This window comes from Pleurodeles waltl, chromosome 4_2 (assembly GCF_031143425.1).
Source record: "Pleurodeles waltl isolate 20211129_DDA chromosome 4_2, aPleWal1.hap1.20221129, whole genome shotgun sequence".
Lineage (NCBI taxonomy): Eukaryota > Metazoa > Chordata > Amphibia > Caudata > Salamandridae > Pleurodeles > Pleurodeles waltl.
The window spans coordinates 450,058,841-450,203,019 of NC_090443.1; the positions used below are offsets into that span (position 1 = coordinate 450,058,841).

General features: G+C 45.4%; 1 long non-coding RNA gene across 1 annotated transcript; it reads right to left on the bottom strand.

Moving 5' to 3' along the window:
* Nucleotides 1-4,902: 4,902 nt before the first annotated feature.
* Nucleotides 4,903-98,906, bottom strand: LOC138294159 (uncharacterized). Its single transcript, XR_011203230.1, has 3 exons — nucleotides 98,848-98,906; nucleotides 30,010-30,242; nucleotides 4,903-5,958 (listed from the first exon to the last, which is right to left on the bottom strand). It is a non-coding gene; the product is annotated as an uncharacterized lncRNA (long non-coding RNA).
* Nucleotides 98,907-144,179: the final 45,273 nt, after the last annotated feature.

Consider the following 144,179-nt stretch of genomic DNA (forward strand, 5'->3'; position numbering starts at 1 on the left):
GGCGATGGTGTACCAAATCCCTTTCTTCTGGTGGGCGTTGACCAGAAGGATGACAAAGACCAAAAAGAATGCCATGTCTACATTTACCACACTAAAACAAGCAGAGCAATTAACAAGTCAGTTCAGCAAGCCAAACACAGACTGTCTTGAACATCCACTCCACTTTTAGATGAGCACATACAGGGAGGGCATATGTGAGCTGGAAATAGTCAGACAACATGCATCTCCAGCACCAGCTGTCATGTTATCACATATGACCAGACACCCAACACCTATGAAGTAGAGTTTTCTGAGGCAAAGTCTGGCATAACACCTCCACTAACCATGTGCAACAGTCACAAGGTGGCTCAGGGAACATACAAGACACACTCTCAACAATGTCTCAGGACTCTAACTCTCACCAAACATTAGTACATGCCCAAGAAATCACCCATTCTAGCACAGCTTTAGCACCCAAAGGACTTTAAGGACACAATCCAAAACATTGCTGATCAGCCTTTACTTAGCACATTAAAGAATGGTCTAGCTAATGAGACATATGTGCACATGGTACACTTGCCTGCTTTTCTGGTGCACTTTAAAGCTGTTCATATAGGAGTACGACCTCCTCCACCAGCTTCTCCAGCTCCCTGGGTGAGAAGGCAGGAGCCCTATCACCTGTAGGACATGGCATGATTGCTCTCAGAGGCAGTACACAGCAGCTCAGGTTGTGGAGGTCTTGCTGGCAGCAGTGTCAGGAGTCAAGTGAGAAATGAAGTACGAGATGAAATACGAGATGGTGGTCATGTCCGCCACATAAGAGACTGTCACTTCCGGCGGACATCGCCATTAGCCCTAGACAACCATAGACAGCAGTGTGTTCCAATGACACTGTCCACCACGGTAGTATCCGCCCACCGCAATGACTACTTCCGCCGGCAGTCGCAGGTCGTTTCCTATTGTCCAGTACAGTCGGTCAGGTAGTTTAAGGCCCTTAGATGGTCGGAAAAGTTAATTTCATGATGCATCACAATGAAACATATATACTGCATAGTCTTGAGTGCTGGCATTAACTACCCATGCATGAATGTCCAGATTGAAGTGAAATGTTGTCATGGTGATATGATAAAAGTACGTTATCTTTAGTGGCAGAGTCAGCACCCTCTTGGCAATTGGCTAGATAGTTTTTTAGCTTTTTTATGCAATGCATAGTTAGATGTCCATATGACAGAGGCTCGCTGAATCATGCATTTACATTTCCAAGTCATAATTGAGGAAAGGGCATCATTAATCTGACATCATTAGCAGTGGTCTGTGCTGTGTACCATGTTCCTACTGTATCATATGCCATGTCACATTATAATATGAAACATATGTTTAGAATCGTACAAGGGACACAATGAGTGATGGACATACCTTTTTATTTTCCCTCACATAGTTATCCCGGAATGAGAATGGTCAGACAATCACCAGTGTACTGTCCACTAGCGAACCTGCAGACCATGGAGGATCGACATCCGTCTGGATAGGCAGACAATTATGAATCTCTGCCGTCAGTTGGAGCCAGATCTGATGCCTGCCATTCGTCATCCAACTAGTATACCACTCATTGTACAAGTCATGTCAGTACTGCATTTCTTAGCTACAGGATCCTTTCAGAATACTGTGGCCCTAACTGCAGGAATGTCCCAGCCTATGTTCAGTCTGGTCTTGAAGGATGTACTCTCTGCCTTGTTAAAACACCTGGACAGCTACATCAGATTTCCACAACATGAGGATTTGGTCTATGTGAAGGCAGATTTTTATGGATTGGCACACATCCCACATGTAGTGGAAGCCACTGATGGTATCCATGTAGCCTTGATTCCCCCACATGGCAATGAACAGGTGTATCGGAACAGGAAGAACTTCCACTCCATTAATGTCCAAATAGTCTGTTTGGCGGACCTCTACATATCCCAAGTATGTGCACGTACCGGGTTCAGTACATGATGCCTTCATCATGTGGAACAGCGCCATCCCAGAGCTGATTACACAACAGTACCCAGAGAGGGCCTGCCTGGTTGGTAAGTCACATATGCCATGTGAGTTAGTATCCTATGTCTGCTGCCAAATGTAAGGATGTCCATGATTTATGTTTGCACACCTTCCTGGTCACTGTGGCTACCCAATCTGTCCCAGGTTGTTTTCACCACTGAGGTACCCAACCACACCTGGTGAAGTCCGCTTCAGGGAGGGCCATGGAAGGACACGGCATGTCATGAGCAGACTTTTGGGCTCCTGAAGGCAAGATTCCGTAGCATTGATAAGTCTGGTGGGGCCCTCCTTTACTCCCCCACCAAAGTGTGTCAGATTCTTGTGGTCTGCTGCATGCTCCACAACCTCGCTCTCAGGCGTCAGATCCCATACATCCCCAATAAAGGGGAGACAGCAGTTCCACCGGGTGACAATGCAGAAATGCTAAGTGAGGATGACAGTGATGAGGATGAAGATGGAGACATCCGGGCTGATCTTATCAATCCGTACTGCACTTGACTGAAGGTATGGGTTTTTCTGTAATTTGATTGACTCAGTAAAGTAGTGGTGGGGTTATGGATGTTTGAGAAGGGTTTTTCTATGACCATCAAACTTGTTATTCATTGCTTTGCAGTACATAGCCCGACCTTTAATGCAAAATAGTTGATAGAGTGTAAGCTATTGTGATGATTATTTCTTAGTGTTTGTCACAATTCAAAGTTTAGGTTACCATTGTATTTGGGACATGTATTTCTAGGTCATGTTGACCCTTACCTTCCTAAAACCCTTGTTTTCAATTGGTATTTTCCCAGTGCTTAATTTGTAAATAAAAACAGGCCAGTGCCCAAGGCACTCTAAAACAATATATATATGTGTGTGTGTGTGTATATATATACATATACACATATATGTGTGTGTATATTATTCTATGGTTAACATGTTCATAAGTCATTGCAATGCTCCTAGATACGTTGTTATATTAGATACTTATGAATCCCTCCTTTCATTTTTATATCACACTGATCAAATGTTTTATTATCATAGGCATTTCACTATTCAGAAATTGAGGAAAGAAAGAAATGTTAGAAAAGTACAATTATTAATTAACTTCAAATATTACATAGCTTGAAAGTCTGTGTTTATACAATACTACTTTTCTTCACAATTATTATACCCATTTTTATATTCCTTGCCCATATATTTCCCTTACTATGTATTTACATATCTATTTATGAATCTAGTCCTCCTGTACTAGAGAAATATTAAATACAAATGCATAAAATAAAATCTATAAATAAAATCCACATTATAAATAATTAAATTAAAATTAATATATATATACATTAATAATAAATAAATAATAGAACATTTTAAATTAAAATATTATTAAAAACTATATATATATATATATAAAAACAAATACATAAAAAATACATGCATATGTTTACTCTCTTGTAAGCTTTACTCTGTATCCCCATCACCCTATGTCTCTTTCAATCTATCCTCCATCCCCACTCGGACTCATCCCAAACCCTTTCTACTACTTTCATCTCCAAAATAACCCCGCCTAAGCTCTTCCCTCCTCTACCACATCTAGCTCACCACAAACCTCAGTTTACTACCACGATCTCCCAAACAACCCTACTAAATTCTCCCTTATTTATCTCACCTTTGACTCATCCAAAACCCCTCCTGCTACTATGATCTTATCAACTTTTTCCACAGACTCTTCCCTCCTCCATCTCTCCTTTACTCATCCCAAGCCTCATCCTATTACTATAAACTCCCAATTAACACTTCTGGATTTTTCCCTCCTCTATCCCTTCATGACTCTAGTCAGTCCAACTAACAAACTCACATATCCTCTGCTCAAATTAACTCAAAATAATACTAATACTGTACTCATATTTCCCTATACTAATCCACTACTAATTCCTTTTGGGTTTTGGGAGTAGTGTGCTACTCGCCGAAAAGCACTTCAATTCCTCATCACGGGTAGTAAGCGCTATATAAATACTATTACAATATAATTTTCCAGATCTCCTCACAATGCCATCCTCATGTGGACATTTCTGAATTGTGTCGCTGGCAGGTAGTATTAGCCGGATGACATGTGAATTTACCATGGATTGATCCAGGTACTGTTTGACAATATATTGGTGGTGTATGAGTTCCATGCCCAAGCTGTCAGGACAGGGGGAAGGCAGTGTTCTGTTCCACTCAATAGACCTGTTTGCCACCGTATATTGGTCACCTGGTGTCATGTGTGTGATCATAGGTCTGTGACAAATGTCTTCCTGTGCAATCCATTCAGTCAACCTTCTCATTTGTTTGATAATGGTACTAACTTACTTGTATGTAGCTGTCACTGTGTTTCCTCATTGCAGGCCACTGTGCATGTGTGTCAAGACTGACATAGGTGAGTAGCACGCCTACAGATATTTGGCCATGGTAAGTGGAAGGTTCCCTGACTGGGGACAGTTGTATTGACCTGTCTGTATTATGGGGAATGTTTATTTGGTAGGTATGGTGTAGGTGTGTGATAAGGGTTTATCTTAGGACAAATTGCATCAATCCGTTTGCCAATTTAGATAGACAAAGTCTGACATGTCCTTTACTTCAGTATTCTGTGGGATGGTAGTTACTAACACCTATGTTGATGCACTAAAGTGTGAAGATGTAATTCAATGTGTGATCATTGGCATGCGGTCAGCCCATGTGCTGAACAGTGCTATAAATGGGGAATTATGATTGTCCACGTGTATCATTCTGTATGCATTGAACCCTGAATCAACAGTACACGTGACCTGCCCCTTCCCACCTTTGCCACATTTGAGTGTATCATGTGTATTCAAGAAAATTCACAAATAGTTGAAATATAACTTTCAAACATTTATTGTGCTTTGGTTGTGTTTATTTACAAGTGCACAGGAAATCAAATGAATGGGATCAATGCACTAAAGTGCAAAAAGTGAAGGGTTCAGTTATGGCGAATGTTATCATCAGGGTAGCTGGTACAACATTTGGAGTCTCAAGTCTAGTGTCCTACTATCCGTGAAAAATGGACAGTGGTTGGAGAAGAGTCAACAGGGTGTATCATTGGCACAAAAGGGTGACTAGTCATTAAAGGATCACTTCCTGGATGTGGTTGTAGGCTTTTCATCTGCACGCGTGGTTGTTTTGGTGGACGTCCACGTTTGCGGGGGGGGGGGGGGGGAGTTCTTCAACTACAGGGGCAAAGTTGTCTGAGGCGTGTCCTACCCCGGCAGAGCCTCCATTCCACTTGCTGCCATAGAGGTAGAAGGGGCTGATGTTACATGGCCAATGGAATGGGTTGGGTGTTGTGGACAGACCCTGCTCAGGGTGGTGTTGATGTCTCCCAGCACCCCAGGTAGGGAGACCCTGTAGGCATTGAGGGCCTCCCACTGTTGAATTACTTCCTGGTGATTGTCCCTCTTCAGCTACTTGATCTTCCCCGTCATGGCAGGTATCTGGCCCATCATGCCTTGGGACTGTTGATAAACTCCCAACACTTTGGACATTTGTATCCCTAGCAGCCTCAGTCCGCTGGACCACACCGTCCCTCCCATGCACCCTACCCTGACGTGCCTGCACCCTTGGCACGGTTTGCCCACTACCACTGATGGCAGGTCCTTCATTGTCAGGGTGTTCTAGTTTTGACTCTGGTACCTGTACTAGGGGGGGGCACTTGATGGCAGAAACTGTCCTAGGGACACTGGTTTGGGGGTGAATGGTTGCTTGGGATGTAGATGCAAGAGTGCTGGGCGGAGTCGATGTGGGCAGGATGAGGCGGACAGTTGTGGACTGACCAGGTATCTGAGATGGGCCAGAGTTGTCTTCATTGTCCACACATGCAGAGATGTTTTCATCAATGATAGCTTCATCCAGGGGGGGAAGTGGCTGTCTTGGGTGTCCTCTCCATGGTCCCAATTGCAAGTAGACCTGTTGAAGAAGTGGAACTGACAGTTACAGATTGTAATGCAACATGTGGAATCAAACTTTGACAGGTAGATATACTTTGAGCCATGTACAGAAAAGCTTTGCTTGATCCCTGATATGACAGTGATACCTGCTTTCAAATCTGGAGAACAGCTATGTGGAATACATACAATGTCTATATCATACACCTTGCTACAGGATGTCAGAGTATCTTGACAATTGGATGTCTGTTCATAGACTCATATCTTGGCAGCTGTGTAGCTTTACATTTTTCATGTTACCTCCCAGTTAGTAGTAGTTCAGTATTCAAAATAGAGCTGCACACTGTAATGTGGAAACTAACTTGTCCATCAGATTAGGAGTAATCAATCTACCTGGCCATATGTGTAAGGTTATAGCAAGTACAGCACACAGCGTATATGTGTGTTCCCCCCCAGATGATTATATTTCAGTAGGTGATAGGAGGTAGAAGGTGCAGGTTAGCAGAGGACACAGCTGTAGCAGTGTGTTGGTGGTATTGTACTGGCAGATGCCCATATTATTGCTGTCACTGCTATAGACTGTACAACTGTGGAGCATGCAGGTGGGTTTAGTCGATTGTTTAGTTGACATGCAAGGCAATTTTCATTGTGGTACACTGTTCTTGTTTCCTGAATGGTAGAACAGTGTCTGCTGGGAGTTGTAGTGCTGTCAGTCCCTGTACTACCCACATCATACACAGACACTGTGCCCCCAGGTGAGTTAAGGTGACGTGTGATGCCAGACATGGGTATTCGGACAGTTAGACACAGGGGTGGTGAGTGGGTTGGCAGTTAAGGTATCAAAAGGTATTCAGTGAGGATGCAAGACAAATCTTTTGGGTGACATCATAGGTGTTGGGACTTACCCGACTCCACTCCCCCAGGTCTTCCTGACAAACCCTCAAGATGTAGGATGGTCAAGACTGTCTCCTCTCATGATATAAACGTTGGGGGAGGAGGTGGGGGACCACAGCCAGTCTTGCTGACCACCAGCTGGTGCCTGGCAGCTATGGAATGTACCTTCCCCCTAAGGTCATTCCACCTCTTCCTGATGTACTCCCTTGTGTGTAGATAGCTGCCTAAAGAATTTACCCTGCTGATTATTCTTTGCCATATCTCCATTTTCCAGGCGATAGTAGTTGGCTGGACTCGGGCTCCAAATAAGTGTGGCTCTACTCTGATGATTTCATCCACCATGACCCTCAACTCGGCAGTGAAACAGGGATTTTTTTGTGGGGACATGGTGGTGCTGGACGACACGGAAAAGTGATGAAAACGGATGATGAGGTGTGGGTGCTGTGTTGCGAGTGGGTGATGGTTAGTGCCTGATGTGTAGGGTTCTCATTTGTGTGTTGAGTATGTTGTGCAGGTGTGGGATAAATGGCATTTGAAGTGTGGAGGGATGCCTAATCTATGGTTTGTACTTTCTAGTTGCGATATTTATCTTGCTGTGTGTGGAGTTCTGGTTGCAAAGGATTGTGGTTTGTGAAGGGGTGTATTTTATAGTACAGTATGTAGGTGTGTCTGGTGTGTGGAACCTGACCATGGTGGTCTTGCCATCGTACTGTCAAACCTCATAATGAGGCCCTTAGAGACATGCCATTTTAAAGAGAAGTTGCTCAAAGTCATCAATGAAAACTTAATATTGAAAAAAGTCTCCTGACGGGTGCTTGAGACTAATACCGAAATAATGTTGGTTGTTGGCATACACCACAGTAAGCTCCCCCCGGATGGCTGTTACACATTGTTATTACATAGGATGACCACTGGTCATCCCTGAGGCTCCCGCTACCCCTCAGTGGAGATGAAGATGAGAGGTTAGTGTATTTAAAAGGCAGCATTTCAGTACCCTTGTCAGTTTTCAAGGAGTGCTGTAGTTTTGGCAAGAAAAAATTAAAAATACATTGATTTCAAGACACAGTGGCAAAACCGCTTTTTTACATTTTGGGACCTCTGAAAATCAATTAGTGATTGCAGTTGCACTAGTTTGATATTGCTGACTGTCTCCCATCCCTAAAGGGTGTTTCAGAAAAATATTTCCATAAATAAATAATTGCATTTTACTTTACAATTCTCTGACTCATTAAATACCTCACTATACAATTTTACAAATAAAATAAAATATATCTTTAATAAAATTAAAAAGTTTTATATTTATCAGAATACAATGGGGTTACATGCCTAAAGTTAATTGGATAAACTTTAAGGAGGCGTGGGCTTAAGTCAGGAATTCACATTACAAAGAAAAAAATGTGTCCAATTCTTATGAGTTACCAAAAGTTCCCAAATACTCACTTTTAGTTGTTATGATAATATATTTGAATAGATAGTTTGATTAATGTTCTTCGTTTGTATTAGATCTGACATCCTTGGTTTGTTTTTCTCCCTAATCTTTTTCCTTCAGACCTCTTGTTTTTCTGGCTTCTTTTTTTCTGGTCTTATGACTCTGCCAACTTTACCACTGCTAACTAGTGCTAAAGTGCTTGTTCTCTTCCCTAAAACATGGTAACCTTGGCTTTTACCCAATTGGCATATTATATGTACTTGCAATTCCCTAGCGAAGTGGCACTACATGTGCCCAGGGCTTGTATATTAAATACTATCAGTGACCCCCTCAGCACTGGTTGTGCAACCCACTTAAGTAGCACTTTAAATGTCTCAGGCCTGCCATTACAGAGCTGTGTGTGTAGTTTTAAACTTCTATTTCAACCTGGCAAAGTAAACCTTTTGCCAGGCCTTTAACCTTCTTTGCAATACTTTTAAGTCACCCTTGGTGTAGGCCCCGGGTCGCCCAGAGGGCAGGGTGCACTGTACTTAAAAAGCAGAACATTTACCTTTACGTTTTACATATCCTCGTAGTGAAAAACTCTTAAACTAGTTTTCACTACTGCAGCCTATTTCTTCTAATGGATAACACTGGAGGGGCCTTATTACATTTTATAAGTGTAATTTCCAAATGGGAATAGATAAGCAGGTCATGATTGGTGCATCTAGGATCACAATTTAAAATCCTAACTTATAATGAAGTTGGACTTTAAGTTGCATTTCTGAAAATGCCACTTTTAGAAATTGGGCCTTTTCTTGCCTAAGCCATTTGGTGCCTGCAGCCTGTCTCTGGGTCACATGACTAGGTGTAGCTAGACTTTGTGTATTCCTGCTAGACAGACAGACACACTTTGGAACTTAGATGTGACTGGGTTGGCTATTATTGTTAGGATGGATGGAAGGAGCTGGGCCCAGCCCTACTCACATTTGAATAGGCTCTGTCCTGTCTCCACACAAAGGGCTTCATACTAGTTGTAGTTAGTCTGGAGTGAGGGCTAGGAGGGCAGGGCATTTGTGCACTTCAAAGTCATGCCTTCTGAAGCTTCTCCCCACTTCAAAAGCCCAACTGTGTAAAAGACAAGGACCTCAGACACCAACTCTTCAGACCTGTGGATACTCTGTCAGGAAGAAGGACTGTTGTGCTACTGAGAGGACTGCCACTCTGCTGGACACTGCTCTGAAGGAACTACTGCTCTGTTGTGTTGACCTGCTGCCCTCTTGCCTGGATTAAAACTGGACCTGCAACTTTATCTTGAATCCAGGACCCCAGATGACTCCAAGGGCTTGTCTGCTGGCCTCCTAATCTGAGCCCCAGTGACATAAAAGGCTCCCGCAAATCTTGAACAAGCCATTTGACCTAGCGTCTGCAAGTACCTGACTCAAGTGGTGCCTCTTAAGTCCTGGACCCTTGTTGTGGCTCAAGGGTGCTGAAATCAAGCTTTTCTGATCTTTTTGACTACAAACTGGCCCATTTGCCTGCAACCTCTCCGCTCGCACAACAAATCAGCGCAATGCTCTGTCAACCCAACTCTTTACACTGCAGCATTGACTGACAACATGAAGCTCCAACAACTCCCTTCCACAATGTTGCCTGCTCTTCGTGCATCACCAACAGCCTCCCGCAAAGCTGTCCCTGCTCCTCGCTGCCATCTTCAATGCGAACAGGACTCTTGGCATGAACTTAAGAAGGTAAAACCTAAGTGAACACAACCTGGTGATTGTATCTGACATATGTTCTATTGTGGTCGGCCTAAAAGTGTGACTTCGACCCTGTCTAGTACGACTAGATGTCCTGAGTTGGCACCTTGTACTTTTTGGGGCTATTTTTACTAAATTCTTTACAAATACATATCTTCGGTTCTACTTATTGGATCTTTGTCATTTTGGTCTTGTTTTATTTATTACAGTTAACTCTATTTTTCTAATGTGGTGTGATATACATATTTTACATTGTGTTTTCACTGTTTTACTGTTTGAAGTGTTGGGGAAATACTTTACACATTGCCTCTAAGTTAAACCTGACTGCTCTCTGCCAAGCTATCAGGAGGATGAGCGCAGATTAGGTTGGGTTTGCTTGTGCCTTACCTTGACAATTATTGTAGTTACTTCTTGACCAGGGCTCACACTCCAGTCAAGCCACAGCCCAATTTCTCATAGTTTGGAAATGACAATGTTTCAGAGATGCAGTTTACCTATCATACTGATGCTAGTCTTTTACATATTCTTAGAAAACTTAAGAGATGCCCCATTCTGCATATGGGCTGATGAGAGATGGCAAAGCCAAAAGGAGAGTCAATGATTTTGCTTGCTGCAAGCATCACTTTAAAAGTTCAAACAAAGACAATGAAGTCAGCTTGTGAATTTAAATGGTAAAATTACATGAGTCAATTTCCACATGTTTCTGCAGTACTTATTAGATGGCAAATAAAGGCAGGCAGGAGATAACAGCAAAGCCTAATATATCTCTTGTCAGTACTAGACTCTGCTTGTGCAGCACCAGGGCATCGAAAATCCATTTTCTTAAGCATGCCCAGGAACTGATGTTTAGTATGTTTGCTCAGGAGAAGAATCCTCAGGTCTGCCTATGCATAGTGCATCTTGTTTGAGGAACCCCTTGAAGTACATGGTCTGTTGAAAACAATCCTAATTGTCTTTCCCTTGTGAAGACCAGTGCTTTATTTGTGCCAGCAGATGGAGGTGGTAGGCTCCGAGACTTTGTTTCATCATCAGACTTTGACCAAGGTGAAGCTCAATAAAGAAAAAACTAGTCTGAGGACTGGAAGGATAGGAAAACGGTGCAGGGGTGGGATAAAGAGAGTGGGACAGTGGGATTGTGGAGAAAACTGTCATGAAGGGGATTGAGGTGAGCAGCCTTAGTAATTGGCTACCTCAGCATTCGGTAGCATCAACAGCCCCTTTACAACTTTTTGTACTACAAATATGCCTTTACCACGAAAATGTAAGTATTTTACAGGTAAGCATCAACCCTTTTTTTTAAATATATTTATATATACATAATAGGTTTATATTTACCTGTAAAATAAATATATTTTCTTGGTAAAGACATATGCATGGTAAAAACTTGGCCAGGTAAGTAGAAACCATATATATCTTTATATATCTATCTATAAATATATCTATATATCTTTATATATCTGTCTATAAATATATCTATCTATCTATAAATATATCTATCTATATTTTTAGCTCTATATATATATAAAACCTAGTGGTGGTCGCCACTAGTTAGTTATAGTTAGTGCCATTTTTTCCAATGACTGAGCGTTTTTTTGTTGCGCCAATAACTTGCCGCCACTTGATAAATCTTCATGAAATTTTCAAAACTTATACTTTGGTCAGTTCTTCTGTTGTATTGAAAGTTTCGGGATGATCCCGGAAGTGGGGGCCAAAATAAAGGGGGGGTCTGAAACACTTTTTCTCCATTCTTTGTGTATGGGAATTTTGCATTCTTTAGGCACACCTACAGCCTGAACCGCCAAATGGAATTACACCAAATTTGGTACAAAGCTTAGATTATTTTCCGCAGATTATGCTTTTTGTGGTTTGGTGGAAATTCATTCAGTAGTTTCTGAGGTATTAGAGTTTAAAAAATATAGATATCTAACATCGCAGATTCAGATTCACAGATTTGGGTGAAAAGCAAGGCTCAGATTGGCTGGCCAACGTGACTGAAACGTTGCTGCCGCATTTTTGTATGGCCCATCGGCTTGGGGTTGAAGATGAGTTAAAAAACATATATGGGGTCAGGATATAGGTATGCTGATCCCATAGGACACATAGATGAGTCCCTTTGGGATTATTACTTTTTTTGTCTGATCCGCAGATCCACGGGTGGATCCGAGGATCCCGGATTCGCGATTCCGGAGAAAAAGTGGGAAGAATACAACACCCACTGCATCCAAACTCATTCTGCGCATGGCCAAGGGCTGTGTGCACCTATGGTTTGGGTGCATGCATGAGGGTTGGCCGACGGACCTATCCATAGGCCAGGCCCTGTGGCCCACCCTGTCGCGGACGGCTAAATATGCTTGTGCATGCTAAAAAACCATAGAAATTCACTGAAAAAAACAAAGGTTACAGGGACGTTCTAGTTAGGTTATGAATTTACTCACACAAAACCTTAGCAATTCAGCAGCCATAGTTAGAGTTATTTCAAGTAACTAAAACTCATGCCCTAAGATAACTCCTTGCGCCCGCGCCATGCACTGCTAATTACCCCAGATATTACAGCACTCATGACAACTTCTATATCATAATTATAAACATAAATGAAACATTAGCAGTCAAATTATTGAAGAAAAAACAGTGCATAAGGGGACCTGAGTTATGGTTACCTTAGGACGTGAGTTACAGTTACTTGAAAAAACTCTAAATATAACTGCTGAATATCTAAGGTTTTGTGCGAGTAAATTCAGAACCTAACTATAACGTCCCTGTAACCTTTGTTTTTTTCAGTGAATATATATATATATATATATATATATATATATATATATATATATATGCAAAACACCCAAAACAGTAATTCCAAAAGGATTTGGCACAGACACTCATAATGTAAAATTAAATGTTTCTTTATTTTTTTAGTTTGCCAAGTCCGCCATTACGTGTTTCGACCCCAGACAGGCTTTAATTATATATATATATATATATATATATATATATATATATACACATACAACTTGTGTCTTAAGGTAACTAAAACTCACTCCCCCGCCATGCACAGTTTCTTCATCTATAATTTTATTGCAAATGTTACAGTGATAATTTCAGTGATGCCATAGAACATGTCATGACTGCTGCAGCATATGAGGTAATTAGCAGTGCATGGCAAGGGTGCGAGTTATAGTTACCTTAGGGCATGGCACAGTGTGAATGGATGGACGAATGAGTGAAAGGGCAGATGTAAGGATGGATGAGTGAGAGAAAGGGAGAGTAGATGGACAAAAGGATAGATGGTGAGTGAAAATGAAAGGGTGGGTGGATGAGAGAAAGTATGGCTGGATGGATGAGTGAAAGATATGGATGAGTAATAGGGTCAATGAATGAATTAATGAGTGGATGAGTAAATGGATAAATGGGTGAAGAGTGGATGGATGGCTAAGCAAAAGGAAATGTAGAGTTAAAGGGAGGATGGATGAGTGAAAGTATGGATAGATCATTGATGGATGGATAGGTGGATAGAGGAGTGAAAAGAAGGATGTAAGGGTGGATAAAGTGGAAGAATGGATAGATGAGTGAAAAGAAGGGTGGAGAGATGGAAGAAATGATGGATGGATGAGTGCCAGGGTGAACAGATGGACAGAAAAGTGAATGGAAGGGTGGATGAGTAGATGGATAGATGAGAGAAAGGATGGACAGAATAAAAGGATGGATGACTGGAAGGACAACCTGGAGGTCAACCTGAAGAAAAGAAAGATAGTTACTTTTGGAAGCAAAAAGCACCAGGGATGGCTGTTTCGATTGTGGCAACGAGATTGTGATGAAACAATCGTATAAGTACTTGGGGGTACATATTGAAGTCAGGGGATCCTTTATAAGGCAATGGAAGGAAGTCAAAGCAGATGACCTGACCCTCTATGTGGCTTTATCAAAACTTTCAAAATCCCTATTGGACCCCAGCCTGTCTCCTCTGCTAGAAGTTATGAGTGCTAACATTTTCCCTCATTGTCTTAGGGTACTGAAATCCTTTTGGGGAAGGACTGTAGTCTAGTATACCAACTCATAATATAGATAAATAAATGTGTCTTCCGGCTGCCAAAATCTTCCTCTCCTGCTCAGATTAGGCTGGAACTAGGCCTCCCTGAACAGCGGGCTGTCGGCTGGTGCCTACCTCAGACTGTGTCATAAGCTGGCTGGGTGTTTGGAGGCACTACTGTAGTCTGAAATTAGTTCTTGTAGCCTAAACCAAATGCACTATCGGTCTCTTGAGGACTTCCAGCACCTCCTGAATGTGACATACTCTGAGTCAACAACCACAGTGAATCAGCTTTCAAACATGGTATTAAAAAATGTATCCGTCTCTGGTCATACCACTCTGACAGAGCCACCTTAGCAAAGCGCAAGCTTGCTTGAGCAGTCGTTAATACGCAGCAGCCAGTCTCCCCCTCATCTTGTTTGTCCTGTACATACTCAAATAATCTGAAGGTAAGATTTATGGCCCTTAGGTTGGGAGAGTGACCGTTCTTGAAGCACCTTGCCCGCTGTCGTTGTTCCACGGAGGGAACATCCTGCAAGGACTGTGGATGGTGTGAAGAATCACTCAAACAGGTTGTATGCATCTGTCCAGCATTGTTGGATGAGCAATGGAGAGTGGACCACTTTGGAGGATGACACACTTGTTGGCAGACAATTATTGCTTCTCTCAATCCAAAGAACTCTGGGCACACCCACCGTAGGCTTAGCCCAACTCCCCCTGCCTACAGGACACCTATCCAATCACTAAATTGTTGCTTATTTATTGCAGTGGCACTCTGTGAGTTACTCACTTCAATTGAAGCAATGTTGACATTGAAGACAGTGTTGTGTATTTTGAATATGTATTAGTGATCTCAGTGTGGTCTGATCCAGGTGATGATTGCTTTTATGAATAATTTGCTGCTACATTGTTTGCACCAGTGCTTGAGAGACCTATGTTTACAATGGTTGTTCACTGTGGTGTGCCCTTATAAATTGCACTAATGGCTTTTGTGCCAGGTATTTCTGAGCAGGTTTTGTCCTGTATTAGCACACTGTTTTTCTGGCAATACAGTATGGAATCGCAACATTTGTCTTCGCTCATGGTACAGGTTGCTGTACATGCCGCCTTGAGGGCTTAAAGATAGTTCCAATTTTCAATTTATCATCACATGATTTGAGCTCTGTGGAAACTGAAGTACTAAACATGGGCCTTTCTTTTATTCCCACATGCAGAAATGACCCATTTATCACCCAGGTTGAGCTATACAAGCTCTTTAGAACTTTAGGATTCTATCACATCCACTAGTGAGCATTGCGATATCACAGGTTTACACTGCCCATCCACCTTTTATGTGCAGACTAACCTTATGCTTCAGGAGCTCATAACATTTGTAAATGCTGTACTTACTAAAGTTGAACAGGTATTAAAACAAAATAGATATGTGAAGTATAATTTTTCTAAAATTCAGAATGATGCATTAACCACATTAGCAAAACAAATAGACATCATAATAAAACCAGCAGGCAAAGGGGGCAGTGTCATAGTACAGGATAAAGTGGACTTTGATACTGAGGTGTTGAAACAGTTACAAAATCCCCTGTATTACTTGAGACTACCTAGAGATCCCACTCTGGCAATTAGGAAGGATATTTTGACACTGACTTCAATGGGTGTACATGGTCTGTGGTTGAGTCACAATGAATCTGCCTATCTTAATAAAGAGGATTACACTATACCTGCCTTTTATACATGCCTGAAAATTCACAAAAATGACCAAAAAAAAACACCGGAAGACCTATTGCGGCTGGTTGTCAATCAATTTTTTAACCCATTGCAAATTTGTGGACTTCTTTATAAATCCTTTTGTTCCACTTGCAAGGTCCTACACGAGGTCCTACCTTGCAGGTATTACACAAATTGAAGGTTTAGAGTTTGATGCCCAATTGATATTCTTGTGACAATGGACATTGAAAGTCTTTATACCAACATCGCACAGTCAGAAGCATTTGAAATTATTGAAAAGACTTTAGATTTGAGACTGAGACCCTAAAATATACCTACTGATTTTATTGAGTACTGTGCTATGATTGCTTTGGAGCGCAATTATTGCATGTTTAATGGGTAGTTCTTTGTCCAGATAAAAGGAGTTGCCATGGGTGCTTTTTTGCCCCAGATATTGCGAACCTTTATGTGGCTGCATTTGAGGAAATAGTCATGTATAATTATACAAATCCTTATGGCAATAATGTGAAAAAACGGCTAAGATATATTGATGATGTCTTTTTGATTAGGCATAGGTGTATTACACAGCTTTTGGAATTCTATGAGTGGATAAATAATCAGGATAATAATCTGTTTTTCGCTGTAGAGTATAATAACCACTCAATTCATTTTCTGGGTTTGAAAATAACTAATGTTGATGGTTGTCTTTATATTGGCCCACATCAAGGAATACTCTCTTAAAATATACCTGTCGTCACCCTAGAAATTTATGGGATAATCTTCTATTCTGGCAGTATTTGCATACTAAACACAACTGCACCAGAAAGAAGGATTATTTTATAGTGGCTAAGGTCTTACTCTAGAAGTCAGTGAACAGAGCTTACCCATATTGCTTGGTTAAGCAATCATTAAAAATGGCTTGGTATTATGATCAAGATGCTTTGCTTCAAGTGAAGGAGCGACAAGCTCAGACAAGGTTTACATGTGTAACAACTTTTGGCACTTGATCTAAGATTCAAAGGATCATATTGAAAAATTGGCATTTGTTAAGAACAGCTCAAACACACTGGTAAAGACCCTTGTTTGCATTTAAGAGGGGAAAACATTTGAGGGATCGCCTTGTCCAAGCTTATAATGTCCTGCAACCAGTCTCATTGCATCTACTGTGGGATTTAGGACCTGTGACTGGACACAAACCTTGTGGGAATTGTACTGCATGTGTGACTACAACTGTGGTGAAAACATATGTGCTTAATGAGAAAAGTAGCTCTTTGAAACATCATTCAAACTGTTGTTCTGAAAATTCAATATACTGCATTGAATTTCCATGTGCCATGTCTTACATAAGAAAAATGACTCAGGAAGCAAGACAATGGATCATACAACATCAGTCACGTATTTGATGTAAAGTGTTGAATGCCCCATTGGCTGAACATTATCTGACAAGATCATATGCACCCAATGCAATGAATTGGTTGGTTCTTGAAGTGGTAAAATGCCCTAAATGCAGACATGCTGTGGATTGCTTGCTCACAATGCGAGAGAATAGGTAGATTTGGATGGCGAATACGGTTAGGAAGGGATTAAACCAACAAGTGCAATGGCAAACCCAGGCTACATTATAATTAAGTTTCCCAGTAGGTTTTGCTTTTGTGTAACCTGGGTGAAGAGGCTTTTGTTGTGTAGCATGTTGCTATATTAGTTTAGAGTACGTCGTAGTGTGTACTCAGTGTTAGGATCAGAACCTGGGGCTTGGCAGTTGGGATGTGTATTGGCAGAGGTTGGAAGTAGTGTTCTGCTCTTCCCCTTTTACGAAATAAAACCTGAACGATAAACGTGTAACTCTTCTCTACAATTTGGCGATGAGCAGACCTCTCCTACCTACTTGTGCTGCTGAACTTTGTTGAATCTTCTGTGCGGTGCTTCGCATCGGTGCCTTTTTTGCATTGCCAAGTTGCCATATGTCTCAGTGTTGCGGAGTCGATCAGATCTGGATGCTGGATCTCGATTTACAAGCCCACTAGGTACCTTTGTGCAATTTATTCTGGCTTTAATTACTCGCGAGCCTGGGTTCCCTCGCGGACACAGCCATCTGTGCGTGTGATTGTATGTGTCTCGTACGCGTGCTCTGATACGCCAACGTCATACGTGATGGCCATCTTGAGTGTAATAAACACTAGACCTTCTTAGTCAAGTGGATCTCTTCGTACCCAAATTGAAATGCAGACTTGGAGAACACCAGATAGACAGCGTGAACTCTTGGCACGAATCAACTTCTACCTTCTTGTGTGCCAGTATTCTACAGTGATATGCACACTTACATGCTAAGATATTTCTGTGTATTACATTACGTACCATTTTTAAAGTGATGCACACACTTTTTATGAACAGTGTATAATAATTGTAGTTTTAGTAACAAGTATTTATCCTTATGTGTAAAAATTATACAATTTAGTGATGTGTTAGGACCTTGTAATAGTCAGTGTGTCCAAACATTTTCACGAACTCCTCCCTTACTTTTTTTGCCGTGCCTCGGAAAACCCCAAATGAAATGGGCAGAGTGGAAATAATATTTTTTAAATGACATTTCAGCCATTGGAGAGGAAGGTTCAGATGTCAACACCAGGACAGTGCGCGCTTTACGGGTGACTAGAATGCAAAAACCCAACACTCTCAAGATAATGTAATTTATGCATTGTGCAGATATGTTATTGTTTAACCTTTTGCATTGCAGAATTCAATCCTGAAGACTCATTCTTAAGGTGCTTATAAATACTGTTCATTTGCAATGTATTGCTGCAGGCTTTCAGAGTGAGTCAGGGTGTGGTCCCTTTCCAGGGCCTTCTAGAAGCTTTCCCTGCAGCATGCCTGGGTGTGATTGTGGGCTGGGCCAAGACTATAAAAGGGAGCCAGCCCAGCTCCACGTGCTCACTATTCAGAGGTCCCGGTGCAGAGCAGCAGCAACTTCCTGAGCTCCTGTTCTGGTGGCCTACCTTGATCTTCCAGGCCTCTGCCCTTCATACTACAGTGGTGATCCGTAGTCAGGGCGGTAAGACGGAGTTGGGCTGGGCCCCCGACCCCGTAATTGAGGACGCTCGAATTATTGGGCCTAATTCTTCATGCTAAACAATTTGCCTTTGCGCGTGTGAATGTGCGTTTGGACTTTTCATGGCATTTGCATGCTGGCATTCGAATCGGCAAGACGCGCGATTCTTTCCTTGTGATTAATTCATGATACTCATAGTGCGCTACCATTCCTTGGCAGTTTCATGGTGGCGTTTGAATCGGCAGGACACGCAATTCATTTCCTAGTGATTAAACCATTGATGCTCATTGTACGCTACATTTCCTTGGCAGTTTCATGGTAACATTTGAATCAGCAAGACGCACGATTCTTTCCTTGTGCGTAATTCATGATATTCATTGTGCGCTACCATTTCCTTGGCAGTTTCACGGTGGCATTCGAATCGGCAAGACGTGTGATTCTTTCCTTGTGATTAATTCATGATACTCATTGTGCGCTACCATTCCTTGACAGTTTTTTCATGGTGGCGTTCGAATCGGCAAGACCTCGACTCGCTTCCAACCTTTGATATTCATTGTGCGCTACCATTCCTTGGCAGTTACATGGTGGCATTCGAAACGGCAAGATGCGCAATTCCTTTCTCGTGTTTTAATTCATGATATTCATTGTGTGCTACCATTCCTTGGCAGTTACATGAAGGCATTCGAATCGGCAAGACGCGCGATTCCTTCCTCGTGTTTAATTCATGTTATTCATTGTGCGCTACCATTTTTTGGCAGTTACATGGTGGCATTCGAATCGGCAAGACGCGCAATTCCTTCCTCGTGTTTAATTCATGTTATTCATTGTGTGCTACCATTTTTTGACAGTTACATGGTGGCATTCGAATCGGCAAGACGCGCGATTCTTTCCTCATGCTTAATTAATGTTATTTACTGTGCGCTACCATTCTAAGGCATTTACTTGGTAGTATTCGAGTTGACAAGTCACATGATTTATTCCTTGAATCTACGTTGTGTTATTCATGGTGCACAATTCTTCTATGGTGTTTAATACTTATATGAAAACCTGCAATGTGCGCAATCCACTTTTCAATGTTTTGAGAGAACACAATAAAGACCAGAGTTCTAGATGTAATGTTGTGTGTTCCTGGTATGTATTCTTAAAATAAGATTCATATGATGGTTCAGAAATTACTCAGATTGGTTCCTGATTCTCATGCTAAAGAAAGTACTTGAATCTGAAAGTTTTATCTAACCTCTCTTGCTTCCCCCACAGGTATTCAGTCATCTAAAAGCCTAGTCATTTTAGGACTATTTCTTAAGTTCTTCATGTTTTCAGAATGATGATGCTTAGAGTCATAGCATAGTACTGATTTCATGAGATGTAATTTTGATGTTGTGTGTTTTAACCTCTTGCTTCCAAAGGTCTCCTTCCCAGCTGTTCCCTTCCTAATCCCCTTTTCCCCACTTGGACTCTCTTAGACTCTGTGACAAATCTAATCAGAGTATTGGAGCGGTCTTGTGGAGGAAGTGTTGGGAACGTGCACAGACCCCGAGGATCTGGTGACTCTGACATCAGATGAGTTTCCTTCAGCTAGGAAGAAGAAAATTCTTCTACATAGCTTGGGTCCTGAAGGGTTGGGGTTTTTAACCAAATGGATTTTTTTTTTTTATAACTAGTGAAGGGCCAGATGTATTTAACAATGCATTAGAGGATCTAGATGGATATTATCAACCTACTGTTTAAATAGATATTGACAGATACACTTTTTTCAGAGGAAATAAGGTAAATCTGAACTAATTTAAGATTATGTATCTGCTTTGAAGAAATTAGCTATTTCTTGTAAATTTGGTACATAACATGATGAATTGTTTCAAGATCAAGTCATTATGCACACCAGTGATCCTAACTTTCAGGATGGATTATGGGTGAATGGAGATTCCTCTCTTAAGGAAATTGTTGTTGTACTAGCAAAAAACAGTGAGTTATCGAACAGATGTGCAAAAGCAGCTACTACAAATGCTTCAACCTCATCTGAGGTAAAGGGAAGTGAAACAAGTTGAAAAGTCTCTAGTATGTATAACAGTAAATCAAAAGAGAATGAGAGCACTGAAAAGAATTACAAAAGCTCTTTTACAAATAAAGATCTAATTTGTTTTAGGTGTGGTTGTAAAGATCACCTTGCGAGAGATAAAAATTGTCCTGCACATAAGGTAAAATGTTGAAATTGTAGTATTATGGGACATAATGCAAAGATATGCAGGAAAAGGACTAAGAGGGACCAGAGTGTGAAATTCATTTCTGATAAGTCAGATTCGTATTATGAGGAAGATGATTATGGGCAGGGATCTGAAGAAGTGTTGTATGTCCAGCACCCAGAATTAAATTTAAAGTCTTGTCATATGAACAAGTGTCGGATGACAATTGGTGGGGTTGGTATCAACATAGTTGTTGATTTGGGTTCACCGTACACCAACGCCAACAAGAGTATGTGGGAAGAACAGTTCCTTCAAGTAATTAATGAACACTTAATAAAGTCTGACATTCATCCTGTTACATTTACTGGAGAAAAAAATCCTATGTTGGGATTTTGTGTGCTACCGTGAGCAAGTTATATGTGGCTGAGGTTGGTCCTCCTGTTTTAGGATGGAAGGATCAGAAAGCTCTAAACATGGTATTGAATTCTAATGGGGCAGATCAGATTATTTTGTTGGATGAATCTAAACAAACCTTGAAGAAGAAAATCAAATTGGACTTTCCCCGAGTGTTTTCAGGCAAGATAGGTACTTTGAGGAAGTGTGTACGTAAGATAGTTTTAAAAGATAAAGTAACCCCAGTGATTCATAAGGTAAGAACCTTTCCTTTGAGCATAAGGGATGAAGTTGAGCTTGCACTGAACAGGTTTTTATCATTGAACCTATAGAATGTGCTTAGTGGATTGCACCCTTAATAGTGACTAGGAAATCTAATGGCAAATTGAGGTTGTGCACTGACCTTAGAGACCTGGATAAAAACATTTTAGTTGACAAATTTCCCTCACCTAATATTTCTGAATTATTGGGTAAGACTAAAGGTATTTCTTGGTTCTCTATGATTGATTTGACTTCAGTGTATCACCAAATAACTTTGCACGAAGAAAGCAGGAAAATAACAGCCCTCATTATGCCCATAGGGTGTTTTCAATTTGTTCGCATGCCATTTGATTTGGCATCTGCTGCTGCAGTATTTCAAAGACTGATGCACAAACTTTTAAAAGATATTCCAAATGTAGTGTACTTTCAGGACAATATTTTGACTATGGGAAACGATAAGGAAGAGCATGACAGTAACTTGTACAACGTATTGAAGAAAATGGAAGAATTTGGGTTGACTGCAGAATTAGACAAATGCACGTTTTGTAGAAAATCTGTGACTTACCTGGGACATGAGATTATTAATGAAGGAATTTCACCTAAAAAGAAAATTGCAGAGTCAATTAGAGATGCACCTGCTCCCACATGTAAGGATGACGTTAGATAATTTTTGGGTCTTGTGGAATTCTACTTAAAGTTTGTAAAACATTTAGTGGAAAAACTTATAATATTCAACAGTTACTTAAGAACAAGCAGAATTTTGAATGGAATTACAAACGACAAACAGAATTCTTAAAATGTTAAAAATAAATTTGTAATGCTATCTCTCTACAGGGTTTTGACCATAAAGCCAGGTCAGTAGTAACTATAGATGCTAGTGGCAAAGGTTTAGGTGCTGTTCTGTCCCAAATTTCAGAGGAAGAAAAAGAGAGTACTATATATTTTGCATCCCGATCTTTAACTTCTTCAGAAGATAAGTATTCTGTTATTGAAAGGAAATGTTAGCTTGTGTATGGGCAATGAGGAAGTTCAGACATTTTTATGGGGAATTTAATTTACTGTACACACAGATCACTGACCTTTACTTAAAGTACTGGCCATAGAAGGTTCAGTCAATGCTACTCCACGCATACCCAGAATGTCCCTGCAGCTGCTAGACTATATTTATGAGGTGAAATATGTGCCAGGTAGAAAGAACAAGGTAGCTGATTATTTGAGTAGATCACCGTTAGTAGATGAAACAGTTGATACTAATGATTGGGATGACTATAGTGGGACCATAGTAGATGGTAAAACAGGAGGATTTCCGAAGGGAAATGGAAAACAAGTTTTGAAGAAGATGAAATTCTAAGCACTGTTACACGTTATGTATTACAGGGATGGCTGGAGAAGAAAAATATTTCAGAAGAGTATAGGAAATTCTGGGAATTGAGAGATGAATTATCTGTTTCAGATTCAGGATTTCTTTTTAGAGGTAATAAGGTGGTTCCTCCATTAAAACTATGAAAGAAGATTTTAAAATTGATGCATGATGGAGATCTGGGAATAGAGAAGTCAAAGCAAAGAGTTAAGAGTTCTTAATGGTGGCTGGTTAGTGACACTAGTATGGAAAAGTTTGTGAGGAATTGCGTACAATGTGAAGAAGCTGATAAAACACTTGTAGTATTCAGAACACATTTGGGCCTTAATGAAATATCCACAGGTCCCTGGGAAGTGTTGGCTATTGACATTTTAGGTCCTATTTAAGATAAAAATGGGAATCACAAATATATTATTGTATTGTTAGATACCAATTCCAAGTGGCCTGAACTAGAAGTGTGTTCAAGAGCAGATGCATCACGCATTGTTGCATTCTTAGAAAGAATGTTCCGGAGAGAAGGGATACCTAAATCATTGTTAAGTGATAATGGTCCACAATTCGTGGCAGAAAAGTTTACAAAATTTCTTAAATCGAGAGGTGTTAAGGAAAAAAAAACACTGGTGTATCATCCTGCAGGTAATGAAGCTGTGGAGAGATTTAACAAAGTAGTGATGGGTTGTATTCAATCTGCCATCAACTTTGGGAGGAACTGGGAATCAGATTTAGGCAAATTGGTATGGGTTTACTGCACAACCCCTACTGTTACTGGGTACAGCCCATTTGAGATATTAAGGGGGTGAGAACCCTTCACCAAGGACAACTCTGTGTGGTTGTTGTGCAGTAATCAAAGCAAATGGTCACCGGAAATTGTTAATAATAACCCAAGAAAAGTGCATCACAATTACAAAAGTCAGTATGATAACAAGCATAATGTGAAAGAAGTTGCATTGAATGAGGGTGATTGCATTAAGCTAAGCAAGGGTGTAAAGAAAGGCTGGAGTCAATATTCTTATCCGATTCAATTGAGTAAGGTGTATTCTTGTTCAGCAGTGTTAAGCAATGGGAAGGTTTTGCACTTTAGCAAACTGTCAAAGTGTAAAAAACCGCTTGGTGGAATTGTTAGCAAGACAAGAGTCTCTAATGTTTTGTTTTGAGGCGATGATGATGACCAAATGGAGTCCTGCTCAAACACCACAACTGCAGACTTGTAGGATTCATCTAAAGAAAGACCTAGGAATGATAATGTCCTGTCTAGAGAAAAAACAAGTGGAATAATATCCAAAGGAGTCGCCAAGAATATAAAGCATCTAAAATCGATTCATAATACCAAGGGAGTGAGAAGTGCCACCAGAGTCTCATCGTTACTCATTAAATTTCATGATTTTGTAATTGGGTGAGAAATTTTGTTATTGTCATTGGTATTGTTAGTTATTGTTTAAAGTTATAACACTCCAGTTACCTTCATCCTGATCTTATCGAATTGTGGAATGTGATTGGCAGTTCGGATGTGTATTGGCAGAGGTTGTTAGTATTTTTTCGCTCTCCCCCTTTTACAAAATAAAGCCTCTACGATAAACAATGTGTGACTCTTCTCTACAGCTTCCTGTACTTGGTATTTTGGTTTTCTGATCAATTATTTGTTTAACACTTCTGTATATTTTCTGTATAGTTTGTGCGTATTTCAATATGGCCCATGTGATTTATACCTAACAATGTGATCTGTGCATAGTTGCCCATTTGTTTCCAATATGGCTCCTGTGGACTCTGTATTGAATTTATTAAAAGTATTTAACCTGTCCGGTTACTTTTGTGAATGCTACAGTGAGTGAGCAGGCTTCTTGTTTTTGGTATTTTGGTATTTTGATCTATGATTTAGAAATTGTATAACACCTTTTCTGTGTCTTCTATGGATATTTGATATGTATTTGAAAATGGCCCCTGCGATTAAACAAAGATGTGATCTGTGTATGCTTCCAATATAATGCCTTCGGGCTCAGTATTGAATATGTTACAATTATTTACCTGTCCGCTTACCTTTCTGAATGTTGGAGAGCAGAAAGAAAGAAATTTGACATTTTAGATGTTCAGATGAATACTGGAGTATTCCAGCATTGCCGTTCTCGATAATATTGAACATTTGCATTTATTAGTGGATACTTCCCTGATTTGTTTATTGGTGATAATCTATTTAGGGATCACTGTTAGGTTAATTGCCCGATGGTTAATTTTTAATTGTTGTCCCCTCTAATTGTTTGGGTTTGTATGTGGACAGATATTCATCTTTTCTACTTGAATAAAGTTGTTTTTCCAAAATGGCACAGTCTTTGTAGTAGATGTAACACATGACCCGTGGAAGGTGTGTTCGTGTCTTCTTTGCCATATATTTAATTGGACAGATAGTGGCCAGAATAGAAAGACGCTGATTCAGTTTTGTGGAGGTTCTTGTTTGTTGTTTTTGTTTGGGGGCGGGGGGAGCTTTGCATACAAAGTAGGTTCTGGTTTTAAGGTTTATTGATTGTCTAACTAGCCTTTATTTCTCATTAGGTTGCTTGTTGATAAACATTTCTTCTGCCTGGTAAGACCGGTCTCGTTTAAGGGATTTGAATCAGTACCTAAACCAAGCGATTTGAGAAATTAAGCATGTGAGGTGTTGTCTCTCTTACAGACTATTGGCCTGGTAGAGATGATAATTTGGAATTTGTTTTAAATGTTTCAAATGGATCTGTGATTAGGTATAGCTTTGATTTACATTTTATTTTGTTCGCTGTTGTTTGGGTCACGTTTTTGCCTTCAGGATCATGGCACTTTGGTGTTTTTAAGACACAGTTTCCTGATTTAGCATCTCACTTTGGTAATCTTCATGACACTTGGGTGTGTATATTATTAGTTTGAATGTTTTGTAGGCCATTCACTGGCATGTTGTGAGCAGGTGATGCACGCTTATTTTTGGCATATAGTTGTTTCTAAGTTTTGTTCTAGTAATTTTTTTTTCTTAGTAATTTTTCATTAGTAATTTTTTGGTAGTAGTACTACCTCACATACATCATGTGGTTTGTATCAGCATTTACAGAATTGGTTCCCTTTTTGACACCGAGTCCTGAGGATGGTCTCGTGGACCTCTTTGTCTGAGTGAGATAGAAACATCGACAGGGTGTCCTGTCTGACAGAACCACTGCATATATTGCATCAGTTCTTCCTGAATATTGGAATTATAAGGATAAGAGCTGTGTAGGACTGTTAAATGTTACACTGTTAAGGTTAGGAGGATTGTGCACTTCTTTTTATTTCATGGATTTAGTCTGTATGGGGATTACTGGGGCGTCAGTGCGTTTGTAGGGACTCACTTACACTTATGTACATGTTGGACTAATAAGCTGTGAAAGTGAGAAAGTAATTTGTCTTTGATATATATATTTATATCTATATATCTATATATGTATATATATATATATATATATATATACACACACACGTATATATATATGTATATATATATACACACACACATGTATATATATATATATATATATATTATTTTTGCATATAACAATACGCTGTGAACTGATCATTTATATACTGCTGGGTTGTTAATGGATCATTTAATTGTTCATTACACATTGTTATTAATTGGAATTTAAATAATTCTTCCAGGAACACTTGTTTGCATATTGTATTACCTATTTCTGTGGGGGGAAATTGGGTGGCTCTGTTGTCTATAGCAACCCTTGAAGGGCTCAACACTTACCCTTGGTACTCCCCAAACTGGCCCAGCCTTCCTTTTTTGCCTTCAGGATACCTTTTAATGATTAATCTGCTGTTCTAATCCTTGCACTGGCACTTTGTGAATCACTTTTTTTCCTGAATCAATGTTGGTCTTTACATAGACTGTGTGCGTCTCCCACATGTTTGTAACCATGTTGTGATTCAATCTTGATGATAACTGTTTGTATGAATAATTAGCGGTTATATTTCTTTTATGTTTTATTGTATAGGCTCTCATGAGACATTCACTATCCTGTGTTGTTTTAACTTACATACTTTTTATGTGTAAAGTCTACTGCTGTTTTTAATCTTGATAAAATTGTAATGGTTTTGATTAATCATACACAACCAAAATGTGTCCTCCTGATTGATGTATGTATGGAGGGATGTAAGGATGGATGGATGAATGAAAGGGTAGATGGAGGGATGGATGAGTTAAATGATGGATGGAAGGATAGATATGTTTGGAAATGTTGGGTAGGTTGTGATGTGGATGGTCACGCAGATGGACAGACGGACTGAATGGTGCAAGAGTAAATGATGGATGAAAGAATAAATGGATGGCAGAATGTAAATGTTAAATGGTGGATATCAGCAGTTTGATGGAAGGATGAATGGCGAGCTCCTTCATGGAAGAGGCAACAAAAGCTTTTCTGGGCAGGGTCACAATGACTTACTTTGCTTGTTTGGTGCCATAAGAGCTTTGGTTCAAAGTGGGAGGTATTTAAATTTTGTGGCTACTCCCTTGCCTATGTGTGACATTTTTGCATTTCCTGTGTGTTTATATGTGGCATCTATACATCATACACATGACATTTTGAGTGACACCCAACCGCTACTTGAATGTTACACTAGTAATTGTAAATTTTACCATATTTTGTTTTAGGTGTAAGGTTCTAGAGAGAGCCTTAAAGTGCCATGGCTCTAGAGAGAGTCTTATAGTGCCATGAGATGTGCTTAAGATGTATATATTGTATTTGTAGCAATAGGCAAGTGGTCAAATAGTGTGTAATAGTGAATCATCAGGGCCTTCTTTAAGAAAGCTGCAGAGAAAAGCATCTTTGTGAACTTTGTCAGAGAGTGCAGCTCTCTGCGAAGCTCCAATAAACAAAGTATGATTCCATATTTTAAGCCCCACTTGCTGTCACACCCATAATGTGTTCCCTATAGTGGTTCGTCACAGCAATGCTCCCTTTACTCCACTACCAAAGCAAGACCTCTTCAGTAACATCCCAATAGCAATGAGATGCAAGACCTTCTTAGTGACTTCAAGAGTATAAGATCAATTCTCTGATGGTGAGTAAGGGGTCAGATTCCAGTTTCTAGCTAGGAAACCGAGCAGTTCCGCAGTAGTATTGATGCAAAACCTAATTGCTGATATTGTTTCTCTGTCCTGAGGATACAAAGGCCTAAACTCCCACCTCATAGTAGCATCAGGAATAAACATTGGTATACTGCTGAAAAAAACACACACACTTGCGTGAACACACTCACACCGAAGATGTCCACTGCCTTATTACCAACAACTGGCTTCACTAATGGTTCCAAAATAAGTGCACTGTCAAACTTTCTTTTATGGCAAAGTAAAAGGGATTTATTGAAACCTTTCACTAACACAGACTTCTACCAGAGGAGGTCTCAAGTTGCTTCTTTATACCACAGTACAAGATGCAAATGAAAAGACTAGGTAACAGAGATGTCAAAAAAGATTAATAGTCTCATGATGCCACTTTTTGTGGTGTCACTTCTTGTGATGTCATATGCAAGTTAGAAGGGCTTCACATCTTCCCTTTCCCCCAGGGCCCCAAAAGTCCTAAGACCAGCCCTGTTCACTACTGTGAGCAACTGCCCCAGATTTCTCAATGCCCATTCCCAAGGCATGATCTTACCAAAGGCCGGCTTCGGCTTGTTGAGTGCTCCACACTGACCATGGGCACTCAGTTATGGACCTGTGCACCACGGCCAAGCCCTAAGGAGACAAAAGAAATCACTTCACAGTCCCCCTTTCTCCACATGAAGAGAGTGCTGCAATATTGCTCAGGAGCCCCAGCTACTCAAGTAGCCTACACCACAGTTGGGAGTTGGGGTGACAAAATTAACAGGAAAACTCACTTGCCACCCCCCACCTCTTCTCAATAAGCACCCACCAGTTACCCTCTGACCCTCCGGTCAGTGTCAGTGACTCCAAGTAGCAGCTTCTGAGGTCTCGGTCACACCTGGAAAAAGCATAGGAGTAGCAGGGGCATAGCTTCAGGAAGGGTGTTTGGGGTATTACACCCCTCAATAAATATTTTTCATGATGAATAGTTGGATACAGGTGCTTTCAGATGGGTATTGTGAGGTCTCAGTTAGATTTCACCAAGAATTTGTACATGGACAGAAACAAAAACGCACACACACTCACTTTCTCCTTTAAATGACTCTAATAATGTTGGTTATTTTACTAAATGTTGTGTTTTCTCTCACTTAGACCCAAAACAAACTGCAGTCCTCTCCCTGCCCCGTAAGCCCCTTACATGCCCTGCTTGTCATTTAATGTGTTTTAACATTAAATACCAATACAAATAGAGCTTCCCTTTCCTCACCCCCCCAATCTTACTGACCAGCCTACGCCCCTGGGGAGTAGAAGTGTGAGAGTGTCTGGACTTATTTGGTCTCTAGTAAATTATTTATAAGGGGACACGTCAGAGGTTCGATGGACCGCTTAGAGTGATTCCACCATGTACACAATCGTTATTCATAATCTAACCACCAACAATACAGCATGTTCAACAAATCAATTGTCAGAAACTTTGAGTCAGTAATCTTTAGACACCATGACCTATGTGGCCATGAATATCCACATCTTTTAGTAAAGTTAGAAAGTTTATTTCCCGAGATGAACAATGCTAATATATTGTAAATTAATCTCAAAACCAAATGATATACATATACAAACACAGGCTGACCAAAGCGGCAAAAGAATCTCAATCTAACCAAAGCATTTATCATTAAACATTTAAGAGTTATAGTGTAGATTAATAACATCAATAACTGAACAATAGAGATGGCATACATCTAGATTCAACAGGTGAAAAAATCAGTTCTCTGTTAATAACATTTGTTAACACATGGCACTCTAACTAACCCTCCAATTTGAATGGCATGTTTAGGCTTCATGCAAAAGTAATTTTAGTCAAAAGTTAATTTGGAAAACATCTAACTAGCGCTCTATCAAAATAGCGGTTGGTACCTAAAAAAAAAGGAAAAAATTCTATAACAGAAACAGTAGCATTTTGTTATACCTCTCCTGAATGGATCAGCAAGCTGTGATTTCTTCGTCAGTTGGACATCCGTCTGGACAGCTTCAGGAAAAGGACAGTAAAAGGGAATGGCTCAGCCACGGTTGGGCTCTAAGTTAACTGAACCAAGTCAGAAAGGGCATCAAGCTAAGAAACAGCATCAATAGAGTTTACAATTAAGCTATAAGGCTGAAGTTAGGAAAACATTCAGGAACTGCTCTTCTCCTTTAGCAGGACTGCAACAAGAAAGAATAGAAAAGAATTAACTAGCTTCTGCTACATGTAGCCAGGATAAACTAAAATTCATAAAGTACTTTCTCACGTTGTCATTGGTCAGAATATTGTGTGTTCACAATAGAACCAATAAACATTAATTTCGAAATCTAGGATATAACTAGACAGTCTTTCACACGTCGATGATTGGCTCTTCTTCTCCCGTTCCCATCACCAGTTTCGTCAAGTAACTTTTTAGTTGCAATCATAGCTCCAGTCAGTGAAATCTTTAGTAAAGCCTGGAAAAATGTATTTCTCACGCATCAAGGTAACAATTGTATCTATATGTAGTACTCTACATTTCAGCAGACTGTTTTCACCCGAAAGTTTGACATTTACTTGTTTAACATTGCAAGGTTACAAATCTATTTGGTCAGCACTGCGTGAACACTGGCCAAGTGTTAATTTTCTGCTTTTACAAAAAACATTTTCGAACATTTATTTTATGCCATGAAGCTTAACATAAGGCTCTGTCGAAGGGGCCCATAATCTCATATTTACTCTATACCTAATATATTTAAGAAAATACATGGCATTAACATATTTGTATTATCCACTAATACATTTCATTCTACATGTGCACAATATTTAAACTATTAATGTAAAATCTATTTTAAAGTTGTACATGTTATGGTGGCCCCTCGAGTGGGCACCTTTTCCAAGACACTTGATTTTTCTCTATATTAGCCTAATTCATGTAAATTCCTATTAGTCAATGCTAATTTATTAGTAATGAATTCAGCTTTCACAATCCCTCCTCTGATGACTAAGGCGGTCATTACGAACATGGCGGTTCGGCCCGCCATGCTGGCAGTGGCGGCTGAAGCCACCAGCAGGCATGGCGGGCCGAACCTCCATATTATGGACATGGTGACGGGCGGCAGCCGTCACCCACCGCCATGCTCCCACTGCCAGGCAGGCTGGCAGTGGGATGAAACACCATCCGCCAGGGTAGCTGCGCTACCCTGCGGATAATGTTTAATATGCCGCCAGCCGTTTCCTTGTGGGATATCCTGCCAGGAAAAGGCTGGCAGAGGGGGTGCCCCTGCACTGCCCATGCAGTTCGCATGGGCAGTGCAGGGGCCCCCGTGCAGGCCCCGTCGTGCATGTCACTGCCCAATTTACGGGCAGTGACATGCGCAACTGGTGCTGCTGCACCCGCCGCATACCAACATTGGCGGCCGATGAAAAGACCGCCAGCCTGAATACGGCAGGAAATCCCGCTGTGTTCAAAATGAGGGCCTAAATGTGTCATCACACTTTACATCTCAACACATTTTTTGTCAACCTAATATTTTGTTTCATGATAGCCTTGATAGACACTTTTTTCTTTCTCCAATTTTCTCTAAAGTATCTTTCTAACCTTATTTATTCCCTCCTCTGATAATTTTTCATCTTCTACCTTTTAATCACAGTATACAATTTATGAACATCCCATAAACCAATGATACAAATTATAATAATCAATATTATCTGTAATATTTTCACAATTATACCTTTCCCTAGGTTGCCCAGCCAATTTCCCACAGAAGCAAAACCTTTGCCAACCTTTTCCCAAACTCCAGGTTCTTTCAGAACTTTTAAGTCAGAGTTAATATTAGTCAGATTGTCAATAAAGCTTTTAATCGCTCTACTATTGTCAGGAATATATGTGCAACAATGTCACGATTTCAGCATTTTACAGACTCCCCCTCCTTTGCTAAAAGGTTGTCTAACACAAGGCGGTTCTGAAGAGTCCTATAGCGTATCGCAGCCATTTCTGTGTCCAAGAAAACCATGGCTCCTGAAAAACTAGTCCGCATGTTATCCACAATAGTAAACTTTTGAATCTTCAGAAAGTTTAGAATATCTCCCACTGAGGGAATCATTGCTTTAAATACATTTCTAATTATGCCAGAGTAAGATTCTCTCTTTGGTCTAGCCAGGTGCAATTCTTTCCGTTTAGGTGTCTCATTCAGGTTTTCAAGTTGATAAATCGTTCAGAAAACAATTCCCAATTAGCATGTGCCATACCATCCTCTTGGAAGACGGTAATAAGCATTTTGTCCACTTATGTAATAAATCTAAAGCTAACTTCCCTTGTGTTTTAGTTTCACTAAATGCATAGTCATTTCTAAATGTTCTTTTCACTAAGTCCTCTTCTATTTTCTCCTTTTCTCCTTTAATGCCTTTCTCCTGTCATCAGTCTGATCTAGAAAACTCTTTTCTACTGGCGTAAGCATGCATGTGAGATTATTCCTATGCACGTAGCAGTGGTAAAGCTCAATGTATGTTTAAAGAAACCTCTCACTAATTCTATATTACTTTCCCTAGCCAAGCTACTCAAGTACTTAATAAAAGGAACAAAAGAAAACACTAAGGCTCTCATTCTGACATTGGCAGTAAGTACCGCTTAACGCCATGCTGACTGCCGTCAACATACTGCTGCCGCAGTGGATTACCGCCACCCATATTCTGACCCACACATAGTGAGTAGTACAGGGATCCACCTGTTAGAGGCAACAAAACCTGGCCTTCAGCAGACTGAATGTCCTTTCTATTATTCTTCTTGTTCGCCCATGTGCCTCATTATAACGTTCCTCTGCCCTTGTCCTGGGATTCTTCACAGGGGTCAGTAGCCATGAGAGGTTGGGGGTGACCAGAGACTGTTAGACACACACTAACCCTTTGGGCCCACACCATACCCATACACCAACACCTACTGGGTGGGAACCAGGGTTTACCTATTTACCACACCCGGTGCCTCTGGAGTTGAGCCATCACATATGGGATGCTGCTATTCCTCAGGATAAAGGCATCATGCACAGACCCAGGATACTTTGCATTGACATGGGAGATTTACTGGTCCGCCAGGCACACTATCTGCACATTCATGGAGAGAAAGCTCTTTCGATTTCTTAACACCTGTTCATTTCTCTGGGGGAGGACAAATGCAATATGTGTACCATCTATTGCCCCAATAATGATGGGAATATGTCCCATTGCATAGAAATCAGTTTCACTGTGGCCAAATCCTCCACCTGGGGGAAAACGATGTAGCTGCGCATGTGTTTAATCAAGGCAGACAACACTCTGGTCAGCACTATTGAGAACATTGGCTGAGACATTCCTGTTGCCAAGCCCACTGTCACTTGGAAGGAGCCAGTTGCCAGGAAATGGAGCACTGATAGGACTTGCACAAGAGGGGGGATCCCGGTGGGCTGACGGATAGCAGATATCAGGTCAGGTTCCAATTGGGCACAAAGTCTATAGGTGAGGATAATGTGCCTGTACTCCATTGTTGTCAAGTCCAGCAGGGGCCTGTACACGGGGGATGTCTCCATCTCTGCAGCGGTTGCAATCTAGGGGGCAAACGGTGAGCAGCTGGTCAGTATTCCATATTTCCAAACACTACACTGCATTGCATGTTGTGACTGTAACAGTATATTGTTGAATAGGCCCAAATGGTGCCTATGTGTACTGTGACACAGTTAGGTGCCATGGCCTGCCCCCCCTTGAAATGGCGTCTGCTTGTCCTGTATGGAGGGACATGTGGAAATGAGGTAATTCCACTGATGTTGTGCGGCGTTGCGGGAGGCAGTTGAGAACCGCCGTGCAACTCCTCATTGGATACCATTGGGCCCTACAGGTACAGTGGCCAATGGTGATGTACGCCGGCGGTGACGGTATGCACCGCCGCGGACGTGACTGCCATTTTTTATCTGTTCACTCACTTGCTACTTGACCTTCAACAGGAGAGGACCTACACTGCAAGTGCTGTTGTGACCTGTGTCTGGAACCAACCATGGCTCGTGTCACTGGGGAAAGGGCCCCTGCCTTCACTGCCGCGGAGATGGAGAGACTGGTGGATGGGGTCCTACCCCAGTACCGAATGCTGTATGGGCCTCCAGACCAACAGGTGAGTACACTGTGAGCAGGATGCATGGGGCATGAATGCATGGAGTGCTGTGTGTGAGGGCCTCGTGTAGGGGGGTGTTGGTGGAAAGGCCCTGGGCAGCGTGCTGCATGTATGGTGGGCAATATCTGTGCGTAAGGGGATGTGAGGGCTATGGTGGGCCATGAGTGTAACAGGCAGGACAGTCTGACTGATACCTTTTCCTATGTGTATTTCTCTGCAGGTCAGCGCCCATCAAAAGAAGGGTATATGGCATGCCATTGCCAAGGACGTGCGGACCCTGGGGGTCTACGGCAGGCGGAGCACCCACTGTCGCAAACGGTGGGAGGACCTGAGATGCTGGGCATGGAAGACGACAGAGGCCCAGCTGGGGATGGCCTCCCATCGAGGAAGGGGTGCCTGTCGAACCCTGACCCCCCTGATGGCCAGCATACTGACGTTGGCATATCCGGAGCTGGATGGGCACTTGGGGGCATCACAGCAGCCACAAGGGGGTGAGTACAGTGCCCCAATATACTACTTGCACGTGGTGGGGTGGCATCCAGGTGGGGGATGTGGGCCTGTGGGTTCCCCTAGGCCAGGCCAGACATTGCATGGTAGGGCCCATCCAGTACTGGGCAGGTGTCTGTGGGTCTCAGGTATGCTGCAATTGGCACTAGGTATCCCTAGGTGGAGAAGTGTGGCACAATGGTTAGAGTGGCAGACCCTGATGCGGAGATCTGACCTGGGACCAGGGTTCAATTTCCTCCTCTGCGGGTCTTGGGCTCAATTCCCTTAGACCAGATAATTCTCACCTTGGTGCCTAATCTAATTAATGGGTCCCACTCTGTAACTCTGGGCAATAGCTTACTTAATCGCCCTGACAGCGCTTGGATGCCTGGCTTCACCCTGGGGTTGCCCAGGAGTGGGTGCCTCACAGGGAAAAGCCAGGAAGGGTTCCACAGCGGTGAGTGTACAGCGCCTTCAGACTCTAACGGGTGAGTAGTGCGCTATACAAGTGCAAAGTTTACATTCTGTTTTCTGTCCATGGGCTAGTGACTAGCATTGTGACTGTTAGTGCATTGCCTAGTGCGTAGGGCTGTTCCCTGTGTATGTGTGTGTGTGTCGTGTACGCCAACGGTGGTGCGGGTGCCTCCACTGACCAAGGGTATCATTTGTCTCTCACCCACTTTTTGTTTTGTCACCCTGTCCTTATGTGCATTAGTACATCTGGTGGAGGAGCAGAGGCACCGGCCACAGGAAGAGAGCATCCCACAGGACCCAAGAGGCTGAATCCACCGACGGTGAGGGCACCAGTGGGACGGAGGGCGAGGGAGCAACATGACGGAGACTGGAGGGGACAGTTCTGACAGTGATACCTTCTCCGATGGAAGCTCCCTGGTGGTGGCGGACACCTCTGTGCCCATCCCAACTACAGGAACAGCCGCCAACCCCTGGACCAGCACTGCCCTCCCAGCAGCCCCTCAGTGTGTTTCCCATGCCCGCTCACCCAGGAGCAGTGGCATCTCCTTCGCCCCAGGCACCTCAGGCCCTGCCCCAGTTAGACCTGCTGCCCTGATTGAGGAGGCTATTGACCTCCTGCGATCCATCTCTGTCGGGCAGTCAACCATTGTGAATGCCATCCAGGGGCTGGCAGCCCATTTGCAACAAACAAATGCATTCCTGGAGGTCATTCACTCTAGCATGGCAGCCCAACAGAGATCAATCCAGGCTCTTGTCTCCTCCCTGATGGCAGTCATTGTCCCTGTTTCTAGCCTACCCTCTCCTCTGCCCAATCCCATTCCCCTCAACCCCAACCTATCCCAAGCACACAGGCAGACCAGCATGCACCCAGGACAACACACAGGAGTGGTTCAGGCAAACACAAGCACTACACATCATCCCACAGGCACTCACACAAACACCATCCATATGCAGACATACCAACATCCACTTCCTCTACTATGTCTCCCTCCTCCTTCTCGGCCACCTCCCTCCCTGTAGCATCTACACTCACATCTGCATGCACTACATCCTCATCCACTACCACCATCACGCCTATCACTACACGCCCCTCACTGGCAGTCACCACCCCCACATCCAGGCACATGTCCCCTTTGTCCTCTCCCACTGTGTCTGTGCCCCCTCCTCCCAAAGTACACAAACGCAAGCACTCAGACACCCAACAGACATCCACCTCACAACAGTATCCAGCCCATGCACCTGCACCCAAACACAGCAGACACCTCCTATAACCACTTCCTCTTCCTCCACTCCCAAACCTTCACCCTCTTCTTGCCCCAATGTCCCTAAGAAGCTTTTCCTCGCCACCCTTGACCTCTTCCCTACCACTCCCCCCGTCCTTCTCGTCAGGTCAGGGTGGTCAGAACCCAGGCGAGCACCTCAACCACTCAGTTCACACCCACAGTAGTGTTGACAGCTACTGCAGGTGGGAGAGGATCCCGGGCACCAGGCAGCAACACTGACAGGGTGCCTGCACCAGGTGCATCAAGGAAGGGCAAGGAGGCACCACCAGCTGTGACAGGGAAGTGCAAGGATGCACCACCAGCAGCGTCTAGGAAGGGCAAGGAGGCACCACCAGCTGCAGGAGGGAAGGGCAAGGGGCAATCCCCAGCTGCTGACAGGAAGGGGAAGGGGCCTGCACCAGCAGGCACGAAGGACAGGAGGCCTGGTGTTGGGACTCATTCTGAGCCCCCACCACCAACCATGGTAGTTCAGCCATATTAGGCTGCAGGGGAATTGCTGGAGCCTCCCCCACCACTGCCAGCACTGCCACCAGCCCCGCCTCTGCCACCACTGAGCAGCCGTCACCGCCGGCGGACAGTGTGTAGTCCTGCCTTCATGGGTTGTTGTGCGTCCTGGCCCCTGCAAGTCCTGTGGGTCTGACACCCAGGTGAGAGACTGCACCTCCACCAAAACCACTGCCAGCAGCAGCAGCCCCAGTGGGCAGCCGTCTGAGGCTGCAGGGGATGGGCTGGAGCCTCCCCCCACCACTGCCAGCACCGCCACCAGCACCACCTAGGAAGGGCAAGGAGGCACCACCAGCTGCAGGAGGGAAGGGCAAGGGGTGATCCCCAGCTGCTGACAGGAATGGCAAGGGGCGCACCAGCAGGCAGGAAGGACAGAAGGACTGGTGTTGGGACTCATTCTGAGCCCCCAGCACCAACCATTGTGGTTCAGCCATCTGAGGCTGCAGGGGAATGGCTGGAGCATCCCCCACCACTGCCAGCACTGCGACCAGCCCTGCCACTGCCACCACTGAGCAGCCGTCACCGCCGGCAGACAGTGTGTAGTCCTGCCTCCATGGGCTGTTGTGTGTCCTGGCCCCTGCAAATTCTGTGGGTCTGATACCCAGGTGAGAGACTGCACCGCCACCAGCACCACTGCCAGCAGCAGCAGCCCCAGTAGGTAGCCGTCCGAGGATGCAGGGGATGGGCTGGGGCCTCCCCCACCACTGCTAGCACTGCCACCAGCCCCTCCACTGCCACCACTGAGCAGACGTCACTGCCAGCGGACAGTGTGTAGTCCTGCCTCCATGGGCTGTTGTGAGTTCTGGCCCCTGCAAATCCTGTGGGTCTGACACCCAGGTGAGAGACTGTGACCTTGCACTCCCCAAGATCTGCATCACAGGGCACACTTCCCCCTCCAGAACCAGTGGAAGAAGGCATTCACTCACCCCATTCTTCCCAGAAATAAGCACATTGGGCACAATGCCCCCTCCAGAACCAGTGGAGATGCCATCCATTCACCCCATTGTTCCCAGGATGATGCACACTGGGCACAAGGCCCCCTCCAGAACCAGTGGAGATGCCATCCATTCACCCCATCCTTCCCAGGATGAAGCACACTGGGCACAAGGCCCCTTCCAGAACCAGTGGAAGAAGCCATCCACTCACCCATCCTTCCCAGGATGAAGCACACAGTGCAGAAGGCCCCCTCCATAACCAGTGGAGATGCCATCCACTCACCCCATCCTTCCCAGGATGAGGCACTCTGGGCACAAGGCCCCCTCCAGAACCAGTGGAGATGCCATCCACTCACCCCATCCTTCCCAGGATGAAGCATACTGGGCACAAGGCCCCCTCCAGAACCAGTGGAAGAAGACATCCACTCACCCCATCCTTCCCAGGATGAAGCACACTGGGCACAAGGCCCCCTCCATAACTAGTGGAGATGCCATCCACTCACCCCATCCTTCCCAGGTTGAAGCACACTGGGCACAAGGCCCCCTCCAGAACCAGTGGAAGAAGCCATCCACTCACTCCCATCCTTCCCAGGATGAAGCACACTGGGCACTATGCCCCCTTCAGAACCAGTGGAGAAGCCAGCCACTAGAGAGACTGTGGCCTTGCAATCCCCAGGACCAAGCAGTGGGCAAACCACCCACTTGAGAGACTGTGGCCTTGCACTCCCCAGGACCAAGCAGTGGGCAAACCAACCACGAGAGACTGTGGCCTTGCACGCTCCAGGTCCAAGCAGTGGGCAAACCACCCACTTGAGACTGTGGCCTTGCACTCCCCAGGACATCGCACAGGGCATGTAGCCCCCTCTAGGGCCAGTGGTGTTGTACCATCTTCTGGCTCAGGTGCCCACCATTCCCTGTCCCCCTGATGTGCCTGTGTATTTTCAGCCTGATGCCCTGCAGTGTTCTCTCCGTGTGATGTGGCCCTGTGGCCCACGGACATTGAGGACTAGGCAGTGTCCCTACATCTGTAAATATGTATATACACTTGTATTTTGATACACTTATTCATGTTATTTTATCGTATTACGCTCACTTTCTTCAAATCATTTTGTCCTTGCGTTATTCCTGAGGGGTACGGGGTGGATATGTAATGTTGGGCTGCATCTGGTTGTGTGTATAGTGTTGGGGGTGGGGGTGTTGCGTGTGTGTGCCACTCTCTTTTTCCTCCCCACCTCCCTTGTGTGCTAGGTGGCAGTACTCACTGTGGTCGTCTTCGGCGGCGTTTGTGTTCATAATGCAGAAAAAGGTAGACTAGCATCGGAAATATGTGCTGCTTGGGCTCAATGGTGTTGTGGTTGTTCCCCGAGTGTCCAGAGGTGAATCCTTTGACTTCTGTATTCTGTTTCCGCCATGCTTTTGATGTCGTTGGTACCGTCCCGGAAAAGGTGGCAGATAGGCCTTTCGTAATAGTGTGGGCGGTACATTGTCTTCCGCCTGGCTGTTGGCGGTTACCGCTGTGGTGCTTGTTGATACCGCCGTGGCGGTCGGTGTGTTAAAGCGGCTGTCTGTCTGAGCGGTTTCCGCCGTGGTCATAATTCCATTTTTTTTACCGCCGGCCTGTTGGCAGTATTACCACCGCTTTATCACCGACTGCCAGGGTTGTAATGAGGGCCTAAATCATGGTTTGAAGAAAAATACTGAATGCAATCTTGGTTATAGAACCTTGTTAATAAAAGACTGCAACTAATTCCATACGTTAATGGCAAGCTGTGGTATGTTATCCCTTCCTCTACTGATAAAGGAATTTGCGTTCAAACATAACATTCTCTCACATTCATTCCCTCAACATATTAATACAGCAAGCGATAAAAAACATTAGAAGAAAGATCTCTGTGAGTTATCTAGGTGCGAATATCCCTCATCCTGCCTAAACTTGTCTTAAGTGTAAAGTGTAGTGCTTTCTACAGAAGAAGTATAATTAGTTTCAGCTTTATTAAGAAAGCTCATGCTGACAATCAGTAGCAAACATACTATCAGGCACACGATTGTCAAGCCAATACCCAAGTATTTACAGCACCTATTGTTCCTAACCTGCTTGATGTAATTATTCATGATCTGTAAAGAAATAGAAAGTAGAAAGAAAAAAAAATGTCAACTATGCAGCAAAATTCTTCTTTGTAATAATTTACAGTTCTCAGTCTCTTTTCCCAGAACGTCTGTCAAAACTGGTAACTGTTGTAAAAAATTGGTTTAGCAGCTTGTCAAATCAGTTTATTTCAAAAAGTAGTCTCTTCAGGTTGATTTTAATTGTCTCTTTCTTTTCTCAATCTCTAAGTTCAGTTCAGGGACTAACTTCACGTGCCACAGTATTGACCTGGAATTTTATGATCAAAACAAAATGACAAAAATGCACTCTGCCAGTCACTAGTTGTTGCGCATGCCCTTTCAGGACCTGCATACCTTCTTTTTGCAATTAGTTTTCTTTTCAGTCTTCGATCTCCACTTAATTCTCCATCACTCAAGCCTTCTTTTCTAGTGGTGTCTACTTCTTCTTCGATTGTTGACACGGTGATTGATTCTTTTCACTAAGCTTGTGATTTCGGCCAGTTGTCACCTTTCAGTGTTCGCTTTGTTAATGCTCCTTTCAATGCTGGACTTTCAGCTTCTCCTTTTTCTGCAGGATTTTGACTTTATGTACCTCCTGGAGGAGTAAGATTGGTTTGACTTTGATCCTAATCAACTCATTCCACCTGGTCTGTAGGTTGCTCTGTTTGTCTTTCGAGCACTTCTGCTTCTGGGAGAGCTCTCCTCTGCCCAGACTCCTATGCGGCCTCTGCTGAGGTTGGTTCAACGTCGCTTTCCTGCAAGTCCTCTCTTACAGGTGTGTCTGTTTTTTTCTCGGTCTGATCAGACTGTTTCTGATTCTCCAGGTTCCTTCTCTGTTTCTGGAGTTTGCCTGGATGTTGTTGGTACTCTCAACAACTCTTCTTCATTGTCCAAAGGACAGGGTACTTTTCGAGTGTGGCTGACGTGAATCCAGTTCAGAACTCCTGCACACTTCACAGCAGAAGTAGTAACCAGTACTACTTGGTGAGGACCCATCCACCGGGGCTCCAAGGAAATCTTCCAATGAAAAGTCGCAATGACCCCCTCTGTGTCCATTCTTTCTCAAATGGTTTAGTAATCCAAAAGTATCTTGCCTGTAGGCTTCCTTTGTTTTTGAAGCGACCAACAAATCATCAATATACTGAATCAATGTCGACTGAAAAGGCATAACCAATGTCTCCAAATTATTTTTCAGTATCTAATTTAAAATGGACGGGCACTCTGAAAAACATTGAGGAATTCTGCACCAACAATATACGCAATCAAGGAATTAGAAACAGAAAAGAAACTGGCTATCCTCATGAAGAGGTACAGAAAAGAATGCTTGAGATAGGACCATTACGGTGACCCATTCAGCATCACATGGGATCTGAAATAATATTACAGCTGGATTTGGCTCTACTGGACAACATTTACTCACAATGTCATTTACTTTCCTCAAATCCTGAACAATCAGAATTTTCCCACAGGGCTTCCGCAATCCCATGATAGATGAGTTACATGGACTTCTTAATACTTCCTTTAGAACACCTTGTCTTACAAATTCTTACAATAGTATTCTGTGTCATATGAAATTGAGGAATCTGGGAAGAAACTATATTTGGCTTTACTGGGACTTTAACTGGCTCAACTCCTTTGATTAGGCCAATATCCTTTCCTGAAAAATCCCATACTTTCATTTTAACTATTCCTCGTAAGTCAGAAGGAAGGTCTCCCACTGTAAAGACAGGAAATAAACTGATCAATGGGTACTCTCCACTTACTGAATTATAATCATTTGTCTCAGACTGGTCCTCTTCATCATCACTATTTGTCTGGATGGCAATTCCATCATTTAAACAGGTAATTGAACATCTCATTTTGCATTGCAAGTTCCTTCCTAGTACGTAAACCAAACTTGAGTCCCAAACTACAAATTTGGGAAAGGCTTTGAAATTTCCAATTCTAACTGAAACTGCTTCTGTAATCGGGTTTGTCAAATATTGGTTGGCAACTCCCACAATCTGTACTGTTTTTCCTGAAAGAGGTAAGTTAGGAGCTTCTGTAGTTCTTGCAGTAGAGCGTGTAGCTCCTGTATCAACTAGGAATGAGACTTTGTGACCCAAAACCTTTCCCTTCACATATGGACCTTTCTGGTCTACTTCTAATGAAGTGGCTAACATGCACTCTTCTTCATCCGAACTCTCACTCACCCATTCATCATTCGGTTCATCCTCAGCGTGTAATGGGTATTGTGTTATTACTCGTGTTAAACCTTTGACCTGTGCCCTGTTGAGTAAGCATCATCTGTTGCTGTTCTGTTGGAGCCTGAGGTATCTGAATTTGTTGCCTAGGTACTATTTGAACTTGGGGTTGCATTTGCTGTGACTGTGGCACCTGCAAACGTGGCAATTGCATCTGTTGCATGGGCTCAAGACCCTGCACATGATTCACATTATTTTGAAAATTAAAATGTTGACCTCTCATTCTAGGTCCTCTCATGTTTGGATTTTTTTTTATTTCATTTGTCTGTGGAACAACACTTTCCTGTCCAATTATCGGACACTCCTGCTTCCGAGGCCTCTGCAAGTGTGACAAGGTAACATCCTTTTCTTAGTCTATATATCATTCTGGGTAACTACCGTATTCAAGTTGACACCATGGTTCACATTTCCATTTCCACCTTTACCTTTCGTCTGATTCTGAAACCACATGTTTCCCTGCTGCTGCGGAAAAATCCCTTGCATTTCTGATTGTGCTGCTTTAATCTGCATCACCATTGCCTTCCCTTTCAACTTTCTCTGCTTCAATTCAGTCTTGTCACTACAGTACTTGGCATATTGCAATACTTCATCAATTGGCTTTGCTTGCTAACAAATCAAATGACTGTTAATCACCTGGCTAATTTCAGGTTTCAATCCTTCAACAAATCTGAACACAAAATGAATCATGTCTTTCGGCTCAATTGTTTATGTACCACTGTAATGTTTAAATACTTGTAGCAATCTCTCATAGTATGCATGTATGGACTCCTTCCCTTCTTGAGCTGTCCTGTGTATTCTCTGCCAATCTATGTTCTTGGGAGAAATTCTCATTTTCAAAAATTAAATCACCTTGTAATAGTAGTTCATTACATCTGGAGATGGTGCACCCGTAGTTGGATCTTGTGGAGGTTCTCTTGTCGGCCAATTTACACTCCTTTTGCATTTGACCCATAGATCGGCTGGACCCACTATTTCTAATAGGGTATTCAGATCTTCCCACAGGAATTTTGCAAGTTTCACAAACCTGTCTGTCTGCAGGTACCATTTCACTGGCTTCTCTCTCAATATCAGGTAGTAATTTGTAAATGACAAAATGTCACTTCTTCTTCATGGGACATGTACAAAATTCCCTCCTGGAATTTCCCTTATCAGTAATAATTTTATTGGATTGTCAGTCTGCTGCACACTAGCAGTTAAATTCGCAGAATCCATTTTCTTCTTGTCTCATTTATTGATTTATCTGCCTTCCCATTTATCTAAGGCTCCCCATGTCTGAGTTAGCCGAATTTTCATTCCTGGGATTCTCATGTGCTCAAATTCTAATCTGTAACTTCTCCTCAAATGCTTTGTTTTCTCAATCTCTATGTGGTATTTCTCTGCAAGGTCTGCCAATTTCTGGTGTACCAATCCTGCTTTGTTGGTAATTAGTTTGCACAAGAAGCGCAATTCATCTTCACTGTATGAGTCAATTCTGTTTAGTCTTATTGTTCCCTCAATTAATTCCTCTACTTCTAATTTAAATCTGGTCAGATTTAATTAATTTCCTCCATTGGAATCTCCTGATGTGCTATTCAGCTTTTCCAGCCATTCAGTTAATTGTTCTGCTGTCAAACCTTGTAACAAGATATTATTATTACTATTAGGCACTTGTAACGTTAGCCGCTGAGTCTCTGGAGTCATCAAAAATGGATCAGGACATATGTCTGATGTCCCTGGATTCTTCGGCAGAGACCTGGAATAACTCCAGTCAATAAATGGACCTGTCAAATGAAATGTCGGTTTCATCAGGGCCATAACTCCTGTATTTATGTTAAACGTCTCAATTTCTACACCTGAATTCAACATTTTCTGTTCTTTGTTCTTGTTATTTCCCTGAGCAAACAATGGTATAAGGGGACTAATAGTAATGGGTACTGACAGTGTGTGGACTCGGTTGGACATTTTGATCTCTAGGGTACATTACTCCTGTATTCTGACTTGGCAAAGCAGTTGTATTCGTCTGTGACACTGTTATGGGGGCGTATCTCAGGATTGGCTGGGCTTGCATTAGGATATTAAATTGGTGTAGACTCTATGTGGATCAGTGTCGGCTTCTGATAAACCTGTGTCATCTGCGGAACTTGTCCTGTTGGCACTATCAGGCTTGGTGTAGAATTTACAATAGGGACATCTGGATAAATCCTGGGTATGTCAACCTGTGGCAGAGGTGCCTGAATTGTGGAGGTGTTCGGGGCAATATGGTTAACCTGTACCTGTCTCTGTACAGTTTCAATGGGTACCAGAGCTGTAGGATCTGCACTAGTACTTTGGCCTGTCTCATGTGCTGCATAAGGTAGGGATGACTTCTCAATAATTGCAAAATAAACTCATCATCATCTGAGTCTTTGTCATAGGTCAAAGACTTTCTAGACTCTGTTGATTTCTGCTCCTTATCCTCAGAAGGCTATGAACCCTTCTTCTTGGTTTTCTGTTTGGCATTGCTCTCGCTCTCTTGTGTAATTGTGGGAAACATATTAATTCCCTGTAAAGTCTCAGTTCTCCAAACTTTCTGCCCACCATCCCATCTCGCTTCAGCTAATGATTTCTCACATTTTCTCATTCTCCTCTCAAATTTCTGTTGTTGTTGCTGTCTGGCCACTAACTCCCAAATAGCTAATGCTTCAAATTGTGCAGGTCTCAGAGGAGGTCTCAAATCACAGTACTCTCCTCAAGTTCTCTAAAATTCTCAAATTAAAGGTTCTATTGGCAGGAAACGCTAATCTCCCTTCTTTTTTTGTATCTTTGCACCATTGTTTTAACCAAAGACATGGGGCAGCACCTTGTTCTTCGAATACAATATATGCGGGTGTACCTTCTGGCGGTGTAATTTCTCCTACTCTAACTGGAATTAATGCATCTCCCCCAGGGCACTTTCTAATGCTTTGAAAATTTTTATTTCTTTATTTCAAGCTGCACTTCAATCAAATCAGGATGTAATTTCAATCCCAAAATCCTTTTTGCTTGCCTTCTCAACCAATAACACTTCACGTTGTCCACCAATATGTTTGCGGCCTTTCTCACCAACCAACCTATCCCAGCACGGCTCTAGTGACATCAAACTCACATGTACAGTGGCTGACAAAAGCCCTCCGGCTTGTCTTCCTCAATTCAGATCCACACAAAACTAAATGCAAATATCGCAAGCACTAAATAAAAATCAACACACAACTTATCTGTTTTCTACAGGTAGGTAACACAATCGCTTCAGAAACCTTACTGAATTTTCAACTGCAGCTTTTAGCTCTAATCTCAGTTTCCCTGACTTGCAAGCAAAATTTGACCAGCAAATTTTACCCTAAACTGATAATCAGATCCTCTTGGTGAACCTAGGAATCAAACTCTGAGTTTCTGAACCACGCCCAAGTGACCTATTAAACAGACAAATTACAACATAAACCCAGTATCCTCTATACTTGTACAATAACCAGTACTCAGTACTCTGGAGTCTTAGACCACACATGGTCAGTATACCAACAACCATGTGGGCATTTTTTTTAGCACAAAGCGCCACACACATGTGGAGTTCGACAACTTCCCAACACACAACTTCATTCGAGTACACAAAATCCCTATTACTCAGAAACATCACAATTCACCTGCAATTTGCTTAAGCCGTGTGTTACGCCAGGGAGCACACCTCGTGCTTGCGACAGTTGCAGGGGTCAGGGGCCACATCACCCTGACCCGGAGGACAGAAGAGGGGGAAGCACTGGGCTAGCAGGCCCAAACAACAGGCCAGCACCCAGGATGCAGATGGTGGCAGATCCTCCTAGTGACCTAGCAGGCCACAGGTCAACACAGCAGCAGCAGTCCAAGGTGGGTCTTGGTGAGTCCATTCAGCAGCATTCTGTGTCTAGTTCCCGAAGTGTCTCTGGTGTCCCAAGAATGTTTCAATTGTGGGGCAAAATCCCTTGTACTTACACTCAGTTTACAGTGTGTTTCACAAAGAAAGGGGAGAGGAGGGTCCAACCAGTTACAACTGGTTCTGGGAATGCCCCCTCTCAGTACAGGCTCCAAACATCAGTTGGGGGTATGCAACCCTTTTGTGTGAGGCCAGGGCACAGTCTTTACAGATGCAGGTGTTCCCCCGCCTCTCCCTTCTCCCAGCCCAGGAAGTCTATTCAGTATGCAGATGTACCTCTGCGACACCTCCACCCTCCCTGTGTACAGGCTGTCTGAAAAGTATGCACAAAGCTCAACTTTCACTCTGCCCACATGTGGATTGGAGTTAAGCTGCAAAACACCAGAGTCATAAGCACAGAAAAATGCTCACTTTCTAGAAGTGGCATTTCTGTAATAGTAATACAAAATCCTCTCACACCAGTAAGCAGCATTTCTCACTACCATTACAACCATACCAAACATGCCTACGCTCATAAATCAGACAATACCCCCTACACATGAGGCAGGGCATTTCCAATGCAATCCTATGAGAAGGCAGCACTCAAAGCAATTATAAACCAAATAGGCTGTTTGTCACTACCAGGACAGGCCTCGCAACCAGGCACATGTCCTGCCATCTACGTACATAGCACCCTGCCTATTGGGCTAGCTAGGGCCTAACTTAGGGGACTTAAATGTAGTAAAAAGGGAGCTCTGGGCATCCAAAGTAAATTTAGATACCAGGTCCCTGTGGCAGAAAACTGCGCATGCCGGCCCTGCACTAGCAGGCCTGTGACAGGTTTGAAAGGCTACTTCCGTGGGTGTCGCAAGCAGCACTGCAGACCCACTATTAGCTTTTAATTTATAGGCCCTGGGTATAGAAATACCACTTTACAAGGGACTGACAAGTAAATTAAATATGCCTATTAGGTATCAGCCAATCATAACACGTTTACAAGGTAGAGCACATGCACTTTAGCACTGATTAGTAATGATTAGGTGCCCAGAGTCATAACGGCAGCCAAAAATGGTCAGAATAATTAGGAGGGGAAAGAAAAAAGGTTGGGGAATGACCTGGCAAAAAGGGCTAGGTCCAACATGACCCCCTACCAGACTAAAGCCAGGGGGGAACAATCAATTACCTTGATGAACGTCCCTGCTTGAGGCGATAGAACAAGGACCCTGGCCCGCAACTGCAGGGGCATGATCCAGTTCTAGGCCAATCTGAACCCAGTTGGATCCCTCTGTCTATGCTCCCCAGACAATCTAAGCTAACCCATGGAGGTGTCCTTTTTGTCTGTGGCCAGAGCCAGGTCCCAGGCCATCTCGGGGGCTCTGGTCTCTGAAACCTCTCTGAGTGGGGGGGCAGTAGCCGCAGGTGCATAGCATCCTCTCTCCTCTCTACTTCCCACCAATTCAGGTGTTACACCCTGCCACTGGTGCTCTAGCCTAATGACTGGTCCCATAGCCTGAATAGGGGTCAGGTTAGAGTCCTTTCTCCCCCTGCCCCTCCTTCTAGGGTTCCGCACCCTCCGTGTAGGAGTGGTACCCCCAGAATCCAGAACTGCCAGGGCGCTGGTGTCAGTCGTCCTGGTCAGCTCTCCCACCAGTCCAGAGGATCCCCTCTGTAACTTGTTTCCCAACCCAGGGCCCTTCCTCTCTGGCTGAGCTGGGGTCAGGAGAGAGCCTTTCCTCCTCCTGCCCCTTCTTCTAGAGTTGCGCACCCGCTCACGAAAAGTGATAACCCTAGACATATCGGTAGAGAGACTGGGGACAGCTGTCTGTACCTCCAGGCCAAGGGGTTTGCCTTGGACCTGGTTCTTCAACCTAGAGTTTGTACCCTTGGGCTGGTCATGAGCTAGGGGAGAGTCCTCCCGCTCCAGCAAAATCTTCCCCTCAGAATGGGTATTCCTAGGGCACAAAACTGTAGGGATGCCCAGGACAGCAGTCTCTACTTCCAGATCTAGGGAGTTGCCCTCGACATGGTTTTCCCACCTAGGATCTGTACCCTTGGGTGAGACTGGAGTTAGGGGAGAGTTGGTCCCCTCCCGCAAACCCCTCAATGGAAGCTTCTACAACCCCCTTTTGTGGGGTGGTGCTGCTGGTCTGCAGAGCTGGCAGGACACTGCTTCCAGTCATCCCACCCACTCCTTCTTACACCAGGGGATCCCCTTCAGTGGATTGGTCTTGGTAGTGACTAATTTCCCACCCTGGGGCCACCTCTGGGTGCTGTCCAAGACCTGTGGTGGGGTACAGGAGCATCTAGGACCTGCACCTTTCCCGCTCAGATCCTCGTCGGGGTCAGTTAAGTTCCTGCCCTGGGGCCCCCTGTGGGGGCCGTCCAAGACTAGCATTGGGGTACAGGCTCATCTAGACCCTGCTCCCTCCCTTCCCAGAACTTGGCCTGGCTTACCCAGAACTTTCCCCACCCTTTGCTGGGGTGAACCTAAGCCATTCCTTTTCGGGTCACTCCCCAATGCCTTACCAGTTCCTCTAGCACTTAGCCAGAGGTCGGCCTCCTTTGCAAGTTCCCTGGGGTCAGAGACCTTACTGTGTGACAGGTGTTGGGGTAGCCCTGAAAAACAGCAACAAAACATGTGCTCCCTTACCATGAGACTAAACGGCCCTTCATAAGTGGTTGCTGTGCTACTCTCGACCCTTCCTTCCAGTGCTTTGCAACAATTCCCCACAAGACTGGTGAGACTGCTTTCTGCTGCCTCTGAACTTCAACCAGTTGTCTTCAGGGGTGAGGCCATACCTTTCTATCAGGGCCTTTTTGATGAGGGGATATTCCTTCCTGTCACTCCTTTCAAGGGCCAGTAGGGCATCCCTTCCCACCTCAGGAATATAGCTCTCCCCCAATCCATCTCAGGGATCCTGCGCGCAACTAGAGCTTCTTCATACTCCCTCAGCCACTGACGTACGCCATCCCTCTTCTTGAACCCAGGCATTAAGTCTTTGGGTATGTAGGGATTGTGCTTAACACTACAATCAATGCTGCCACCACTGGACTCCACCTGCAGTGCTGGTGAGTCAAGATTTGTCAGACTGCGCTCTAGAGCAAGTCTTTCCCTGGCAAAGGCCCTTTCAGCTTCTGCCATCTTCTCCTGGACTAAGGCCTTCTCTACCTCAGCCCGTCTCTCTTCTACAGCCAGCCTGGCTAGCTGAAGCCCCAGGTCCCTCTCTTCCTGCCTATCTCTGAGCTCCTCAGGCGAACAGGAAATGGGGGGTGGGGCTTCTGCTAGGCAATAACCCAGTAAGGAACTCCCTATCTATGGGGTCCTCTCTCTCTACTTGCGTCCGTGGCCAGTCATCTTCTCCCTCAGTGTCTAACTCTCTGGGGTCACTGTCCCCCTGGGGTGTGGATTGAGGACCCTCCCTCTCAGAGTCCTCACTTCTCTCATGGGTCTCTTCAGGGTCACCCTCAGAACGGTTGCCCCCTAGGGCCTCCTTTACTGTTGCTATCCAGTGTGCCTCCTCAAAATTAAACAGGGCTCTCTTGAGGACCATCATATTGGATTCTCCGCACATAACATATACCTCTCTCCCTGCAGAATCTCTTTAACTCTTTTAGAGTATATTCCCACAACTCATCCATGTCAAAGGTAGACTGCATTTTGATGAGAGCACAACATAGGCGTGAAACAACCAGAGTCCAAAGTGCAAGTATATGACACAAGAGTAATAAGTAAAAATGACTGGTTTGAGAGAACAGGAGAATAATTTCATAAAAGAGAATTAGAACATGTATTGGTCTAAGTGAAATTTGTGGTGCAACAATGAGTCACAATGGTGTTGTGCAAGCGCAAGTCCTATCCTCACCGCTGACAACCAATGTTAGAAATGGGGTTTCTGGCTGGCTAGGGTATGCACCTAAGCCAGCAGAACCCACCCACTCTAGTCAGGGCAAGGGAGTTACACGTTCAAGATAACCACTGCTCACCCCCTTCGTAGCTTGGCACGAGCAGTCAGGCCTAACCAGGAGGCAATGGGTAAAGCATTTCCAAAACACACACAACACACGTGATACAATAAATACACCACAAAGGAACACAACACCAAATTATGTAAATAAATAAACTGTATTGCACAAAACATAATTAGACCAAACACATGTCAGAAATACCCTGCTACCCTAACAGTTGTCAGAATGTTACACAGGTTACTAATATTCTACAAGAATAAGCAGTAGTCACATTAGAACATGTAAGTACTCAGAATTCTGCAACATACGCAGTAGTCAGGAATCACATTATAAAACCAATACACTTATCATGGTATCACCAAAAATGCCCATAAGAGGAACATTAGAAAGAATAGGTTATGTCATAAAATACAGAGGTGACCATATGACTCTACAATGTCCCTTCCAGGGGCATAAGAATGTGTATGTCCAAAAAGTACCTGTATTATGGTGTAGAGGCACTCCTAGTGCCAAGAAGATCGATATATGGGGCCTCCGGCACTCCTATGCCCTAAAATGTGGGCCGTTTATATCGGGGGAGGCACGCACCCCAACCGTTTCCTCAAGCGGGGCCTCTACTGGGACCCGCATGCACTTGGGTGCCCCTCGCAGGCCACTACGGGCCGCTCAACGAAAGGAGGGGGGGGCAAGAATCAATACCCTGCCAAGGGGGGAGAAGAAGAGACTTGGCAACCTGGGGGCCTCCGATGAGGCATCCAACCGCTCGAGATCTCTGGAGAATAATTAAGGGGCTCAGTGGGGCAGGGAGCCTCTGAATGGCTCGCTCCTTTTCTGAAATCAAGGGTACCCTGGGGGTCCCAGGGGCAGCGCGTCACTCGTGCTTGGTGGAAGCAGCCTGCCCGGGCTGCGGCGGTGTTCTGTGAAAACGGCAGGGCGCGTACACCGGGCACAGGGGCAATTATCCACCCAGCAATGGGCCTACGAGCACTTATATGATGCAAAGAAGCACCCCTTGTGCTGGAAGCAAAAACAAGCGCCATCCAGGTTCTAAATGACGCCAGGTAGCACTCCTCATGCTTGCGACAGTTGCAGGGGGTCAGGGGCCAGAGCACCCTGCCCCTGGAGACAGAAGAGGGGTGAAGCACAGGGCTAGCAGTCCCAAACAACAGGCTGGCACCAGGGATGCAGATGGTGGCAGATCCTCAAAGTGACCTAGCAGGTCACAGGTCAACACAGCAGCAGCAGTCGAAGGTGGGTCTTGGTGAGTCAATTCAGCAGCATTCTGGGGGTCATTTTGACCCCGGCGGGCGGCGGGAGCCGCCCGCCTGGAGGGAACCGCCAGAATACCGCTGCGCGGTCAAAAGACCGCCGTGGGTATTCTGGGTTTCCCACTGGGCTGGCGGGCGACCGCCTAAAGGCCGCCCGCCAGCCCAGTGGGAAACACCCCTCCATGAGGATGCCGGCTCCGAATGGAGCCGGCGGAGTGGAGGATGTGCAACGGGTGCAGTAGCACCCGTCGCGAATTTCAGTGTCTGCTAAGCAGACACTGAAATTCAGGGTGGGGCCCTCTTACGGGGGCCCCTGCAGTGCCCATGCCATTGGCATGGGCACTGCAGGGGCCCCCCGGGGCCCCACGACACCCCATACCGCCATCCTGTTCCTGGCGGCCGAAGCCGCCAGGAACAGGATGGCGGTATGGGGGTCAGAATCCCCATGGCGGCACAGCGAGCTGCGCCGCCATGGAGGATTCAACAGGGCAGCGGAAAACCGGCGGGAGACCGCCGGTTTTCCCTTTCTGGCCGCGGCTGAACCGCCGCGGTCAGAATACCCTGGGGAGCACCGCCAGCCTGTTGGCGGTGCTCCCGTGGTCGTTGACCCTGGCGGTCAACGACCGCCAGGGTTAGAATGACCCCCTCTGTGTCTAGTTCCAGAAGTGTCTCTGGTGTCCCAAGAATGTATCAATTGTGGGGAAAAATCCCTTGTACTTCTACTCAGTTTACAGTGTGTTTCACAAAGAAAGTGGAGAGGAAGTTCCAACCAGTTACAACTGGTTCTGGGAGGGTCCCCTCTCTCCTCCAGCACAGGCTCCAAACATCAGTTGGGGTAAATGTCAACACCAGGACAGTGCGCGTTCTACGGGCGACTAGAATGCAAAAAACCAACACTCTCAAGATAATGTAATTTATGCATTGTGCTGATATGTTATTGTTTAACCTTTTGCATTGCAGAATTCAATCCTGAAGACTCATTCTTAAGGTGCTTATAAATACTGTTCATTTGCAATGTATTGCTGCAGGCTTTCAGAGTGAGGTCCCTTTCCAGGGCCTTCTAGAAGCTTTCCCTGCAGCATGCCTGGGTGTGGTTGGGGGCTGGGCCAAGACTCTATAAAAGGGAGCCAGCCCAGCTCCACATGCTCACTATTCAGAGGTCCCGGTGCAGAGCAGCAGTAACTTCCTGAGCTCCTGTTCCGGTGGCCTACCTTGATCTTCCAGGCCTCTGCCCTTCATACTACAGTGGTGATCCTTAGTCAGGGCGGTAAGACGGAGGTTGGGCTGGGCCCCCGACCCCGTAATCAAGGACGCTCGAATTCTTGGGCCTAATTCTTCATTCTAAATAATTTGCCTTTGCGCATGTGAATGTGCATTTGGACTTTTCATGGCATTTGCATGGTGGCGTTCGAATAGGCAAGACGCGCGATTCGTTTCCTAGTGATTTAACCCTTGATGCTCATTGTACGCTACCATTCCCTGGCGGTTACATGGTGGCATTCGAATCGGCAAGACGCGCGATTCCTTCCTTGTGTTTAATCAATGTTATTCATTGTGCGCTACCATTTTTTGGCAGTTACATGGTGCCATTCGAATTGGCAAGATGCGCGATTCCTTCCTCATGTTTGATCCATGTTATTCATTGTGCTCTACCATTTTTTTTTACAGTTACATGGTGGCATTCGAATCGGCAAGACGCACGATTCTTTCCTCATGCTTAATTAATGTTATTTACTGTGCGCTACCATTCTAAGGCATTTACTTAGTAGTATTCGAGTTGACAAGTTGCGTGATTTATTCCTTGAATCTACGTTGTGTTATTCATGGTGCACAATCCTTCTATGGTGAAAACCTGTAATGTGCGCAATCCACTTTTCAATGTTTTGAGAGAACACAAAAAGACCAGAGTTCTAGATGTAATGTTGTGTGTTCCTGATATGTATTCTTAAAATAAGATTCATATGATGGTTCAGAAATTACTCAGATTGTTTCCTGATTCTCATGCTAAAGAAAGTACTTGAATCTGAAAGTTTTATCTAACCTCTCTTGCTTCCCCCACAGGTATTCAGTCATCTAAAAGCCTAGTCATTTTAAGACTATTTCTTAAGTTGTTCATGTTTTCAGAATGACGATGCTTAGAGTCATAGCATAGTACGGATTTCAAGAGATGTAATTTTGATGTTGTGTGTTTTAACCTCTTGCTTCCTACAGGTCTCATTTCCAGCTGTTCCCTTCCCAATCCCCTTTTCCCCACTTGGACTCTTAGACTCTGTGACAAATCTAATCAGAGTATTGGAGCTGTCTTGTGGTGGAAGTGTTGGGAACGTGCACAGACCCCGAGGATCTGGTGACTCTGACAGAATAGTGAGCCCACAAATTATTATCCTCCTGGTTTGTGTATGTTCTCAGCATGGCCACACTGGACGAGCCAGTTAAGGCTGTCACCCAACTCCAGTCAGAAGTGGTATCATCAAAAGATTTGACAAATAGCCTAGCTGAGAGAGTGAGTCAGTTACAGGATAAGGTAGAGAAGAAGGAACAAAGACCCACAGGTGTGTCTTGGCCAGGTACTTCTACTCAGACTTCTGGAGGTAATCCGACAAACATTTCCCTCAATGTTCCTTCAGCCATTCCTTTAGCTCCCCTAGATCGTTTCTCAGGTGACCCCTTGAAAGCGCAATCTTTCCTGGTTCAAGTGGAACTACACTTCACCTGCAGACGACATACTTTTCCCGATGCCCAGTCCAAAGTAGCTTTCGTGTTATCATATCTGTCTGGAGATGCAGCTACCTGGGCTATTCCTCTTGTGTGTAAAGATAGTCCCCTGTTGTACAACTGGAAAAACTTTGTTCGTGAGTTTGAGCGAGTTTTTGATCGTAGAACTGTAACACTGTCAGCAGATTGTGAACTATTAGACTTACGCCAGGGGAATCAGGACTTAGGGGGTCATTTCAACCCTGGCAGTACAAGACTGCCAGGGCTGAAATGACGGAAGCACCGCCAACAGGCTGGCGGTGCTTCCAGGGTCATTACGACCAAGGTGGAAGTGCCGGGGCCGCATCGCTGGGGCTGCACCGCCGGGGCCGCACCGCCGGGGCCGGCGGTTTCCCGCCACAATGGCCCCGGCGGTAGTAATCTACCAGGGCAGCGCTGCTAGCAGCGCTGCTCAGGGGATTACAAGTCCCCCTACCGCCAGCCTTTTCCTGGCGGTTTGAACCGCCAGGAAAAGGCTGGCGGTATGGGGAGTCGCGGGGCCCCTGCACTGCCCATGCCATTGGCATGGGCAGTGCAGGGGCCCCCTGACAGGGCCACATGTGGCTTTTCACTGTCTGCGCAGCAGACAGTGAAAAGCGCGACGGGTGCAACTGCACCCTTCGCACGGCCACAACACCGTCGGCTCCATTTGGAGCCAGCTCCCATGTTGCGGCCCACATCCCCGCTGGGCCGGCGGGCGGAATCTGTTTCCGCCTGCCGGCCCAGCGGGGATATCATAATGGGCACCGCGGGACGGCGGTTACAGCTTGGCAGGCGGCAATGTTGTAATGAGGCCCTTAGTGTCATATTTAGCCATCTTTAATCGGCTGGTCGCTGAGACATCCTGGCCAGAGGAAAAACAAGCAGCCTTGTTTTACAAGGGACTCAAAGAGGAGTTAAAAGATATCTTGGCGCAAATCGACCCGCAACCTACAGACTGTCAAGAATTAATAAACCATGTCTTGAGGCTTGATCATCGTTTAACTGAACGAAAAGGAACGCGTAAAAAGACTGAAAAATATTCTTGCCATGTTCACGATAACAAAGACTCAAGAACTCCGAAAGAAAGAACGCCTGAACTGATGGAGATTGGAACCATCAGGAGACCTTTGACCAAAGATGAAAAGGACCTACGCAGAAAAAATTGACAATGTCTCTATTGTGAGCAGAAAGGTCATTTTGTTAAAGACTGTTCAATCAAACCAAAGAACAAGCGAGGTCCAGTTCAGAAGGTTGCAGCCAATGCATCAGTCGAGTCGGAAAACTAAAACACCCAAGATGCAGAGAAGGGTTGCTCTTGGGTGTCACCATGGGCCCTTCACAATCTAGACATCTCAAACTGGGAATAAGAGTTCAGGTTAAGAAAAATACCTATTTCAAGAAAGCTCTAGTCGATTCTGGGGCTACCGGGAACTTTGTTGACGCCCAATTGGTTTGTGCATGGGGGATCCCATGAATTGAAAAGAAGACCCCAGAAATCATCCAGGCAGTCGATGGAAAAATCTTGACTGGAGGTCCGGTAACTCTTCAGACTATCCCTTTGTCGGTGATTTGTGAACATAAAAATAAAAGAAAGAAACATAAAGAGAAACTTATCCTTGACGTGATCCATGCTCCCCAGTATGGGGTTATCCTTGGCTTGCCATGGTTAACTCATCACAACCTAGAGATTAATTGGGCAGAACGAAAGGTCGTGTTCTCATCTGCGCTATGTAAAGAACAATAGGGGTCATTCTAACCCCGGCCGGCGGCGGAAGCCGCCGGCCTGGCTGGGACCGCCAGAATACCGCTGCGCGGTCAAAAGACCGCCGCGGGTATTCTGGGTTTCCCGCTGGGCTGGCGGGCGCCCGCCAGAAGGCCGCCCGCCAGCCCAGCGGAAAACACCCTTCCATGAGGATGCCGGCTCCGAATGGAGCCGGCGGAGTGGAAGGGGTGCGACGGGTTCAGTTGCACCCGTCGTGATTTTCAGTGTCTGCATGGCAGACACTGAAAATCTTGGTGGGGCCCTGTTACGGGGGCCCCACGACACCCCATACTGCCATCCTGTGCCGGGCAGCCAAAACCGCCAGGAACAGGATGGCGGTATGGGGGTCGGAATCCCCATGGCAGCGCAACAAGCTGCGCCGCCATGGAGGATTCCCCAGGGCAGCGGAAAACCGCCGGTTTTCCTTTTCTGACCGCGGCTGTACCGCCGCGGTCAGAATGCCCAAGGGAGCACCGCCAGCCTGTTGGCGGTGCTCCCGCGGTCGTTGGCCCTGGCGGATTTTACCGCCAGGGTCAGAATGACCCCCTATATAGTGTGTGAGACCACCTAGTCCATAAAGGAAACTCCCCCCTGTTCTCCAGACCCACTGCAGCTCCACATCACACTGATACCCCGCCTCCAATAGAGGACCACAAGGAACCTGGTGGCACAACTGGTGCACCATAAGTCTGTCCCTCGTTGCAATAGAAGAACCCCGTACTCCTTTTTGTGTGTTTTCAGTTATATTGGGAGCGGAGTAAGGTTGTGTTCTCCTCTAATCCCTTTTTCCCTCACATTCTCTCCATGTGTATTGAGCGATTCGTTTCCTAGTGAATTAACCCATGATTCTCATGGTACGCTACCATTTCCTTGGCAGTTTCATGGTGGCATTCGAATCGGCAAGACGCGCAATTCTTTCCTTGTGATTAATTCATGATACTCATTGTGTGCTACCATTCCTTGACAGTTTTTCATGGTGGCGTTCGAATTGGCAAGACGCAAGATTTCGCTTCCTAGTGTCATAACTTTTGATATTCATTGTGCGCTACCATCCCTTGGCAGTTACATGGTGGCATTCGAAACGGCAAGACGCACGATTCCTTTCTCGTGTTTTAATTCATGATATTTATTGTGCGCTACCATTCCTTGGCAGTTACATGGTGGCATTCGAATTGGCAAGACGCGCCATTCCTTCCTCATGTTTAATTCATGTTATTCATTGTGCACTACCATTTTTTGGCAGTTACATGGTGCCATTTGAATCAACAAGACACGCGATTCCTTCCTCGTGTTTAATTCATGTTATTCAGTGTGCGCTACCATTTTTTTTTTTTACAGTTACATGGTGGCATTCGAATCGGCAAGACGCGCAATTCTCTCCTCGTGCTTAATTATTGTTATTTACTGTGCGCTACCATTCTAAGGCATTTACTTAGTAGTATTCGAGTTGACAAGTCGCATGATTTATTCCTTGAATCTATGTTGTGTTATTCATGGTGCACAATCCTTCTATGGTGTTTAATACTTATATGAAAACCTGCAATGTGCGCAATCCACTTTGCAATGTTTTGAGAGAACACAAAAAGACCAGACTTCTAGATATAATGTTGTGTGTTCCTGATATGTATTCTTAAAGTAAGATTCGTATGATGGTTCAGAAATTACTCAGATTGTTTCCTGATTCTCATGCTAAAGAAAGTACTTGAATCGGAAAGTTTTATCTAACCTCTCTTGCTTCCCCCACAGGTATTCAGTCATCTAAAAGCCTAGTCATTTTAAGACTATTTCTTAAGTTGTTCATGTTTTCAGAATGACGATGCTTAGAGACATCGCATAGTACTGATTTCATGAGATGTAATTTTGATGTTGTGTGTTTTAACCTCTTGCGTCCTACAGGTCTCCTTCCCAGCTGTTCCCTTACTAATCCCCTTTTCCCCACTTGGACTCGCTTAGACTCTGACAAATCTAATCAGAGTATTGGAGCTGTCTTGTGGTGGAAGTGTTGGGAACGTGCACAGACCCCAAGGATCTGGTGACTCTGACAGTAAATGACCCTTTAGTGTGAGGCTAGGGCACAGCCTTTACAAATGCAGGTGTTTCCCGCCTCTCCATTCTCTCAGCCCACAAAGACTATTCAGTATGCAGATGCACCTCTGTGACACCTCCACCCTCCCTGTGTACAGGCTGTATGAAAATTATGCACAAAGCCCAACTGTCACTCTGCCCAGACGTGGATTGGAGTTAAGCTGCAAAACACCAGAGTCACAAGCACAGAGAAATGCTCACGTTCTAGAAGTGGCATTTCTGTAATAGTAATTAAAAACCCACTCACACCAGTAAGCAGCATTTCTCACTACCATTACAACCATACCAAACATGCCTATGCTCATAAATCAGACAATACCCCCTACACATAAGGCAGGGCATTTCCAATGCAATCCTATGAGAGGGCAGCACTCACAGCGATGAGAAACCAAATAGGCTGTTTGTCACTACCAGGACAGGCCTCGCAACCAGGCACATGTCCTGCCTTCCACATACATAGCACCCTGCCTATAGGGCTAGCTAGGGCCTACCTAGGGGTGACTTACATGTAGTAAAAGGGGAGCTCAGGGCCTGGCAAGTAAATTTAGATGCCTGGTCCCTGTGGCAGAAAACTGCAGATGCAGGCCCTGGGCTAGCAGGCCTGCAACAGGTTTGAAAGGCTTCTTCAGTGGGTGGTGCAAGCAGCGCTGCAGGCCCACTAGTAGCATTTAATTTACGGGCCCTGGGTATAGAGATACCACTGTACAAGGGACTGACAGGTAAATTAAGTATGCCAATTAGGGATAAGCCAATCATACCACGTTTACAAGGAAGAGCACATGCACTTTAACACTGATTAGTAGTGATAAAGTGCCCAGAGTCATAAAGTCATCCAAAAAGGGTCAGAAAAGTTAGGAGGAGAAGGCAAAAAGTTTGGAGAATGACCCGGTAAAAAGCGCCAGGTCCAATACCGTGCAAGCGCAAAACCTATTCCATTCACACTCTAACTAGGAATGTTGAGAACATGTTGAAACATGCATTGGCAAAGTACAAGGTTTTGGGATAGTCATGATAGGCTCTTAGGGAGAGATAACCCTTTTGTGTCTTCTACCAATAACTGGAAAATTATAGGGGCCTCTAAAGGAGACGTAACCATCTGTTTCTGCTACCAAAATCTGTGAGCGCGTCTGGCCTTATGTGGTCTCTAGTAATTTATTCATAAGGGGATGCGTTAGAGGTTCGATGCACCTTTTGACTACGCTTAGAGTGATTCCACCATGTACACAATCTTTACTCATAACTTAACCAGCAACAGTATAGCATGTTCAACAAATCAATTATCAGAATCTTTGAGTCAGTAATCTTTACACACCATGACCTATGTGGCCATGAATAACCACATCTTTTAGTAAAGTTAGAAAGTTTATTTACCTAGATTAACAATGCTGATATCAAGTAAATTAATCTCAAAACCAAATTATATACATATAAAGTACTTTCTCACGCCATTGGTCGGAATAGCATGTGTTCACAATAGAATAAACATTAATTTCTAAATCTATGATGTAACTAGACAGTCTTTCACACGTTGATAAATGGCTCCTCTTCGCTCGTTCCCATCCCCAGTTTCGTCAAGTAACTTTTTAGTTGCAGCCATAGCTCCAGTCAGTGAAGTCTTTGTTAAGGCCTGGGAACATTTACTTCTAACGCATCAAAGTAACAATTGTATCCATATGTAGTATTCTACATTTCAGCAGACAGTTCTCCCAAGAAAGTTTAAGACATCTACCTATTTAACATTGCAAAGTTACAAATCTATTTGTTCAGCACTGCGTGAACAATTGTTAATTGTCTGCTTTTACAAAAAACATTCTCGAACATTTATTTTATGCCATGAAGCTTAACGTAAGGCTCTGTTGACTAGGCCCAAAATCTCATAATTACTCTATGCCTAATATATTTAAGCAAATACATAGCATTCATATATTAGTATGATCCACAAAGACGTTTCATTCTACATGTGCACATTATTTAAATTATTAATGTCAAATCTTTATTAATGTTGTACATGTGATGACTGCCACTCATGTGGGCACCTTTTCCAAGACACTTGGGGGCATATTTATGCTTGTTTTGTGCTGAATTTGAGTCATTTTTTTTTAACTTAAATTTGGTGCAAAACTAACTCCATATTTATACTTTGGTTCTAGACCCGTCTACTGCCAGATTTATGGAGTTAAAGTCATTTTTTGGAAGTGGAAACCTACTTTGTGTCAATGAGATGCAAAGTAGGCGTTCCTGTACAAAAAATTACTCTATGGCCTTAGCGCCATATTCATCCCCGTGCAAAAATCAAGCTTTCTTTGCACCATTTTTTAACACCTGGGTCAGGGCAGGCGTTAGGGGACCTGTGGGCCTATTTCCATGGTGGAACACCATAGAATAAGCCCACAGGTGCCCGCCCCAGGGACACCCCCACCCGAGGGACAGTGGAGGGTGGGGAACCCCATCCCAGCTAAGTATAGGTAAGTACAGGTAAGTATATATATATATATTTTTGTATGTGCCATTGGGGGCCCTGAAATGGGCCCCCTACATGGCACTGGGTGCAATGACCATGCCCAGGTGACCCTGGGCCCCTGTGCTGGCCAGGGGGTGGTGGGCATGACTCCTGTCTTTTCTAAGACAGGAGTCATGTGCTATGGATGGTTTTGCGTATTGTGGTTGATGCCGTTTTGGTTTGATTAAATTCGGGATCAGTTTGGACACAGTCACTTTAACTTGGTACATGTTATCAATACCTGTTCTCTCTGTCCCGCACCAGCACAGCCCCGAGTCCTCCTCTTTTTAGGCCTGTGATGGTCACTGTGAATATGTGAGTTGCGTGATTGTCTCTGATGGTAAACCTCCCCTCCTTCACTTCCTTCTCAGATCCTGTGCTTTGTACAACGGTGGAGCAGGAGAACCGATAATCTCCTTTACACCAGTAATGATTGTGCTTTGCATGGTCCCTTGCGTATTGACAGTCCACAGTGAGGGACTCTCCCAAGACACCCGTCGCCTCTTCGACTTTTCTTTCTGTAGCTCCGAAAACGTCTGGAAATAACATCGGTGCCAAAACCGTGAAAGTCCTCATTATGCTGCCTCGCTTCAGCAGAGCACCCCCTTCCTCTGTTCCCTCCTGGTGGTCTGTTCTCTGACAGTCTGTCTCCAGTAGGTTTGCTCTAGGGGGTCTCCATCTCTATCTGGGGCAGCCTCCCGCTCGTCTCTCCACAGGTTCTCCAGCCGTTCTACACTGTAAAATAAAACAAGACATTTAGGGGGTTATTACAACTTTGGAGGAGGTGTTAATCCGTCCCAAAAGAGATGGTAAAGTGACGGATATACCACCAGCCGTATTACAAGTCCATTATATCCTATGGAACTCGTAATACGGCTGGTGGTATATCCGTCACTTTACTGTCACTTTTGGGACTCCTCCAAAGTTGTAATAACCCCCTTAATTTGGAAACAACGTGCCTTTATCGGAGGAGCACGAGACATGCAAATAACAGTAAGTGTTGCAGTGGCAAATAATGTCTCCGTAGCTGAAATGATAGCTCAGCTAACTAAGGGGGTCATTACAACATTGGCGGTAAAAGCCGCTTACCGCCGTGCAGAAGACCGCCAACACACCGCTGTGGCCACGGAAATCCGCCACAGCTATTATGACACACATCCCGAAATCCGACAAAATTCAGACACCCACACAAGTCCGCCACACCAAAGGTCAGTGATAAACTGGCGAAAACAAAACCTCCACCGTCACGCCAACAGAAATACGCCCAGGCTATCACGACCCACGAATCCACGCAGCGGTCTTTCAACCGTGGTATTCCATTGGCGGTGCTTACCGCCGCACTCAAAATACACACACATCTCCAAAACACCACCACATTGGACAATTCGAAATACACACACCTGATAAACACACACACCACTCCCACACACTCAATACTATATAAAACACACACCCACATCACCCACAAACCCCTACGACCAAAAAATCTGAAAGAAGGCCAGAGAGAGACACCACCATCCACAAACTAGCAGCCAGAGGCACTCAACACCATCACCCACACTACTTCCACGCACAAAACACCACAGACCACTACATATCACCACACTTATCACCACATACACCTCCCCACACATCACCTACACCACCCCATGGCACGGCAAAGACACCTCAGGTTCTCGGAGGAGGAGCTCAGGGTCATGGTGGAGGAAATCGTACGGGTAGAGCCACAGCTATTTGGATCACAGGTGCAGCACACCTCCATAGCTAGGAAGAATAGTCAACAGGGTCAACGCAGTGGGACAGCACCCAAGAAATCGGGACGACATCAGGAAGAGGTGGAACGACCTACAGGGGAAGGTGCGTTCCGTGGTCTCCAGACACAACATCGCGGTACAGCGGACTGGCGGCGGACCCCCACCTCCTCCCCCACAACTAACAACATGGGAGGAGCAGGTCTTGACTATTCTGCATCCTGAGGGCCTCGCAGGAGTCGGTGGAGGAATGGACTCTGGTAAGTCAAATCTTAACTATCATATCCCCCACCCTACCTGCATGCTATCACAGACCCCCACCCTCACCCCTCCCCTATCACTCCAACTCCTCACATATGTACTACTAACACAAACCACCCATCCCAACACCAAGCCCTGCATGACACAACAAAGCATGGACACCCATCACTAAAGCATGCCCACTGCACATACCCATAACACCCCCCTCAACCATCATCACACAAGCCCCCACACAGGAGTGCAAGCACTGGGGTACACAGTCACCCACCCATTGCACACCATGACACACACAGATGCAATAATCATGCTTTTACACCCCTGCAGGACCACTACCCAACGTCACCAGACAGGAGGGTCCAGACATCTCCACCCCACCCACAGAAGAGGCCCACAGTGATGACATCAGCTCTGTCCAACTGGATCCAGATGACCAGTCCGGACCATCGTGGGCCTCGGGACAGTCGGTTCCCCACACCCAGTCACAGGCCACCACAGACCTGCCAACCTCTGGTAACACCAGCACAACACCCACCAAGCGGGCCCATACCTCCGTACCCAGGACACGTCAATCAGCTGTGTGTCCACCACTGCAGGGAACCCAGGATAACCCACCACCCCAACAACAACAGGGACCTGGGGGCAGTGGTAGTGGGCACATGGTCCAGGGGACGGAGGCCCAGGAACACAGGGGAACTAGGAGGGCTGCTGTGCGACAGGGGGCGGACAGGCCTAGGGAACCCACTCTCCACGAGGCCCTCTCCTCCATCATGGGAGCATACCACCACTCCCAGGAGACTATGGCAACGGTCCTGGCCAAGTTTCAGGAGACTCAGCGGCTGCAGGAGGAACAGTATTTGGGGTTCAGGGAGGAACTCCGAGCCATCAGCACCCCCTGGGCACCATCGTAGGGGTGCTGAAGGAAATACCAGGAGGGACACTGTGGCACTCCAAGGGGCCCCTGACACTAGCATGGACGAAGAACTGCCCACCACCTCCGCCGGCACTAGTGGACAGGAAGCACCGCCACAGGACCACCACACCAGCACCCCACCCCCTGCAGACGGAGAACCACCCCGCAAACAGTCCCTGAGATGCAGCAACAAGACAGAGCACAATGCCAAGACCCCCACCTAGAAATGAGACCACCCTAATTGTCATCCTACTGCCCCACTTTGTAACCCTGTCCACATTGGAACTGCCCCAGCTCCACTTTCTATGCCCATATGGGCAATGCACCTGTGAGACTAATAGACTGGACTCTACCAGGGACATTCCTCCACCCTCACCCCTCACCATTTTACAACCCCCCTGCTATTTAGCACTGCAATAAACACCCTTGAAGCACAAAACAATCTGGAGTCAGTCTGTGATTTTGAAAATGTGTATTAGCAATGACAGTGACAAAATGCGTTCTCAAATGTAATGTCAACATACCTATGTCACACATCTCAAGTCCATGAGGAATGTAAGCAGATGACACACGTTGGTAACCACACCTGTGAAACCGTAATGGAAATGTACAACTCAGTTACCATATACTGGTTGAAATCGACAGACAGGAGAGGTAGAAATGTGAAAGTACTTGTAGTAGGCAGGAATGTGTTCTCACCTGTTTGTCACTGGAAATATTGCTGGATAACTGAGTCCCTATTGTCAATGTCTTCTTCCTCTGCTTCCTCCTCATCACTGTCCACAGGCTCCACAGCTACCACAACACCGTCATCTGGACCATCCTCCTGCAGAAAAGGCACCTGTCGTCGCAAAGCCAGATTGTGAAGCATACAGTAGGCCACGATGATCTGGCACACCCTTCCTTGGTGAGTAGAATAGGGAACCACCTGTCATATGGAGGCACCTGAACCTGGCCTTCAGGAGGCCGAAGGTGGGTTCGATCACCCTCCTAGTCCGCCCATGGGCCTCATTGTAGCGTTCCTCTGCCCTGGTCCTGGGATTTTCTCACTGGGGTCAGTAGCCATGACAGGTTGGGGTAACCAGAGTCTCCTAATAGCCAAATACGGTGCCTCTGGAGTTGACCATCACATAAGGGATGCTGCTATTCTGCAGGATGTAGGCGTCATGCACAGAGCCAGGGAACATAGCATTTACCTGGGAGATATACTGGTCTGCCAAACATACCATCTGTACATTCATGGAATGATAACTCTTCCGGTTCCTGTACACCTGTTCACTCCTGTGGGGGGGGGACCAGAGCTACATGGGTCCTATCAATGGCACCTATGATGTTGGGGATATGTCCAAGGGCATAGAAGTCACCTTTAACTGTAGGCAAATCCTCCACCTGAGGGAAAACGATGTAGCTCCGCATGTGTTTCAGAAGGGCAGACAACACTCTGGACAACACGTTGGAAAACATAGGCTGGGACATACCTGATGCCATGGCCACTGTTGTTTGAAATGACCCACTTGCAAGGAAATGGAGCACTGATAGCACCTGCACTTGAGGGGGGATCCCTGTGGGATGGCGGATTGCTGACATCAGGTCTGGCTCCAACTGGGTACACAGTTCCTGGATTGTGGCACGGTCAAACCTGTAGGTGATGATCAAATGTCGCTCCTCCATTGTCAAAAGGTCCACCAGCGGTCGGTACACCGGAGGATTCCGCCATCTTCTCAATTGTCCCAAATGACGGTGCCTAGGAAGGACAACAGCGACCACAGAGTCAAACAACTCAGAGGTATGTACCCACAGTCTACACAGAACACCATTCATACACAGAATCTGGCCTGTATTTGTGTTGTGCGACAATGCCTAGGTCTGTGTGTCGCAGTTGTGAATCAGGCCAGGTGGGCCCCTGAAATGGTGGCTGCCTGACCTCTAAAGTGGGACAATGGGATGTGAGGTAACTGCGCTGGCATTCTACACTGTCACGGTAGGCGGTCGGAGACCGTGGCGCAATGCTGCATTGGTTAACATTGGACACTATGAGTCCCAGAAGCCAATGACGATGTACGCCGGCGGTGATTGTACGCACCGCCGCGGATGTGACTGCCATTTCCTAGCTGTTCAATCACTCGATACCTGATTTTCAACAGGAGAGGACCTACACTGCAAGTGCTGCTGTGACCTTGGTCTGGAAGAGACAATGGCTCGTGCATCTGGGGAAAGGGATCCTGCCTTCACTGCAGAGGAGTTAGAGAAGCTTGTGGACGGGGTCCTCCCCCAGTACACGTTACTCTACGGTCCTGCAGACCAACGGGTAAGTACAAAGGGAGCACGTTGTATGGGCCATGCCTGTGTGGAGAGGGCTGGTTGTAAGAAGGAAGGGGGCACAGTTCTGCGTGCATGAAGGACTGTGAATGCATGTGCCACATGACAAGGCTAGGGATGTGGGCCACTCACTTCGACTGTGTAGTTGGTAAGGACTTCTCTTCTTCCCCTATATATTTCATGTAGGTCAGCGCCCACCAGAAGAAGGATATTTGGCGTGCCATCGCCAAAGATGTCCGGTCCCTGGGGGTCCACCACAGATGGAGCACCCACTGCCGGAAAAGATGGGAGGACATTCGCCGCTGGAGCAAGAAGACGGCGGAGGCTCAGCTGGGGATGGCCTCCCAATGTGGGAGGGGTGCCCGTCGAACCATGACCCCCCCTGATGTTCCGGATTCTGGCGGTAGCCTACCCTGAGTTGGATGGGCGCTTGAGGGCATCACAGCAGACACAAGGGGGTGAGTACAACATCATTCAGCGGACTTTGCGCGCAGTGAAGGTGTCTGGGTGGGGAGGAGTGCTGTGGGTTTCCCTAGGCCAGGGCCAGTTCCGTAGGCTAGGCCCCTCCGTAATGCAGGCCATGTGGCACCCCACCCCACCTCTGTAGAGTGCCAAGTACAGGTATACATGCCCCTGTGCCATCTATGTGTGCAGATGTCGACCATAGCCATGTAGGACATATCCCAGGAATTTCATCTGTAGAGCCCAATAGCGCGGCGTAGTGCAGGGGGCTTCTGTGTCTGTATTGTCCGCCAACGGTAGCGGTAAGCCAGGCACTCAACCTGTCTTTCTTCTGTCGTCCCCCCCCCCCTTTTTGTGGTCTCCCTGTTCTTGTGTGCATCAGCATCATCAGCCGGAGGTACAGTGGCACCGGAGCACGAGGGAGCTGCATCCCACATGGCCATGGAGGGCCACACCACAGACTCGGAATACACCAGTGGGACGGAGGGCGAGGGGAGCTTCACGGCGGTCACAGGATCTGCAACACGGACTCATCCTCCGATGGGAGCTCCCTTGTGGTGGCAGCAAAATCTGTGCCCCCCACTTCTACAGGTACAGCCGCCACCCCCCTACCAGTACCGCCCTCCCAGCAGCCCCTCAGCCTTCGCCTCGTGCCCGCTCACCCAGGAGGGTGGGCATCAGCCTTCGCCCCAGGCACCTCAGCCCCTGCCCCTATCACCTCTGCTGCCCTCAGTGAGGAGGCCATTGACCTCCTCAGGTCACTCACTGTTGGGCAGTCTTCCAGGGTGTAGAAAGGGAATTGCAACACACAAATGCATTCCTGGAGGGCATTCATTCTGGTCAGGCTGCCCTTCATCGAACCCTGCAAACTCTGGCCTCAGCACTGATGGCAGCCATTGTCCCTGTCTGTAGCCTCCCCCCTCCAACTTCCTCCACCCAGACCCAATCCCCTGTACCCCAGCCTATCCCAAGCACACCATCAGACCAGCATGCACACACGTCAACTCGCAAGGGAAGCTCAGGCAAACATAAGCACCACACATCCCACAGGCACTCACGCAAGCATCACACACATGCAGACACAGCAACATCCACTGCCTCCACTGTGTCCCCCTCCTCATAGTCTCCCTCCTCCCTCCCAGTGTCGTCTACACTCTCACCTGCATGCACTACCACTACCACTACAGCCACTACGTCCCGCACCAGCACACCCACCACCACACCACGCTCACGTGCATTCACCACCCCACTACCATTTACACGTCCCCTGTGTCCTCTCCCAGTGTGTCTGTGACGCCCCCTCCCAAGATACACAAACGCAGGCACACACCCACCCTACAGCCATCCACCTCATGACAGCCTCCAGCGCATGCACCTTCACCCAAAGTCACCAAACGTACACCTCCTACAACCACTACCTCTTCCTCCACTCCCAAACCCCCTCCAGCTACCCGTCCCAGTGTTCCTAAGAAACCTTTCCTGACCAAGCTTGACCTGTTTCCCACCCCCCCTCCAAATCATAGGTCCCGTACTAGCAACTCAGCCAAAAAATCTCCGGGACCAGTGGTGCCTGTTGTTACAGGTATGTGGAGTGCACCGCCCACCAGGACAGCCAGTGTGACACGGAGCCACAGCACGGCCAGTCCCCCTCCCCCCCTGTGAAGCACCAGAAGCTGGACAGTGCCTGGCGGGAGAGGGTGAAGACTCCAGCCAGCAAAGCTGACTAGGGTCCCGGGGGGAGTGTCGACTCAGCTGAGACTCCTCCCAAGGTGGGGAAGGGGCAGAAGAAATCTCCAAAGTCTGGGAGGAGCAGCACGGCGGAGAAGACCGCCATCATCCCCGCTGCCCAGGAGGCCACTGCCAGCCCAATCGTCACTGGCCAGGAGGCCACCGCCAGAGTCAGTGCCCAGGAGGCCACCGCCAGCCACAGCCCAGCTACCCAGGAGGGCCCCGGCAGCCACAGCCCAGCTGCCCAATTAAGGACCACCAGCCCCAGCCCAGCTGCCCAATGAAGGACCGCCATGGCAAGCTCCGCTGAACAGGGCAAGCACCGCTGAACAGGTCAGAAACTGCAAACATCGCTGAACAGGGCAAAGACCGCCATGGCAAGCTCCGCTGAACAGGGCAAGCACCGCTGAACAGGTCAGAAACTGCAAACTCAAGCACCGCTAAACAGGGCAAAGACCGCCATGGCAAGCTCCGCTGAACAGGGCAAGCACCGCTGAACAGGTCAGAAACTGCAAACTCAAGCACCGCTAAACAGGGCAAAGACCGCCATGGCAAGCTCCGCTGAACAGGGCAAGCACCGCTGAACAGGTCAGAAACTGCAAACTCAAGCACAGCTGAACAGGGCAAAGACTGCCAGGGCAAGCACCTCTGAACAGGTCAGAAACTGCAAACTCAAGCACCGCTAGCCCATGGGCGGCAGGGGCAGCGACGCAACTGGGACCGTCACGGGGTGAGTGATGCACTCTGGGCACCAGTCCCCCTCCAGAACCAGTGGAGACATGCATCCACTCCGTCTGTCCTTCACAGGATGAAGCACTCTGGGCACCAGTCCCCCTCCAGAACCAGTGGAGACAAGCATCCACTACCTCTGTCCTTCACAGGATGAAGCACTCTGGGCACCAGTCCCCCTCCAGAACCAGTGGAGAGTTACATCCACTCCATCTGTCCTTCACAGGATGAAGCACTCTGGACACCAGTCCCCCTCCAGAACCAGTGGAGACATGCATCCACTCCGTCTGTCCTTCACAGGATGAAGCACTCTGGGCACCAGTCCCCCTCCAGAACCTGTGGAGACTGTTATCCACTTGAGAGACTGTGGCTTTGCACTCCCCAGGATGGTACAGTGGGCAAACCACCCACTGTAGAGACTTGAGAGACTGTGGCTTTGCACTCCCCAGGATGGTACAGTGGGCAACCCACCCACGTAGAGACTTGAGAGACTGTGGCTTTGCACTCCCCAGGATATAGCAGTGGGCAACCCACCCACTGTAGAGACTTGAGAGACTGTGGCTTTGCACTCCCCAGGATGGTACAGTGGGCAACCCACCCACCGTAGAGACTTGAGAGACTGTGGCTTTGCACTCCCCAGGATGGTACAGTGGGCAACCCACCCACCGTAGAGACTTGAGAGACTGTGGCTTTGCACTCCCCAGGATACATCAATGAGCATGGAGCCCCCCCGTGGATCTGGCGTGGTGCACTCATCTGGCTGAGGTGCCACCCCTTCCCCCTGAGGTGCCTGTTGTATTTCTATCTGATGCCCCAGCAGTGTTCTCTCCGTTTTGATCAGGTATCGGGTGCGGGCCTCGCCCATGCATTTTGGGCCCAGTGGTCCACGGACAATGAATGGTGCATTACCTGCACTACTAATCGTGATGTATATTTTGTTTAATGTGTGTGTATATATATATATATATATATATATATATATATATATCTGTATATATTTGGTTACTGTATTTTGATATATTACAATGGTTCCACTCATTTCCTTTTGTCTTTGCATTCTTCCGGGGGGGGTTGGGGGTTGTTACTGTAATGTTGGGATATGCATTGGTGTGTGTGTTGTAGTGGGTGAGGGTGGGGGTTGGGATGTTGGTTGTGTGTGTCCCTGTCTTTTGCCTCCCCCTCCCCTATGTCGTAGGTACAGTACTCACTGATGTCTTCGCCGCCGGCATTGATGATCCTCGTATAGGAGCAGGAAGACTAGTGCAGGAAGAATATGGAGTTCCGGCTCCATGGTGTCGTCGTTCCTCGTGGAGTGTGTAGAGGTGAGCGTTTTCCCTTTGAAATGGCTGTTTCAGCCGTGTTTTTATCTGCGGTGAATCCGCCCCGGAAAAGGTGGCGGATTGGTAGGTTGTGATACTGTGGGCGGTACATTGTCTCCCGCCTGTCTGTTGGCGGTGACCGCCGCGCTGTTTGTCTGTACCGCCGTGGCGGTCGTAGTGTTAAAGTTGCTGACTGTGTTGGCGGTTTCCGTCAGTCATAATTCCCATTTTTTTTACCACCGGCCTGTTGGCGGTCTTACCGCCGCTTTAACACCGTCCGCCAGGGTTGTAATGACCACCTAAGTGCTCTCTGAGGAGGTTTGCGATTTGTATTTTATAAGTTTATATCCCTGCAGGTGTAGAGATCGGCTGGACTCAAACTAATGTTCTGAGGTGATGTGTTTCCACCAGCGGCTAGGTGACCCTGCTAATAAACAAGGTCCGGGTGCACCTGTCCGAGGCCAGTTCCTGTGAGTCTGTGTCATTATTTTTAGAAGCATGAGGGCCTAGGACCCCCAGCCCTACAATGACGATGAGCGACGAGGCGGGTCCACCCCATCAGTCACTCAATAGCGACCTAGCCTGACACCACAAGGGCCAGCAAAAATGGCAAGACATGCGGGGAGACACACCATTCCAATGAAGCAGACTGTGTCAAGCGTGCAGCGGCAGCTCCTGCATATCGGAGGTTTAATTATGTTCTGGGAGAGGAGGGCTACCAGCCGAGTTTGCAGGGCGTGAGTGGCCACCACCTGCCTCCGTGGTACACACCCTGCCAATACAGAAATAAAGTGGGCACAAAGTGATAGCGCCAGAAGAGGGTGGAGTACCGCCGCACCACTGTGTGCCCTCCACCAACACCTTCACCCGCGCAGCATCAGGAAACCGAGATGGGTGGAAGGTGTACCCCTCGCGGGAAGGACACCCCGCTATCACCAAGCGAGCCAGCAGACTGGGAGGGCCAGAATGGTGAACAGACATTGCCTGCTGCTCCCACGCAGAAAAGGCGGAACTAGAGGACTGCCCACATTCTGTCACGGGAACGAGGTGGGCCAGAGGATTTGGAGGGGAAGAGATGCCTTGAACAATGAGCGCCCTCAACGTTGGAGGCACGCTGCGCCGGCATAGCGAAGGTAACTCCCGACCCTGCCTGCTGCCATTTCTAACCCGGCGAGGGATAAGAGCAGCCAGCGACCATGTCGCAACAAAGGAGCCCCCCTGCCTCTGCAGCACTACAGGAAACAAGACTGGCAGTACCCCAGAGGAGGCGCTGTAGTAAGGAAACAGCCGGCATTGCATGTCCTCACCTGCTGGTCAGTGGGGCTCCTACCTATTCATGCTGCCAGTCTTACCCCCTGCCAGGGTGAGCTGTAAGGCGTAGAGAGCCTCTGCTGCCTGCCCAACATGAAATGCCCACAGCAGCATCTCCATGAGGCATCAAGCCAGCCTGCAAGAGCCACAGCATACAACAATGGTGGCTGTAGTGCCACCTAGCAGTGGCTTGCCTGTACCACACCAAAGCCAGGGAATGATGTGAAGAGGTCCCATTGGGGCCAATTCTGAGAGCAGGCAGGCCAACCTACCGACCTGTGGCAATGGAGAGTTTGAGTGCCCACAAAGCAGCCCCTGCCGTTCACTCGAACACAGCACTGAGGACAAAGAGACCGTGAATAAAGCCCTGCTACACCAACACAAATTGCCTGTAGTGGCACAATTGGCAGCAGAGCATCAGTGCAAACACTGTACAAACTAACCTGTTGAATTGCAACACACCCCATTCTCTTGCACCAGCTGGGCAGGCCTGAACAGTACTGTGTGCCCCTTAGTGGCAGGACGCCATTACCACAGCATGTATGTTGGGTCCAGCAGCAGCACCTGTATCCCTGTATGCAAAAGAGTGAGAGGAAGGCAAATGCCTAGCATGCTGTCAGACCAAGACCGCAATGCCCGGCCACCCACGAAGACAGCAAGCTACGAGAAGCACTGTGTGCTTTGCACACGCCCCCTAGCAGCCACCGGCTGTCACCACAAGTGTGAAGATAGTGCTGCACGCACCCAGCGGTGAACGGCCACCACCACCACCACCACCACCTCAAGAGAAAGAAACGTACATGCAAAGCACCAGCAAAGGGTGCCTGTGACAATGGACCAAGAGCATAAAGTCAGAGGTGCGCAGAGGGCCACGCAAGTGAACCTTGCAGCATGGGCAGGAACCCAAGAGAAACACAGAGCCCTCTGAGAGTGAGAGACAATGCTGTTTGGAAGAGGCTGCACCAACCGGCCACACACACCAAGAAAAGATGGTCACTGTTGGTCTGAAATGGAGCAAGTCACGAGGAGTGACCGACCCTGCCAAGCAAACCAGAACAGAGGCAGGAGCAAGCACCACAATGACGCAGTCTCGAGGTTCAAGTCTGGTGCCCTTGAGTGAAGACAGAAAGAAAGAAGAGGTGACCTTCCAGTCAGGGAGCAGACCACCAAGAAGACTCCAGAAGGGACTGGACATGCGAGAGGTCTGCGAGGAGAAGGAATCAAGTCCTATTTGACAGGACTAAGCCTGCAAGAGGCTGCGACGGAAGGCGATGCATCGTCCGAGGTGCAGCACAAAACCCACAAGAGGTCTATGTGATGCAACATGCGATCCTTTGCTCATCTCACATCGAGAAAGAAAGTGAAGAGAAGAAGTGAGAGGATCGTGGCATGATGCCATGTTGTGAAGGTTTGAGAAAGAAAAGGGTGTGACAGACCTGTCACTCAGAAGATCAGGAACACCACAGGTGTGCAAGAGAAAAGGAGAAGAGTGATAGGACTGAGGACTCGTACCAGTACCAGAGAGGGCATCCATCAACTCAAGCCAGCGACCGGGGTGAACACTCGTCACTGGAGATAGCTCCGCGAGTGGACCAACTGTAAGCCACCAGCATGCACAAACCACATCCAGGCCCCATGCAACCGTCCAGCCGCCTGTCACCGGCTGCTTGACACAGATGGCATCCCTGTTGGTAACTGCACAAGTCCCTCGAGTCATCCCTTCTTTAAACAAGACACCGCCACCTGTTGATTGAACTATTACTCAATAAGATTGTCATCCTTACAGGTGCATCACCTGAACCAACTAAGGAGCATTACACCACCAGAGTGGAGCTATATGTCAGCAAAAGGGCCAGAAGTTCACAAGGCATCCCTCGCACCGTGGAAGACTGACCACCAAGAAACCTGCTGTGAGCCCCCGTGTACCTGAGTCCTGACTGCCAGACCCGGAGACAACCACCCGTTATGGCTGCATGAGTGACTTGGATGAGGTCCTGTTGGCTGTTCCTCAGCAACACCTTTGCTTGGCCTGCGATAGGCCCTGCACAGTCCACACATTTCTGTGGCAGCCTGGCAAAAGGCCCTCGAGGAGACTCCTGCACAATGGAGTACTGACAAGAGAGGGAAGCCTGAAGCTGCTATACAAGCGGTCGTTGGGAAGCACCAAGGCCCTTGAGGAAGGCGTTCTTTCATCCATGTCATCCTTAGTCTTTGAATGTTCGCTATCACTGGAGCCTGAATGCCTTCCAAGAGATCCTTGCAGTTGACATCCAACCGCTCCTGATGCGCCTGCATTGAGCTTTGTAAATAGACTTCACCTCAGGATGCGATATCCCGGTGGACTGTGTAAATAGACTCCCACACTGTGAGCCTAGAGGGGACAGAACCAACAGTGACTGAGTGAACTGTAGTGTTATGGACAGGCAACTGAGGGATCCAGTCTTTGCCAACACTGCTGTCTGTGCCCAGAGTAGTCTAGTTAAACTACAGAGGCGTGCCATGATGCCGAATGCCCCAGCTGTACCTGTCCACGCAACATGTCTGGTGGACTACCTGAAGAGACTCAGTGGTGTTTGTTTTAGTGTTTATTTCCCTCCCACAGGTTGGACTTGTTTGTTTCTTTTAAATAAAATTTGGGAGGGATGTAGAGTCTGACAGGACCCAGACTAGTGTTCTGAGATGATGTGTTTCCACCAGTCACTCCTTGATGGCTGGTTCCTACACTCACCCCACAGCTATCTATCACAGGTGTCACCGGTTAGGTGACCCTGCTAATAAAAGGGTCCGGGAACACGTGTTAGAGGCCAGTTCCTGCAACCACGTCTGTGTTATTTTTAGTAGCATGTAGGCCTAGGGCCCCCAGCACTACAACAGGAACATCTCAGAATGCCATAATCAGAGTTGTTATCTTGAGTACCACTACATTAGCTCATAGTGAAAAGTGGAATTTACAGCTAGATGCAGCACAACCTGTGGTGCTCAGATTTTCGTTTAATCCACAATAAATGATGCATTAATGAATCCATCAAACTTGACTGCTATCAGTTTACTGGAAGCAGGAGTGCAGGAGGTGCTGTAGCACCCCTAAGACAACCATGCAAGAGTTTAGCAGGGTAATGAGCAATAAAACAGCCTTTCATTTTTTAGGTCAAGCGTAAGCGTACAACCTAGTGTATACTTTAGTATACATCTCTGTGGGAATAAAGCCACCCCCTAACTTCTCATTTGTTTGTTTCAGTATTCTTTAAAAATCCTTGCCTGCTAGTTGTCAGTCCTGCCTCTTTGTCCCTCCCTTTTCTCTTTGGTCCTCCTACAATATCATTACACTTTGTTGTGTTTACCTGTTCAGGGGGGTGGGGGGGTGGTGTTTTCTTATTTTTTCTAGCTCGTGTTAAACTGGTGGTGCTCCAGCCCATACCTGCTTGCATTATATTGCAGCATTTGTCCATCACAGTTCCTCCCATGTGGCTGACATTCTTTTGTATTCATCCCGAAGGCAGCTCCCAGGCTCAGCTTTCAATTGAGAGCAATTAATGCTTGTGGCATTAATTCTGCTCCCTTTAATTTCCTTGTTGCGTCGGCCATAGCCGTAAAAGACCTGCTGCTGTGATGCAATCAGAGCTGCTTCGACGGGGGTGTTCTGCTGCTTAGTGACGGCAGGCTCGATGTTTGTATCAGTATGATCCCACATGCCTGCATTTAAAAACAACACTGAAAATGCAACTCACAGTTTGATTAGACAAATATTTTCTGTGAAAAACAAGAAACAGAAACAAAAACATACAATAAAACACTGCTACAGCAGCTCTGGGCCCCACAAGGATATACCCAGCATTGCCTCTATAACAGGCCCCTTGAAACTACCCTTGCTCTCTTCGTCTTGTTTTCCACAGAAACTTCTAGTTTGTTTTACACAATGAAGCTGCTGTTTGTGTTATTATCCCAATTCTCGCAATCACGTAAACAAACTATTTTTGAAAAAATATTTTTAACCCTTTTGCGACATCTCATTTATGAGTCAGTGTTCACGACTAACTTTATTGCATCCAGTATTTTTTTTAATAAAACTGTTGAAACCATAGTGATCAACCTTTAAACAGTAGCATCCTCATGTCATTACAGGTTACCCAAGACCTGTGAGTGAATTTTTGTGATTGTTTTGTGAAATATTTCCTCCAGGTGTTAAGTGAGGTGAGGTGCTTGTCACTTATCTTGGGTTAAACTGGGTACAGTTGGTAGTTTCACATTTCTCTCAGCCCTTCTCCGTTGACCCCACCTCTTTATTATCTCTTAACTAAAAGATTTGAGCTCCAGCCATGTCCTCCCATGCACCACAGCCCAGCCCCTTTCACATCACATCTCCTCAAGGGAGAGATCCTGTGGGAAGATCTTTGTTTGCTGTGTAAGTTGCCTTGAAAAACTTGTTTGTGCACCGTCTGTCCCCACCCTATCTTTCCAGAGTTCGATAGCATGGTATCCGAGCATCCATTGAAATGTGTGACGAAGCTCTTCTGTCTTCCTCCTTTGTTGTAAACTTTATTTACAAATGCTAAAATAGAGGGCGTCAGAATGTATTACCTTTGGGAACTTGCATACATTTGGCATTAAAATGGCTGCACTATACATAAACAAGTCTGCATGCATGTCCACTGAACATCACTTACAGGCCAGCGCAGGAGCCAAAGTTGGGTCCCTGGTGACAAGCCAAAGGTGGACCTTGAAACTGAGGCATAGGTTGGGTGTAAGACCCCCCTGATGCTACACCCCTGCACATTGTGTGCTCTTCAGCAGATGTCTGGCCGTTTAATATTTTGCCTTGTTTGTGTAAAGTGAGAGCGCTTAACTCCATTGTAGCAATATCATCTGCCCATGTGGCAAAAGCAACATGTTGTGTGTTGGTCTTCTAAGGGCATGGCAGTGTACATCAGGTTTATGCTGTATCATGCAGGTGCATTGTTTGAAAGGGGAAAAAAACAATGATTGTATGCATGTGTAAGGGGGGCACAATACTGTCTTACTTTCCACGCAGACCTGCACTGCTGGTCCTGAAGGTACAAAATGGAGGCGATGAAACACAAAAGCCCCAGAAGCAGCTTGTTCTCTGGCTTTATGTACTATCACCCCTGAGATGCTGCTCTCCCTGAGCGTCTGCTGAACCATGCTCTGCCCCCAAGTTCGCGTGCACATTCCATCTCCTGGGCATGCCCCATCATGACTATTTTCAGTTCCAGCAAAGCTGCTTCTGCTGCATTTTTAAGATTCACGTGTGACTGTTAATTTACACTCACCAGTACACAGCGTTTGTTCAGCCATCGAAATGGCTGTAAAAGCTCATGTGTGACCCAGAGGTACAGAAACTATGGACAAATGTTGCCCATTGAAACATCAATAATAGACTACAGACATTAGGAAGAGTTCACTGCTAATCTGTAGAATTAGCACACAGGCTATATACCACATGGTATCTGAAAGGCAATGTGGCTTTTAAGTTCATTTGATGCCAAACAGCAACAATCCACATAAATACTCTCCACATCATGCTACATAATTCCAATCGCAAAAAGAACAGATGATGGATAGAATAATGAGCAATGCAAACCTTCACCCCCCAGTCACAAAGATCTAGGTTTAATCCATAGTTTTTTTGCCCACCACACCACCCCAGTGTGGATCCAGCCATCTGCAAATCAGTCTTGACCCTGCACCCTATGGGAACAGACCAGCCCGAACTGCCAGGCCAGATCCTCGCTGAACCAGAAACAAGAATCATGGGACCAGTTTTGGGGTATCACCCCTCATCAGGCAGGCTGGCTTGAATTCATTGGTGCAGTGAGCACGGGACCCAAGTCTGGGCATACCCTTCCTACTTAGGGCAACAAAATCAAAAAGAACAGATGATGGATGGAATGCTGAACAAAGATCTGGGTTTAATCCATCTGGGTGATACCCCAAAACTGAAACCGGTCCCAGGATGCTTGTTTTGAGCAATGCCAAGACTGATTTGCATGTGGCTTGGTACAAACTGGGGTGGTGTGGTGGTCAAAAAACGATGTAATAAACCCAAATCTTTCAGAAGTCATTGTAGGAGGCTGGACTGGCTTGTAGTGAGTACCAAGGGGTACTTGCACCTTGCACCAGGCCCATTTATCCCTTATTAGTGTATAGGGTGTCTAGCAGCTTAGGCTGAACTAGGAGACGTGTGAAGCTACTACAGTACCACCTAGTGTCATATGCACAATATCACAAGAAAACACAATACACAGTTATACTAAAAATAAAGGTACTTTATTTTTTATGACAATATGCCAAAGTATCTTAGAGTGTACCCTCAGTGAGAGGATAGGAAATATACACAAGATATATATACACAATAGCAAAAATATGCAGTATAGTCTTAGAAAACAGTGCAAACAATGTATAGTTACAATAGGATGCAATGGGGAAACATAGGGATAGGGGCAACACAAACCATCTACTCCAAAAGTGGAATGCGAACCACGAATGGACCCCAAACCTATGTGACCTTGTAGAGGGTCGCTGGGACTATTAGAAAATAGTGAGAGTTAGAAAAATAACCCTCCCCAAGACCCTGAAAAGTGAGTGCAAAGTGCACTAAAGTTCCCCTAAGGACAAAGTAGTCGTGTTAGAGGAATAATGCAGGAAAGACACAAACCAGCAATGCAACAACTGTGGATTTCCAATCTAGGGTACCTGTGGAACAAGGGGACCAAGTCCAAAAGTCACAAGCAAGTCGGAGATGGGCAGATGCCCAGGAAATGCCAGCTGCGGGTGCAAAGAAGCTTCTACTGGACAGAAGAAGCTGAGGTTTCTGCAGGAACGAAAAGGGCTAGAGACTTCCCCTTTGGTGGACGGATCCCTCTCGCCTTGGAGAGTCGTGCAGAAGTGTTTTCCCGCCGAAAGGACGCCAACAAGCCTTGCTAGTCGCAAATCGTGCGTTTGGCGTTTTTGGACGCTGCCGGGGCCTAGGAGGTCGCAAATTGACCTGAAGAGAGAGGGGACGTCGAGCAAGACAAAGAGCCCTCACTGAAGCAGGTAGCACCCGGAGAAGTGCCAGAAACAGGCACTACGAGGATGAGTGAAACGGTGCTCGCCGAAGTTGCACAAAGGAGTCCCACGTCGCCGGAGACCAACTTAGAAAGTCGTGCAATGCAGGTTAGAGTGCCGTGGACCCAGGCTTGGCTGTGCACAAAGGATTTCCGCCGGAAGTGCACAGGGGCCGGAGTAGCTGCAAAGTCGCCGTTCCCAGCAATGCAGCCCAGCGAGGTGAGGCAAGGACTTACCTCCACCAAACTTGGGCTGAAGAGTCACTGGACTGTGGGGGTCACTTGGACAGAGTCGCTGGATTCGAGGGACCTCGCTCGTCGTGCTGAGAGGAGACCCAAGGGACCGGTAATGCAGCTTTTTGGTGCCTGCGGTTGCAGGGGGAAGATTCCGTCGACCCACGGGAGATTTCTTCGGAGCTTCTGGTGCAGAGAGGAGGCAGACTACCCCCACAGCATGCACAAGCAGGAAAACAGTCGAGAAGGCGGCAGGATCAGCGTTACAGAGTTGCAGTAGTCGTCTTTGCTACTATGTTGCAGGTTTGCAGGCTTCCAGCGCGGTCAGCAGTCGGTTCCTTATCAGAAGGTGAAGAGAGATGCAGAGGAACTCGGATGAGCTCTTGCATTCGTTATCTAAAGTTTCCCCAGAGACAGAGACCCTAAATAGCCAGAAAAGAGGGTTTGGCTACCTAGGAGAGAGGATAGGCTACTAACACCTGAAGGAGCCTATCAGCAGGAGTGTCTGACGTCACCTGGTGGCACTGGCCACTCAGAGCAGTCCAGTGTGCCAGCAGCACCTCTGTTTCCAAGATGGCAGAGGTCTGGAGCACACTGGAGGAGCTCTGGACACCTCCCAGGGGAGGTGCAGGTCAGGGGAGTGGTCACTCCCCTTTCCTTTGTCCAGTTTCGCGCCAGAGCAGGGGCTAAGGGGTCCCTGAACCGGTGCAGACTGGCTTATGCAGAATTGGGCACCTCTGTGCCCAACAAAGCATTTCCATAGGCTGGGGGAGGCTACTCCTCCCCTGCCTTCACACCATTTTCCAAAGGGAGAGGGTGTCACACCCTCTCTCAGAGGAAGTTCTTTGTTCTGCCATCCTGGGCCAGGCCTGGCTGGACCCCAGGAGGGCAGATGCCTGTCTGAGGGGTTGGCAGCAGCAGCAGCTGCAGTGAAACCCCAGGAAGGGCAGTTTGGCAGTACCAGGGTCTGTGCTACAGACCACTGGGATCATGGGATTGTGCCAACTATGCCAGGATGGCATAGAGGGGGCAATTCCATGATCATAGACATGTTACATGGCCATATTCGGAGTTACCATGGTGAAGCTACATATAGGTAGTGACCTATATGTAGTGCACGCGTGTAATGGTGTCCCCGCACTCACAAAGTTCAGTGAATTGGCTCTGAACAATGTGGGGGCACCTTGGCTAGTGCCAGGGTGCCCACACACTAAGTAACTTTGCACCTAACCTTTACCAGGTAAAGGTTAGACATATAGGTGACTTATAAGTTACTTAAGTGCAGTGTAAAATGGCTGTGAAATAACGTGGACGTTATTTCACTCAGGCTGCAGTGGCAGGCCTGTGTAAGAATTGTCAGAGCTCCCTATGGGTGGCAAAAGAAATGCTGCAGCCCATAGGGATCTCCTGGAACCCCAATACCCTGGGTACCTCAGTACCATATACTAGGGAATTATAAGGGTGTTCCAGTAAGCCAATGTAAATTGGTAAAATTGGTCACTAGCCTGTTAGTGACAATTTTAAAGTAATGAGAGAGCATAACCACTGAGGTTCTGGTTAGCAGAGCCTCAGTGAGACAGTTAGGCACCACACAGGGAACACATACATGCACACCTATGAGCACTGGGGCCCTGTGTGACAGGGTCCCAGTGACACATACATATAGGCCACAACCTTATGAGCACTGGGGTCCTGATTAGCAGGGTCCCAGTGACACATAACAAACATACTGAAAACATAGGGTTTTCACTATGAGCACTGGGGCCTAGCCATCAGGACCCCAGTGAGACAGTGAAAACAGTGACAAACATCCTGACATACACTCACAAACAGGCCAAAAGTGGGGGTAACAAGGCTAGAAAGAGGCTACTTTCTCACAGTCATGCTCAAGATATTCATGATATACATATTGATCTTCATTTGAATCTTCTTTTTATTAGTGAATCATAGCTCATGGAGTGTTGTAGTCCTGATATTGTCCAGGAATTGCCCCCAAACTACACTATTGTCAGGAAAGACAGAATTGAGTCCCGGTGGGATGGCCTGGCTATTGTTTATAGGAACACCTTCCTTTTCACAACCTTTGACTTAGGCCCTATGGAAGGAGCAGAAAGTTTTGGATTTTGTTTCAAATATAGCCCCTTCTTGTCTTTCACTGGCAGGCTTATCTATCGCACCCCCCCGGATGCAAGTTCTAGGTTTCTAGCCCCCTTAAGGAAAGCCCTTGCACTCTTTGTACTTCGTTTGGCTAACTTCATCATCATGGCAGAATTTAACTTTCATTTGGAATGTAATAATGACTCAAAGGTAATTAATTTTAACGATACCTTAAATATTCTGGGTCTTCAGCAATTGGCACTGCCACCTACTCATTCTGCAAGTCATGCGCTTGATGGAATTCTGTTCAAATTACACCACTCCGATAGCTAAAGAACCAATCCAGCAGGCCTTGTCCGAACATTTGTTGATTCTGTTCAATATGCCCTTTTAAACAGTCCATCAATTTCCCACCTACCCATTGTCTACCCCCCAAATGTCATGGAAATGGTGTAAACTGCCAACTAATCACAAGCTGGCCAAACAGTTATCCGTCTCTACTCTCACTCTGTTGGGTATTATAGTGGAGGATGTCTTAACTTTTAAAAATTGGGTTGGCCAAGTCATTGATGAACTAGCCCCAGAAACTCCTTTAAGGCAGCCCTCTGCCCCTTGGTATTCTCAATCCCTAGCTGAGCAATATCTTTGTTGCAAGCAGCTTGAGCAAAAATGGCAGAAAGCATACAACATTGACGATCAACAGCAGTTCAGAAGGGCCTTAAAAATGTATGATGGTCAGATCAAGATAGCAAAAAGGGATTATTTCTCTAAACAGATTGAGAGAGCTAAGAAAACGATCTTTACGATTGCTAAGCCATTCCAACAACATAAAACATTGGCTAGAGAAATTCCCCCTTCACAAATTTTATGTAATCAAATTTCCTCGTTCTTTGAGGATAAAATTCTAAACATTCAACGTATATCCAGTTCCACACTTCTAGGAAAAACTGGGTCAGAGAAGGTGAATTCTTCAACCAAGGCTTCTCTATTAACTTTAAAAAAAATTAGGGGGGTCATTCCAACCTCGGCGGTAAAAGGCGCTTACCGCCGGTCAGAAGACCGCCATAACACCGCCGCGGCCGCGGTAAACCGCCACGGTCATTCTGACCCGCAACTGGCAAACCGGCAAAAACCCGACATCCACAAAAGTCCGCCACACCAAAGGTCAGCGAAAAACTGGCGATGACCAAACCTCCACCGTCACGCCAACAGAAATACGCCCATGCCATTCCGACCCACGAATCCACGCGGCGGTCTTTCAACCGCGGTATTCCATTGGCGGTACACACCGCCGCGCTCAAAATACACACACCCTTACAAAACACAACCACATTGGACAATTTGAAATACACACACAACACTCCCACACACCCAATACAATATAAAACACACACCCACATCACCCACAAACCCTTGCGACCACAATAGCGACTGATGGACAGAGAGAGACAGCACTGCTTAGAGTAGACCATCACACAGAGGCAATTCACAACATCACCAACACAATTACCACGCACAAAACACCATACACCACACTCTACAACACATACAACATCCCTCACCTCATCCACACCACCCCATGGCACCCCAAAGACACCCCAGGTTCTCTGACGCAGAACTCAGGGTCATGGTGGAGGAAATAGTTCATGTAGAGCCCCAGCTCTTCGGGGTACAGGTGCAGCACACCACAATTGCTAGGAAGATGGAGCTATGGCAAAGGATAGTCAACAGGGTCAACGCTGTGGGACAGCATCCATGCAATCGGGATGACATCAGGAAGCAGTGGAACAACCTACGGGGGAAGGTGCGTTCCATGGTATCAAGGCACAACATTGCGGTGCAGAAGACTGGCGGCGGACCCCCACCTACTCCCCCAGAATTTACAGCATGGGAGGAGGAAGTCTTGCACATCCTGCATCCTGAAGGCCTCGCAGGAGTATCTGGAGGAATGGACTCTGGTAAGTCTAATCTTAACTACTTCTTCCCACCCCCTCCCCACCTGCATCCTAAATCATACCCCCACCCTCACACCCACCCCCATCACACCAACTCCTTGCAAATGGCTCACCATCACAAACCACCCATCCCAACACCAAGCCCTGCATGCGATCACAAAGCATGGACACCCATCACCAAAGCATGCCCACTGCACACACACATCACCTCCACAAGCCACCCTCACAAAAGCCCCCACAAGGGAATGCCTGCACTTGGGTACACGGCCACCCACCCATTACATGAAATGCCACACACAGAAGCAATAACCATACCATTATACCCCTGCAGGACCCGAACGCCACCACACCACCACGGAGGGTCCAGAGATGTCCATCCCACCCCCAGAAGAGGCCCCCAGTGATGACAGCAGCTCTGTCTCCCTGGACCCAGATGACCAGCCCGGCCCATCGGGGACCTCGGGACAGTCGGTTCCCCACAGACAGCCACAGGCTACAGCAGACCTAACCCCCTCTGGGAACACCAGCACAGCTCCCACCCAGCGGGCCCATGCCTCTGTCTCCAGGACACGTCAATCAGCGGTGTGTCCGCCACTACAGGGCACCCAGGTTGACCCACCACCCCAACAACAACAGAGACCTGGGGGCAGTGGTAGTGGGCACACCGTCCAGGGGACAGAGGCCCAGGAACACAGGGGAACTGGGAGGGCTGCCGATTAGGGGGGGGGACAGGCCCAGGGAACCCACTCTCCAAGAGGCCCTCTCCTCCATCATGGGAGTATACCACCACTCCCAGGAGACGATGGCTACGGTACTGGGCAGGTTCCAGGAGATCCAGGCACTGCAGGAGGTACAGTACATGGGGTTCAGAGAGGAACTGGGGAACATTAGTTCCGCAATGGGGACCATCGTTGTGGCCCTTAACCAGATAGTCACCACATTGCGGGACCATGTGGCACCCCAAAGGGCCCCTGTCACTAGCCTAGACCAGGAACAGCCTACCACCTCCGCCGGCGCTAGTGGACAGGAGGCCCCCACACAACAACAGGCCACCAGAACCCCACCTCCTGCAGAAGAAGAACCACCCCGCAAGCAGAAAATGAGATCTCACAAGAAGACAGAGTAGGATGCCAAGACCCCCGCCAGCATAAGATACCCCCTGATGTCATCCCACTGTCCCACATTGTCACCCTGTCCAACCTCAAACTGCCCCTGCTCCATCCTTCCACAGGCATGTGGACAATGCACCTGTGAGACTGAGAACTGGACTCTGCCATGGACATTACTCCACCCCCACCCATCACCGTTTTACAATCATGTACCTAAATGTAGCACTTTAATTAAATCACTTATTACACTCAAATAATCTGGAGTCTGCTTGTATTCATAACAAATGTATTCCACATAACGGTGCAAAAATGTTCAGTTACATTGTGATGACAACATACCACTGTCATACAGCTGTAGTCCGTGGGCAAACAAAGCAGAAGTCACGCAGTGAGGCATACAGCTCTGAAAAGGGAAGGTAAAGTCACAAATCAGTGAACAGGAACTGGGTGGAAACACCAACAGTAGAGAGGCAGGAGGCTGTAAGTAAAAGTAAAATGGGGTGGTTGATTCTTACCTGTGTGCTACTGAAAATACTGTTGTATCACTGTGTCCCTGGTGTCTGTGTCGTCCCCTTCCTCCTCTTCACTCTCCACAGGCTCCACAGCTGCTACAACACGACCATCCGGGCCATCCTCCTGCAGAAAAGGCACCTGGCGTCGCAAAGCCAGATTGTGAAGCATACAGCAGGCCACGATGATCTGGCACACCTTCTTTGGTGAGTACATTAGGGATCCACCTGTCATATGTAGGCACCTGAACCTGGCCTTCAGGAGCCCGAAGGTTCTTTCTATGATCCTCCTAGTTCGCCCATGGGCCTCATTGTACCGTTCCTCTGCCCTGGTCCGGGGATTCCTCACTGGGGTCAATAGCCAGGAGAGGTTGGGGTAACCAGAGTCCCCCAATAGCCACACACAATGTCTCTGTAGCTGTTCCATCACATACGAGATGCTGCTATTTCGCATGATATACGAGTCATGCACTGACCCAGGGAACTTGGCATTTACATGGGCGATGTACTGGTCTGCCAAACAGACCACCTGGACATTCATCGAATGATAACTTTTTCTGTTCCTGTACACCTGCTCACTTTCTCTGGGGGGAACCAAAGCCACATGGGTCCCATCAATGGCACCAATTATGTTGGGGATATGTCCAAGGGCATAGAAATCACCCTTCACTGTAGCCAAATCGCCCACCTCAGGGAAAACAATGTAGCTCCGCATGTATTTCATCCGGGCAGACAACACTCTGGACAAAACCTTAGAAAACATAGGCTGAGACATCCCTGATGATATGGCCACTGTTGTTTGGAATGATCCACTTGCCAAAAAATGGAGTACTGACAGAACCTGCACCACAGGGGGAATCCCTGTGGGTTGGCGGATGGGGGACATCAGGTCTGGCTCCAGCTGGGCACACAGTTCATGTATAGTGGCTCTGTCAAGCCTGTATGTCAGTATGATATGTCGTTCTTCCATTGTCGACAGGTCCACCAGCGGTCTGTACACGGGAGGATTCATCCTTCTCCTAGCAAGTCCCAGCGGACGGTGCCTAGGAAGGACAACATGGAGCAGAGTCAAGCAACCCACAGGTACGTTCACACAGCTTGCACAGTACACGATTCGCTATGCATTGAATGGCCTGTATGAGTGGCAATGCAAGGCTTAGGCCTGTGTGACGCAGTAGAAATTAAGCCATGTGGGCCCTTGAAATGGCGGCTGCCTGACCTGTGAAGTGTGACAATGGGATGTGAGGTCAATGCGCTGGCGTGGCACACCGTGGCGGTAGGCGGTCGAAGACAGCGGTGCTAAGCCGCATTGGTTAACATTAAACCCTATGGGTTTCAGGAGCCAATGACGATGTGCGCCGGCGGTCCCGGTACGCACCGCCGCGGTACGCACCGCCACGGGCGTGACCGCCATTTTCTAACTGCTTAATAACTCAAGACCTGATCATCCACAGGAGAGGACCTATACTGCAAGTGCTGCTGTGACCTCGGTCTGGGAGATACAATGGCTGCTGAGACTGGGGAAAGGGCCCCTGCCTTCACATCTGAGGAATTGGAGAAACTTGTTGATGGGGTCCTCCCCCAGTATGCGCTACTCTACGGTCGTCCAGACCTACAGGTTAGTACACAGGGAGTACGTAGTATGGGCTATGCCTGTGTTGAGTGGGGTGGATGTAAGATGGTGGGGAGGTGAGCGAATGAGGAGTGCAACGCACAACAGATGAGAGCATGTGCCACATGGCAAGGTTGGGGAGGAGGGGCCACTCACATCGACCATGCAGAAAAGTGATGATATTTCCTTTCCCACCCTATACATGTCACATAGGTCAGAGCCCATCAGAAGATCTAAATTTGGCGTGCCATCGCTAAGGACATCTGGGGAGGAGGGCTGTGGCTATCTCTAGGCCAGGGCGCTTTCTGTAGGCTAGGCCCCTCCGTTAGGCATGGCCCTGTGCCCCCGCCCCCCACCTCTGTAGGGTGCTATGTACAGCTATCCATGGTCCGGCCTCACCTATGTGTGCATTTGTCGTCCATAGACCTGTAGGCCAAGTCACAATAATTGAGTAGTGTACCCCGAGTGCGCGGCGTAGTGCTGGGGGCTTCTGTGTCTGTCCTCTCCGACAATGGTGTTGCCAATGCATGCACTCAACCTGTCTTTATTTCTCCCCCCCCCCCCATTTTCTCTGTCTTCCTGTTCATGTGTGCATTAGCATCATCAGGCGGAGGAGAAGTGGCATCGGCGCACGAGGGAGCTGCATCTCACATGGCCCCGGAGGGCCATGCAACGGACTCAGAGTACACCAGTGAGACGGAGGGTGAGGGGGGCTCCACAACGGGGACCCGTGGAGACGTCAGCGACACCGACACGTCCTCGGAAGGGAGCTCCCTTGCGGTGGCGGCATCATCCGTGCCCACCGCCACAACAGGTACAGCCGCCACCCAGCGCACCAGCTCCGCCCTCCCAGCAGCCCCTCGGCGTTCGGCCCGTGCCCGCTCGGCCAGGAAGCCGGCCATCTCCTTCACCCCAGGCACCTCAGGCCCTGCCCCAGTTACCCCTGCTGCCCTCAGTGAGGAGGTCATTGACCTCCTGAGGACCATCATTGTTGGGCAGTCTACCCTTTTGAATGCCATCCAGGGTGTAGAAAGGGAGGTGCATTGGAGCAATGCATACCTGGAGGGCATTCATTCGGGTCAGGCTGCCCATCAGCGATCGTTCAACGCTCTGGCCTCAGCACTGACGGCAGCCATTGTCACTGTCTCCAGCCTCCCTCTTCAAACTCCCTCCACCCAGTCCCAGTCCCCTGTTCCTCTGCCTATCCCATCCACACCATCAGACCAGCCTGCACACACCTCAACACCCAAGGGCAGCTCATCCAGACATAAGCACCACAGATCACACAAGCATTCACCCAAGCAACATCCAGATGCAGACATGCCAACAGTCACTACCACCTCTGTGTCCCCCACCTCCTCTTCTCCCTCCTCCCTCCCTGTGATGTCTCCACTCACACCTGCATGCACACCCCCATCAGCCAGGACGTCCATCACCCGCACACCCTCCAGACCAGTCCGCACACGTGCAGTCACCACCCCCACTGCCATTTACACGTCCCCTGTGTCCTCTCCCACTGTGTCCGTCACCCCCTCTTCCAAACCACACAAACGCAGGCAGCCACCCACCCAACAGCCATCCACCTCACGACAGCCTCCGTCACAAGCACCTGCACCCAAAGACAGCACACTTGACTCTCCTACAACCACATCCTCTTCCTCCACACCCATACCCACTACACCTACTCGTCCCTGTCTTTCCAAATTGATTTTCCTTTCCAGCCTTGACCTCTTTCCAACAACTGACCCACCCCCTCCATCTCGTAAGAGTCCAAAATGCACCTTAGCCACCACCAGCCCTGCATCTACTAGGACCATAGTTCAGGGCTATTGGAGTCCACCAGCTCCTAGGGCAGGAACATCGGCCAGCAGCAAGGGGACAGCCAGCCCACCCCCTGGGAAGAGGACCAAAAAAGCGAAGGGCAGGCACGACAAGCCTGAGACGGCTGCCACCAAGGACAGTAGCCTTTCCCAGTCACCTGGCACATCAACAAAGGGAGGCAAGGGCCCCAGAGATTCAGCGAAGGAGGGCAAGGGCAGCAGGGCGGACAAGTCAGGCAGCAGGCGAGCTGACCAGGAGGGCCCCACCAGCCCCATTCCGGGTGTGACGGAGGACACCCACGGGCCCAGGACTCCATCACAGGAGGGCGACTGAGCGGGAAGTATTGGCCAGGTCTGGTTCCCTAGAAACACAAGACAAGCAGCGCTGAACAGGGCCCCGCCGTGACAAGCAGCGCTGAACAGGGCCCCGCCGTGACAAGCACAGGGCGCGCTCCGCTGGGCCCCTCCGTGACAAGCACAGGGCGCGCTCCGCTGGGCCCTTCCTCTCAAGCACCGCTCCGCTGGGCCCTTCCTCTCAAGCACCGCTCCGCTGGGCCCTTCCTCTCAAGCACCGCTCCGCTGGGCCCTTCCTCTCAAGCACCGCTCCGCTGGGCCCTTCCTCTCAAGCACCGCTCCGCTGGGCCCTTCCTCTCAAGCACCGCTCCGCTGGGCCCTTCCTCTCAAGCACCGCTCCGCTGGGCCCTTCCTCTCAAGCACCGCTCCGCTGGGCCCTTCCTCTCAAGCACCGCTCCGCTGGGCCCTTCCTCTCAAGCACCGCTCCGCTGGGCCCTTCCTCTCAAGCACCGCTCCGCTGGGCACCGCCGTCTCTGAACCGCTCCGCTGGGCACCGCCGTCTCTGAACCGCTCCGCTGGGCACCGCCGTCTCTGAACCGCTCCGCTGGGCCCTTCCTGTCAAGCACCGCTCCGCTGGGCACCGCCATCTCTGAACTGCTCTGCTGGGCCCTTCATCTCATGCACCGCTGGCCCATTGGCAGTGCCGGTTCTGTGTCGAGCAGGGCTTCACGAAGCACTCTGGCCACCATGCCTCCTCCATGACCAGTGGAGTCTGTAATCCACCTGATGGACTGTGGCTTTGCACTCCCCAGGATGGTACAGTGGCCATGGAGGCCCCTCGTGGATCTGGGGTCGTAGACTCATGTGGCTGAGGTGCCCCTCCTTCCTTTCCCCCTGAGGTGCCTGTAGTTTTATCATCTGATGCCCCAGCAGTGTTCTCTCCAATGGTATCTGGTCTCGTGTGTGGGCTTTGCCCATGTGTTTGTGCACATTGGCCCACGAACGATGGAACTTTGGCAAAATGTGCAGGACTTATAGCCTATGTATATATTTTTAACTATGTTCTTTATTTCATATGTATATTTCATATTTCACATTACTTCATTTGAGCTATAATATACTTCTATTTTAATGATCATTTTATTTTGTCTTTGCATTATTCCGGGGGGTTTGGGGGTGTCACTCTGACTTGTTGCTCTGCATTGGTGAGTAGGTATTTGGGGTGGGGGGGGGGGTGTATCGCGTATGTGTGTGCCCGTGACCTTTCCTCCTCCCCCCTCCCCTGTGTCGTAGGTGCAGTACTCACCGTTGTCGTCTGCGCTGGCGTTCGTGCTCCTTGTAGAAGAGCAGGTAGACAAATAGCTGGTAGGATGTTTAATTCGGGTTCCATGCTGTCCAGATTCCTTGTGGAGTGTGTAGAGGTGAGCGTTTTCCCGTTCGTAGTCTGATTCCGCCGTGTTTTTATCGGCGGGGCTCCCGCCCCGGAAAAGGTGGCGGATTGGTGAGTTGTGATAGGGTGGCCGGTACATTGTCTGCCGCCTGCCTGTTGGCGGTGACCGCCACGCCGTTTGTTTGTCACGCTGTGGCGGTCGGAGTGTTAAAGTGGCGGGCTGTGTTGGCGGTTCCCGCCAGGGTCAGAATTCCATTTTTTTGACCGCCTGCCTGTTGGCGGGTTGGCCGCCGCTTTATCACCGACCGCCAGGGTTGGAATGACCCCCTTAGTCTGGCTCAGTCTCGCCAAGCAATTTTGTCCCGCAAATTGAGTTCTCCTTTGGATCCCTGCCCAGTATTTATCCTTCATGAAGTTATGGATATCGTCAAATCCAGTAATCAATGAGAATTTAAACAGGTTCCTCTCCGCAGCTAATGACCTAGTAGACTGGAAATCTGCAGTTGCTAAACCTCTGCAGAAAAACAGGTAATAGACCCCTCCACCCACTCAAACCTGCATCCCATTTCTTTACTTCCTGCCCTAGGCAAAATTATTGAAAAACTTGTAAACAGCCGATTGACAGCGTTTCTGGGATAGGCTAATATCCTCCATCCTCGTCAGCCTGGCTTTCGTCCCATACACTTTACAGAGTCAACTCTACTGGAAGTTGCAGATACTCTAGAGTTTACTTTAGATGCTGGTAAGAATGCAGCTTTGATTTTACTAGATCTACCGGCTGCATTCGATACAGTCTTCCATGACATCCTACTGCAACGCATTAAGAACTGTGGCATCTCCCATCGTGCCTGGGCTTGACTCAAATTGTTTCTTTCAGATCTCAATCAAGCAGTTGTGCTAGGTCCTTTTTCATCTGGCGAAAAGACAGTCACTTCAGGAGTCTCTCAGGGCTCATCTTTGAGCCCTGTTTTATTTAATATTTACACTGCCCCATTACTTTCGCTGATTACTTAATTTGGGATCGAAACTATATCATACGCTGATAATAACCAGCTGATATTATTCCTGGATAAAGCATCCACTGGTTCTTAATCTAACCTCATACGTTGTCTAAGTGAAGTTATCTGCTGGATGCAATATAACCATCTAAAATGTAATACCAAAAAGTTAGAGATCATGCTACTTGGGAAGGACAATTCCTTTAATCCTCAACTATGCTGGCCAATTTCCACTCCTCCACCTCCGGCCACGGTTGAAGTTGTAAAAAACGTAGGAATAAAATTTGATGCCCTGCTGTCTTTTCACCCACAAGCCCTTGCAGTGGCAGGAATGTGCTTCAATTCAATGAAATCTTTGAACAAAAATTGATTACCTTCCTCTATCAGCAAGAAAGACTTTGGCTGTTGCAATTATAATGTCCAGACTTGATTATTGCAACAACCTGTGTGCTGGGTCCACTAAATAAACCATCCAGAAATTGCAGGTGGTCCAACACGCTGCAGCCAGGCTTGTGTTAAAACTATCTCGACGTGCATCAGCTTCAGCTGCTCTTAAAGTCCTTCATTTGCTGACTGTTTACAAGATTGTCCTCTTTAACATTTTGCTGTTTACATTTAGAGCTTATAGAGTGCAAGGTCCAAAATACCTAACTGCAAGATTTACAAGACTTACTCATTATGTCACTAATCGTACCTTAAGATCTTCATTGGCCAATCTTCTTAAACTTCCTCTGTCCAGACTCAAGACCATAGAAGGCAAATCTTTTGCTGTTTTAGGTTCCAAAACCTGGAACCAACACCACAGATATTTTTGATTTATTGATCCTGAAATAATTTTCAGACAACAGCTAAAGACCTGGATTTTTACCGTCCTTGATGCTCTTTGCCAATCACTTATTCAATAACTCTATTCCCTCTAGACAGGTCTTTCATAAGCTGTATACTCCCCACTCAGAGCCAGGATGCTCACTTGGGAGTGAAAGGTGTGTTTTGCAATTCAATTAAGTTCAATAATTCCAGTCAGCAGATTTTCATCCAACACCACACAGTTCCACACAACACTGTTCCACTCCACCCAGTACCATTCAGCACCACATAATTCAGCAACACACCACATAATTCAACTCAACAACACATTTACACAACACACCACATACATCCAATCTACACCAGAGAATACCATAGCATGCCTATGCAAGATCTACTGGCTTTGTCAATGTTTTTTTAGCCATATTGTACAGCACCGTTGACTTTAGTGCAGCATGGCTGAAAGTAAAAAGGTAAAAAGGTAAAAAGCAATATGACATGGTAAACGCTGGCTGTGTTATAGAGCTTTTTTTCTTGACTTTCAAACATGTTGCAACATGGCTAAGATGGCTAAGAAACATTGGCAACGTCAATAGATCTCAGGTGAGATCCACCCCACTTCAATCCAATCCACCCCACCCCAGTTCTATCACTACAATCAACCCACCCCAATCCAGCCTAATTCATTGCTTTATTGCATGAGAGTGTGTGTTTGACATTCACAGCATGTTTTTTCGTCACCTTTGTGTGCAGTGTTTATGTTTGATTGCAGAGGCACTTCTTTTTCACCACTGTCTTTTATCTTCCCTTTAGGCCGCCCATAGAACAAAATGTTCAGGTAGGCCATCCACCTACTCACCTTATTTTTATAGGCATGCTTCCATGCCCCTTTGCTGATAGGAATTCCTGACGAAGGCCCCTGACTTTCCAGCTCATTGTGTGGGCAGAAACATGTTGGTCCCTCATTTTTAGACTCTATGAGTCATCATTCTCAACCGAGTCCTTACCATAGTTTTTACTCTTACCTAAAAACACCTTTATTAAACTACTTCGACTTGAAATAGGTGATTTGTAAGATCATTTTATTTCATTTCTTATCTGGACCCCTGTAATATCCAGTCAGATTTAATCTCAGCACTCCTTCGGCAGTTCTTTTAACAACGAGGTTGAGTCCGCCCAGGTAGTATCATCTTACCTGGGTGGGGCTAGGTGGTCAAATGATGAAGCATGACACTATAATGTGTGTGAGACCCCCTAGTCCGTAAAGTGAACTCCCTCCTAAAGAGACAGCCACTTCTTACACTCCTCTCAAACTGATAAAGATATGCTTAATTAGAGCCTTGTATGCTGGACACAATAGTCCAGTCCCCTCCAGTTACACAATAAAGCCCCCCCCACACCTCTAGTGTTTTGATAAATCACCCCACTCTAGTCCACCCTAATCAAATCCACCTCACCCCATTTCATTCCGCCCCACTCAAATCCACCCCACCCCACTCTAATCCAATCCACCACATCCACTCTAATCCATCCCACTCAATCCACCACTCAATCCATCCCACTCTACCCCTTTCCAGTCCACCCCACTCTACTCCAATCCACTCCACTACCTCACTCCACTTCACTTCAACCCTCTTCACCCTATACTATCCCACTTCACTCCACTATACGTTACTCCACAACACTCTGTGTCACTGAACCACTGAACTCTCCTCTATACAGTTCTGCAACACCCTACTCCCCCTATTCCACTCTATGACACTCTAGTCACACCAACAAATCCACTCTACAACACTCCTCGCCACCAACTTTTAGCCATGATGAACAGAAACCACACTGGTGTACAGCATGGTAAAAAGACATTGCCAAAGCTGATAGCTCTTGTGTAGACAAGGCCTATTGGCTTTGCCAATGTTTCTTTTATTTGCTGTGATTTCAAAGACAGAGGGAAGTGCCATTCAATGTCTTTTGACAAACTGCTGCTTATTTAACATGACGACTGGTTATTACTTTTCCTTTCATTGATCAAAATGTGAGTAGATTTTGTAACGTGAACCGAGTTACAATCTTTCTGGGGTACAGGTATATGAAAGGAAACGCTGCAGGATGTCAAATGTTACGTAAGACAACACAATATTTAAATACTTGTAAATGAACTTCAGAAATATTTAAAACCATACCAGTGGCAAGAAAAGTTAAAACGGGGCACATTGGACCAGATCTACTAAGCAGTTTAACAGTCACAATATACTAATCCCATTTTAGGAGTCTGAAATTTTTTACCACTCCTAAAGTGGAATTTAGACCCAATACTGAGTTGGTATTTGGATGGGGCGTATTGTAGGTGTACCTTCCAAATACCAAATTGGTGTGTTATGTACCAGTGTCTTGTGATAGAAATCTGGTCTCAAATCATTGAAAAATAACTGACTTCGGAGATGAGGTGGCAATGCACTCGCGAAAGGAAAGGGATCCCTTTGTTACCCATTTCCCTTTGTGAATTAAAAAAAGTATATTGGGGAGTAATCGAGGGACCACTTCCAACTCTCCATCAAACTTTTGAAAAAAGTAAACTTTTGTTTTTAAACACAACCTTTTTTCCTCTAAGCAAAACGGCCTGCAATAAAAACAAAAGCTTATTTTATTAAAAAGCGATCGGTAGGGTGGTCTACTGACTAACAGGCTACCATACCTATGATGGTCAGGTGCATAAAATAGGGCTCCACAGCCCCTACTGTGCAGGGGTGGCCTCAGGCTTTCCCTCACTGTGGGGTTCCTTCTGCAAGTTCAAAGTTGGCTCAATCATATGTTCTAAAAGCCTGTGTCAAGCTGACACAATTGAAAGAAGGCACCAATGATAGGAAAAACTAACTGATAGTCTTTCTTCAAGTGGTTCAAATGCAGAAGCGGTGCCGAACCCAGGACTCATGATGAACGGCATCTCTGTAGTCTGCCTTATTGTCATAGTTGGTGGGTTTCACACCTGCTGTAGGGAGTAGCATAGGGCCTAAAGTACAAAGAATAATGTAAATAAACAGGTATCATTGAGTTTAGTATGGTTTACACCCAACTGTAAATGTCAAGGGACATCCAGTCTGTGTTTTGCAATATGTGAATGGTCAGTATTATAATTGTGACTGTTGTGGCTGGTGGATGCAGGATATTCATAACCATCTCCTCAATCTCCTCCATCCGTTTCATAACCTGCCTGTAAAACACTATCCCTAGGTCCATATATTTGGGAGAAAATAAAAAAGCAGCTATTTGGTTTGTTCTAAAGACTGTGGAGGTTGTGAGATGGAGAGGTTCAGAAATAGAGGTTTGTGGGCATTGAAAAGTCACACAACATGGTTGAAAAATTGTGATAGGGAAAATGGAGGCATTAAATTAGTTGGTTGCTCTTTTGAACTGATACGTTAGATTTCTAAAACTCCAAAAGGTTTTGGTCTAACAGATCAAGGTGCCTTCTCGACCAAGCAGGTGTGCAATTGTCTTTGGTTGTTGGTTAGCAGATGGCAGTGGGATGGAAGCAAGGAAAAGTTAATTTCTGTAGAATTTACTTAAGCACTTTTATAAAAAGGGCTCTCTTCCCTCTTCATGTGGAAGACAAAGTTGCCATTAACATTTGTCTTTGGGGGTAGGGAGATGCTGGAGGCAGTCCTACAGTATGCACTCAGGAATGAGAATGCACAGTGTCTATGATGGGTGTGTTTGATTTTGAGGCAGCAGTCAAGCAGTCAGGATGGAGAAAGATTTTGAACCCTCTCATTGTAAATTCATAGAAATACCATAGTTATAAGTGCTTTATATGCTGGCACAAATTAATGAACATGAGCTAATGTTATTTTTGACCCCATATTTGGCTAAAATGGATATAGCATGTGGCCTAATGGTCAGAGTTTCTGACTTTGGAGCTCGGAAACCAGGTTTAAGTCTCGGCATTGGCTCAACATCCTGTGATTCTGGGCAAATCACTTAGGGAATTGAGACTGACCATTCAGCCAATTGAGTACAATTTTTGCTCTATATTTTTTCCCTCCTAACAGTTCAAAGGGAGTGGAACCTGTGGTAGAATGAGGTGTAGAGTGATAAGCAGATATTTTTCCTTTCAAAAACTGTTTAACATCAACTCCTGATGATAAAGTAGATTGGATACCTTTGAGAAAACGGTTGGCTCTTCTACAAAACCATTGGCAAAAGGGCTGTATAGAGCAACCTGAAAATGCTTAATGTTACGTCTAGAGAGAAACTTTTTTCATTTCCATGGAAACAAAATGAGTGCCACTGTCTGTTTCAATGTCTCTGGGAGTTTCCTCAATGAAGAAAACATCCTGAAGAAAAAGTAACACATTCTGAGTAGAAGCTTCTTCAAAAAAAGAAAAATAGGTCCACTTAGATAAGTAATCTGTCAAAATAATCAAGAACTTTTTGCAAGTTGGTAATAAGTTGAATGGACCAGCAAAGTCAAAAGCAACTTTATGCCATAGTTCTTCTGGTAGGGGAACTAGGAAAAGAGGAGTTTCTACAGTTCTCCAATGTTTATCAGAAATTAAGCATTGGGGACACAAGTCAATAAAAGATGACTATTCATAGAAGGCCACCAATAGTGCTCTCTCGATTTCTTACAAGTAGCTGTGATCCCCAACTGCTCTTCATGTGTAAGGTAATGAATGTATGTCTCAATAAGCTAGGAGAAATAAAACAACCATTTATAGCACATATACCATTCTCAATGGAAATGTCAGAAGAAATCTGAGCAAATGGTCTTAAAACATTGGGTAGATTCTGAATAGGAGGCCAGTCCTTTTTTACAAAATCCATAACTTTCAGTGAAATGTAATCCTGAGAAGTAGCATTAATCCAGTCTTTTTCCGTGACAATTCCCTGACTCCCAGATACAGCGTCAATCAGTTCCACAACACATTCAAAGTCATTTTTGATGTCATCACAATTGGGTGATGGTAGGCAGGAAATACAGTCTAAATGAAAGTTTTTACCCCCTTGTACATATTTGATGGAAACACGGTACTCCTGTAACTTAGGGAGTAATCGTACAAGGTAGGCAGATGCTTTACCTAGGCCATTACCATTCAATAAAAACACTAAGGGCTTATGATCAGTGTATACTTCAAAGTAGGTTCCCCACAAATAGGTTTTGAATTTCTGGACAGCCCCGACACAGGCTAATGCCTCCCTTTCTATGGTACTGTAATATTCTCCTGCTTCGAGTAAACTTTTTGAGGCAAAGGATATAGTGATTTCTTTGTACACTCTCTGTCCAAAGACAGCTCCCACACCTTTCATGCTGGCATCAACTGAGATAATGCATTTCTGTTAAGCAATGTAAGGACTTAAAGCAGGGGCATTTACTACAAGTTCTTTAATACTGTTAAATTATGGTTATACTTTGGAGGGATAGGCTGGAATGAAGCGGGCATAGTAGTCGATTAAGCTTAAAAAAGATCAAGGCATCTCTAGCATTCAGGGGAGGTACCTTAAGAATGGCTTAAACATGACAAAACATAGGTTTGATACCATTGGTTGTTATGTTACAGCCAATATAATCAATTTGTTAGACTAAAAACTTACACTTTTCAGGTGTAGCAGTATTACTTCTAGAGTTTAAAATATTGAGAACATTTTCTAGGTCTAGGAGATGTTCCTCTTTAGTTTTGTAAAAATGAGGATGTCATCCTGGAAAGTTTGGATATTACCTACATCCTTGAATAGGATATCCATAACCTTCTGAAAAACACTTGCAGCCGAAGCAAGACCACAAGGTACCCTTAAATATTTATACGCCCCAAAAGGCATCATAAAGGTAGTAAGTTCCCTGACTTCTCTAATGTTAATCAGCATCTCCTGAAAGTGTGTCAATCAATAAGTATGTTATTGTTGAGTGACCTCAAATCAGAGATGGAGTTCCCTAGTATTTGTTTTCTTTGCAAGAACAATAGGTGAGACCGAGTCTAAGGAGTAGGTAGGCATAGTTATGCCCTCGTCATTAATTTTGGTTAAAAGTTTCTTGAGTTTGGTATGAACAATGATGGGAACCGTTCTCAACTTGTTTACCATGGATATCGCGTTGCTTTTCAATCTAAGTTTGTCTTCAAATACCTGAACAGTTCCAATTACATTCTTGAAAACCTTAGTAATTTGGAAATCATACGAAGCAAAATGTCAAAGTCAGCATCAATAGAAAGAATGGGCATTTTAACTAATACATAGGCATTTTTGTGACCAGGTTTTAAATAAATATCCAGCCTGGCTAGATCCATCAAAACAATCAAACCTTTGCCCTTTAAGGCCACATACACCTTTGTGCAAATGCTTCTTCCCAAGATGCACAGTAAAGGATGAGAGAAACCTAGTAGATCAATATCTTTATTACCAAAGGTTTTTAGACAGATATCTGGGGCTTCTAGTTTAACATTAGCAGGCCATAAGTGTAAGAAACAAGCCTCTGTCTAGCTTGGTTACCCTCCACTTTTGGCATGGTTGTCAGTGTGTTTGATTGTGTAAATTTCCAGGTGATAGTATAACCCACTCAGAAAATCAATGTTATCAAAGTTTGATCCTATTGAAATCAAGCTTGAAGTACTTTCATCATTCTTTTCAAGAAAGTCCATTTATTTATAATATCAAAGCTTGAATGTCGTAGCATTGCACATGAGAAGTCTTGAAGCTTAGAAATGAAGACATAGGAATAGAAGTCTTTGACATATAGTAGAGAACAGCCAATATGTGTTTCACCCCTTTTGTTTGTTTGGTTAACCCGGGGCTTTTTCAAGGCTAAAATGAAGTAGTCATAGATTCAATTATAATGAGCTATAGAAAAAGTATAAGAAAAAGAAAGTAAACTAAGAATCAATTCCTTAGCCAAAACATACAAAAGCAAGAAGAGAGGAAGGTAAGTAGGTAGATAACAAATCCCAATAGAGTCCACCTCTGTGACATATTAGTTGGAATCAGAGTGTCCAAAAAAGGAAGAATGCATACTTATAAGTAAATGACCACTGAAACCAGGACCCGAATAAACTAAGAAGAAAATTGAGGGAAAAATGAAAGGAAAAAGTGAATACTTATCACTGGGATTAGCATGTTTAGTGACAAATAGAAAATAAGAAGTAAGTGTAAATTACAAGTGAAACTGCACTTTAGGCCAGGACATACCAAAAAGACACGTTCTCGGTGGAACTTCTATATTTCCATTGGTACAATCAGTCTGAATAAAATTATAAGGATGTAAGTACAAACGCAACGCATTTTTAGCCTTTGAATATAAATAATTTTCAATCTATTGTATTAATCAATATGTAATTCAGGCAAAACAAAATAACATTAGTTTCACTAAAAGCAAGGTATATGTTTGGGCTTTCCAATATCCTCATTAATGTAACCCAAAAATAATAAATAACATTCTTAACTAATTTGGAAGAAAGAATGAAGACAAGATAAAATACAAAATATAATGTCCTAATATAGTACCAAAAATCCCTTAGGGAAAAAATATATATAAAGGAGCAGCATAATTCAGTGTACATAAGTACTTGACATTATAGTAAAACAGTTAACATTGTGGTGACACATAAATAGTGCTCTGTGAACTCGACGTGAATGCCAAACTAAAAAAGTTATGTTTTAAGCAACTAGAAAAGGTTTAAGTATGTCGATGGAAAGCCTGTCCTGTTGTAGGTATGTAGAAACAAATGTAAGTGGGTCATATGACATCTTATGTACATTGCTACCGAAGTTACACTTACCGAGGTAACAACGTTACGATGAGAGGTCTATTTCAGCCGGCGTGGCGTTTTAGTCTGACGCCATTTTGGAATAGGAGTTATTTGACAAAGTCCTTCGTCTCTATTTACATACACTCAGGACAGAATAGTCCTTTTTCTTATATAACGATCCCAGTGGGAGCGGTAAAATAGGTGAAAAAACGGTGGCCATTTCTGAGTGTGCAAATTAAATACGAAGGGAAACCTCAAGTGTTAGATCCCACATCGTTGTATTTTGGAACATAGAAATTTACATGAAATTCGCACTTATTAAAATCCTGACAAAAACAGAGACATGTTAGAAATACATCAAACCTTTTTGATTGTGCAGGTTTAAATATGAGAAAGACTGCTATACTGGATTATATATCGCTATTATTAATTACATAACGATTTGCATGATTCCACTTATTTGTAATGCTAACGAGGACAAAATGCCTTGTTGGAAAAAACGTCAGCCCTCTTGAAATGGTCATTGTGATTGAAAAGAAAGTATTGAATTATATCATATTTATGATGGCTTTAATCGAAAAGTAATCATAAAAATTCATGGGTTATTGCAAATTGCTGGCTCAAACATTGAAAGTCCTAAAAAAATTGATTAAAAAGTGGAAATCATAACCAGAAATAGACAAGCTTGCTAGATTTGAGAAAGTATAATTGAAAGTAAATATGTTAAGCTTGAGTGAACAAGGTCTTTGAAAATATATCTTATTCTTAGATATATAGATTTGATGTTTCAGTCTCCAGTCAAGTTTTTGAACCTGGATAGTATTCCTTATTGTGTATAGTAATGAAGGTCAAAGTAGGCAATAGTGCCATTCCGGATCTTTATTAAGTCCTTGACGGACTGTGTCATAACGAATGATAAGTTTGCTTTCAATTTGTCGTAGTTTAAGTACGAGGTTGCCTCTCCTGGGATGTGTTCTGAGTCTGACCAGTCCACAGAAAGTAAAAGATCTTCTCTCAGGGTGACATTTGACAAAGTGTTCAACTAAAGGAAGTCTAGTGTCACTTTTTTGTATGTTGTGATAATGTTCTTGTATACTTGTTTGGAGAGCTCTAGTGCTACTGCCAATATAGACTTTGTAACAAGGACAGTTAATGAGATCAACTGTGTTAGTGCTTTTGCAGTTGATAAATTCCCTTATCTTGAATTGTTGATCATTAACAGTAATATTTTTAGAATTGGATAGTCCAAGTTTACAAATAGAATAGTTGGTACATGTGTAGAAACCACTCGGATGTCTCATATGATGTTGAATAGAAGTTACTTCCTGGTAAAACGAGGAACCAGGAAACTCATCTGGGGAGTTGACGAAATGTGTTGAGAAATGGAAGGATTTTTGTTTAATAGATACCAGTGTTTGTACAATAGTTTACGAATATATTTATGGCCATTATGAAATCCTGTGATAAAATGAATAGGTGTGGACTGGAGGATAGCACTGTTTTTATTTTTGTTCAGAATGGTAGTGTGATCAGTTTTAGGAAAATGATCCTTGATGTTATTGAGTTTTTTGAGTGCATATCCTCGTGAGTGTTTTTGACTGTGTCTACTGGGATCCTGCTAACCAGGACCCCAGTAGTTATGTTCTCTGCCTTAAATTTAGTTGGTTACTGTTATGACAGTATTTCACCCACAATTGGCACACTGGTGCCTCATTATAAGTCCCTAGTATATGGTACCTAGGTACCCAGGGCATTGGGGCTCCAGATGATCCCTCTGGGCTGCAGTATATATTTTGCCACCCGTAGGAAAGCAAAATATATGGCTTCTTCAGTACTGCCATTGCAGCCTGCATGAAAAGGTACAAGCACCCTTTCAATGCCATTCTTCACTACACAAGGTTACTTATAAGTCACCCCTCTGGCAGGCCTTCTAGCCCAAAGGGCAGGGTGCAAAGTACCTGTGTGTGAGGGCACCCCTGCACTAGCAGAGGTGCCCACATGAACTTTAGGCCCATTTTCCCAGACTTCGCGAGTGCGGGGATGCCATTTTATACTTGTACTTGACATAGGTCACTACCTATGTCCAGCTACATAATGATAACTCCGAACATAGGTGTGTTTGGTATCAAACATGTTGGAATCATACCCCATGGCTTTCGCAAGCATTGGTTGTATGATTCCATGCATTCTGGGGCTCCTTAGAGGACCTCCAGTACTGCCATTACAGCCTTCTGATTGTGTCCAGGCAGCCCAAGCTCCTGCCACCTCCCAGACAGTTTTCTGCCCTCCTGTTGCTTGAGAAGCTTGAGCCCAGGAAGGCAGAACAAAGGATTTCCTTTGGGAAAGGGTTGTTACACCCTCTCCCTTTGGCAAGAGGTGTCACAGGCTTGGGAGGGGTAGCCTCCCCAAGCTACTGGAAATGCTTTGAAGGGCATTTGGTGCCCTCCTAGCATAAATCAGTGTACACTGGTTCCGAGACCCCTAGTCTCTGCTCTGGTGCGAAACTGGACAAAGGAGAGGGGAGTGACCATTCCCCTGACCATCACCTCCCAGGGGTGGTGCTCAGAGCTCCTCCAGAGGGTCCCTGGGTTTTGCTATCTTGGATTTGGGAGAAAATAAAAAAGCAGCTATTTGGTTTGTTCTAAAGACTGTGGAGGTTGTGAGATGGAGAGGTTCAGAAATAGAGGTTTGTGGGCATTGAAAAGTCACACAACATGGTTGAAAAATTGTGATAGGGAAAATGGAGGCATTAAATTAGTTGGTTGCTCTTTTGAACTGATACGTTAGATTTCTAAAACTCCAAAAGGTTTTGGTCTAACAGATCAAGGTGCCTTCTCGACCAAGCAGATGTGCAATTGTCTTTGGTTGTTGGTTAGCAGATGGCAGTGGGATGGAAGCAAGGAAAAGTTAATTTCTGTAGAATTTACTTAAGCACTTTTATAAAAAGGGCTCTCTTCCCTCTTCATGTGGAAGACAAAGTTGCCATTAACATTTGTCTTTGGGGGTAGGGAGATGCTGGAGGCAGTCCTACAGTATGCACTCAGGAATGAGAATGCACAGTGTCTATGATGGGTGTGTTTGATTTTGAGGCAGCAGTCAAGCAGTCAGGATGGAGAAAGATTTTGAACCCTCTCATTGTAAATTCATAGAAATACCATAGTTATAAGTGCTTTATATGCTGGCACAAATTAATGAACATGAGCTAATGTTATTTTTGACCCCATATTTGGCTAAAATGGATATAGCATGTGGCCTAATGGTCAGAGTTTCTGACTTTGGAGCTCGGAAACCAGGTTTAAGTCTCGGCATTGGCTCAACATCCTGTGATTCTGGGCAAATCACTTAGGGAATTGAGACTGACCATTCAGCCAATTGAGTACAATTTTTGCTCTATATTTTTTCCCTCCTAACAGTTCAAAGGGAGTGGAACCTGTGGTAGAATGAGGTGTAGAGTGATAAGCAGATATTTTTCCTTTCAAAAACTGTTTAACATCAACTCCTGATGATAAAGTAGATTGGATACCTTTGAGAAAACGGTTGGCTCTTCTACAAAACCATTGGCAAAAGGGCTGTATAGAGCAACCTGAAAATGCTTAATGTTACGTCTAGAGAGAAACTTTTTTCATTTCCATGGAAACAAAATGAGTGCCACTGTCTGTTTCAATGTCTCTGGGAGTTTCCTCAATGAAGAAAACATCCTGAAGAAAAAGTAACACATTCTGAGTAGAAGCTTCTTCAAAAAAAGAAAAATAGGTCCACTTAGATAAGTAATCTGTCAAAATAATCAAGAACTTTTTGCAAGTTGGTAATAAGTTGAATGGACCAGCAAAGTCAAAAGCAACTTTATGCCATAGTTCTTCTGGTAGGGGAACTAGGAAAAGAGGAGTTTCTACAGTTCTCCAATGTTTATCAGAAATTAAGCATTGGGGACACAAGTCAATAAAAGATGACTATTCATAGAAGGCCACCAATAGTGCTCTCTCGATTTCTTACAAGTAGCTGTGATCCCCAACTGCTCTTCATGTGTAAGGTAATGAATGTATGTCTCAATAAGCTAGGAGAAATAAAACAACCATTTATAGCACATATACCATTCTCAATGGAAATGTCAGAAGAAATCTGAGCAAATGGTCTTAAAACATTGGGTAGATTCTGAATAGGAGGCCAGTCCTTTTTTACAAAATCCATAACTTTCAGTGAAATGTAATCCTGAGAAGTAGCATTAATCCAGTCTTTTTCCGTGACAATTCCCTGACTCCCAGATACAGCGTCAATCAGTTCCACAACACATTCAAAGTCATTTTTGATGTCATCACAATTGGGTGATGGTAGGCAGGAAATACAGTCTAAATGAAAGTTTTTACCCCCTTGTACATATTTGATGGAAACACGGTACTCCTGTAACTTAGGGAGTAATCGTACAAGGTAGGCAGATGCTTTACCTAGGCCATTACCATTCAATAAAAACACTAAGGGCTTATGATCAGTGTATACTTCAAAGTAGGTTCCCCACAAATAGGTTTTGAATTTCTGGACAGCCCCGACACAGGCTAATGCCTCCCTTTCTATGGTACTGTAATATTCTCCTGCTTCGAGTAAACTTTTTGAGGCAAAGGATATAGTGATTTCTTTGTACACTCTCTGTCCAAAGACAGCTCCCACACCTTTCATGCTGGCATCAACTGAGATAATGCATTTCTGTTAAGCAATGTAAGGACTTAAAGCAGGGGCATTTACTACAAGTTCTTTAATACTGTTAAATTATGGTTATACTTTGGAGGGATAGGCTGGAATGAAGCGGGCATAGTAGTCGATTAAGCTTAAAAAAGATCAAGGCATCTCTAGCATTCAGGGGAGGTACCTTAAGAATGGCTTAAACATGACAAAACATAGGTTTGATACCATTGGTTGTTATGTTACAGCCAATATAATCAATTTGTTAGACTAAAAACTTACACTTTTCAGGTGTAGCAGTATTACTTCTAGAGTTTAAAATATTGAGAACATTTTCTAGGTCTAGGAGATGTTCCTCTTTAGTTTTGTAAAAATGAGGATGTCATCCTGGAAAGTTTGGATATTACCTACATCCTTGAATAGGATATCCATAACCTTCTGAAAAACACTTGCAGCCGAAGCAAGACCACAAGGTACCCTTAAATATTTATACGCCCCAAAAGGCATCATAAAGGTAGTAAGTTCCCTGACTTCTCTAATGTTAATCAGCATCTCCTGAAAGTGTGTCAATCAATAAGTATGTTATTGTTGAGTGACCTCAAATCAGAGATGGAGTTCCCTAGTATTTGTTTTCTTTGCAAGAACAATAGGTGAGACCGAGTCTAAGGAGTAGGTAGGCATAGTTATGCCCTCGTCATTAATTTTGGTTAAAAGTTTCTTGAGTTTGGTATGAACAATGATGGGAACCGTTCTCAACTTGTTTACCATGGATATCGCGTTGCTTTTCAATCTAAGTTTGTCTTCAAATACCTGAACAGTTCCAATTACATTCTTGAAAACCTTAGTAATTTGGAAATCATACGAAGCAAAATGTCAAAGTCAGCATCAATAGAAAGAATGGGCATTTTAACTAATACATAGGCATTTTTGTGACCAGGTTTTAAATAAATATCCAGCCTGGCTAGATCCATCAAAACAATCAAACCTTTGCCCTTTAAGGCCACATACACCTTTGTGCAAATGCTTCTTCCCAAGATGCACAGTAAAGGATGAGAGAAACCTAGTAGATCAATATCTTTATTACCAAAGGTTTTTAGACAGATATCTGGGGCTTCTAGTTTAACATTAGCAGGCCATAAGTGTAAGAAACAAGCCTCTGTCTAGCTTGGTTACCCTCCACTTTTGGCATGGTTGTCAGTGTGTTTGATTGTGTAAATTTCCAGGTGATAGTATAACCCACTCAGAAAATCAATGTTATCAAAGTTTGATCCTATTGAAATCAAGCTTGAAGTACTTTCATCATTCTTTTCAAGAAAGTCCATTTATTTATAATATCAAAGCTTGAATGTCGTAGCATTGCACATGAGAAGTCTTGAAGCTTAGAAATGAAGACATAGGAATAGAAGTCTTTGACATATAGTAGAGAACAGCCAATATGTGTTTCACCCCTTTTGTTTGTTTGGTTAACCCGGGGCTTTTTCAAGGCTAAAATGAAGTAGTCATAGATTCAATTATAATGAGCTATAGAAAAAGTATAAGAAAAAGAAAGTAAACTAAGAATCAATTCCTTAGCCAAAACATACAAAAGCAAGAAGAGAGGAAGGTAAGTAGGTAGATAACAAATCCCAATAGAGTCCACCTCTGTGACATATTAGTTGGAATCAGAGTGTCCAAAAAAGGAAGAATGCATACTTATAAGTAAATGACCACTGAAACCAGGACCCGAATAAACTAAGAAGAAAATTGAGGGAAAAATGAAAGGAAAAAGTGAATACTTATCACTGGGATTAGCATGTTTAGTGACAAATAGAAAATAAGAAGTAAGTGTAAATTACAAGTGAAACTGCACTTTAGGCCAGGACATACCAAAAAGACACGTTCTCGGTGGAACTTCTATATTTCCATTGGTACAATCAGTCTGAATAAAATTATAAGGATGTAAGTACAAACGCAACGCATTTTTAGCCTTTGAATATAAATAATTTTCAATCTATTGTATTAATCAATATGTAATTCAGGCAAAACAAAATAACATTAGTTTCACTAAAAGCAAGGTATATGTTTGGGCTTTCCAATATCCTCATTAATGTAACCCAAAAATAATAAATAACATTCTTAACTAATTTGGAAGAAAGAATGAAGACAAGATAAAATACAAAATATAATGTCCTAATATAGTACCAAAAATCCCTTAGGGAAAAAATATATATAAAGGAGCAGCATAATTCAGTGTACATAAGTACTTGACATTATAGTAAAACAGTTAACATTGTGGTGACACATAAATAGTGCTCTGTGAACTCGACGTGAATGCCAAACTAAAAAAGTTATGTTTTAAGCAACTAGAAAAGGTTTAAGTATGTCGATGGAAAGCCTGTCCTGTTGTAGGTATGTAGAAACAAATGTAAGTGGGTCATATGACATCTTATGTACATTGCTACCGAAGTTACACTTACCGAGGTAACAACGTTACGATGAGAGGTCTATTTCAGCCGGCGTGGCGTTTTAGTCTGACGCCATTTTGGAATAGGAGTTATTTGACAAAGTCCTTCGTCTCTATTTACATACACTCAGGACAGAATAGTCCTTTTTCTTATATAACGATCCCAGTGGGAGCGGTAAAATAGGTGAAAAAACGGTGGCCATTTCTGAGTGTGCAAATTAAATACGAAGGGAAACCTCAAGTGTTAGATCCCACATCGTTGTATTTTGGAACATAGAAATTTACATGAAATTCGCACTTATTAAAATCCTGACAAAAACAGAGACATGTTAGAAATACATCAAACCTTTTTGATTGTGCAGGTTTAAATATGAGAAAGACTGCTATACTGGATTATATATCGCTATTATTAATTACATAACGATTTGCATGATTCCACTTATTTGTAATGCTAACGAGGACAAAATGCCTTGTTGGAAAAAACGTCAGCCCTCTTGAAATGGTCATTGTGATTGAAAAGAAAGTATTGAATTATATCATATTTATGATGGCTTTAATCGAAAAGTAATCATAAAAATTCATGGGTTATTGCAAATTGCTGGCTCAAACATTGAAAGTCCTAAAAAAATTGATTAAAAAGTGGAAATCATAACCAGAAATAGACAAGCTTGCTAGATTTGAGAAAGTATAATTGAAAGTAAATATGTTAAGCTTGAGTGAACAAGGTCTTTGAAAATATATCTTATTCTTAGATATATAGATTTGATGTTTCAGTCTCCAGTCAAGTTTTTGAACCTGGATAGTATTCCTTATTGTGTATAGTAATGAAGGTCAAAGTAGGCAATAGTGCCATTCCGGATCTTTATTAAGTCCTTGACGGACTGTGTCATAACGAATGATAAGTTTGCTTTCAATTTGTCGTAGTTTAAGTACGAGGTTGCCTCTCCTGGGATGTGTTCTGAGTCTGACCAGTCCACAGAAAGTAAAAGATCTTCTCTCAGGGTGACATTTGACAAAGTGTTCAACTAAAGGAAGTCTAGTGTCACTTTTTTGTATGTTGTGATAATGTTCTTGTATACTTGTTTGGAGAGCTCTAGTGCTACTGCCAATATAGACTTTGTAACAAGGACAGTTAATGAGATCAACTGTGTTAGTGCTTTTGCAGTTGATAAATTCCCTTATCTTGAATTGTTGATCATTAACAGTAATATTTTTAGAATTGGATAGTCCAAGTTTACAAATAGAATAGTTGGTACATGTGTAGAAACCACTCGGATGTCTCATATGATGTTGAATAGAAGTTACTTCCTGGTAAAACGAGGAACCAGGAAACTCATCTGGGGAGTTGACGAAATGTGTTGAGAAATGGAAGGATTTTTGTTTAATAGATACCAGTGTTTGTACAATAGTTTACGAATATATTTATGGCCATTATGAAATCCTGTGATAAAATGAATAGGTGTGGACTGGAGGATAGCACTGTTTTTATTTTTGTTCAGAATGGTAGTGTGATCAGTTTTAGGAAAATGATCCTTGATGTTATTGAGTTTTTTGAGTGCATATCCTCGTGAGTGTTTTTGACTGTGTCTACTGGGATCCTGCTAACCAGGACCCCAGTAGTTATGTTCTCTGCCTTAAATTTAGTTGGTTACTGTTATGACAGTATTTCACCCACAATTGGCACACTGGTGCCTCATTATAAGTCCCTAGTATATGGTACCTAGGTACCCAGGGCATTGGGGCTCCAGATGATCCCTCTGGGCTGCAGTATATATTTTGCCACCCGTAGGAAAGCAAAATATATGGCTTCTTCAGTACTGCCATTGCAGCCTGCATGAAAAGGTACAAGCACCCTTTCAATGCCATTCTTCACTACACAAGGTTACTTATAAGTCACCCCTCTGGCAGGCCTTCTAGCCCAAAGGGCAGGGTGCAAAGTACCTGTGTGTGAGGGCACCCCTGCACTAGCAGAGGTGCCCACATGAACTTTAGGCCCATTTTCCCAGACTTCGCGAGTGCGGGGATGCCATTTTATACTTGTACTTGACATAGGTCACTACCTATGTCCAGCTACATAATGATAACTCCGAACATAGGTGTGTTTGGTATCAAACATGTTGGAATCATACCCCATGGCTTTCGCAAGCATTGGTTGTATGATTCCATGCATTCTGGGGCTCCTTAGAGGACCTCCAGTACTGCCATTACAGCCTTCTGATTGTGTCCAGGCAGCCCAAGCTCCTGCCACCTCCCAGACAGTTTTCTGCCCTCCTGTTGCTTGAGAAGCTTGAGCCCAGGAAGGCAGAACAAAGGATTTCCTTTGGGAAAGGGTTGTTACACCCTCTCCCTTTGGCAAGAGGTGTCACAGGCTTGGGAGGGGTAGCCTCCCCAAGCTACTGGAAATGCTTTGAAGGGCATTTGGTGCCCTCCTAGCATAAATCAGTGTACACTGGTTCCGAGACCCCTAGTCTCTGCTCTGGTGCGAAACTGGACAAAGGAGAGGGGAGTGACCATTCCCCTGACCATCACCTCCCAGGGGTGGTGCTCAGAGCTCCTCCAGAGGGTCCCTGGGTTTTGCTATCTTGGATTCAAGGTTGGCAGGGAACTCTGGAAGCATCTAAGTAGCCAGTGCCAGCAGGTGACGTTGGAGCCCTCCTCTGATAGGTGCTCTCCCGGTTAGCTGGCCAATCCCCCTTTCAGGGCTATTCCCCTTGGGTGTTTCCTCAGATCGTGATTGCAAGACTCCAGCAGGAATCCTCTGCACCCTCCACTTTGACTTCTGACCGAAGAAACTGCATCTGGACTCTTTAGTACCCTACAAGCTGCAACAAAGAAGCAAGACACCTTCTGCAACACTGTATCTCTGGCTCCTTCTAGCAACTGCAACATTTGCCCAGTTGTGCATCCTCTGAGGACAGTCCATCTTCAGCTTGCATCAGAAGGAAGAAGGAATCTCCCTTGGGATGAAGGAGTCACTCTCATGCTTCTGCAGGGACTGCGATGATGACCGGCTGCATGGATTCCCTCTCTTGCTAGGCTGCATGGATCCTGCATCACAGGGGGTGGACCAAAGTGGTCCTGATGGTCCTCTCTTCCAACTGTCCAATTTTGGTGAAGGTAAGACCTTGCCTCCCCATGCAAGACAGTATCACCATGCACCGCATCCTTTGCAGCTGCCAAGGCTTGTTGGCATCCTTCCTCTAAGAGCTTCAGGCATCTTGAAAGTCCAGCCCCCAGCACTCTTTCCTGTGATGCACAGCTCCCTGAGTGGTTCTCTGACTGCATGGGAGCCTTTCCTGTAGTGCTGTGCTGCATGGGCCTCTTCTGTGACTTTCCTGTCCCCATCCTGTGGGACTCCTGTGAGCACTGCCTGGTCTCCTGTGGGCTCTCTGTGTTGCTGAGGGCCCCGTCTGACTCCCCCTCCTGGACAGAGTCCACCTGGTCCCTGGCACCAGCATTTTCCTATAACTGCGAGCTTTGCTTGGGCCAAAGCTTGTTGGCGGACTCCGACGACGCAAGCTCGACTGCAATCCTCCATCCAACATGGGATATCACATGCACCCTCCAGGAATCCGACTTTATCTTCTTGGGTGGAGTGCTGACTCTTCCTCCGCACTGGTGGTTCACCTTTTGCATCTTCGTCCTAGTGGGTAGGGGCTCCTGCCCTTCGTGCACTCTTCTGTGATTCTTGGACTTGGTCCTCTCTCTCCACAGGTCTTCTTGTCCAGGAATCCACTGTTGGTGTCTTGTAGTCTCTTCTGGGTTTTGCATAATTCTTCTTTACTTCTGTGTGTGCGTTCTGGGAAACTTACTGTGATTTACTCCTACTTTCCTGGTCGCTAGGGTGGGTTGAGGTACTTTGGGCTTTTCTAGTACTCCCAGCTCCCCTCTACACACTACACTTGCCTAGCTGGGGGACCGACTGTTGTTTTTCACTTTCTTAGTATATGGTTTGTGCTCCCCTAGGCCCATTTCTAACTATTGCGTGATTTTTCACTAATTGCACTGTTTGGTTTTCTAACAGTTTTCATGCCTATTTCTGCAAACTAGTGTATATAATGTGTAAATTTGCTTACCTCCTAAGGGAGTATAGTCTCTATGGTATTTTTGGTATTTGTGTCACCAAAATAAAGTACCTTTATTTTTGTAACACTGAAGTCCACATTATAACAATGGGGGTAAAAACCGCCTACCGACGCGGTGACGGCTGCAAAAAAAAACGTCACCACGGCTGCCATCCGTCCGCCATAATATAATCACTGCCGGACTTCTGCCACAAGAAAGGCAGAAATCCGGCAGTGATCGTACTGGCGGACGGTGGTAAGCTGGCACTGCTACCACCAGCACCGCCATGCCAGTTGAACGCTGACAGCCATATTTTGACCTGTGATACGGCCTGGCAGTAGCAGCGCCCCTTTCCGTTCCCTGCCGGAAGACCTCCAAGACCACAGTAAATTGGGCTTCCGACAGGGGATGGGGTGAGAAGGTGGGTGGTGTTGTGTGTGTGTGTGTGTGTGTGTCTGAGTGTGTGCATGAATGTGTGAGTGTGTGTGTGAATGCGTCTGTGTGTGTTGTGTTGTTTGCGTGGTTGTATGAGTGTGAGTGAATGCGTGTAAGAATGGTGAACTGAGTGTGTGTCTGCGTGTCAATGTGATCGTTTTAAGAATGTGTGCAAACAGGTCTGAACTTATTCATGTATGAATGCGTGTATGTCAGTGTGAGTGATTGATATCTCCCTCCCGGCGGCTGACACTGCCATGGCGGTATGCGTGGAGAAGTGACGGGTTGACTGCAGCCATCCAGCCATTCTCATACTGTGGCAGTATGTACCGCCAGCCTGTTGCCGGTACTACTCCACATTTCCACTCACCGCCGGGGTCATAATAACCCCCTGAGTGTTTTCTTTCATGTATGTAAGTACTAAGTGTGACTACAGTGGTATTGCATGAGCTTTGCATGTCTCCTAGATAAGCTTTCACTGCTCATCCACATCTACCTCTAGAGAGCCTGGCTTCTAGACACTGACTACACTAATAAGGGAAACCTGGACCTGGCATAAGGTGTAAGCATCATAGGTACCCACTACACACCAGGCCAGCCTCCTAAAATAAGGAATAGAATGTGTTATCTGCCAATACTGTATTTGGGGACCCAGAATCCACTCTAAGATCTGTACGTTTGTCATTAATCGCAGCTTGGCAAATCGGACTCCCCACCTTAACATTTTCTTGAGTATTGTGAATAGTAAGAGTAACATTAGAGAATCTGCTAGAGCGTTCTTGAACATCGGTATTGGAAGTCTCTTGGATACCTACATTGTGAATTCACACATTGGTTCCAAGTACCTGAGACCTACAATCAGCTTGAAAATGTCCTACTTTCTACATTTAACACATTTTTTTCCGAGGGCAGGACATGAGTGATTATTGCCTATAGGATTTCTAGAACCACAGCAATAACATACAGACTGTTTTCTTTTATCTTTGGAAGATTTGATGGTCGCAATCATACTCTCTTCGGATACATGAGATACAGGAGAATGCCCTTCTTGATTGGCCAATGCTTGGATAAAAATTATCGCACGTTCTATACTTTTTATAAATGTCAATTACTTCAGAAAGAGATGGATTTCTGCAAGTGACCTAAGTCTTTCTTGCATCTTTTTTTGAGAAGCAATTGAACAGAAATTGGTCTCTGATATAAATGCCAATAGAATTCTCGAACTCACAAAACAAAGCTAAAACTCGCAACGCTGCAATGTACTCTCCAACTGATTCATTGCTAGCTTGTTAATGCTTAAAGAAGCTGTGCCTTTTCAAAAGCACACTAGCTTCTTCAGAGAACTGTTTTTTTAGATCTCCCTTTGGCTTCAATGTAAACATTCCACATAGTATCGCCACTAGGAGGGGGTATGATGGGAAGATTATCGAAAAATTTCTGCCCAGCAACTCCGAAAAGATTAAAAAGTAAAGTAAATTTCCTAGGAGGAGCCTAATCAAGACCATCAGTGGCAGACACATAATTTTCAAAAATACATAGCCACTGTTTCCATTTAATGTCGAGTTTACTTGGTTTTAGCAGGAAGGAAGGCGGATTAAGAACATTTTGTATAGTAATAATGAGAAAACACAAGGATTTTTTATTTTATTTTATTTACAGTTCAGAAAACCGGTAAGATAAAAAAGCAGTGGCCAACGGTTCATCAGCTCTCCTCTCAAAGTGCAACAGCACAGTACAAATTGTCATATTGGAACGATCTGAATTACCTAAATTGAAATAAGACCATTATAAAATGACCACCGTGTATGTGACGTAAACAAGCTGTCGCCCAGTGACCTCTGTGGCAGTGAGCAACCATTAGTCCACTCGTTGCTGTTGGGTTGGTCGCAACTGGAGCGAGATAATACTGCTGAATGCAGCCTCAAGCTCCCACCGCTGGGCGAGTGAAGAGATGCATGCTGGCTGGAGCAAGGCATGGGTGCAGAACCTGGCTTCGAGCTCCCACAGCCACTGAGCACCCAGAACAGGAGCGAGGAGGAGGTTGCCTGGATATGGGAAACAAGGTGAGTTGAGCAGCGAAGAGATGCAAATGGCGCACCGGATGCGATCACAAGTATAGGACGGAGAGATAGGCCAAATGAAGATGGGAACTGGAAATATGCCAAAATAAGTCAAATGGAAGCAGGCAGCAGAAGCGCGACACACCTTGATTGAAGAAAGTAGCTAACCTCCTCAATTTTTAGCCTGTGGGTCTGACAGTTGAGTAGCAGACAGTTGATGGTCATGAAATACTGCTTTTATTCCACTTCTGGTACCAAATGTAGTATCGGGGAAATGGCTGAGTGACCAACACAGGAACCAGATAAAAGTAGTCAGGAGAAGTTTATTTCTTAAGTCCATAGGAAAGGACCCACGGCTGTACAGCCTCTCAGGTGAAGAGTCAGGAGAACTGCTCTTTCACCTAGCAACCATGAGAGAAGTTCTACAAGGTTATGAAACATTGGTAAACATTCTAAAATGATTAAAGCAATAGTAATACACAAACAGTAAAGTAACACGTTAAACAGTATGAAAGCTAAGGTAAGTATGAGGATCAGATATTACAGTAGCCCAACTTGCACCATGATGTGAATTGTAAACAATAATAATATAAATGTAAAGGATCTTGAAAAGTCAGAAAGCCCAGAAACGTATATAATACAGCCTAGAGTGTCAATACCAGATTCGTAACACACATTTTTAAGTACATATTTAAATGCATCTTTACCACATTGACATTTACTACACCCGGTGTCACGGTTTAATTTTCCCATGCTGACACACATAGCTGGAAAATGGCTCCATGCAACAGGAGACACCTTTAGAAACTGTTTAGGCAACAAAACCATGCATGCTGGGCAGGGGCGGCTCCTCCATTGGAGCAGAGGAGCGTCGCCCCACTAAAATGCACCAGAAATGTCAAGGGTGCTTGTGTTGTAGGTAGGAGTTTTTGTGCAGGAACAGGCACCTTCCTGCACAAAAACAATCCTGAGAGGCTTTTTTCCACTTTCTATGTGTGCTGCAGAATGCTTTATGTGGCTTCAAAAATCTGACTTAAGGTTTGCTTCGTTTTGGCACTGCGTTTGCGTGGTGAAAGAGCGACACAAACTGGGTCATAAATAAGGCTTTTGAGTTTATATGGAAATGCTTGCACAGACTGTAGGTCTTTCGAGTAGCAGAGGTTGGAAGTCCATCAAGTGGTCTGGGTGAGTGTCACTTTAGAGCTAATTGTATCACTGAAGCTGCCAGCACTTGTGTGTGTAGTAGCTGAGGAAACTGAGCACAATAGTTTTTGGAGCACTGGCTCACTGTTTCTTGCAGGGGGGTGGGTCTAAGGTTTTATTACAACTCTGTCTCCAATCACAGTGACTCACAATTTGCAATCTACCCCATTATCATCAATCCTCATAAACTTGGTAAGAATATGACCCATTATGATTTGAAATTTCACAAATTGCCCTATTAGTACATAGATCAGTTCATATAGGGCCAGATGTATACAATTAGGAATACTGATTTCCCAATTGAGATTCTCTCTGAATTGTAATTAGGAAATCAGGATTCCTAAAGTATGAAACTCATTAAGTTTCATTTAGGTTTTCCTTGTGGGTCGCATATCGACCTACCTCATGAATATTAATGAAGTAGGTCACATTTCGCAACCCTTTAGGAATCACAGCCATCAGAGAGATGGGGGCCTGCTGAGGTCAGCAGACCACCATGCCTGTGATTGCTTTTTTAAAATATTTTATTTTAGAATCAGGTAATAAAAGTTGATTACAGAATAATTATCATAAGTAGTAATGCAGAATGTATAAATATAAGTATAGCACCATTCTTATATATTCATGGAATGCATACAAATAAATTAAAATTGAAACAAGACACCATGCATTAAGCACAATCTAGTGAAGGACATCATCTAGTATGAGTTTACTTTTCAATGATCTGTTTCATCGCACCAGATACCCCTGAATATTCTGAGGGCCCCAATTCTTTGCACTTTCAGTTTTCCTGCTTCTTAAGATGTTTAATTTTGCTAACCCATGATTCAAAGGTAGGGGCTTCAGGTGACTTTCACTTTTGCAATACTAAGGACTGGGCAACTAAGGAGGCAATATAAAGAATTTGCTGTTGTCTCACAGACACTTGCCTGTGTGCAGATGTCATACTGAATAATGCCTCCACTGGGACCAGGGATAGGCAAACCAGTAACTGTTAGTAATTGATAAAAATTTGTCATTCCAAAAATGAGTAAGGACTGGACAGGTAAAGCCTTTGACCTGCCCACATCTGAAGCATGCCACAAGAATAGAGGGGTATAGTTTCTACACTGACAGGGGGTATTGCATGAATACCCAAAAGGGCTACTCAAACTTAAGCTTGGGCACCTAAACATAAACAGGTAAAAGTGCCTAAAAGTGACTTAATTTGATTAAGAATTAATTGAATTATAAATATTTAGTGATGCAGTTTACTGACGTCTAAATTAAATTACAAAAGGAAATTTATTCACTTAATAACCAAAGAAAGAATACATCAAGGACTGCAGATCTATTGTTCGAATTAATTATGTTTAACATATTATTTTCAACATAACGTTTGTCTATATCCAAGGTGTGACATAAATAAGCAGATAGGTTTTAGTGCTGGAAAAAAGTTTTAAGTACATAAACAGTGCCTGATTTAATTTGTAGTGTTTTCAAACATTTGTCCATGTACTAGGTGCCCACTTTCTGACGTTTTACAGATTGTATGTAGAATAAGAATTCATCAAACAGAAAGTCTGTATTACAAAGAATTTCCGCAGAAAGATAGGCAGTGCGTTGTTGTTTCGTTCTTTAACTGTCTTCATCCATGAGACCATCCTCAGGACAGATAAGTTAAAGAAAACATTAACAGCAATGTGTTGAATCCGCCCGGACAGGACTGCAAGGACCCCACCCCACGTGTTTAAGGGGATATTGTATAGCAGCCATTTTGAATGAAAGGCCATTCTTTTAAAATTGTCATTAAGAATGGGAATTAGATTATATTGGATCCAGGAATTTAAATCTATCTTGCAACATGTAGCGATTGTAATATTGGACAAGATGGCTGTAACAACCTCATTCTGCAATTTCTGATAAAGCATGTGGTACAGGTTGCTTATACCAATAACACAGCTCATAAACTAAACTTTGCATAGACTTTCCGCAAATTAATTCATGTCTATCTGATTGCGGTAGAGACTGATTTGCAAATAGGAAAAGACTAGCTTTAGAGTGATCGCAGGACTGATGGCTGTCAGCTGTTGCATAAAATCATTGAATCTCAAGAATTGCATCTTTTCCCATTCTTTGATAGTTTCTACAGGTATCCTTTACTGAGTACATTTGCCTGGGTGCATCTGGGGATGAAGCAGGGAGAATTGCATTTGTTCTTTAAGCTGCATAAATCTCTACTCAAGAATATATGGGAGCTTATATCTGGTGCATTTGGGCAATTTAGGGATTTTGAGAAATACGGTTAACAGCATATCAGCTTCCTGCAGCATTTACTGGAAATAAAAACAGTATGAATGACTATTTGCTGTCACTGCTAGAATGAGCAAAATGAGGAAGGCAGCCTGGTAGTATTTTCCAATATTTGGTAAAGCCAACCCACCATCCTCTATGTTCAATTGAATTGTCTTCAAGTTGATACGCCCCCCTCCCCTGCCACAAAAAGTGGTGATAGTTTGATCTATCACATCAAAGAAGTGTTGTGGGACTTTAATTATAAAATTTGAAAATATGAAAATAAATAATGGAGTAATTATCATTTTGATTAGGGCTGCACGTGCCATAATGGATAAGGGGAGACAATGCCATTTGACTAGTAGGGCATGCACTTTGTTAAGGGTAGCAGTGCAGTTTAATTTAGAAAGATCAGCAAATGTATGCGAGACATAGACTCCCAAGTATCTTATACGCATAGGTAGTAGAGTAAGGCTGCCTCCTTTCAACAGGTAGTACTAAGTGGGTATTACTGAATAAAAGAACTTCTGATTTAGTATGATTAATTTTGTAACCCCCAAAATTCATAAATATCCGGATTTCAGCAAATGCATTGAGAATGTTTTGTTCCTCTGCAGCTAGGTAGAGGATGATATTGTCCGCGGAGAGTTAGGTCTTTGGTGCTCCTGCAAGTGGAACTCTAATCCGGGCATTTTACCTTGGAGCGGCTGCCTAAGGCTTGATGAAAAGAGCAAAGAAAACAGGAGACATAGGGCAGCCTGTGTGAGAAGGTAGCCTCTTTCTAGCCTTGTTACCCCCACTTTTGGCCTGTTTGTGAGTGTATGTCAGGGTGTTTGTCACTGTTTTCACTGTCTCACTGGGATCCTGATAGCCAGGCCTCAGTGCTCATAGTGAAAACACTATGTTTTCAGTATGGTTGTTATGTGTCACTGGGATCCTGCTGGTCAGGACCCCAGTGCTCATAGGTTTGTGGCCTATATGTATGTGTCACTGGGACCCTGTCACACAGGGCCCCAGTGCTCATAGGTGTGCATGTATATGTTCCCTGTGTGGTGCCTAACTGTCTCACTGAGGCTCTGCTAACCAGAACCTCAGTGGTTATGCTCTCTCATTACTTTCAAATTGTCACTGACAGGCTAGTGACCATTTTTACCAATTTACATTGGCTTACTGGAACACCCTTATAATTCCCTAGTATATGGTACTGAGGTACCCAGGGTATTGGGGCTCCAGGAGATCCCTATGGGCTGCAGCATTTCTTTTGCCACCCATAGGGAGCTCTGACAATTCTTACACAGGCCTGCCACTGCAGCCTGAGTGAAATAACGTCCACGTTATTTCACAGCCATTTTACACTGCACTTAAGTAACTTATAAGTCACCTATATGTCTAACCTTTACCTGGTAAAGGTTAGGTGCAAAGTTACTTAGTGTGAGGGCACCCTGGCACTAGCCAAGGTGCCTCCACATTGTTCAGAGCCAATTCACTGAACTTTGTGAGTGCGGGGACACCATTACACGCGTGCACTACATATAGGTCACTACCTATATGAAGCTTCAGCATGGTAACTCCGAATATGGCCATGTAACATGTCTATGATCATGGAATTGCCCCCTCTATGCCATCCTGGCATTGTTGGTACAATTCCATGATCCCAGTGGTCTGTAGCACAGACCCTGGTACTGCCAGACTGCCCTTCCTGGGGTTTCACTGCAGCTGCTGCTGCTGCCAACCCCTCAGACAGGCAGCTGCCCTCCTGGGGTCCAGCCAGGCCTGGCCCAGGAGGGCAGAACAAAGAACTTCCTCTGAGAGAGGGTGTGACACCCTCTCCCTTTGGAAAATGGTGTGAAGGCAGGGGAGGAGTAGCCTCCCCCAGCCTCTGGAAATGCTTTGTTGGGCACAGATGTGCCCAATTCTGCATAAGCCAGTCTACACCGGTTCAGGGACCCCTTAGCCCCTGCTCTGGCGCGAAACTGGACAAAGGAAAGGGGAGTGACCACTCCCCTGACCTGCACCTCCCCTGGGAGGTGTCCAGAGCTCCTCCAGTGTGCTCCAGACCTCTGCCATCTTGGAAACAGAGGTGCTGCTGGCACACTGGACTGCTCTGAGTGGCCAGTGCCACCAGGTGACGTCAGAGACTCCTGCTGATAGGCTCCTTCAGGTGTTAGTAGCCTTTCCTCTCTCCTAGGTAGCCAAACCCTCTTTTCTGGCTATTTAGGGTCTCTGTCTCTGGGGAAACTTTAGATAACGAATGCATGAGCTCAGCCGAGTTCCTCTGCATCTCTCTCTTCACCTTCTGATAAGGAAACGACCGCTGACCGCGCTGGAAGCCTGCAAACCTGCAACATAGTAGCAAAGACAACTACTGCAACTCTGTAACGCTGATCCTGCCGCCTTCTCGACTGTTTTCCTGCTTGTGCATGCTGTGGGGGGTAGCCTGCCTCCTCTCTGCACCAGAAGCTCCGAAGAAATCTCCCGTGGGTCGACGGAATCTTCCCCCTGCAACCGCAGGCACCAAAAAGCTGCATTACCGGTCCCTTGGGTCTCCTCTCAGCACGACGAGCGAGGTCCCTCGAATCCAGCGACGCTGTCCAAGTGACCCCCACAGTCCAGTGACTCTTCAGCCCAAGTTTGGTGGAGGTAAGTCCTTGCCTCACCTCGCTGGGCTGCATTGCTGGGAACCGCGACTTTGCAGCTACTCCGGCCCCTGTGCACTTCCGGCGGAAATCCTTCGTGCACAGCCAAGCCTGGGTCCACGGCACTCTAACCTGCATTGCACGACTTTCTAAGTTGGTCTCCGGCGACGTGGGACTCCTTTGTGCAACTTCGGCGAGCACCGTTTCACGCATCCTTGTAGTGCCTGTTTCTGGCACTTCTCCGGGTGCTACCTGCCTCAGTGAGGGCTCTTTGTCTTGCTCGACGTCCCCTCTCTCTGCAGGTCCAATTTGCGACCTCCTGGTCCCTCCTGGGCCCCAGCAGCGTCCAAAAACGCCAAACGCACGAATTGCGTGTAGCAAGGCTTGTTGGCGTCCTTCCGGCGGGAAAACACTTCTGCACGACTCTCCAAGGCAAGAGGGATACGTCCACCAAAGGGGAAGTCTCTAGCCCTTTTCGTTCCTGCAGAAACCTCAGCTTCTTCTGTCCAGTCGAAGCTTCTTTGCACCCGCACCTGGCATTTCCTGGGCATCTGCCCATCTCCGACTTGCTTGTGACTTTTGGACTTGGTCCCCTTGTTCCACAGGTACCCTAGATTGGAAATCCACAGTTGTTGCATTGCTGGTTTGTGTCTTTCCTGCATTATTCCTCTAACACGACTCTTTTGTCCTTAGGGGAACTTTAGTGCACTTTGCACTCACTTTTCAGGGTCTTGGGGAGGGTTATTTTTCTAACTCTCACTATTTTCTAATAGTCCCAGCGACCCTCTACAAGGTCACATAGGTTTGGGGTCCATTCGTGGTTCGCACTCCACTTCTGGAGTATATGGTTTGTGTTGCCCCTATCCCTATGTTTCCCCATTGCATCCTATTGTAACTATACATTGTTTGCACTGTTTTCTAAGACTATACTGCATATTTTTGCTATTGTGTGTATATATCTTGTGTATATTTCCTATCCTCTCACTGAGGGTACACTCTAAGATACTTTGGCATATTGTCATAAAAATAAAGTACCTTTATTTTTAGTATAACTGTGTATTGTGTTTTCTTATGATATTGTGCATATGACACTAAGTGGTACTGTAGTAGCTTCACACGTCTCCTAGTTCAGCCTAAGCTGCTCTGCTAAGCTACCATTATCTATCAGCCTAAGCTGCTAGACACCCTATACACTAATAAGGGATAACTGGGCCTGGTGCAAGGTGCAAGTACCCCTTGGTACTCACTACAAGCCAGTCCAGCCTCCTACATTGGTTGTGCAGTGGTGGGATAAGTGCTTGAGACTACTTACCACTCTTGTCATTGTACTTTTCATGAGAGAAAAATATACAAAACAAGGTCAGTGTATATACACATAGCCAAAAAGTTTTGCATTTCCTCTTTTCACTCTTTTCTAAGTGCTGAAAAGTACTCCTAAACTTTCAAAAAGTTCTTAAAAGTTTAAAAAGTTTTTTTCTGTCTTTCCAAAAAGTTCTGAAAACTTTTTTCTCTTTTTCTATCACTTTAACTCTCTCTAAAAAATGTCTGGCACAGGCAAAAATGTTGAACTGTCCAAACTTGCATATGATCACCTTAGCTGGAAAGGAGCAAGGAGTCTCTGCATAGAGAGAGGTTTGAGTGTAGGGAAGAATCCTTCCTTAGAACTGTTAATTAATATGCTTAGAGTACAGGATAAGGCCATGAGTGCCAAATCTGGTGAAAAAGTAGCTAATGGTTCTCAATCTGATCCAGGGACTCCCCCAGGAAAAGGTTCAGGAAAGAAACTTCTCAGCCTGCCCATTACTAGACAGTCTAGCATAGTTGGTACAGAGGTTGAATCACACCATACTGATGGTGTGCTCTCACATTATACTGGTAGCCAAGCTGTTAGGGTGCCCTCTGTAAGGGACAGGTCTCCTTCTGTTCATTCCCATCATACCTCTGTATCTAGAAATGTCCCTCCCACCCACCCTGATGACAGATTGTTAGAAAGGGAGCTCAATAGATTGAGAGTGGAACAAACCAGACTGAAGCTCAAGAAGCAACAGCTGGATTTGGATAGACAGTCTTTAGAATTAGAGAAGGAAAGACAGAAGTTGGGTTTAGATACCCATGGTGGCAGCAGCAGTATTCCCCACAGTCATCCTGCAAAAGAGCATGATTCCAGGAATCTGCACAAGATAGTTCCCCCTTATAAGGAGGGGGATGACATTAACAAGTGGTTTGCTGCACTTGAGAGGGCCTGTGCTGTACAGGATGTCCCTCAAAAGCAGTGGGCTGCTATCCTATGGCTATCATTTAGTGGAAAAGGTAGGGATAGGCTCCTTACTGTAAAAGAAAATGATGCCAATAATTTCCAAGTTCTTAAGAATGCACTCCTGGATGGTTATGGCTTAACCACTGAACAGTACAGGATAAAGTTCAGAGAGACCAAAAAGGAGTCTTCACAAGACTGGGTTGATTTTATTGACCATTCAGTGAAGGCCTTGGAGGGGTGGTTACATGGCAGTAAAGTTACTGATTATGAAAGCCTGTATAACACAATCCTGAGAGAGCATATACTTAATAATTGTGTGTCTGATTTGTTGCACCAGTACCTGGTAGACTCTGATCTGACCTCTCCCCAAGAATTGGGAAAGAAGGCAGACAAATGGGTCAGAACAAGGGTGAACAGAAAAGTTCATACAGGGGGTGACAAAGATGGCAATAAGAAGAAAGATGGTGAAAAATCTCAAGATAAGCATGGGGATAAGGGTAAAACCAAAGATCCCACTTCAAATCTTAAACACTCTTCAGAGGGTGGGGATAAAACAAATTCTTCCTCTTCTTCCCAACCTGCACACATTAAAAAGCCTTGGTGCTTTGTGTGTAAAAACAGAGGCCATAGGCCAGGGGATAAGTCCTGTCCAGGTAAACCCCCTGAGCCTACCACCACTAATACATCAAGCTCTAGTGCCCCTAGCAGTAGTGGTACTAGTGGTGGGACTGCTGGCAACAGTCAAGCAAAGGGTGTAGTTGGGTTCACTTATGGGTCCATAGTGGAAACTGATGTAATCAGTCCCAAGACAGTTTCTGTCACACCTAGTGGCATTGGCCTTGCCACACTGGCTGCTTGTCCCCTTACAATGGATAAGTACAGGCAGACAGTTTCAATAAATGGTGTTGAGGCCTTGGCCTACAGGGACACAGGTGCCAGTTTCACTTTGGTGACTGACAACCTAGTGCACCCTGATCAACACATCATTGGACAACAGTATAAGATTATTGATGTCCATAACTCCACTAAGTTTCTTCCCTTAGCTATAATTCAGTTTAGTTGGGGTGGAGTTACTGGCCCTAAGCAGGTGGTGGTATCACCTAGCTTACCTGTAGACTGTCTCTTAGGTAATGACCTAGAGGCCTCAGGTTGGGCTGATGTAGAGTTTTATGCCCATGCAGCCATGCTGGGCATCCCTGAGGAATTGTTCCCTCTCATTTCAAGTGAAATGAAAAAGCAAAGGAGAGAAGGCCTGAAAACTCAGGATCCCTCTCCATCAACAGGTAAAAAGGGTATCACAGTATCCCCTAACCACCCTACCATTAAGGATACTATTCCTGTGGTGGGAGAAACCTCTCCTGGGGTGGCACCTGTTCCAAGGGAATCATCAGCTGGCAAAGCTGGACTCCCTGAGGTGGAAGTACCTCTCTGTGGGATAACTAACATTGGTGAGAAAAACAGCACCATTTTAGTTAACATGGAGCATCCCTCCAACCCTCCCAGAGAAACTTTAGTGCAGAAACCCTGCACTACCTCACAACACTTAGGACAGCATCCCTGCCCTAGTGTGGAGCTCATAGGACAGCATCCCTGCCCTGCTCCAACTCAAGAGAAACAGCATCCCTGTTCTCTCTTCCAGCCAGATGGACAAAGTTTTTGCCCAGCTATGGCTTTTCTGAGACAGCATCCCTGTCTGGCATTTCCATCACTACAAATAGGTTCAGTGGACAATTCCCACTGCTCTAAACTAAAACTTACTGATAGAAACTCTGAAAATACATCTTCACATTGTTGCTTAGCTAAAAAACTTCAAACAGGGTGGTTTACATCCCCACAGGGAAGTAACCATATAGTGGATGATAAAGGGAGTAACCAGTCTATTGCAGAGCTACTCTCTACTTATCACCACTTAGACAATAAAGTCTCAACTGGCCAAGGTTAGCCTTATTGTCCTTCGTTTGGGGGGGGGGTTGTGTGAGAAGGTAGCCTCTTTCTAGCCTTGTTACCCCCACTTTTGGCCTGTTTGTGAGTGTATGTCAGGGTGTTTGTCACTGTTTTCACTGTCTCACTGGGATCCTGATAGCCAGGCCTCAGTGCTCATAGTGAAAACACTATGTTTTCAGTATGGTTGTTATGTGTCACTGGGATCCTGCTGGTCAGGACCCCAGTGCTCATAGGTTTGTGGCCTATATGTATGTGTCACTGGGACCCTGTCACACAGGGCCCCAGTGCTCATAGGTGTGCATGTATATGTTCCCTGTGTGGTGCCTAACTGTCTCACTGAGGCTCTGCTAACCAGAACCTCAGTGGTTATGCTCTCTCATTACTTTCAAATTGTCACTGACAGGCTAGTGACCATTTTTACCAATTTACATTGGCTTACTGGAACACCCTTATAATTCCCTAGTATATGGTACTGAGGTACCCAGGGTATTGGGGCTCCAGGAGATCCCTATGGGCTGCAGCATTTCTTTTGCCACCCATAGGGAGCTCTGACAATTCTTACACAGGCCTGCCACTGCAGCCTGAGTGAAATAACGTCCACGTTATTTCACAGCCATTTTACACTGCACTTAAGTAACTTATAAGTCACCTATATGTCTAACCTTTACCTGGTAAAGGTTAGGTGCAAAGTTACTTAGTGTGAGGGCACCCTGGCACTAGCCAAGGTGCCCCCACATTGTTCAGAGCCAATTCACTGAACTTTGTGAGTGCGGGGACACCATTACACGCGTGCACTACATATAGGTCACTACCTATATGTAGCTTCACCATGGTAACTCCGAATATGGCCATGTAACATGTCTATGATCATGGAATTGCCCCCTCTATGCCATCCTGGCATTGTTGGTACAATTCCATGATCCCAGTGGTCTGTAGCACAGACCCTGGTACTGCCAGACTGCCCTTCCTGGGGTTTCACTGCAGCTGCTGCTGCTGCCAACCCCTCAGACAGGCAGCTGCCCTCCTGGGGTCCAGCCAGGCCTGGCCCAGGAGGGCAGAACAAAGAACTTCCTCTGAGAGAGGGTGTGACACCCTCTCCCTTTGGAAAATGGTGTGAAGGCAGGGGAGGAGTAGCCTCCCCCAGCCTCTGGAAATGCTTTGTTGGGCACAGATGTGCCCAATTCTGCATAAGCCAGTCTACACCGGTTCAGGGACCCCTTAGCCCCTGCTCTGGCGCGAAACTGGACAAAGGAAAGGGGAGTGACCACTCCCCTGACCTGCACCTCCCCTGGGAGGTGTCCAGAGCTCCTCCAGTGTGCTCCAGACCTCTGCCATCTTGGAAACAGAGGTGCTGCTGGCACACTGGACTGCTCTGAGTGGCCAGTGCCACCAGGTGACGTCAGAGACTCCTGCTGATAGGCTCCTTCAGGTGTTAGTAGCCTTTCCTCTCTCCTAGGTAGCCAAACCCTCTTTTCTGGCTATTTAGGGTCTCTGTCTCTGGGGAAACTCTAGATAACGAATGCATGAGCTCAGCCGAGTTCCTCTGCATCTCTCTCTTCACCTTCTGATAAGGAAACGACCGCTGACCGCGCTGGAAGCCTGCAAACCTGCAACATAGTAGCAAAGACGACTACTGCAACTCTGTAACGCTGATCCTGCCGCCTTCTCGACTGTTTTCCTGCTTGTGCATGCTGTGGGGGTAGCCTGCCTCCTCTCTGCACCAGAAGCTCCGAAGAAATCTCCCGTGGGTCGACGGAATCTTCCCCCTGCAACCGCAGGCACCAAAAAGCTGCATTACCGGTCCCTTGGGTCTCCTCTCAGCACGACGAGCGAGGTCCCTCGAATCCAGCGACGCTGTCCAAGTGACCCCCACAGTCCAGTGACTCTTCAGCCCAAGTTTGGTGGAGGTAAGTCCTTGCCTCACCTCGCTGGGCTGCATTGCTGGGAACCGCGACTTTGCAGCTACTCCGGCCCCTGTGCACTTCCGGCGGATATCCTTCGTGCACAGCCAAGCCTGGGTCCACGGCACTCTAACCTGCATTGCACGACTTTCTAAGTTGGTCTCCGGCGACGTGGGACTCCTTTGTGCAACTTCGGCGAGCACCGTTTCACGCATCCTCGTAGTGCCTGTTTCTGGCACTTCTCCGGGTGCTACCTGCCTCAGTGTGGGCTCTTTGTCTTGCTCGACGTCCCCTCTCTCTGCAGGTCCAATTTGCGACCTCCTGGTCCCTCCTGGGCCCCAGCAGCGTCCAAAAACGCCAAACGCACGAATTGCGTGTAGCAAGGCTTGTTGGCATCCTTTCGGCGGGAAAACACTTCTGCACGACTCTCCAAGGCGAGAGGGATCCGTCCACCAAAGGGGAAGTCTCTAGCCCTTTTCGTTCCTGCAGAAACCTCAGCTTCTTCTGTCCAGTCGAAGCTTCTTTGCACCCGCAGCTGGCATTTCCTGGGCATCTGCCCATCTCCGACTTGCTTGTGACTTTTGGACTTGGTCCCCTTGTTCCACAGGTACCCTAGATTGGAAATCCACAGTTGTTGCATTGCTGGTTTGTGTCTTTCCTGCATTATTCCTCTAACACGACTCTTTTGTCCTTAGGGGAACTTTAGTGCACTTTGCACTCACTTTTCAGGGTCTTGAGGAGGGTTATTTTTCTAACTCTCACTATTTTCTAATAGTCCCAGCGACCCTCTACAAGGTCACATAGGTTTGGGGTCCATTCGTGGTTCGCATTCCACTTCTGGAGTATATGGTTTGTGTTGCCCCTATCCCTATGTTTCCCCATTGCATCCTATTGTAACTATACATTGTTTGCACTGTTTTCTAAGACTATACTGCATATTTTTGCTATTGTGTGTATATATCTTGTGTATATTTCCTATCCTCTCACTGAGGGTACACTCTAAGATACTTTGGCATATTGTCATAAAAATAAAGTACCTTTATTTTTAGTATAACTGTGTATTGTGTTTTCTTATGATATTGTGCATATGACACTAAGTGGTACTGTAGTAGCTTCACACGTCTCCTAGTTCAGCCTAAGCTGCTCTGCTAAGCTACCATTATCTATCAGCCTAAGCTGCTAGACACCCTATACACTAATAAGGGATAACTGGGCCTGGTGCAAGGTGCAAGTACCCCTTGGTACTCACTACAAGCCAGTCCAGCCTCCTACAGCCTGGCCTTGTGCCTCTTCTAATAGTGACATGTCCTACAGCTTGTGAGCTAATTATGACTTTTGCTTCAGCCTTTTCGTACAAGTTTTTCAATAGCTGAACAAACTTTAGAGGAAATCTGAAACGACGGAGAATGGTGAATAATACCTCCCACTGTTCTAGGTCGAAAGCCATTTTGGCATTGAGCATGATGATAGCAGCCTTAGTGTTGTTGTTTGAATAGTAATACATTGCCTGCACCAAAAAGTTGGTATTGGATGCAATTGATTTTGTGGGCAAAAAACAGTTTTTATCTTAATGGACTACGGTTTGGGCTGCAGGAGCTAGCCTGGATGCTATGATCTTAGTAAAAAGTTTGTAATCGGTGTCTAGTACGCTGATCGGACAATAAGAGCCAGTTTGCTCAGGTGGCTTGTCCTTTTTGAGAAAACTGACAATAGCTACCTTCGTGAAAGCTCGTCAACTGCCGCTCAAATACTATACACATTTCGGCTGGCAGGCCGTCGCTCCCGCATGCTTTTGCATTAGGTAAGGATTTGATAGCTGTTTTTACTTCCGCTTATGTTATTGGGGCGACAACTTGGTGCTCCTTTTTCAACATGGATAGCTGAATTGGGTGTAAAAAATTCTCAATCGTCTACAATGGAGTACTGCGCGCAGAGACGTAGAGGCCAAAGTAGTGCTCAAGGAACACTTTGCCAGTTTGGTCGGGTTGCGTGGCCCTTACATTCTTAGCCCCGTCAGCGATTTTTGATAATGGTGTGACTATTACTTTTTGTCTTGACCTACAAGGCCAGAAACTATCCAGCATGTTCAGTTTCTTCATAATATTTCTGAAAGCAAGTGATCTGGTGACCTATTTCCTTAGACATATGATAATCTTTTAAGTTTTGACTAGCTTGCAGGACCTTGGCTTTGGATAGTGTAGTACAGTGTATGAGATGCTCACTAACCACCTGATCATGTTCATATTGAAGAGTTGCGGCCTCTTTGCATCTTTGCTTATTAACTTGGACCTTAAAGAAAACCTCTTCACCCCTTATAAAGCTGTTGCAGGCTCCCATACTGTAAAGATTGAGGCAGTGACTGTGTTCCTATGAAAAAATTCCTCAATATCAGATCGCCTCCATTAGGAGTGACTGACTGAGTAGTGATAGAGCGTTCCGTCTTAATAAATTACCTGTATTTGGACGCTCTTGGGTCGATGAATCTTTTGACCAAGTGGGGCTCTCTTCACCCGAGATTAGTCAATTTAATCAAATCAATAATCAATAACGAACATAAGCAATGCCCTGATCAACATAACACTTCACAATTAATCCAGAAAACATTTCGGCGAACCATGACCTTTCGGCCATGAATAACCACACCAGTTCATTCAAAGTTAATTAATTTATTTCCCTATATTAACAAAGCTAGCACGATATAAATGTGTCTCAACACCAAATGATATATGTAAATGAACATTAATAGCTGTCCATAACGGCGAAAAAAGATGCAATCTATGCAGCATTTGAATAACAATGCATTCGATAATAGCAACGCAAACCACTAAAACTATAATCTGTAATGGGCTAATTGCATACATTAGTCAGCATAACAAGGTCTCAAATTGCATCGTGCAACAAATGAATCCTCATCTAACCTCAAATTAGCATCTGCATGTGGGACTTCATGCAAAAACAATTTAGCAACATTGATTTGGAAAACTCCTAACTAGGGCTCTTATCAAAAATCAGCAGTTGGTTACCTAAAAAGAAACACAATGCAATTGTACATTTTCCTTTCATATTTACCAAATTCAATCAGCATTCAAGGAAGTCTTCGTCTCACAGGTACCGGTTTCGATCAGCATGGGATGGGGGCAAAGGGGGCAGGGTGGACGGGGCAATTGCCTCACAGCGGCAAGATAAAAGGACAAAACTACTACTTTATGCAAAGGGGCAAATCAAAGTTAAAGTCTCTAGGGCGAGAATTACTTAAAGTCTCTTTCTCTCGATTAGAGAAAGCATCAAAGTCTCATTCAAAATGGCGTCGAACATCAATTGGCATCGTAGAAGATGGCAAAATGACGAGGTCGGCAAGATGGGCCATAATGGCTGCAATGTCCTGCAAATGGCGGGTAATGGCCAATGGCTGCTGGCTAATGGCTAAAAAATGGCTGCTTTCTTCTTGTGCACCAGGTTTTTATAAACAACAGTTCAAATCCAGTAGGGTCTTCCATTGGAGGGTTCATAGGTTGGCTTCAAATTGTCCAATCAAAAACAACAATTCACAAGCTTCTACCTAGGCATACATTATCCTTGGAGTCGGGAACGTAAGTTGCAACATATTTTACCAATTAACTCACTTTCAGAGCTTCCATTGTCTGCACCTGCAGATTGACCTTGGAGTAAAGAAGAAGATGCCAGGCTGGCACGAAACCTTAAAGATAAGCATGTGAACCGATCTCACTGGAAAAGTACAGCTTCAAGCAAGAATACACGTTTTATTAGCACATTAGAAAAACACGAGCATCTAAACCGTGAGACAAGGCAACTAGGCCGAAGCCTCCACTAAAGTTATGCTAAGTTAAAACATTTCAAACAAGCAAATCATGGCACACGTTTACGGTTATGTCAGATTAGTACAATTCTAATACATCACGTTATATAAAGCACGCTTATAAATGTTGGCGAACTACTCTGAGGGCACATTTGTCCCCGTACAATCTTTATTAGTTCGGTTAAAGTCACACTTGATTATTGCGGCACTATGTTTATGCGCTAATAAATGTAAAACCTTCGTTTCTGCGTCATCAATCCCTCCTCTGATGACTATTTGTCATCACACAAAACTATTCCCACAAATTTTATTCCATTAAAATTCTGTCAGTTCTCTTTGCCTTTTAGTTCCCCTTGTTCTTGCCTTGTATTCTTCTGCCATTCTTTTCATCATTTTCTCTTCTTTCCTTCTCTTAATTCTTGCCATGATCATAAGTATTCCCCTCTTTATTCCCCAAATCCCAAAGATGCAAATTAGTACTATTATTATTCCCTGTATTATTTTTAGTAATATTCCATTCCAAATGCCACCAAGCCAATTTCCCACTGAAGCAACTCCCTTTCCAACCTTCTCCCAAACTCCTGGTTCTTTCAATTCCTTCAAGTCTGCACTCTCTTTTGTTAGATTTGCAAGCATTGTTTTAATCTTCACACTGTTGTCTGGTATATACGTGCAACAGTGACGCGCACCAAGCATTTTGCAAACGCCGCCATCCTTTGCTAAAAGAATGTCTAGGGCAAGCCTGTTTTGAAGAGTCATAGCTCTTTCTGCTGCAAGTTCAGCATCCATCAGGATTATAGCACCTGAAAACTTTGTCAACATGTTATCCACTATAGTAGACAACTTTCTTATTTTGATGGAATTCAACACAACTCCCAATGAAGGAATCATGGCTCCAAATATATCTCCTACCACAGCAGCTGCGGTCTCTCTTTTCTGGATACGATGAGATCCAGGCGTCTTTGGAATCACTGATAGGTCATCCAGTTGATAAACCTTTGGGAACACTATACCCAAATAACATCTCCCCCACCATCCCTTTGGAAGACGATAATAGGCATTCTGCCCACAAATGTAATATACACCAGGTATGACAGGGTCAAGTCCGTTCAGCATGAATGTCCATTTGGCCCTAAAGATAAACGTATGTTTACATTCACTCGCTCCCACGAAAATGTTATCATAATAAGATTCACCACGATATATACAAAATTTCCCTACATGCCAAGCGTCTAAAGCTATTTTTCCTTGTGTTTTTATTGCGGCAAAAGCATAATTATCTACTGAAGTCCTCTTACTTAGCTCCTTTTCTAATTTCGCATTCATTTGTGCCCTTCTTTCATCTGTGCGATCTAAAAAGCTTATTTCTACTGCAGAGAGCGAGCAGGTAAGGTTTTCCCTATGAGCGTGAGCTGTTTCAAAAGGTTGCATTGGCTCGAAAAATTCCCTCATTATTTTAGCATCCCAATCTTTAGCAATCTGGCTTAGTTGCGTTATTATAGGAACATATGCAAAGGTAACATCATAATTTGAATAAAAATACTGTATGTTAGTTTGACCATAAAATCTAGAAGTTACTAAACTACATGTAATCCCATATGTAAGAGGCATGTGGTGATAAGTCACCCCTTCCGTTACCGATGTCGGTATCTGTGTACACACATAACAATCTTTCGCATCCATAGTCTCAACATATTCTGTTAGTAGGCGATAGAAAACATTATACGAAAGTTCCTTCTTATCATGCAAGTGTCTCTCATCTAATTCTAGTCTTTTCAATGCGGTTAGTTCAGTGACAGTAACAGGAGCAGAAGTAGAAGCATCAATTTTCTCATTCTCACCCTTACCACGCGTTGCAAGCACTATTGCCATTATTATTAGTACACATGCAGTTATCAAGCCTATACACGCATATTTACAATATTTCACTCTACTGTTTTGTGTAGCGTACTTAGTCATGATCTGTATAGAATCAGAGAGCTAGAAGCACCTATAAAGAAACGATTTAGCAATTTGTTACAAAGCTGAACGAGCGCAATGTTCACACAGTTTTCTTCAGGAGCCCAGTCACTTATCGGTTAGCAGCATTTGTCTCAATTCGGCAATAACTCAGGGGGTCATTCTGACCCCGGCGGTCTCAGACCGCCGGGGCCAGGGTCGGCGGGAGCACCGCCGACAGACCGGCGGTGCCCCGCAGGGCATTCTGACCGCGGCGCTTTGGCCAGTGCAGTGCAGGTCAGTGCAGGAAAACCGGCGGTCTCCCACCGGTTTTCCGCTTCCCGTCAGAATCCTCCGCCTTGGGGATTCTGACACCCCCTACCGCCATCCTGTTCCTGGCGGTTCGCCCGCCAGGAACAGGATGGCGGTAGGGGGTGTCGCGGGGCCCCTGGGGGCCCCTGCAGTGCCCATGCCAATGGCATGGGCACTGCAGGGGCCCCCGTAAGAGGGCCCCGCTTGTATTTCACTGTCTGCATAGCAGACAGTGAAATACGCGACGGGTGCAGTAGCACCCGTCGCACCTTCCCACTCCGCCGGCTCGATTACGAGCCGGCTTCATGGTGGGAAGGTCGTTTTCCCCTGGGCTGGCGGGCGGCCTTTTGGAGGCCGCCCGCCAGCCCAGGGGAAAACTCAAAATACCCGTATTTTGGCGGCTCCCGCCGGGCGCGCGGTGACCGCGCCCGGCGGGAGTCAGAATGACCCCCTCAGTCTTTTATCAGTTAGCAACGTTGTCTCAAATCGGGTTTAAGAGTCAATCAGGTTATCAAAGTCTTATCAAGTTAGCAAATGTCTCATCCGGTTTAGCAATGTCTCAGCTGGTTGTATCACGTTAGATTATAGCAAGCAATGTCATTTATCAGTTTTTCAGTCAATATTGTCCATAAAACTTTTCCTTTCTATTGGTATCTCTTCTTCTTCGTTCTCGAGGCTAAGAGATACAAATTTGTCGGTCCAATCGTCATTGACTACATATGCCCATTCTGGACCGGAATATCTCCTGTTTGGTATCCTTTTCCTTTTCAATTTTGCATCTCTCTTTGATTCTGCCTCACTGGTACTTTCCTCTTTGGCCAAGTCTTTTTCTTCACTTGATGTTGGTACCACGACAGACACTTCCTTTCTTTTCTCTTTCACTCTTGGCCCTTCACTGTCGTTCAACGTTTCTCTAGTTCTTAGTTTTACTGGTGATATACTTGGTCTTCTCTTTGCACTGTGTCCACTTGATGGACCTGCGATCTCTTCTGAAGAAGTTTGAACAGTTTCGTTCTGTTCTGCCTTGTCCCCTCCTTCTGGGGAGTCAATCAGGTTTTCCTTTTCTTTTTCTGTACCGTCTGCTTCTGGGAAAGCCCTCCTCTGATCAGGCTCTCCTGCTTCTTCACCTCTTTCGAGCCCTTTGTCACCGTTACTTTCTTCAGGCTCTTTGTCACTTTCAGCTGCTTCAGGCTCTTTGTTACCTTCAGCTGCTTCGTCGCTGTCTGAGGTTTCTCCTTGGTCTTCCCCAAGTGAATCGGTTGTTTCGTCCTCAGAGAATATTTCTCTCTCCTCTATTTCTGCCTGTTCGCTTCTAGTTCTGTTTTGCTCTGTCTCAGCGCTCGGCACTTTGTTATCAGGTACTGGCAGTTTCAGCGCTTCAACTTCCTCATCTGTGGGACACAACACTTTCTTTGTATGACTGGCGTGAATCCAGTTGGGAACTCCCGCACACTTCACAGCGGTAGTGGTCGTCAGGATCACTTAGAAAGGGCCTTTCCAACGGGGTTCCAGACACGACTTCCTCACGTGCTTCTTTATCACGACCCAGTCACCTGCTTTCAGTGTGTGTCCTGGACCTTGGATCGGTGGCAAGGTGGTTGCTTCCACCTGGTGAGAGAAAGAGCGAACCACGTCAGCCAGACCTTTGCAGTAGTCTAACACCATATCATCTGTAATATTCAAAAGCGCGTTTGCGGGAACTGCAGGAAGTCTCATGGCCCTGCCCATGAGAATTTCGTGCGGGGACAATCCAGTCTTTCTGTCAGGGGTGTTTCTCATTGACATTAACACCAAAGGCAATGCGTCAGGCCATTTCAAATTTGTCGATGCACATATTTTCGCCATTCTTGATTTCAGTGTACCATTCATTTGTTCCACCAGTCCTGAGGCTTCAGGGCGATAGCTACAATGCAGTTTTTGCTCAATGTTCAGCGCTGCGCAAAGTAACTTTATCACCTCGTTATTGAAGTGACTTCCTCTATCTGATTCTAAAGAGATCGGGAATCCGAAACGTGGTATCAACTCCCTCAACAATAGTTTTGCAACTGTAAGGCTGTCATTTCTATGTGTGGGGTATGCTTCAATCCAGTGACTAAAAATGCACACAATCACCAACACATACTTCAGACCTCCATGCACAGGCATCTCAATAAAGTCCATCTGCATTCTGCTGAACGGGCCACCCGCCCTGCCAATGACACAACGATGGCAAACTGCTTCTGCAACTTGACGGAATCTGGGGTTAAACCAATCAGTTTTGAACAATCTTATCATGGCATCTCTCCCTAGGTGAGCCTGCCCATGATAGAACCGCGCTAGCTGCGATAAGAGACTATTTGGTAAAACAAATTTTCCCTCATTTGAAACCCATAACTCATCTGGTCTCCTTATACATTGTGACTTAATCCAGGAAGCTCTTTCATCCTCCCTGACGCTATTCTGTAATGCTTTTAGTTCATCCATTGTATCCACGACCTTCAAGGCAAATGCTTCAGCTGGTTCGAGCTTTGGCTCACTTATCAAATTCCATTCATCCCTGAGCAATATACAGTTCAAGGCACAAAATCTAGCGACTTGATCCGCATATGCATTTCCCAGGGAAACATAGTCCTGTCCTTTTGTATGAGCACTACACTTTACCACTGCAATTTCGGCTGGCATCTGAATGGCGTGTAACAATTCCCTTATTCTCTCCCCGTTTTTCACTGGGGACCCTGAAGAGGTCAGGAAACCTCTCTGTGACCATAATTGCCCAAAGTCGTGCACAATTCCAAACCCGTACTGACTGTCAGTGTAAATGGTAACCTTCATCAATGTAGACAGTTGGCATGCTCTTGTAAGGGCTACAAGCTCTGCTACTTGTGCGGAATAGACTCCTTGGAGCCAGGACGCTTCCAAGACACCTGTTACAGTACATACAGCATATCCTGCTTTCAAAATTCCCAACCCATCTCTTAGACATGAACCATCAACAAAAATAATATGGTCATTTTCATCAAGCTTAGTATCCCTAATATCAGGTCGGGGTTTTGTGCAAAATTCAGTCACCTGAAGGCAGTCGTGCTCGACGTCTTCAGCGTTCTCAATTTCAGCATTTTCACCGGGAAGCAAGGTTGCTGGATTCAACGTAGTGCACCTTTTCAGCTGCACATTCGGTGAGCCCAGAATTATTGTTTCATACCTTGTGAGTCTTGCTCCAGTCATGTGTTGCGTTCGGGAGCAGGTCAAAAGTATCTCAACTGAGTGAGGGACCATGACTGTTAATGGGTGTCCCATCACTATTCCTTCAGTCTGAGTGAGGCTGATACCAACTGCTGCTATGGCGCGCAAACACCCTGGCAGTGCTGCTGCGACCGGATCCAAAGTAGCTGAAAAATACGCTACTGGTCTGTTTATGCCACCATGGGCTTGGGTCAAGACAGACAAAGAACATGCATCACGTTCATGACAAAACAATGTGTAAGGCTTTGTGTAATCAGGCATACCTAAAGCTGGAGCCCTGCACATGCATTCTTTCAATTCAATAAAAGCATCCATCTCATCTCCTTTCAGCTCAATTTCATCCAAGGCATCCTTCTGGGTCAGTTTCAGTAAAGGCTTTGCTAGAGTTGAGAAGTTGGGAATCCACTGGCGACAGTAGCTCACCATCCCCAAAAACTTCCTCACCTCCCTCCTCGTCTTTGGTGGACTCATTTGAAGTACACTTGTTATTCTTTCCTTCATTATTCTCCGTGACCCTTTCTCTATTTGATGACCCAAGTATTTCACTTTCTTCTGACAGAACTGCAACTTTGAAGGAGACACCTTGTGTCCATTCCTTCCCAAATGGTTCAGTAGAGCAATGGTGTCGGCTGTGCAACCACTTTCTGTCTTAGATGCAATCAGTAAGTCATCAATGTACTGTACTAGGGTTGACTCGAATGGCAATTCTAACGCTTCCAAGTCTTTCTTTAGAATCTGATTGAAAATTGACGGTGACTCAGAAAACCCTTGAGGAATTCGACACCAACTGTAAACTCTGTCTAAGAATTTGAAACAAAAGAGAAATTGGCTGTCCTCATGAAGAGGCACCGAAAAGAATGCTTGTGACAAGTCGATGACTGAGAACCACTCGGCATCGCAAGGGACTTGAAACATTATCACAGCTGGATTCGGTACTACAGGGCAGCATTTAATTATGATGTCATTTATTTTCCTCAAGTCCTGCACGATTCGGACCTTTCCACTCGGCTTTATTAGTCCCATGATTGGTGAATTACATGGACTGCTTAACACTTCTTTCAGCACTCCCTGTTTTACAAACTCGTCAATGAATTGGGCGACTTTCATGAGGGTGTCTTGTGCCATGTGGTATTGTGGGGTCTGGGGAAAGGTTACATTGGGTTTTACGGTCACTTTCACTGGTTCCACTCCTTTCACCAATCCCACCTCTTTTCCTGTCATATCCCACACTTCCTTTCCGACTGTTTCCCGTAATTCAGCTGGAATATCTTCTTCAGTTATCATCGGAAAAAGGTTAGTCAGAGGATATTCTTCATCGACAGTTTCCATCTCATCCCCTTCTACACTGTCCTCTTCTTCCCCATCACTGCTCGTCTGAATTCTAATTCCATCGCTCGAACACATAATCGAACATCCCAATTTGCACAATAGGTCTCTCCCTAACAGTGCTATCGGGCTTGAGCCACATACCACAAAACTATGTGACCCTTGATAGTTACCAATTCCGACTTGTACTGGATCTGTGATTGGGTTCGTCAGGTGCCTGTTTGCTACTCCCACTACTTGAACTGTTCTCCCTGAGAGTGGCAAATTTGGTATTTCAATGCTCCTAACAGTTGAACGTGTGGCTCCTGTGTCAACCAAGAATGAAACACGATGACCCATAACTCTTCCCTCCACATATGGACCCTTTTGATCAACTTCCAAGGATGCTGCAAGCACACAATTTCCCTCCTCATCTGAACTTTCACTCTCCCATACATTGTTTATTCCATTCTCACTGTGTAATGGGAACTGTTGTACTGTGCCATTTGTATTCATCACCTGACCCGAGACCTGTGGAGGAACCATCACTTGCTGCTGACTCACTGGTGCCAAAGGTATTTGCATTTGCTTATTAGGTACCATGGGAAACTGCTGTTGCATTGGCTGCATTTGCGTCATCTGCATACGGGGCATCTGCATCTGCTGCGGCTGCATGGGCTGTAATCCATGCAGCTGATTTATGGTCTGAAAATTTGGGTTTGGACCTCTCATTTTCGGTCCCCTCATTGTCTGGAATGCATTGACATCATTGTTTTGCTGACCAACACCTGCACCTTCCTGCACCACCATCGGGCACTCGCGTTTCCAATGCCCGACGATTCCGCACACGTGACACAGCATCACCCTTTTCATTGCCTGCACACCATTCGGAATCGCAACAGTGTTAAAATCCGGACCATTACTCCCAAAGCCTCCTCTGCCTCTGCCTCTCGCCTGTGGCTGAAACACCATATTTCCCTGCGGCTGCGGCTGCGGTATCTGCTGTTGGAACCCTTGCAACCCTTGCAAACCTGTCTGAGCTGCTTTAAGTTGCATCAGCATCACTTTCTCTTTCAACCTTTTCTGTTTCACTTCAATTTCGTCGCTACAGTATTTCGCATAATTCAACACCTCATCAATAGGTTTCGACTGCCAACAAATCAAATGCGTCTTTATCATCTGACTTATCTCTGGTCTCAGCCCTTCCACAAATCTAAACACAAAATGAAGCATGTCCTTCGCCTCTGTAGTTCTTGAACGCCTTCAACAACCTCTCATAGTAACCATGAATCGACTCTTTAGCCTCTTGGGCAGTTCGATCAATCTTCTGCCAATCCACATTTTTCGCGGCAACCTTCGTCTTCAAATGCTCAATCACCTTATAGTACAAGCTCATTACCATAGGTGATGGTGCACCCGTATCCCTGTCCCTCTCTGGTTCACTTGTCGGCCAACCTACAGCCCTTTTGCAGTCTTCCCACAAATCTGCCGGAACCACAATCTCAAAGAGGGTGTTCAGGTCTTCCCAAAGACATTTTGCAAGCTTCACAAACCTATCAGTCTGTTGATACCATTCAATCGGTTTCTCTCTCAGTTTGGGAAAATCATCCGTAAAAGACTGAATGTCGCTTCTGTGCCACGGTACATGTATTAATTTTCCCCCTGCTGTCTCCCTCATTGGTAACATGGTTATTGCATCACTACTCTGTGGTCTTTTCTCCTTATGCTCTGGGACACTATCTTTCTTCTTTTCCTTTTTCTTTGCCCATCTACTTTCCCATTTGTCTAAGCACCTCCACACTTGTGCACTCTGCAGCAATTCTCTAAGGTGCGTTTTCATGCCTGCTGACCTCATGTGTTCAAAGTCTGTGGTCCCGAAATCCAATCTATAGCTCCTGCTCAAGTGTTTTGTCTTGTCTATCTCAACCCCGTTTTTGTCAGCTATTTCTTGCAACCTTCTATGTACCTTGTTCACTTCTCTCGTAATCCTGGGACATAGATACCTCAGCTCTTCTTCCGAGTAGGACTCTAACCTATTCAAACCCATAGTCCCTTCCACCAATTCTTCTGCTTCCATGTTCAACCTGACCCTATTCAGATAGTCCTCTCCCTTCCCACTGGCTGAGCTTTGTGTGGAATTCAGACTGTTGAACCACTGTGTCAGCTGTTGCGCATTCAACCCCATCAGTGTAGCATTCACATCGACTGCCATTGATGGTTGCGGCAACTTTTCAGTGTTCGATGATAGCGGTATCATCAGTGGGGGACTCGACCTCACCACTGTTGACTGAGCACATATGGGACTAAACTCCATCAAGGACCCAGATCCAGTTGGCAGAGCCGCTATCATAGTTGTCTCTGGAGTGTTTTCTATGCACCTCCTTTCCGTTCCATTCTGCACCATTGATCCTTGACCGCTCATACCTGAGTTAGGCTGAATGTACAAAGGTACCGGTGGACCTACAGTAATGGGTAGGGATATCGCATCTGGGTTCTGTCCATTCCCCAGGTTCTGAGGCATGTTCATTCCCACACTATGGGTCATCATTGCCGGCATGCCCGTCTGACTCCCCGTCATCTGAGCATGTGCGGTCCCCCCCTGCATCTGCTTTTGAGGCATCAAAAGCTGGGTTGATTCAGCTTGTGCCAGTGTTGGGTTGCGACCATTCTGTACTCCCATTACGGTTGGATCTAGAATCATTCCCGTACTGTTGTCACTGCGGCTGATAATTTTCTGCTGTTTTCAATATAGGCACATCTGGATATATTCTCCTAACCTGCGGTATCTGCGGGGTGAACAGTAAACTCGGGTCCTTAGATCCCGATGGCGTTTCTGAATTCGGAGTTTCATTATTCTGTACCGGTGCCGGAGGTGCAGAACTGGTACTTGGACCTTGTTCACTCTCTGCATAAGGTGGTGGACGGTCGTTCAGCAATTGCATGATGAACTCCTCATCCTCTGACTCGTCTTCTCTCCTTAACTTTTCCTCGTCCTCTCTATCTTTGGAACACCTCCTGTTTGTCTTACAGGTAGCTTTCTTGCCTGTCGCCTCTTCTTCCTTAGCAATTGCGGGAAACAATTTTATCCCCTGCAATATATCTGACCTCCACACCTTCTGTACATTATCCCACCTAGCGTCCGCTAGTGTCTTTTCTACCTTTCTTATCCTGGTCTCGAACTTCTTTTGCTGTTGCTGTCTAGCCATTAGTTCCCAAATCGCTAGAGCCTCAAACTGTGCTGGCCTTGGAGGTACCTTCATGTCGTACATCGCGAATCTCAAATTCTCTAGGATTCTTATATTGAATGTCCCATGGATCGGGAACGCTACGCTCCCATGTCTCTCTGTCAGCTTGTGCCATTGCTTTAGCCAAAGGCACGGAGCTACCCCCCTTTCCTCCATTACAATGTAAGCTGGTGTACCTTCGGGTGGCGTCTCCTCTCCTACGCTCGCTTTAATGTAAGACTCCCCCTTCATCGCACTCTTTAATGCTTTAAAAAATGTCATTTTCTCGTCTTTTATTTCACAAAGTTTGTAATCAATAAGTGACTTTAATTCCCGGAATACTCTTCGCTTGCCTTTCCCCTTCCAATCGAGCCCCACGGACTGCGTCCAATCCGTGCGCGACCCTTCTCTGCAACCATCCTATCCCAGCGCGGCTCCTAGTGACGTCACACTCACACACACTGCGGCTGACAAAGCCTCGCGGCTTGTCCTCCTTCACTCAGCTCCTCTCGTAACAACTTCTAGCATGTATCGCGAGCAACCAAATAATAATAAAACAGATCTGTCGGTTTACTACAGGAAGGGTAACACAATCGCTTCAGGACCTTAGGGATTTTTCACTAGCCTCGGCAGTTATTCCATCTTTCTCGGTCCCCACTTTCGCAAGCAAATCCTGACCCGCAGACTCTGCTCTCAATTTGTCAATGATCTATTCTAGTGCACTTAGAATTTGTCAAAGCCCGAAGTCGAAGTTTTATTTCACTCCCTTAACACACGTACCGACTCGTTGACCACGCCCGGTCAACCTATTAAACCGACCAGACCACAACATAAAACAAGTGTCTCATACACTTTTCAACATACTCCGGAGTCTCTTGACCTCGCAGGGCCCGTCTCAACAACAACAACCACGTGGACCTTTTTCTGCACAAAGCGCCACATGCACATGAAGTTCGACGACTTCCCTACTCTCACACTCGGAGTCGCACCTCCGCTATTCTCTAAAATCCTCGCAACCTTTTCAAACAATCTGCGGCAATAAGCTGTGCAAGCGCAAAATCCTAACTTCTCTCATACCGTCACTAGTACCGCCAACGCCGATTTCACACCTCCATTCTCTCCATTCGCAAGCTCCGAGATCCCGGGAAAGTCGCGGGGGACTTAGGGCATCATCATTCTCTCAATCTGTTTTACCCAAGAAAAATCTAATTCAACACCATATACTTCTCGAGTGGGGTCTCAAAGAGCGCAACCGTTACCTCTCGAGCGGGGTCCCAAAGGGCGAAACCGTTACCTCTCGAGTGGGGTCCCAAAGGGCGAAACCGTTACCTCTCGAGTGGGGTCCCAAAGGGCGAAACCATTACCTCTCGAGTGGGGTCCCAAAGGGCGAAACCGTCCTCTGCTACCATCTACTGATAGAGCGTTCCGTCTTAATAAATTACCTGTATTTGGACGCTCTTGGGTCGATGAATCTTTTGACCAAGTGGGGCTCTCTTCACCCTAGATTAGTCAATTTAATCAAATCAATAATCAATAACGAACATAAGCAATGCCCTGATCAACATAACACTTCACAATTAATCCAGAAAACATTTCGGCGAACCATGACCTTTCGGCCATGAATAACCACACCAGTTCATTCAAAGTTAATGAATTTATTTCCCTATATTAACAAAGCTAGCACGATATAAATGTGTCTCAACACCAAATGATATATGTAAATGAACATTAATAGCTGTCCATAACGGCGAAAAAAGATGCAATCTATGCAGCATTTGAATAACAATGCATTCGATAATAGCAACGCAAACCACTAAAACTATAATCTGTAATGGGCTAATTGCATACATTAGTCAGCATAACAAGGTCTCAAATTGCATCGTGCAACAAATGAATCCTCATCTAACCTCAAATTAGCATCTGCATGTGGGACTTCATGCAAAAACAATTTAGCAACATTGATTTGGAAAACTCCTAACTAGGGCTCTTATCAAAAATCAGAAGTTGGTTACCTAAAAAGAAACACAATGCAATTGTACATTTTCCTTTCATATTTACCAAATTCAATCAGCATTCAAGGAAGTCTTCGTCTCACAGGTACCGGTTTCGATCAGCATGGGATGGGGGCAAAGGGGGCAGGGTGGACGGGGCAATTGCCTCACAGCGGCAAGATAAAAGGACAAAACTACTACTTTATGCAAAGGGGCAAATCAAAGTTAAAGTCTCTAGGGCGAGAATTACTTAAAGTCTCTTTCTCTCGATTAGAGAAAGCATCAAAGTCTCATTCAAAATGGCGTCGAACATCAATTGGCATCGTAGAAGATGGCAAAATGACGAGGTCGGCAAGATGGGCCATAATGGCTGCAATGTCCTGCAAATGGCGGGTAATGGCCAATGGCTGCTGGCTAATGGCTAAAAAATGGCTGCTTTCTTCTTGTGCACCAGGTTTTTATAAACAACAGTTCAAATCCAGTAGGGTCTTCCATTGGAGGGTTCATAGGTTGGCTTCAAATTGTCCAATCAAAAACAACAATTCACAAGCTTCTACCTAGGCATACATTATCCTTGGAGTCGGGAACGTAAGTTGCAACATATTTTACCAATTAACTCACTTTCAGAGCTTCCATTGTCTGCACCTGCAGATTGACCTTGGAGCAAAGAAGAAGATGCCAGGCTGGCACGAAACCTTAAAGATAAGCATGTGAACCGATCTCACTGGAAAAGTACAGCTTCAAGCAAGAATACACGTTTTATTAGCACATTAGAAAAACACGAGCATCTAAACCGTGAGACAAGGCAACTAGGCCGAAGCCTCCACTAAAGTTATGCTAAGTTAAAACATTTCAAACAAGCAAATCATGGCACACGTTTACGGTTATGTCAGATTAGTACAATTCTAATACATCACGTTATATAAAGCACGCTTATAAATGTTGGCGAACTACTCTGAGGGCACATTTGTCCCCGTACAATCTTTATTAGTTCGGTTAAAGTCACACTTGATTATTGCGGCACTACGTTTATGCGCTAATAAATGTAAAACCTTCGTTTCTGCGTCATCAGTAGCCATCAAGGACTTTCTCTCCAAGGACCGACCGTGGAGAACCACGTTGAGGAAGGGGCCTGAGTGGTCGGAAAATGGATTTGCAAGGGCGCCTGATCTGTTTCTATCCCATTTATGCAATATTAAAAAGAAGTCAATTCACAAGGCTGAATTGTTTGAAGGAACAAGTACTCTCTACCTTTAGGATACTCGATCTGCCAAGCATCCTGTTCTGGCTCCGCAAGCACTTTTTCCGATTTCCTTCAGTGCAAAACTGCAGCATCGGCCAGCGTATCCCATGTTTTCTGCCATTAGCTCTAAGGGACCACAAAAGAAGGTCCTAGATTTGGGGTTTTCCCAAAACAAAGCCAGCGTCAATAGCAAAACTAGCCTGAGGTTGCTTTTTAATAAAGCAGCCTTCTTTTTCAAATGCATTCCGTTTTTCTTAAAGGAAAATGGGGTGCGTTTAAAAGAAAAAAAACATTAACTGTCAAGTTTCATTTTTAAGCATAGGCAGTAGTCTATGGGTCCACTGCCTGCTCTTATAAGTATTATTATGTACATTCTCAAAGGGGAAGGGGCCCTTTGAGGACCCCTTCCCTTTGTGAGTGGGTTACCACCAGTTTTAAACTGGTGGTAAAGTATTACCTGAATTTGGTTGCAAAACAGTAATACATACTGTACCAATTCAGTATTTGGAAGGGACACCCTAAACACGGCCCTTCCAAATACTTGAATTGCAAATGCAAAGTGTGATTCTGTAACAAGTTACAAAATCAAATTTAGCATTTTGTACATTTGAAAAAGCATTTTTCTGGTTGCACACAGCCTGATTCTGTGAACCTGCCCGTTTGAAATCAGAAAACTGCATTACGCATTGGCCCAAAGTTTTTAACGGGTGCCAAAAAGACTGGTTGCAATTTGTGACCAGTACTTAGTGACCACGTTTTCATACATCCAGCCCATTGTTGTGTTTGTAATTCTGAAACGTAATAGAGAATCAAAACAAACCAAGACACTTTGTGATGTGCAAATGATAAATATATGCAGAAATCTGATTTGCACAAATTATCATTTGCGCACTACATAGGATTAGCAGTAAAGCTGCATGACTGTTGCAAATTTAGTGGGCGTTTCAATGGAAAAGATTTTCTTTGTAAAAGGCAGTACCCGAGCACCCAATGCTTTAGTCATATATTTGCGACAATGTGTTCCAAAATGCACCACTGAACATACACTACTCATAAATCACAACTCAAGAGTGGTTGCATTGGCGCTAGGCAGCCAAAAGGGCACCAGTGCAAGAAAAGGACGAAAATGCAACCTATTGTGTTAAATACACTCATTCCTGCCTCTTCTTTCATGCAGTGCAGCACAGCAAGGTGAATTGCGCTGCAATTTGTGAAGAATTGATAAATGTGCCTGTAGATGGACACAATTGAGGTCCTTGCTGCCTTTTATGAAACAGAAACTCAAACTATTTCTGAAAAGACAGTCAAACGCGAATGATGCAGGGTGGGGCTATGTGGAAAGCTTGAACTGGGAAAGGAGATCCGGAACTTTAGCATGCTCCCGGCAGGACCAGCAAATATTAACTGCACAGTTGCAACTGATCTGCTCACACAAAGTCTGTCCTTCGCTATTATTCCAATAGCACTTTCTGTGGAGCACATTTAAGTGCCCTCTATTCAAACCTCTGCACAGCGTCTTCTTGACTTGCTCCCATAACAGATCCTGCTTCAGATTTGGAGCTCACAACATCCTGCCTGAACTGGCAGAGTCAGACCTGGCACACCGGCTGGAGAGTGGAACCAGCAAGTAAGAGGCTACTTAATGCCCCAGCTTAGATATACAGTGTACTTGATGTTATGTGACTTCCTGCTCTTGTAAGAGTAAAAAACATAACAGCACAATGAACCAAGCTTTTTCTTGCACATTATTCTGTGTCACGTTGCCAGGTATCGTACAGTGCAATGCGCAAGGCACATAATATACTTACATGGTTAGACATTGCATTGTGAAATCGTCCATTATTAACTTCCATTATTAACTATTTATTGAAATAAATGGTGACGGATACATGTTTATAAAGTTCAGGAAGTGCTTTTTGAACTAAAAATAAAAGTCAGACCCTCAAAGTGAGAGCTATTTTACAGTATTAGCGGGCTGAATTAATTTTCTGCCCTGGAAGATTGAGAGAGGCTGGAGGTAGTGGGAAGAGGAAGAACAGGAATAAAAAACAAGAGAAACGGAGACTGGTAAAACTGCGGGGCAAAGAGAGCAGAAGCAAGAATTATAGAACGACGGATTGAAAAAGAGAAAGATGGAGAAAGAAACTTTAATTAAATAGCAGAGGTAATAGGGTGGGCATTTGAAGAGATGGCGATGTTATAGAACCAGCGAGTAAACCAGAAGAAACAATATATACTTCATGAGAGGGATTCCAGGAGAAAGTGAGAAGGATACATATTAGAGATATCAGGGAGAAGAAAGAGTAATAGAAAAACACAGATAATAGTGAGCTCTACACATAAGGATAAAGAAGAAGGAGACAGAATTAGAGAATAAGAAGTGCATAAATGATCAAGGTGGGGGATCAAAGAAGGATT